Raw genomic sequence first — 144,179 nt, 5'->3', positions numbered from 1 at the left:
AAACTTTTTATGCGTTTTGGCCGTTCGTTTACACGACAACGACGCTTTGGTTGCCTGAAAACGGGTTTCGAAGTGCAAGTTTTTGAAAACGGTCTCCATGTAAACAGCAAAAACGCATGCACATGCGTATTACATGTTCAGTCTATAGTGTTTCATCGCCATCTACTGGCCTGGCAGCAGAATACAGGGGTTTTAGTCGTTTTCGCGGATCCGTGTGAACGGGGATCGTTTTGACAATGGTGTCGTCTGTACGCGGAAAACTCAAAGGAAAAACTTCTCAGTTTTAAGTATGTCGTGTTAAACGCACCCTAAGAAAATATCGCAAAAGTTCTGCGCTAATCTGTAATGGAAACGCGGCTAGTGTCACTGTTTCTGAACTCTGAAGACTGTGTACCTCTGACCACCTCTCCTCCGCCCCCTTGGCTCTGAAGGCATCCCAGAAGCACTTTGGGTTGGTACGCACAATCCAGACAGGCCTGAACCGTCTTCTGCAGAACCAGATTCACCGCCTCGGGCCCGAAGTGATCCGGCAGTCGCTGAACCTGCTTACGGTCCAGATGCGGCCCGCAGTTCCCGTGCTTCTTCACGTACACACACACTGATGGACACGGACGAGACATGCGTGTGTAAACACTACTGTACTGAAACATTCAGATCTACTGCGTTAAAGCTTTATTAACCTCACCATCCACATGGTTGACACCATATGGTTAGTCTGGTTAAAACTAGGGGTGTAACAATATATCGTGTCACAAAATATCGCAATACAAAAATGCATCAATATGTATCGTGGATAGTGAAAATATGTATCGTGGATAGATAAAAATTTCTGATGTGAGAAAAAAAGTATATTTTTTAGAGTTTTAGTGTCAGTCCTACATTAAACTACTAAATATCATGTTGAATTTAATGTATAATAATGCAGTGGGGGAATATTTGTGGGTCCTGATAATGCCAAATATCTTATGCTACCAGAAAAAAGTGGCCTATATTATTTTAAATATATCTAGTCAGTGACAGAGTGCAAGCATATTAGTCTAAAATAATTCTGTATTTTCAGCTTCAGAATCATGAATATTGTTATTCTGGTGTCTCTATTGTCCTGTGCATTGGGTTTACTTATGGTTATATAGTCTGATTACTGTAGTTATATACTCTGATTATTGTCCTTATGAAGTCAGATTATAGTGGTTATATAATCTGATTATTATACTCATATGGTCTGATAATTGTGGTTACAGTCTGATTACTACAGTTACTGAGTCTTCTTATGGTTATATAGTCTGAATACTGAGGTTATCTAGTCTGATCATAGTGGTTATATAGTCTGATTTTACGATCATATGGTCTAATAACTGTGGTTACATTACATACTCTGATTACTGCAGTTACAGTACATAATCTACTTACAATATGGTTATATAATCTGATTATTGTAGTAATTTAGTCTGATCATAGTGGTTATATAGTCGGATAATTATGGTTGTTTGGTCTGATTGTGGTTACAGTCTAAATACTGCAGTTACTGTATATAGTCTACTTATTATGGTTATATAATTTTATTATTATGGTCATATGTTCTGCTCACTGTAGTTTTGTAGTCTGATTACTTTAGTTACATAGTCTATTCAGTATAATCCGATCATCATGGCTATGTAGTATGATTATTGTAGTTATATAGTTGGATTGTTGTGGATATATAAACTAAATATACAGATCAGACGTCAGATGTTCCTCTGTGTGCCAGCATACGGGATATTAGAAGTTGTATTTGATACCAGTAGACACCACAGATGACGGGGATCCCAGAGAAGAGAGTCCATCGCTGGGCATGCGAGTCATGGGAACCCTGGAGTCTGAGCTGGCTGAGATAGACATGGAGCTCTGAAGGAGTCTGGACTTCCTCTGAGAAACAGAAACACACGATAAACTTCAGTATTTCACTGAATGACACGCTCCACAACATAGGGGTGCAATGGATCGCAGGACCAGCTGCCCCACGGTTCGGCACGCATGTGATTCGATAAGAATTTCTTATCGATATGAACTGATAAGAATGTAAAATGTGTAGTTTGTAATGCAATGCAAGTTGATTTGGATAAAAGCGTCTGCCAAATGCATAAATGTAAAATTGATCCGAAACGTGATTTTTGTGATCCGTTGCACCACTACCACGACATTATCTCACGTGAAAGTCCTTTCGTAAATACACACAGAACTCGTTTAATGCTACCTTGCTGCCTGGTTTTGGTCCCCTCTTCTTGTACGGGCGCAGGGGATGCTGGGAGATGGGTGTGGTTTGGGGCGTGGCAGCTCCTGGGTCTTCTGTGTCCTGGGCCGAGGTGGAGGCGGCCAGAGCTTTCAGAAGCGCGATGGTCTCGCTCTTGGGCCGCCGGCCCCTGATGCCCTTCCTCACGGGGAGCTGAGGAAGAGGAGTCGGCAGCCGGTACGGAGACGGCATGGTGCGCCGGGGCGGTTTGGGGTTTGAGGACGAGGAAGGTGTAGGACCCGGTTTTGGAACGGTGACTGCAAAAAATAAAGCACAATTAAAATAATAAGAATAAAAGTGACATTAGACCAAAGTTATTATTAACAAAAACTAGGAATTTCCACAACGAATTTCCATAAAGTTTAAAGTAGATTATTTTATGCACAATTTGTCAGTGCAGCGGCTGATCGGTAGTAAATGCTCCATCTGAACACCAGAGGGCGTCTCACACACACGCGCGCGCACACACACACACACACACACCCCCCCATCTGAACACCAGAGGGCGTCTCTCACACACAAACACACACACACACACACACACACCACATATCCATCTGAACACCAGATAACACACATCGTTCCAGGAAATCCCTATCGCTGTCGCTGAATAAACAGAAGATTGAAACGCTTTGATTAAACATGACTAATAAACACACGACTGCCTTATTCTGTGTAAGAAGCACATCATCTCACAGAAGGATGCTCAACTGTCGTTATGAAGTGAGCTTGGAGTAAAAGCATGTTATTAAATGTTGTCTTGTGTTGGACAAGAGGTTCATAAATGCTTCTCATGTTTGGAAAGATGTTTGATGCGTGTTGCTTTTTCAAATGCACGTTATAAGCGACTAATCTATCAATCTAACAGTCAATTCTATCATATGAAAGTTTAAACACTCAAAATTCATCCTTTGAAAACCATTGTGAAATTGGACATCGAGTTTAAAACCGAACGAAAACAAAACTTTAAAACCTTTTAGCAGGCACAATTTTTGTGGTATCAACTTCAAATTTGGAACTCAACTTAGACATAAGGCTTTGATTTTCTAGCAATTTTAGGGCCAGATTTACTAACATCTTGCGCCAGCGCAAACCCTCTTTTAGCAGGATTTACTAAAGACTCAATGACATTTTTTTTGCGGCTGACTTTATTGCATATGCATTTGTAGGAGTTTCCCTTTCAGATGCAGTATTTACGGGAGGAGAGAATTTAAATGAATCATGCAATGTGATTTACTAAGGAATCTAGTCAATTTACTGGTATTTGCGCCATTATTTACCGACCAAAACCAGCATGTCTTAAAACAGAGGCTAATTTGCGCTGCTCTTGGTAGATTGTGTTGGTCATGCTTTTATGGGATTTGCCCTGTTGGCCCTTCGTAAATCTGACCCATAGAGTCTAAATTATTTAGTAAATTATATATTTTGTATAAAAAAAAAAGTTTTAGTTCAGTAAACTTGATTTGCGGTAAGCTTAAGATCCAAGATGGCGGCGCGAGTACATCGCGAGGCTCGCGGTCTCTCCAGATTCTGTAATTTAGCAGTATTTTTCTTGCTCATTTCGGGTCTGTTCGTCCAGAACAGTTGTGCCTTAACATCGTACACCCAAGGTGAGCTTTTGGATATTGGTTTGCGAATTTCCGACAGTTTTATGGACAACCTTCGACTCCTTCCTGAGATCGCCAGATCACCCGAGGCTATGCACTCTGCCCGGCCGGGCGGAAGTGCTCGCAGGCGCCGGCGAGATCGTAAACAAAGGCGGGGGAAGCGCGGAGGACTAAGAGCTAAGCTAAAGCTAACACCACACCGGCTCTCTTTACCCAGCATTTTCCTTGCCAATGTACGGTCGCTGTTGAACAAAATGGAGGAGATTCGACTCAACATCACATACAGCAAGAGACTTTTGAACTGTAATGTTCTAATTTTCACGGAAACATGGTTAAACAGCGGAATACCGGACAACGCTATTGAGCTAGCGGGACGCCATACATTCCGGGCAGATAGAACATTACATGGCTCCGGTAAGACCAGAGGTGGTGGATTGTGCATTTACATTAACAAAGCTTGGTGCACAAACTCTGCTATTGTTGGGAGACATTGTTCAGCTAACCTTGAGTTTCTCATGGTTAAATGTAGACCGTTTTATCTACCGCGGGAGTTCACTTCCACTATTATAACTGCAGCCTATATTCCCCCGGATGCTGATGCCAAGTTTGCTATGAAAGAACTTCACGCAGCCATCAGTAAACAACAGACCGTTCACCCGGAAGCTGCGTTTATTGTTGCGGGTGATTTTAATCATTCAAACTTAAAGTCAGTGCTACCGAAATTTCACCAGCATGTTTCCTGTCACACCAGAGGAAACAAAACCTTAGACCATGTTTACACAAACATGGCTGAAGCTTACGTCGCGACACCCCTCCCCCACTTGGGACAGTCAGATCACCTTTCTTTGTTCCTCACCCCCAAATATGCACCTCTGATCAATCGCGTGAAGCCATCAGTGAAGACCATCAAGGTGTGGCCTGCGGGGGCAGATTTCTCACTCCAGGAAAGGTTTCTACACACAGACTGGAGTATGTTTGCTTCTCAAGCCACCAGTGGCTCTCACACGGACATTGACTGCTACACCTCCTCTGTACTGGATTACATTAATACCACCATTGACAGTGTTACAACCCAGAAGCAGATCACCACATACCCAAATCAGAAGCCATGGATGAACAGGGAAGTGCGACTCCTATTGAAGACACGCAATACTGCCTTCAGATCAGGAGATGCACAAGCCTATAGCACATCCAGAGCAAATCTGAAAAGGGGCATCAAAGAGGCCAAGCACTGCTACAAGCTTAAGATAGAGGGACACTTTTCCAACGCTGACCCTCGGCGCATGTGGCAGGGCATTCAGGCCATCAGTGACTACAAACCCTCTCACTCCACCCCCGCAGCCACTGATGTCAACTTCCTGAACGAGCTAAATGACTTTTATGCTCGCTTTGAAAGAGACAACAGAGAAACTGCCACCAAGCTCAAATCCTCAGCTGACCACCCACCGATCACACTCTCCTCCACAGATGTCTGCAATGCACTGAGCAGGATCAGCGCGCACAAGGCTGCTGGACCAGACAACATCCCTGGACGCGTACTCAGGGCATGTGCGGAGCAGCTCGCTGGGGTTTTTACAGACATTTTCAACCTGTCTCTTGCCCAAGCAACTGTACCAACATGCTTTAAATGCACTTCCATTGTGCCAGTGCCAAAACACTCCAGCCCGAAGTGCCTTAATGACTACCGCCCTGTAGCACTCACACCCATCGTAATGAAGTGCTTTGAGCGGCTGGTCCTGGCACACCTAAAAGACTCTCTACCATCCACATTGGACTCACACCAGTTTGCCTACCGTAGCAATAGGAGCACAGAGGATGCAGTCTCCATGGCACTGCACTCTGTGCTCACACATCTGGACAATAAGAACACTTATGCACGCATGCTGTTTGTTGACTTCAGCTCAGCATTCAACACTGTCATCCCAACTAAGTTAATAGCCAAACTTGGAGACCTGGGCTTCAACACCTCCATGTGCAACTGGATTTTGGACTTCTTGACCAACAGACCCCAGAATGTTCGATCAGGCTCCAACTGCTCCACATCCATCACACTCAACACTGGTGTACCACAGGGCTGTGTGCTAAGCCCGTTCCTCTACTCCCTCTTCACCTCCGACTGCAAGCCTGTGTACGGATCTAATTCCATCGTCAAGTTTGCGGACGACACTACGGTGATTGGTCTCATCAGCAACAACGATGAGACTGCCTATAGGGAGGAGATCAAGCACCTGGCCACATGGTGCACCGAAAATAACCAGCTCCTCAACACCACCAAAACGAAGGAGCTCATCGTGGACTTCAGGAAAGTGTCAAGAGGCACACACGACACCATCCACATCAATGGAATGGCTGTTGAGCGTGTCTCCAGTTTCAAGTTCCTGGGGACCCACATCTCGGCGGACATGACCTGGACAACCAACACCTCCAGCCTGGTCAAGAAGGCTCACCAGCGCCTCTTCTTCCTGAGGACACTGAGGAAGAATCAGCTTTCCTCCACTATCCTGGTGAACTTCTATCGCTGTGCAATAGAAAGCATCCTGACCAACTGTGCTACAGTGTGGTATGGGAGCTGTTCTGTTGCAGAGCGCAAGGCACTGCAGCGGGTGGTGAAAACCGCCCAGCGCATCACTGGGACTCCACTACCTGCCATCGAGCACATCCAGAGGAAACGCTGTCTGCATCGAGCTCGCAGCATCCTTAAGGACTCCTCTCACCCAGCCCACAGACTGTTTTCTCTCCTGCCTTCCGGCAGGCGTTTCAGGTGCCTCCGGACCAGGACCAGCAGACTAAAGAACAGTTTTTTCCCCAGAGCTGTCTCTTTATTAAACTCTAACCCTCATTGATCCCACTCCCCTTATATACTGATTGACTCTCCTCTCCCTCCTCACACCTGCCTCCATTTTGTTATTTGCAATACTATAATGTTCATTTGCACTGCTGACTGTTATTACAGTAACAACTGTTTACATATGCATCTTGCACTACTACCTTGACTGGAATATGCTCATTTGCACTGCCGACTGTTTATTTACAGTACCGACTGTTATATATACATTGCAATATCGTACCTTAACTGTAATATGCAATTACTTTCCACTGCACTCACTCGGATAGCTTCTGTCCAAACTTTATTTGCACTACTTTAAATCCATTGTTATACTGCTCATTAGCCTAACTTATACATATATCTATTTGTAAAATTCTGTTTATAGTAATATCCATCTGTATATTATGCTCACATTCTGTTTATAGTAACAGCCATCTGTATATATATTCATAGTACATATCTATCTGTAAAATTATGTTTATAGTAACAGCCATCTGTATATTATATTCAGTACATATCTATCTGTAAACATTCTGTTTATAGTTGTACTGTTCTCGCTGAGGTGTAACAACTCCAACTAAACAGTGAGCTAAACTCTCTCTATTCATGAACATGAAGAAATCCAAAATTCCTTGTATGCAGATTTATTTTCTTCACATTGTACTGAATCCATACATATGAGATGAGTGATGAGAAATGAGAGAGTGAAACTAGAAAACAAACAGCAAAATACTGAAATTAGCTAAACCACTTAGCTTTCATGAACATTACTTTTACAGCACAAAATCAAATGCTTAAAAGTTATCTTAGTCAGAACAAAGATTATATACATACAAGCGATGCTTCTGCTGGGGAATCAACGGGCAAGATGAATTTTCTCTGACAAAATGACTGTCTGCATTTTTAACCAGTCTGCCGTTTCTATCGCGTTTCTAATGCGGTTTCCTACTTCCTGTTTTAGCTCAGTTAACAAACGTCAAAATAAGAGTCTGCATGAAACTGAAAGTATACCAAATTAAAAGCATAAAAATTAAACTTAAATGCCTGAAGGGCAGAACACTCCCCGTCTGACCTTAAAGGTCACTATTAACTATCAAATGTCTCCGAATCTTCAGTCTTTGGGCAGAAGAAGAACTACTTCTGACACTGGTCTCAAGAACACCTTCGCAGAACCTTGATCTGATGTCCTGAGCTCCACCTTCCTTACTTTGCTGTCTCTCCCAGGGAAGACAGCTGTGATCCTTGCCATAGGCCATGTGTTACGTGCAGCTTGACTGTCCTTCAGGAGCACAATGTCCCCTTCTTTCAGGTCCTGTTGAGAATCTCTCCATTTCTGGCGGACTTGCAGGGTGGGGAGGAACTCCTGACGCCAGCGACGCCAGAATCTGTCAGCGAGAGCTTGGACTTGTTTCCATTGTCTACTGAAAAGATCCTTTTCTGTGAAGTCTCCGAGCGGTGGGGCAACCCCAACCTTCTGGGTAAGTATCATTGCAGGAGACAATATGAACGGTGACTCTGGGTCAGTGGAGACTGGAACGAGAGGCCTGCCATTGATTATCGCAGTCACTTCCATCATGAGTGTGCACAGGACGTCGTGGGTAAGTTGGATGTTCTCTTGAAGCAGGATTGCATCGAGGATCCGTCTTGATAGGCCTATCATACGTTCCCATGATCCACCCATATGGGACGCATGAGGAGGATTAAACACCCATGAGCACCCTTGTTGACTCAAGAAGTTCTGCACTTTGAAGTCAGGTTGTTGTCGGCTTAATCCCAGTTCTTTTGCAGCTGCCACAAAGTTTGTTCCGCAGTCCGATCTTATCTGCTTTGCAGGTCCCCGTATGGCAAAGAAACGTCTCAATGCATTGATGCAACTGGACGTGTCTAGGGAGTCAATGATCTCGATGTGCACGGCTCGGGAGCTCATACAGCAGAAGAGCATTGCCCACCTTTTACTTTGGGCCTGTCCACCTCGTGTACGCCTGGAGACGATTTGCCATGGTCCAAACACATCCACTCCTACATAAGTGAAGGGTGGACATGTGTGCAAGCGTTCTGGAGGCAAGTCTGCCATAAGTTGTTCCTCTGTTCTTCGGCGTAACTTCCGGCACACTACACATTTGTGCAAGACAGAGGCAATAAGCCGTTTTCCACCTATGATCCAGAAGCCCGCTGCTCTCAGGGCCCCTTCTGTGAAGTGGCGGCCTTGATGCTTTACCTCTTCATGATATTGTCGCACCAACAGCAGAGAAACTTGGCTGGTCTTGGGCAAGATGATGGGGTTTTTTTCTTGAGTGCTCAAGTCAGTGTGTTTTAATCTGCCACCAACACAAATCAGATCACCTTCAAGAACAGGTCTGAGTTTGTGAAGAGAACTGTCCTTGGTTACAGCTTGTCCAAGCTCAAGAACTGCGAGCTCTTTTGCATAAACACCTTCCTGTGCTGCCCTGATGATGATGTGTCTCGCCTGAGACAACTCATCCGGAGTACGTGGGAGGTTGCAGTGATGCCATCCCTTACATTCACTGGACTTGTTGTGACTATAAGCCCTGGCTATGTGGATGAGTAGGGCAATAGCCCTGGTGAGGGAGTGCATACATGAAAACCGCTGAAACCGCGTGGTGGTAAGACCTCGGTTTTGAGTCTGAGTAAGAAAACTACTCACTTCAGGTCGTATTTCCATGTCTGATTCTGGGTTGACAAGTTCAAACATCCAGCTTGTATCTGTGTCAGATGGATTTGGTTTGTATAAAAAGGCTGGTCCAGTGAACCACATAGTCTTTGTCAGTTGGGACGCAGGAACTGACCTGGATGCGTGGTCAGCCGGGTTGTCCTCTGTGTTGACGTAGAACCATTGGTTAGGCCTTGTGGATTGACGAATTCGTCTGACTCGATTGTGAACGTAGACGTAGAAGCGTTTTGTCTGATTGTAAATGTAACCAAGCACAACCTTGCTGTCACAATAGAACTTGATCTCATCAAGCTTCAGGTCCAGTTCATCTTGGATAAGTTCGGCGACTTCCACGGCTAATACTGCGGCACACAATTCCAACCGAGGAATGGTAGGTTCGGACTGTGGTGCCAGCTTAGCCTTCCCTAGAATGAATCCTACTTCGACTTGTCCCTCAGCTTGAATGGTCCTGAGATATGCCACAACTCCAATGGCTTTTGTGGACGCGTCGGAGAACACACATAGCTCTTTGTGTACAGCATTGGAAAGTGACGTTGCTGTGTATGAACGAGGGATATGCAGCTTACTTAAGTCATGGAGTGACTCACGCCATGCTTCCCATTGCTTCAACTTTTGTTCTGGAAGAGGATCATCCCAGTCGCATGTGTTGACACGGAGTTCCCTCAAGAGACTTTTGCCTTCAATAATCACCGGTGCGACCATGCCTAAAGGATCGAAGACACTATTCACCGTTGACAGAACTCCCCTGCGAGTGAAGGGTTTCTTGTGCTCTGAGACTGTGAATGTGAAAGTGTCTGTTGTTGTCTCCCACAGCAGTCCCAAACTGCGTTGCACTGGTGTAACTTCACCACTCAAGTCAAGGTCTTTCAGAACTGCTCTGTCCTCTGGTGCAAAGGCCTGAAGAACAGCTTCACTGTTTGAGGCAAACTTGTGAAGCCTCAAATTCGATTCACTGAGAGAGGTCTGTGTTCTCTGTAGCAGACTGATGGCTTCAGCTTCAGTTGGCACACTGATGAGCCCATCATCTACGTAAAAATGATGTTCAACAAACTGGACCGTGTCTTCTCCGTATTTGTGTGCACCTTCATGGATGGCTCTCCTTAGTCCGTAGATGGCAACGGATGGTGACGGACTGTTGCCGAAAACATGGACCCTCATCCTGTAGTCGATAATGTCCTTAGACATGTCATTGTCTCTGTACCACAAAAACCTTAGGTAGTTCCTGTGGTCTCTGCGGACAAGAAAGCAGTGGAACATCTGCTGTATGTCAGCGATCACTGCTACCTGTTCCTTGCGGAAGCGGATCAGCACCCCAATTAGTGAGTTATTGAGGTCTGGGCCTGACAGAAGAACACCGTTCAGAGATGTGCCGAAGTACTTTGCGCTGGAGTCAAACACCACGCGGATGCTTCCAGGCTTTTGTGGGTGGTAAACTCCGAAAGTAGGCAGGTACCAACACTCTTCATTCTCCTCCAGTGGAGGAGCTACTTCTGCATGTCTGTTGTCAAATATTTTCTTCATGAATTCTAGAAACTGGTCTCTCATCTCAGTTTTTCTCCGCAGCGTTTTCTCCAGGGAGGCAAAGCGAGTGAACACCTGTTCGCGGTTGTTGGACAAGCGTTGACGGGGAACTCTAAAGGGTAGAGGAGCGACCCAGTTGTTTGACGTGTCTCTATACATTTCTTGGTCCATGATTTCCAAAAAGATTGTGTCCTCCATGGACTGGGCGGGTTTGTTGTCGGACTCAGTCTCACTGAAGACATGTAGTCCAAGGGCCTCCAACGATGCCTTGTGTGGTTTGTTCTTCTGCTCCTTGCCATTGGACACATCTTCATTCAGCTTCATGAAGCCTTTACATGGTCTGAGAATAGAGGGTCGGCCATTCTCTAGCACACTTGTCTTCATTGCACTTACAGCTGGTTTGTGTGCATTTCCTAGGCACACGTCTCCTACCAAGACCCATCCCAAATCCAGTCTTTGTGCAAAGGGGGCGTTGTGAGGTCCGCTCACTTGCTGTCGGACTTTATGGACTCTCACAATGTCTCTGCCTAGCAAAAGGAGGATTTCCGCCTTGGGGTCGAGTTCTGGTATGTGTGCTGCTACTCTTCGTAAGTGAGGATGGTGACGGGCTGCATCAGGCGTCGGTATTTCAGAGCGATCAATGAGAATGTCATTACACTCAATTAGCGGTGGTAGCAATAGGCTAGTCTGCCTATCAAGCGATTCGACCTGGAAACCCTCTGCCTTTCTGCCTGACGTCTCAACCAATCCGGCACAGGTCTTCAATGTGTAAGGGAATGGTTGGCCCTTGATGTTGAAAAGCTCGAAGAAATCTGAACGCACCAGTGAACGGTTACTTTGATCATCCAAAATAACGTACATGTTGGTTGCCTTTTCACGTTGACCTTGAGGGTATATTCGTACCAGACAGATCTTCGAGCAGGATCTTGCTGTACGATCTGGACCACATACCTGGGTGCAGTGTGAGGAGATGGCTGTGCTGTCGCTAACATGTTCCTCTTCCTCCCCGCCATTATCTGGTGGGGGTGTAGGCCTTCTGTAGACTTGAGGTGGTGGACCTGGATGCATAGCAGCATGATGTCGTTCACTGTCGCACTCCAGGCACTTTACTGCTGCTTTACAGTCTCTTGCAAGATGACTTGCTGATATGCAGCACTTGAAACAAATTCCATTCTCCTTGAGAATGCGCTTTCTTTCTTCAAGAGTCTTCCCTCTAAATACTCTGCATTTCCTTAGAGAATGTGGTTTGTTGTGAATGGGGCAGTTTTTCTCTGGCCCACCGGGCTTTCTCTCAGGTGAGTTCGCAGGTGGGTCTTTACCTGAAGAGATGTCTGTCTTGTAAACGGACATTTTTCTTCCATGATTATTTGAGACTACCTTGTCTGACTTCAGTCCGTTGTTGCTGGCGTATAGAAGCATGAAACTGGGATCATTCCTCCGGCGTGCTTCGTCGCAGATGAAATCGGCAAAGTAATCAAATGGGGGGAAGTAGCCTTTGTTATCTTCTTTAAATTTTGAGCCAACTGAGAGCCATTTCTCCTGTAGCCCGTGAGGGAGTTTCTCCACGATGGGCCCAATGCCTCTGGCGGTATCCAGGTAGGCCAATCCTGCGAGGTAACCTTCTTCTCTGGCACCCTGTATTTCCATAAGAAGATCGCCTAAGTCTCTCAGCTTCCCATAATCTTTGGTTGATATTCTTGGGAATTCATCCAATCTCTTAAAAAGAGACTTCTCCATTACTTCAGGCGCAGCGTAGCACTCTTGGAGGCGATCCCAGGCCTTTTTAAGTGCTACATCTGGGTTCCCGACATGCACAGAGCGAATCCTTTTGATGTGTTTCACAGACTCTGGTCCGAGCCATTTAATCAGCAAATCTAACATTTCAGTAGAGGTGAGTCCTAAGCCTGTAGTAGCATTGCTAAATGATGACTGCCATGCTAAATAATTTTCAGGTTTATCATCGAATCGGTAGAGACTTGTACTCACTAAATCACGACGAGCCAGGTATCGTGCCAGGTGTTCTGTTTCAGGTATCACGCTTGGGTTGGATGAAGCATACACAGGCATGTATGATGGCGCTGTTGCTTTAAGTGGTGATTTGTGAGGATGATGTGTTGTCTTGGGTTTTGTAGGGTGTCCGTGGTCTTTATCAGGTGTTGTGTGAAGTCCACCGTCTCTAATGGGTGCTGTATGATGTCCATCATATCTTACCAGACCTGCATGACCTCCATTAAGTGGTGTGCTGATGTGGGTTACATCCCTGAATTTAGCATGGTTGCTGAAAAATGGCTTTGTCACCGCTGTGTTATACTCAGATGGTCTGTTATGGGTTTCAACCTCTTCTTGCCCATCCACTAACTGTAAGTTGCGTTCTGCTGGAGGATTCCATGTGACGTAGCTCCCTTCTGACCATGTTGCATCGGGTAATGTTGCATTGGCAGATGGTTGAGTTTGTGGTACGTTGTGTTCAGCTTGTGCTTCAACATATTCATTAGTGCGTGTTACAATTTCATTTTGTAAATTTGCTTGAGAAGATACATTGGTCTTGATTGAACCTTCTAGATCTAGTTCGGCTGCTTCTAATGCCTCAGCTTGGGCAATAGCTGCGGCTGCCTCTCTTTGAAGTTCCAGTGCGCCTAGTTCGGCTTCCAGCTTTGCTTTGCCTAATTGTAGCTCTGCTTCCTTCTCTGCCCTTTGTACCTTCAGCTCTGCTTCTTTCTCAGCAAATGCTGCTCGTGCCTTCGCCGCCTCTGCTTTAGCGCGCGCCCTTACCGCTGCACTCGATGCCGATGAGTGAGAGCTCCTTGATTTTCTTGTGCGCGCAGATGCATTGTCAGTCCTTTCAGATTCCATTTTACTTATCTTGCTTATCTACTTGCTTCTCAAGATGTTGAAAACTCCAGCCGGATTGCGCTTTTTCACTGTACTGTTCTCGCTGAGGTGTAACAACTCCAACTAAACAGTGAGCTAAACTCTCTCTATTCATGAACATGAAGAAATCCAAAATTCCTTGTATGCAGATTTATTTTCTTCACATTGTACTGAATCCATACATATGAGATGAGTGATGAGAAATGAGAGAGTGAAACTAGAAAACAAACAGCAAAATACTGAAATTAGCTAAACCACTTAGCTTTCATGAACATTACTTTTACAGCACAAAATCAAATGCTTAAAAGTTATCTTAGTCAGAACAAAGATTATATACATACAAGCGATGCTTCTGCTGGGGAATCAACGGGCAAGATGAATTTTCTCTGACAAAATGACTGTCTGCATTTTTAACCAGTCTGCCGTTTCTATCGCGTTTCTAATGCGGTTTCCTACTTCCTGTTTTAGCTCAGTTAACAAACGTCAAAATAAGAGTCTGCATGAAACTGAAAGTATACCAAATTAAAAGCATAAAAATTAAACTTAAATGCCTGAAGGGCAGAACAATAGTAATAGCCATCTGTATATTATTATATTCAGTACATATCTAGCTGTAAATTCTGTTCACAGTAATAGTTATCTGTATATTATATTCATAGGACAATCTATCTGTAAATTTTTGTTTATAATAGTATTCAACTCTATATTTATTCAGTACATATCCATGTTCTGCACTTATGAACCACTGTATATCCTGCACTTGCTGCTATTGCACTTCTGGTTAGACCTAAACTGCATTTCGTTGCCTTGTACCTGTACTTGTGTAATGACAATAAAGTTGAATCTAATCTAATCTAATCTAATCTAAATGTCATTAGTTTTTTTACACTTTCAGTTTTAGCCGCATATTTCAGCTCTGACTGTTTCATTAATCTCTCAATGTAATGCAGTTTTACAACGAGGCTGTTATTGGATGTTTTACATTCAAAGTTGATGTTTCATTGTGTATTACTACGAAACAGGGCTGAACTATCCCTTCAAGTACAACCGTTCGTTCAAATAGCACAAAAAACAGGAGCCCTATTTTGTAGCTTATTCATGGAAAGTGTTGTTAACATTCAGAAGTGATGGCCTCACCAAACACACACACTTACATCTGGACACATACAGTCCTTTAACACACATACAGTAAAGCCCTTAAGCATGGCTGTGGATACGAGTGTGTGTTTACCCTAAATATCTCCAGTATAACTAAATTAGAGGGTGTGCGGGAGGAACAAGCCCTTAAAGAGTTCGCCAGAGATCTGACACACTCGTACTGAAGCATATGGCAGCGATCACACCGACGGGCTTGAGTTTCAACATGACACACTGCCCTACAGAACAGCACAGCTAAAACATCCATGGTACAGTGAGAGCCAGAATCCTATAGTTGTAATCGAAATAATTTAACCCCCCATTGCAAATCAGGTTTATTGGTAAAATTGACTGACTTTCAGCTGTTTGCAATGAACAAAATCAAACAAAATTCATTGAAATAGCTCAACACAAATGTTTCAAGTGGTTTCCCCAAATTCAAATGAAAATGCAACTTTTAATGTCTTTTGGAGTCTCAAAATTATTCAACCCCTTCATGGCAAGCATCTTTAGTACTTATTAGAACAACCTTTTGCTGTTCAGACCTGCTGCAAACGAGATGTTTAACCAGACAGCAGCTTCTGGCAGCGTTTCTGAGGAATCTGAGCCGGTTCCTCATGAGCAATGGCCTCCAGGTCAGTGATATTCCAGGGTTTGCGCCTTCTTCAAATCCCACCAGAGATTTTCTATGGGGTTCAAGTCAGGTGACGGTGATGCCACTGTAGAATCTTCCAGGACTTCTTCTGCAACCAAGCCTTGGTGGAAACTGAGGTATGCTTGGGATCATTGTCCTGTTGGAAGGTCCAAGCTTCAGCTTCCTCACTGACGGCATGACGTTTTCTCCTAGGATCTCCTGATACTTCAATGAATCCATCTTGTCTTCCACACACTCCAGGCTTCCAGAGCCAGAGGATGTAAATCAGCCGCAGAGCATCATCAAGCCCTACCATGCTGAGCTGTAGACAGAGTCTTTACAGCATATGCTTCATTCTTCTTCCTCCAGACATACCGCGTATCCACAGGGCCAAAAAGTTCCAGTTTTGTTTCATCACTCCACAAAACTTCATGATTTTGAGCACTTTTTTTGTGCTTTTGGGCCAGTAGCGGTGTACGTCTTGAAGTTCTGGTATGCATTTAGTACGTGCCTTACTGTTCAAGCTGAAAACTCAGTGCCTGTGGCCACCCAGTCTTGCTGCAGGTCTTTTGCAGTCATTCAAGGGTTTTTCTGATCCTGCCTTCTCAGAAATCTGATTGCAGCCGTTGATAGCTTCCTTTATTCTGCCCCGTCCAGGTAGTGTAACCACTGTTCCTTTAACACTGAACTTGCTAACTATGCTTCCAACTGTGTCTCTAGGAACATTTAGTGCCATCACAATCTTTTTGAATCCTGTTCCTTGCTTGTGAAGGGCGATGAAATCTTCTCTTAACTTTTTGAACCATTCTTTTGACGTCCCCATATTTCTAACATGCAGTCAAACTCAACAAACCTAGTCGGTTCAGATATTTCATGTGTTCTAGCTCAAGCACACCTGGTGCAACTAATGAAGCCCTTGATTAGTGAGACGACACCTGTTTTGCAGATTTGTGCTGTTGTGAGGGATTCTATTCAGGGGGGTGAATCATTTTGAGACTGCAGAAGTCATTAAAAGTTGCATTTTCAGTTGAATTTGGGGAAACCACTTGAAACTCTTGTTGTGTTGAGCTATTTCTATGACTTTTGTTTGATTTGTTCATTGCAAACAGGTGAAAGTCAGTCAATTTTGCCAATAAAGCTGATTTGCAATGGGAGTTGAATAATTTTGATTGTAACTGTAATGCCTGGTTCAGATTACACGATTTTAGACCAATTTTGGCACGATCCGTTTGACGTAGGGTGTCGTGGGGATTCGTAAACGACAACGGGCGTCTGGACGCAAGATTCGATCGCTTCATCTCCTATAGTGTGTCATAGTGGCCGACAACCGGCGTCACGTGTGCGACGCTTCACGACATTGATAAAAAGACTAGTATGTTTACTTTCTTTTTTCAGTCCTCCACGACGAGTTTCGTCAAGAGTGAGTGAGTGAGTGTGTGCGTGTGCGTGAGTGAGTGCGAGTGTGTGTGTGCACGAGTGAGTGAGTGAGTGAGCGAGAGAGAGTGAGTGTGTGTGTGAGCGAAAGTGAGTGAGTGAGTGCGTTTTTGAGTGAGAGTGAGTGTGTGTGTGCGTGAGTGAGTGAGTGAGAGTGAGTGAGTGTATGTTTGTGTGAGTGAGTGAGTGAGCAAGAGTGAGTGAGTGAGCGCGTTTGTGTGTGTGTGAGTGAGTGAATGTGTGCGAGTAAGACGGCACGTGATGACTGGTCGGAAAGCAACGTGTAGTCTGACATTTGTCCACGACACGAAAAGATTTTAGGAGTCAAAATCGCGCAATCTGAACCGCGCATAAGTGTGTTGGTCTGTGTGATGTTGCCGTAACGGCAGTTCTTTGGTCTTTTCTGTAAACACTCTTACCACTTTCCTCTCCGCCTGTCCTGTTTCTCTGCTAATTTTCCATCTTTTCTCAGTGTGTTTCTAAGTGTGTGATTTGTTTATTTTCACAGAAACTCTCAAATCCCCCCTGACCCGCACAGATCGCTCGCTAATTATCTCATTTACACATAATTACTTGGATGGGCTACAACGAAAATAAACAGAGCAGGTCATTCCACATTATCCAGATCCAAAACAAATCATTTAAACAAATGTCTGTAATTCACATCACAACATGCAGCGCAGAATTATAAACACTGCAACAGGAGATCCGGCAGAGTTTTGTATAATTTGGGAAAATTTTCTGCAAAGCACAAACTCAGAATTAATTCCAGCTGCGGCCGAACGAACATTAACGGAAACACGTATATCATCATCTATAACTCATACCGACTCCATTCAAAACACGAGATCTGGCTTAAATCCCGGCTAATTCATGACTTCAGTATGGGGTTTTATTTTGCAAAACATTATAAAACATCCTGGATTTTGTTTGGTCGAATCAGGCACTTCATACAGTTTCCTAAAGACTGTCATTACTTTTGCGATCCATTCTCGTGAGTATGAGAAGGTTAAAAACAAAATGTTAAACTTCAGTAGCAAAAGTGACGTTACAGTAGTTGGCAAGTTCAAATCATGTACTGTATATATACAATACATACTAGATTTCCAGTATGAATTATGAACCTCAAGTCTAAGCCAAATGCAGTCAAGTCTCGCTGGGAAAGCCTCCAGAGCTTCACTGAATAAAGCAACCACAATTATCATAATTAATCCCTCCTAGTTAGTCCTAATTAAATCATTAGAATTCAGTGTGAGATTGTGTACAGTGAAGGCGGGGAAACTGTGTGGGTCGCCATGACAACGAGAATGATTGACAGTTAGGCTGACCAATGCTGTTATTGTTAACTAAATACGTATATTAAAAATGGTTCTCGTTAGCTGAAATAAAGCTCTTATTAGGCCATTAGGCTCTTTGTCTAAGCTAAATGATTCTTCTTTGTTTGTTTTTTTATTTATTATTAAATTGAATTTAATGAAATCATATTTTTGTTTCAATCCCAAATGCCAGAGGAGGTTTGAGTTTAGGACAGATGGGAATGGTTATTAGAGTAGAACTGAATTATGATGTTTTACAGGCTGAATTTGCAGAAAGACACTTTAAAATATAACCAGACATGAGAGGAATTCACAGAAAAAAAGTCATACAGCTGTGATCCGGATTGAAAGAAGAGTGCTCTGAGGTCAGAAGATCTTCAACTGTTACACAGCAGCGGTCATGTGATCTCATGAGGAGTTTGAGAGCGCTGTTGCGCCCCCTGGTGTTCACACACACCGTTTACAGGTCATCATGAGATTTTTTTTGCCTTTATTTTATGGGACAGTGTTCCTGAACTCCTGAACGCCTCCATTGTAGTCTCGAGTTTCTTCCGGGAACGAACACGTCACAATAGTCCTCATTTAAATAATACATACGCAGAATAAAGGGGGTCGCACACCGGACGAGAAGCGCAGCGTCGGGTCTAGCACAACTCGCGGACGCGCACTTTCTCAGTTTATGGCCAGCAATATTGTTATGTTTAAGACATTATGAAATTAAGATAATGTCTATACTACGTTATGATTGTACTGTACAGTTAAATACAATCATGGCTGAGTCTGCAGTCTGAACACTTTACCTCAGAGCGTCTGTTAATTGAGAATCTCTCTTGAAAATCCAATCATTTTCATCCATGCAGCTGATTTCTGTAAATTAATGTAAAACTAAATGTATCTTGCAGCACAGAGTTAAGAATAAAAGTCAGATATACAGAATATGAATATGTTCATAAACATGAATATAGCACATAATGACGATTTGAGACAAATATAAGGTAAATTTGCGCTTCTCGCCCGGTGTGCGACCTCTTTAAAGGGGCGGGGCCTGGTTGAGTTATGGTAAGGGGCGGGACATTTCCCAAACACACTCGAAGCGCTCGACCAATCACAACACACTGCTCCAGCCGACCAATCAGAGCACAGTGTGCTTTTCAGGAGGAGGGGCTTCATAGAGACAGGAAGTAAACAGAGCGTTACTGACAGACTGGGAAGAGAGGAGCCGCAACAATGGAGAATATGAGGAGAATAATCAACATTCAAGCAGGAAAACCTGTTCTAGTGGAGCCTGAACACAACATCAAGACTTTGAGAAAGGACGTAATAGTTTTTCAACTAATATTTATATTTTACCCCATTTCAGTTATTATTTCAATTACCAATAGTTTTTTATTTAGTTTTGGTTAACAACAACACTGATAGCAAATTGCTAGATAAAAAGTCAGAATTGTGAGATAAAAAGTCAGAATTGTGAGATAAAAAGCCTTTTTACCTTTTTTATTTTTTATTCTGTGGCGGAAACAAGCTTCCATACATAACATATTTTTACCGTTCACAAAGTAAATTGAATGTAGTACCTGTGTAGACAGTGTGCGATTTCAGACACACACTTGATGCAAGTAGCACACGACATGACAAAACTAGACAGCTCTAATCATCACTGTTGTCAACACTGCACACCATCAGCTCGTCATCAGCATGCCATGTGTTTTTACCTAGGATGTAGAGTTCATTTTTTATATTTAACCTCTAAACTTCAGCATTTGCCGAACTGTGACTTTATATAACGCTATTCTGACTTTATAACTCACAATTGTGAGAAAAAAAGTAGCAATTACCTTTTTTATTTTTTTATTCTGTGGCAGAAACAAGCTTCCAAACATATGAACATACTTTTTTACCGGTCACGAAGCAAATTCAAATTCAACAAGAATTACTTTCAGACTTTGTTTGGACTATAATACTTTTGTGCGATGTGTTTTTACATAGGTTGTAGAGTTCATTTTTTATATTTAACCTCTAAACTTCAGCATTTGCCGAATTGTGACTTTATATCACTCAATTCTGATTTTATAACACACAATTGCGAGAAAAAAAGGCAGAATTGTGAGATAAAAAGTAATAACTTATTTTTCAAAATTCTGTGGTAGAGACAGACTTTTTTTGGACTATAGGCCTAATACTTTTGTGCGATGCGTTTCATCGACACCATCATCCGTGTGAATTGTGACTTTATATCACGCTATTCTGACTTTATATCACGCTATTCTGACTTTATATATCACAACTCTGACTTTATATCACGCTATTCTGACTTTATATCAGGCAATTCAGACTTTATATCACAATTGTGACTTTATATCACGCTATTCTGACTTTATATCACGCTATTCTGACTTTATAACTCGCAATTCTGACTTTATATCACGCTATTCTGACTTTATATATCACAACTCTGACTTTATATCACGCTATTCTGACTTTATAACTCGCAATTCAGACTTTATAACACAATTGTGACTTTATATCACGCTATTCTGACTTTATATCACGCTATTCTGACTTTATATATCACAACTCTGACTTTATATCACGCTATTCTGACTTTATAACTCGCAATTCTGACTTTATAACACAATTGTGACTTTATATCACGCTATTCTGACTTTATATCACGCTATTCTGACTTTATATATCACAACTCTGACTTTATATCACGCTATTCTGACTTTATATCAGGCAATTCAGACTTTATAACACAATTGTGACTTTATATCACGCTATTCTGACTTTATATCACAATTGTGACTTTATATCACGCTATTCTGACTTTATATCTCGCAATTCTGACTTTATAACACAATTGTGACTTTATATCACGCTATTCTGACTTTATATCACGCTATTCTGACTTTATAACTCGCAATTCTGACTTTATATCACGCTATTCTGACTTTATATATCACAACTCTGACTTTATATCACGCTATTCTGACTTTATAACTCGCAATTCTGACTTTATATCTCGCAATTGGGAGAAAAAAAGTCCGAATTGTGAGATAAAAAGTCGCAATAACTTATTTTTTTTGATTCTGTGGCAGAGACAGGCTTTGTTTGGACTATAGGCCGAATACTTTTGTGCGGTGTGTTTTTACCTAGCTTGTAGATTTCACATTTGATACTGAACCTCTAAACGAGTCATTAGTCTGATGAAGGAGGTCATCATCGGTCACTCACTGCTGTTGCCGGGCGGCTGTAGCCCGTGTTTAGTGGCGGAGCACCAGCCCACGGGGAAGATGTCCCTGGAGTCGTATCGGCACCAGTAATCGAACGCCCCCCTCCAGCCGTCGAACATCACGAAGATCTCCTCGCCCTTCACCTCGCCGATGGTGGCGGGACAGATCAGGTACGGGTTCTTCTTGTCCACCGCCTCCAGTTTCATCCCGGGCTTGAAGCCGTTCTGGGGCGGCCGCAGGGGCTCCTGATGGAATTACAGAAGACCAGTGTCATCAAAACCTTTTAATGTGATTGCATGATGTAACACCATCATCCGTGTGGATGAGGTTCGCCACCTTTTTGAACGCTGTGGCAGGGGCCATTTCGGCTCCATTGAGGGTCCTCAGGAGAAACATGGGCCATGATGAGGCGTTCATCCTGAAGCCTGAGGAAATCAGAGAGAGAGACGGAATTATTATCCACAATTAATCACATTAAAATAACACCTGAAACTAAAAATATTAAAAAACCTGGTAACACTTTATTTTACAGTGTCCTTGTTACATGTACTTACCGTAGTAATAACAGTAAATTATGCATAATTACATGCAATTACATAATTAGCTGCGAATGTGCGAAGGCAAAATTTCTAATTTGTGGTTAAAGTTGAAGTAATAAAATTAAATATATATTTTTTTAAATAGAATATTAAAAAAAACGTTTTATTAGAGTTAGCTGTGAAGGCACAACTTCTCATTTTCATTTAAAATTAAAGTTGTAGCTTTTGAGCAATCTAAAACACACGGAGGAAGGGTTGCAGTGTGAGAACAACAACAGTTGTGTTTTTTATTACACGTATATGCATGTCAAATATGCATGCGTGATGTGTGAATCATGTCAGTAGATCAGTGATGTGTGAGCTTGTATCTTCAGTTCACAGTTATTAAATTACTACAACAAAATACTAAAAAACATTCAAATAAATTGAAATAAAGTAAGCGTTAACAGAAATAAAATCGAATAATAAAAAAGGCATTTTTTTCTCATTTTCGCTTAAAGTTAAAGTAATAAAATTACAAAAAAAATTAATAAAAAGTTATAAAATCTACATAGACATAATTAAACAAAAGTACAAAATTTTTAACTCAAATGTAAAATATAATACAAACTAGTTTAAAATATTAATAAATGCTAAGTTAGTATAGTAGTGATACTCAAATGACACTGGAGAGTTATTAAGCTTCGGTAATGACATGAGACAGACTGTCCCTCCAAAAATAGCCTTATGGAAATGACACATAGTCAAATCAGCAGTTATATTTGCCCTCTTGTTGGTCTCATATTAAATATTAACTCTACTGTGAGCCGCCGTGGAAGGGAAGTGACATCATCCGTACCCAGTGGCGGTTGCAGCATGTCTCCGTTCTTCTCGCAGGTTCCGATTGGCTGGATGTCGGCGGAGTCGACCAATCGCCAGAAGTCGTTGGTGTTGTCGCTGCCGTCCAGACGTAGGCGGAGCCTCACGCCCATCAGGCCCATCACCGTGGCGATGCAGGTGGAGGTGGAGTTACGAGGGTCCCGGGCCTCCAGCTTCATCCCCGCCTTGAAGTCGTTTGAGGGAGGAAACTGAGACTGAGGACACAAACTCAACGTTAACATCCGAAAGAGGGGGTTGGATTTTAATTAACCTGACATTTAGCGCATTTTTGAAACAGCCTTTACACAAAACATTTACAAATTCTATAAAATAGGTTTGCATATGTGTTTTTTAGTTGAGCATCATGTTGGAAACATCTAAAAAACTGTGTCTGGATAATCAACAAACTCAACATTAACATCCAAAGAGAATTAACCCTGTAAAGCCTGACATTTATGAAGAAATTTACTGAAAAAATCTGATTTTTGAAACCGCCTTTATACAAAATATTAAAAAATTCGGCCCCACTTTATATTAAGTGGCTTTAAGTTCTAAGTACTTAGATTGAAATTTATAATTTGATACAGTGGACTTATTGTGTACATACAAGTTTTTTACATTATATATTATATTGATCATTCATCATATCATAATATTTTGAAAGTACCTGCATGTAATTACAGCTGTAAATTAATTTATGTAATTACATTTGTAATTACACTGTTGCACTGTTTAGTTGAGCATCATGTTGGAAACATAAAAAACAGTGTCTGGATAATAAACAGTCAACATTAACATCCAAAGAGAATTAACCCTGTAAAGCCTGACATATATGAAGTAATAGACAGAAAAATCTAATTTTTGAAACAGTTTTTTGAGCCTTTACACAATCTCTTTTTTGATTCTATAAAAAGGTTTGCATATGTTTTTAGTTGAGCATCATGCTGGAAACATCAGGCTTTTATGGCTCATTTAGTATGATATAATTAGAATATGAAGGAAACATCTGCTTAGTTTTATTCAGACGCCCCAAAATGAGCAAAAATATGCAATTTGCTGCAGATGATGATATTAATATGGACATGAAATGATGAAATTCTAATGCTTGTAATGTAAATCAATGAGATCTTTATAACAGTATAACAGACTACTGACATAAAATGCATATAAATATCAATATCTACCAATAATTTCTTATTAAGACATTTAAATGCTTAGTTTTATGATCAAAGCTCTGTAGTTTTAAAACATATAATGTAATGCAGTGCAATGATGATGGAGAGATGAACTAATAAACCTTCCTTAAAAGCCTTATGATCATATATTTTATGTATTTCATGATTTTTCTAAAAAACAATGTATGAATAATCAAGTAAACCGAAGTTGCTTCAGTCCAGTAAAAGTGCATCTTGAAATATTACTAACAATATAAAGGCTATTCTTACAATTACTTTATAAAAATCAATAGATTTCGCAGCATAAACACACGAGCTGAAGGTGGACGTTTGTACAATTATACTAAAAGGCTTTTACTTGCTAAAAAAAAGTCTAAACTATCAATCAGACGACAGAAGGACTGGAGGAGATAGAGATGCACGATATATATCGGCCAGCATATGGTCATTTTAAAGGTCCCGTTGTATGCCCCTTTTCACAAGATGTAAAATAAGTCTCTGATGTCCCCAGAGTGTGTATGTGAAGTTTGAGCTCAAAATACCCAACAGATCATTTTTTACAGCATGTTTAAATTGACATTTTTTGGGGCTCAGAAAAACGAGCTGTTTCAGTGTGTGCCCTTTAAATGCAAATGAGCTGCTGCTGGACGACCCAGGGGGCGGAGCTTCATGATCTCGCGCTCAGTCTGTCAGGACAAATTCATCTCATGGAATGATGATAATATCAGAAACTCTCAGTAACGGCGTTCATTTCGAGTCGGACAATAATGCCTAGAGAGTCAGAGTGCTGTATAGAGATGAAACAGGTATGGTTTAGTAGTTTAATTACGGTTATTATAACGTATTGTCATCTGCTTGTATGTATCCATTATTTATTAACAGCCTACAAGTCTGCTGTTTCGGACCAGGTCCGAATGATGATCAAACATGTACTGATGAGTTTAATGAAGTTTATTGTACATCACACAAAAGATGAAGCGTCAGTTTTACTTCAGAAAATCACGGTAAGAGCTGAGTAAACACAGTAGCCTAAGTTGTAAGAAGTGCGCAAGTAGCCAGTAGAGTTGAGGGAGCATTCCTGTGGGCGGAGGTTAGTCTAAACACGGTTCTGGTGATGTCACTAATGAAGGAAGTAGAGGGATGTAGTCCAATCGAGCCGTTTTATGTAGTCAACTTCTGTTAAATAAAATATCTCGCTTGGCATTGAACTTTGAGCTTTATAATTTTACAGATATTATTTATACTCTAACAACAACATTACACACTAACTAAAGTTTGAAACATGGGATCACGTAGAACGGGACCTTTAATGTTATTGTTATCGGCCCAATAAGAAAATGAGGCCGATATATTTTAAAGCCGATAAATAATGCATTATTTCCTTCAGCTGAGACACTTTAGATGAGCACTGTTCACCATGATGGGGTTAAATTGCTTGAAATATGATTGAAATCACTTCAGAAAGGAAAATACAGTAAAGTGCAACATGTCTGTTATATCGGCTTCATAAAATTATAACGAGAACATAATTGCGTGTTTGGGACGTGGATTTTAATGGTGAGACTTTTGTTTTTGTAATCAGGCTCTCAAAAATTATATAAAATATGGATTTAGATTTATCGGCCGATATATCGGTTATCGGCTTTCAAATATAAAAGAATTATCGGTTATCGGTATCGGCCAAAATGTTCATGTATTTGAATGCATCACTAATTAGGAGATCATGTGCAATTCAATGACGTTTATCAGTCCTATGTGTGTCCTAAAATAGGCTTTATAGGGTTAATGTGATTTCTATGTACAAGACGTGTCTTTAAAAGGGCCAGTGATGTCACTCTGACCTGTCTGAAGCAGCTGGGGGGGGCGGGGACTGATGAGGTCTCCTTTAAATACTCCTCCCACGAGAAGGACTCGGTCACTGCAGCAGAGAAACACAAACATCATCATCATCATCATCATCATCATCATCATCACAGAACGTCTCCGTTGACTTCGTATTGCGAGAAGCTTCCTGTCATTTCTTTACGCAATACGAAGTCAATGGAGACGGTTGGATTGTTTTCAGATTGTCGCTCTGTCTCTATGCTGATCTCAGGTCAGACTCAGAGAGTGTGTGTGTGTGTGTGTGTCGTTACCTTTGACTGGTCCAGGACCTGTGAGAGACATGCTCCTGCCCGCTTTATCCTTCTTACTGTCTTTGTGATCTGCAGAGGAACGACACCAATCTCATGTAGAACACTTCTGATTGCAACAGCAGAAGGACCAAAACCCACAACGACACTGACCAAGCAAATAAATGTGTGTGTGTGTGTGTGTTTTACCTTTCAGTAGCGTTCGGCCCATGCTGACCATTAACTCTGGCGAGATTCCTGAAGAGATCCGAGCGTTCGACCTGAGAGAGACACACACAAACACATGCAGATTTGTCAAATGGACGTCTTTGTGCTGCTTGTGCCGTGTTTTTAAAATGCTAAGTGAAGTTAAAAGTAGTTAAAAATCAAGTGAGATGCATTTCAAACAGTAGTTCACAAACAATGCGCAGAGTTTAAAGCTTGAATTTCTCCGATATTAGGAGTATTTTTTATTATATTGCAATTTATAAATGGGTCATGAAGCACGAATAGTACTTTGCATTTTTTTTAAACATTAATACTACTAAATTACCACACATTTGATAAATATATGCTCACCAAGGCTGCATTTATTCAATCAAAAATACAGTAAATACAGTATAATTGTGAAATATTATTCTAATGTAAAACAACTGTTTTCTATGTGATTATATAGTAAAGTGTAATTTATTCATGTGATCAAAGCTGTATTTTCAGCATCATTACTCCAGTCTTCAGTGTCACATGATCCTTCACAAATCACTCTAATATGATGATTTGATGCTCAAGAAACATTTATGATTATTATCAATGTTGAAATATGCTGTTTCATATTTAGGTAGACACCATTATAAACGACCATTCAAACATTTGGGGTAAGATTAAAAAAATATATTTAAAAAAATCAATACTTTTATTGAGCAAGGTCTCATTAAAACTGATCAAAAGTGACAATAAAGATATTTATAACATTACAAACGATTCTATTTCAAATAAATGCTGTTCTGTTTACATATTAGACTGATTTCTGAAGTATCATGTGACACTTTGATCACAGGAAATGATAAAAAAAAAAAAATTCATACATAAGAAATTATGACTGCATTTAAAATCAAGAGAGAACCAACCAAATTTTAATAACTGATTATGCCGTCAAATGCTTTTTCCTATTGTTTTTGTATTAGTAAAATAACCTGTAGCAGTAATTTTGTTGCAAATAATTTTGTCAGATAAATATTCCTCATATATTCCAATATATAACCTCATATTTTGATGGTTTAATCAAACTTTTAGGTTAATTAAAACAAAAATCCACTTCGGATGTCACTTTTGGCCACAACTTAATCTTCAGTAGCTTTAGTAAAAATGCATAATTAACCAAACGCCATTTTTATGTTCCTCTTTTTATCAGGTAAAAGATTAAGATCTTGCAGATTCTCAGTTTCATGTGTGTGAGCGTCAAGCTTCCCTCGAATGAGACATGAAACACACGAAACACACACACACACACACACACACACACACACACACACACACTCTCTGCTGAATGCCGTCTTGTTCAAGAGCGAAACTTCCCACAGCACACAAACACACTCTTCCTGTCTAAAGCAAAGAAATGAATCTCCCGAACTGAGCGAAGACCAGCGGATCGTTCCTGACATGAATATGACGATAATCAAGTGTCTTATTAGATTAGAAATTGAATCCACATGCCGGCAGACAATTATAGACAGAACAAATGAGTTCCTTATTTATGTCAAGCAATTAAAAGTTCATTCCGCTTTGGTCTCATGTGAGCTTCTCGTTCTGTCGTTCATTTGCTCTTTCTGCCAGCATAATCGCTCTCTTTCACTCCGACTCTTCACTGATGTAGTGAGAGGTTTCACTCCTGAGTCTCAGGCCACAGAAGAACCACTGTTTCTGTTCAGCAGCAGCCGCCGTCTCTCTAAACTAAAACTTAAACCATTAAACACTCAAATCTTCAAACTAAATAAACACTAACTGAAATTAAATAAAATATTTATTTAAAAAAAAACTTAAACTTATTTTATTACAGCTAGCTGGCCAAGGCAACATTTCTAATTTTAGTTGAAGTACTAAAATAAAATAAAATAAAAACTGACTACAAATTTGACTATAAATTTAACTTAAATTCACATGAAAACTACATATAAAAATAAAATTACAAATATTAATAAAAAAATTTTATAATAGTATGATATTAAAATAACCTTTTCATTACTTCAAATAAATAACATTTATAAAAAGTAACATAACTAAAACTAAATAAACTACAATTAAAACTAAATAAACTACAACTTAAACTAAATAAAAAAACTAGAGAGATAAACTAATAAAAGGTGACAAAAACACAAGAACAAAATTCACATAAAAACAGTACATATGAAAATAACATTTAAAACATTAATACAAATATAATAACACTATAAATTACATTTTCATTACTTCAAATAAAACAAACATTACCTGAAATAAAATAGAAAAACTTAAACTTATTTTATTTCAGGCCACATTTCTCATTTTCATTTAGTTTAACTTGAAGGACTAAAATAAGTAAAACTCAAATAAACTTAAACTTAAATAAAAACTATAGACATAAAAAAGACTAATAATGACAAAAACAACAAAATTACTAAAACTTAAAAAAAATAAAATAAATAAATAAATAAATATTAACAAAAACTATAATAATAGTTTTATCAATGATCCTAAAGAAACACTGTCTCAGACAGACTAAAGGAAAAAGTTTGCAGTGTTTTGTTTGAGTCCCTCAGTCAGGGTTAATAAAACCAGATGAAGTTTAAACGCTTTCTCAAAATCACAAGCTCCAATGTTGTTTTCATCAGGGAAAAAGTCATTTTACAAGCTACTTTAAAGACTCCTGGAGAAGAACTAAGTCACTGGACTTGACAAAGTTTGTGAGATTCATGAGTTTTGTTTGAGACACTGAAGATGACGCTCTCAGGATAGTATTTGATTTAGGATTTACCCTCAAACGAAAACAACACTGAGAAAAAAAACAAGTAAAATTGACTTAATTAAGTTTAAGTTTTTGTACTCGTATTTTAAGTAACAATTTACATCTACTGAACTAAGTCATGTAAAAAATTTACAAAGAGAAGAAGTACATTGAGAGTTTGTTGAGTAATTTCTACTTATTCATTTGAAGTTTTTTACTTTGAAATATTCTTGTTTCAAGTACGTTTTCCTCAAACAATGTTAGAACTGAATTAAGCCGTGCTTTTAAAGTGCACGGGTTACTTAGACAAATGTCTTGTTACGCTTTGTAAGACAACAATCATAGTTTTTGAGTATGACTGTGTCATTTTGAGTGGAAAATGAACTCCAGATGTCACAAAACCACAAAACAGTGTAAATATAACTATAAAATAGTGAAAATGCAACCTTATTAATTAGTCATGCCCCAGTGCATGATAGGAAAACCAGTGTCAGAAAGTTGAGTAGGTTTTACTTCATTTTATAACTTACTCAACATAAACAATTCCAAGTTAAATATACATATAAGTTAAAGCTTTAATTTCTAGAGTACTAATATAGAATTTTCTTTTTTTATTATTCTTGCCTGAATTCTTGTTTTTAATGTAGAATTTTTTTTTACATTTGTTACATTTTTATTAGTGTACATAAAAAACAAACTACTTTATCCTTCATCCGAACACAAACTGTGAATGGATTTATTGGAACGATTTACAAAAAAAAAAAAATTTGCAAATATTAAATTCACTGCACAAATGTGTGTAAAATGGCAATGTCCAAAAGTTAGGAAAAATTTAATTCAATGTCACATTTACAATAAAAAAATAATTTTACACACAAATTACAAAGAACCTCGTTCTGCTTTTATTAAATGTAAATAGTAATTTAACTATAATAAAGAATAAACTATTTGTTGATAAACAAATCAATATGCAAAATGACTAACATATTAGTCTGACACGGACTTATTTCAGCTATTTTGAATCAGGATGAGGAACTTACTGTCAAATTATAGTTTGTGGAAAAGCAAAAATATAGAACTGCAAAACGTTTGTTGATTTATCTTGATTAACTGGACGAAAATCTGATAAAAAGCTCCTAAACCTAACATAAGGAGTCATTATATTCCTGCAACGTTTTTAATAATCAATTATTCTGTTGATCATTTGTTGAAATATTTTGATTTAAAAAAAAAAAAAATTAAACTAACAAAAATCATCTGTAAATCATTCAAACAAAAACTGCATGTAACAATTTACATTAAAAAATTGTTTAGTTTGAATGTCATCTGAAAATTCAATTCACCACATCAGTTTGAGTAAAACTGTCCAATATTTAGAATTGAATTCGATGTAAAATTACAGTAAAAATAGTTTTATGAACAAATTACAAAGACACTTGAGAGATCCACTGTGTGCAAAATCTTAAAATATGTTTATTACTTATTAATCTTAGCACATTTTTTATTTGATTTGACATCACATTTTTTTCATCAATTGATAAATTTTTTGGTTGTTGCAATTTTATAAATAATTTATTAAATATTGAACATAAAGCAAATAACATACACATTATTATACTGAATTACATTAAATATAAAGTAATTAACATTAAAATGACTATTAACATAATAACTAAAAGCACAAGTTACAGAGATGAACAAACCTCTCTCCGACTCGCCTACAAAGAGTGTTTATCATAACATATCCCAGCATTCCCTAAGGCATCCCATTCCTGAAACATTTCACCCATAATCATAACATTCCAGCAGCCAGATCTGCCCTCTTATTCACCCGACAGCATCCAGAAATTATTCAAAAACAAAAGCTTTGTTTAATCATTTCATTTTAGAGAACTGCTTTACTAAAATGGTTTGTTCCAATCACCCGCGGCTAAAAAGTGACAGACAGGTGGGCGGGGCTTATTGGCTGATAAAGTGTGGTGGGCGGGAATTTTTGGCGGATGCAGGTGTCATATGTGCAGTGGGCGGGGCTTATTGGCTGATGCAGGTGTCATTGGGTGTGGTGGGCGGGGCTTATTGGCTGATGCAGGTGTCATTGGGTGTGGTGGGCGGGGCTTATTGGCTGATGCAGGTGTCAGTGGGTGTGGTGGGCGGGGCTTATCTGACTTTCTCTAGCTTTTCATCATTCACAAAAACAAACACGCTCTCAGCACTCCTTTTTTTTGTTTCCATGTTTGATTTCAAGCAGTTTGCATCATACAGCACGTGTTCCTGCCTCAGTGAGAAACAATACCTCTCTCTCTCTCTCTCTCTCTCTCTCTCTCTCTCTCTCTGTTCTCCATCAGAAGCGCTCTCCATCTTTGAACATGAGACCAAATGAGTATTATATTCAACACAAACAACCTCCACCTGAACAGAATATTAATTACAGCTCTAACACACAGACAAAATACTAAAGAGAAATTTACATCACAAACACACATCTGCACAAGCCCATTATCTCACACAGATAACATGAACATTTTACAGCGATGTTACTAAATGAAATGTTGAATCTACGAACCAATGTTTAATCTTTTAACCACTAAAAACTCACAGCTACTAGTTATTTTTACTATTTTTCTAACTTTGCATTTGCCGTCACTGTCACGGCAGTTCACAACAAACTTGTGAAAGTTTCTTACACTGTTTGAAGGAAATCCAATGTTCATTTATTATTAATTTATATGTTTTTTTCACAATAAATGATGAATGATTATGAAAACTGTGATCTCTTATGGTTTATTTTTGACACAAAAACATAATTACGCAACATTTTGAAAAACAAAAACACTAATAATACAGAATAACTTTAACAAGGATTAATATTATAATTTGTAAACATATTTCAATATTATTATATGCAATATATATATATATATATAAGCAATAACATTAAATTTGTTTTAATTACAAATAAATAAATAAATAAATAAAAGTATAACATAACATTTTATTATTGCATATAGTGCTATACTAAATATATTTTATTATTGTATATAGTAATTAGTAACAAATAATAAAAAATATCAGCCGATATATGTTTATTTTTAATGTTATCGTTATCGACCCGATTAGAAAATTAGGCCGATATGTTGAAGCAGATAAATAACTGAATATTTTCTTCAGATGAGACACTTCGGATTAATATTATCGGCCAATATACCGATTATCGGTTTTAAAAGATAAAGAATTATCGGTTATCGATATCAGCCAAATTTTTCCATTTCAGAGCGTCCCTATGTGTAGTAATAAATTAGTAACAAATACACTCATTGTCAAATACTCTTTCAAGTATTGAAATAATGTTTCACATAAAAATGTATCATAACAGATAGGCTACCAGTTATTAGTATCAGAACCACATAAATTAAAAACAATGAACAGAATTCATGTAAAAAAGTGTTTTAACCTTACTGAGCCAGTACCATGATACTAAAATAATCAGATTTATAACCTGGTATTGAATGATTATTTATTTTTCAAGGCATTTATATGGTACTTCAAGATAATTCAAAGAATACCAGAGTAAAAACATGGTAAATTCTGTCGTTCTTTTCAGCGCATCATGTTAGCGTAAACTTTGTAAATGTTATCTGTTGTGTGAACTGTGAAAAATATATCCATTACTGATACGAAAATAGGATAAATAATGCATCTGAGATTTTAAGATCGCTATCTGATAGTGTTTACATACGCCTGAGATTGACATCTGAAATAAAGGAAACGTCATCAGCGATGACGACACACCACTGATCATACACATCATCAACATCATAATGATCAAAAGCAACGAAACACAAAACAAACACACGTTATTTTATCAGTCTCGCTCGGATCCACAAATACTTCTGATATAACAACATGAATAATCGCCACTGGCACAGAAAGAGTTGAACATCAGGCAAAACAAACGCCTAAATCATCACATACAGACTTTAAAAAGGCCCTTATTTGTAATCTGACATAACGATCAAGCGCATAACGTATGCAAGAAAATAAAATAAGTGTAGAAATGTCGACCAACCTTCGCAAATTTGTCGAAATGTAGTCAGAATTCAGCACTTTTCACAGCTCTCTGTCGCCATGTTTGGGGTCAGAACTGCGCATGCGCAGAAGCAGACCAGCGTTGCGCGCTCGCTTTCTCATACGCACACGTTTATTCTACTGGACATTGTGAAAGCCTTTCATTGAGTGTTTACTATTAATCTAATATTTAGCCAATCATTACAGTTTGCCTATAAATAATAACATGATCCTTACAGGTCCCATTCTGACGCGTTTAGACTATTTAATCAGTTAATGAAGATTGAGTAGTACTAAAATAGGCTATAATAACACTGAAATTGTGTGTGTGTGTGTGTGTGTGTGTGTGTGTGTGTGTGTGTGTGTGTGTGTGTGTGTGTGTGTGTGTGTGTGCGCGCGTGTGTGTGTGTGTGTGTGTGTGTGTGTGTGTGTGTGTGTGTGTGACTTTTGTCTGTCTAAGATTTCACATAGCCTAATTTTGTGTGTTTTTTTGTCAACTATTTTATTACAAGTTGATTTATAAGTTGTTGTATTGTATTGTTCTGTTTTTTCTTTTGTATTGTCGATTGTGGTTTATCAGATGTAGTTGTGGTGTGTATCTCTTTGACATTAGAAGATATAAGGTAAACTAGGACTTGTTGGACACTTGATGTACAGTGTGTGGATTTAGAAACAACTAATCGTTGACTTTAAGTCAGTTGGGTTGTGAAGGTCAAGATGCTCATTTAATGAGCTTTTCAAAAGAACATAATTATCTGCATTACAATATTGGGTTACTCCCTAAAAAAGTACTTTTTTATTACTTTTCTTGGCTGGGCTTGCTTGTTGTGTTTTAATAACACCCTTTCTCACCAAAACTGAAATGAATAAGCCTCATGCTGAAAAACATATAAATTCATGTCTGTACAGTTTAGGGTGCAGTTAAAAAAAAGCTGTTCTGCCTTTCTGGGTTGAAGAAGAATAAGATGCAGGAGAAGAAAGATCATAACATTCAATAACATTTTTTAAAAATGAAACTCAAAAGTGGTTTATCTAAAATCATTTTTGCTTATTTTGATTATCAAAGGTCAGCAGCAAAGACTTACTAAAGTGAGATTAAATACATAAAGTATGTAGCTATAATTTAACATTTAATTATTGCAGATTTGGTAATATTCTGGTATTGCATTTCACTGTTTTTATTAATTTTGTGTAACACTGAATCTGTTTTGTGTGTGTGTAAGTGAGATGAGTAAATGCCTACTTACTTTTATTCTAAAACTATTCAATAACGATCATGTTTGCACAGCGAACTGTGAACTCTTGATTTCTCTCAACATGAGGAGGAGAGCTGTCAGTCAATACATGGACAAACAAAGTTGCATTACTTATTTGAAAAAGTAACTCGGATATTTTGTTGTAAATTTAAAAGTAATGGTTTAACTTGAAAAAGTAATCTGATTATGTAACTCAAGTTACTTGTAATGCATATAACACTGTCTACCCACAATTCAGCTTGATTGTGACGACAAAGCTATGTTATATTAAAGTCGCCCTGTGGTGAAAATCAAGTTTTTAATGTTGTTTATGTGTCTATGTGGTGTTTTTAATACGCTTTAAGACAAACCATGTGTAAATTCATAAGTCGACACCATTGCTGAACATGCTTTGAAATCGCTGGTGTTTCTGACATCACAAACTACCTTGTAACCAATCAGATCATCGTGTGATCGTCAACCAGTGGATCTCTGAGCTGAGTGAGTGAGTGGAGGCGGGGCTCATTTGCATATTCATAGAACCACATAAATGAGGCAAGAGTTACATTCAAGATATTTTAAAGCATGAAGAATATTTTTCACAGGAAAAAACATTTAAATATGTAATTTTGGTGATCAAAGATGAGTTTTAAGGGATTAAATGATTGAGTGGGACTTTAATTACATTGAGATTTAATCGCATAATATTTGTAGCTATATGTTCACAGTCAACAACAGCTCAAATACCTATATGATTTTACATATTTTCTCCAACAACTTATATGCATATAGAATGGTGCATAAAACAAATCGTAAGTAAACATAAGAAAGAAAGAAATGCTTTCAAAGCTAGCATGCTATTACTAGTCTCTCTGAAATTACCTACCCTACCTTTAAGGCTGCTCAAAATTCAGTGTAAAGACGTAAATGCCACACTTTTGACCCACTTCAGGCCGTAGTATCAAAGCACACAGCCGTAAGTGCTGTGTAAATGCATTCATGCATGTAACAGCCTGTGTAAAAACACCTAAATGCCACTTCAGAAGTGCTTCTGTTCCACTAAAGCTCATCCAGGCTAATCCATTCTGAACGTTTCCAGTCTTTTATTTTATTTATTTTGTCTTCCAAAACCAGATGCTGAGACAGACTGGATTTAAAATAGCATCATAGTCAAAGGCCAGAAATGAAAGTAGATTAAAACTCTTAAAATCTAACATTTACTAAAAATAGTTATTATAGACTATTTTAATTCCAGTATCAGTCTCGGTGTACACATCTGTGAATGACTTATTATTATTATTATTTTTATTATTATGTTTTTATTATTTTATTTTATCAATCTTTCCTTCATTCATCGTCTGTCATCTTTGAAAATAATCGCTGTCCTTCATATATCCACTAGGTGGTGTGAGTGATTTGATCTGAAGCGCAAATTATACACGAACAGGTGAAATTTATGGCAATCCATAACCAATTTAAACCAGTGCTTTCATGCATTTTTAAAAATGTATGTAATATATGAATTGAACACTAATGATAATAATACTAGGCCTTCATGTTTTTTGAGCATCAAATCATCATATTAGAGTGATTTCTGAAAGATCATGTGACTCTGAAGACTGGAGTAATGATGCTGAAATGATCACAGGAATAAATTACACTTTACTATATATTCACATGGAAAACGGTTATTTTAAATTGTAATCATATTTCACAATATTACTGTTTTTGACAAACAGGTTTATATATATATAGGATCCTACTGTATATACATATATATTAATTTACAAATCGAAATTCACTGAAAGTGAAAACCCCTAAATAAAACCTGTAAATAAATATTATTATATTATATTATTTTACATTATATTGCATTATATTATATTACATTACATTACATTACATTACTATATTATAATATTATATAATATTATATAATATTATATTATATTATATTATATTATATTATATTATATTATATTATATTATATTATATTATATTACAGTGGTTCTGATTCCACTGTTTGCCACGCCCACACCGAGCTACTGGTCTCCTGATTGGTGAATATCCCACGAAGGGGCGTGTCTGTGACCAGCGTCAGTCATCGGAATCGTCTCCACTGACGCCAGTCTGAAACTGTTGCTGTTGTCGCGGGTGGGTTGATGAGGTTCACATACATCAGTGCGTTTGAGGATGTGAGTGTTTTATACCGCGTCCTGGTCTCCGGAACGCGTAAGTAAACACGACTCGTTTTTCTGATTCCCTTCGATTTATTATTATTATTTGAGTGGTATCATATGCGTGGTTTGACTGCAGCACTTTGGCATGCTGTTTTACTGCGGCTCTGACAGTGTTGTGGTGTTCTGTGTCATAATTACAGTCTGTCAGGGCTGATGTGGGTGAAGTGCGTGGTTCAGATCCGTGTTTCTATGTGCGCGTGACTCCCACGCAACGCGAACCCGCTCAATGCGACGCAGAGACACAGAAACACACGCAAACCGCGAGATGCGTGACTGAGTCTGGCAGTGCATACATGACCGGTGCATTAGTCATATATGAACATATGAGCACATCAACACATAGGTACTGTCATATTTACACTCTTAAATCACTGTTGTACTGCTGTTGCATGCCATTTTACTTCAAAACAGGGTGCTTTTTTCAATTACTGGTACTTAAATACTCCTAAAACACTCTCTCACAAGTGAAGTGAATTTGGTTACTACAGTACACTCTTAAAAATAATATTGGCATCTATGAACATGAACAATCTTTAAAGGGATAGTTCACCCAAAATGCTTAAATGTGAATAACAGCCTAAATTAAATCTCATTTTACTGCAAAACAGGGTGTTTTTCTCAATTACTGGTACTTAAATACTCAAACACTCTCACAAGTGAAGTGAATTTGGTTACAGTACACTCTTAAAAATAGTATTGGCATCTATGGATCCATGAACAATCTTTAAAGGGATAGTTCACCTGAAAATGCTTAAATGTGAATAAAAGCCTAAATTAAATCTGTTCATCATATAAAGCGATTGAGTTTCTTCAGAAAATTGAGTAACCGTTCAATTCATGCATGTTAGTTTTACGATCTCTTTATGAACTTTTTTGAAGCATTAAAGTGGTAGTTGTGTAGCTGTCAATGGAGGGACAGAGAGTCGTATGGGTTTGGAACAACATGAGGGCGAGTAAATAATGACAGATCTTTCTTTCTTTTTTTCATTTAAAGAATCACAAAAGGTTCTTTATATTGGAAAATGGTGCTTTTAACATATCCTTCACACAAGAACTTCTTTAAAGAATTGTTCACTAAAAGGTTCTTTGATGAACCAAAAAAAAAGGTTCTTCTCTCACATTACTGCAAAAAAGTATTACATTTTTTTTTTAAGAGTGTAATGATGTCCATCAGTGAACATACATGTATAATTTTCATTTAAAATATTTTTTACTCAGACATTTTCACCAAATCATGTATTGTGCTACTGTTTAGTAACATATATTTTGATGGAAATTACATTTTAAACACTTTTTGCATTAGAAAACCCTGTCTTGGTGAGACTATTTCCATAGATAGTATTTTATGTATCCTAAATGCACATAATTAAATACTAAATAATTAATAATTAAATTAAATTTTCACATTTTTTGCATAATTTGACATTTTGAGGAAATTCAAGATCTTGGATGAGGGTAAAACAATAAAAATCTCCAGATAAGAGGCATTTGATGGTTAGAAGTTTACAAGACAGTTTCAATGTGAACTTTATATCACAAAAATAAAAAAAGCTATCCACTGGGACATAAAGGTGACCTATGTTTAAAAAAAAAACACTTTTTAATATCTATAACTCAAATCTGACATAGTCACACATTTGTCTGCTACTAATTACAGTTGTGTTGTAATCTACTCTATAATGGTGTAAATGAATGGGTTGCTGTGCCAATTAGTGCAATGACATCTCTAGTATTTTACAGTAAAGTTTGACGCTTGCAACGACAAGGTCTTGGGTTCGATTCCCAGGTATTTGCATGAACCTGACAAAATGTTTACCATGAATGCAATGAAAGTTTTACCACATCTAGACGGTTTCTTCAGTGATTTAATAAATGTAGCTCGTCTGTAACCGGTGTTATGATGAGTTAATGTCTGATGAAGATCTTGAGAAGCTTTGGCCTTCATCATCACGAGTGTTCAGTTTTTGAGGTCACGCTGACCTTGTTTACATGGAAAAGGACAGAAATCATTGTTTCTCTTCAGCTCTTAGCTCTGTTACAGGCAAAAACTGCATTTAATTGCTAATTTGCGTTAAGTTAAAGGTGACGTGTCTTTTTATTGCTGTGTTGAAATACTTTTTTGTATCCAAGCTCAATATATAAACCGTTCGTAAGTTGATTCCACTGAAAGTGCTTTCAGATCTACGACCAACCCGAAACTACAGTTATTGACTCGACCAATGGCATGAGTTTGGGGGCGGGACTATCCGTTTGGCTGACCAATGGCAGATGAGGGGAGTGTCCAGGAAACCTGTTTGAAACGGTCATCGTTTTTAAAGCTTTAAAATGCAACGTTTAGCCAGTAAAATAAACCGTTCTCACACATAAAAACACGCTTTAACACGATGCATGCAGTCTATGTTTCTGTTCTGATTTCAGAAGGTCGTCACTATATTCAGTTCAGAAGGTGTTTATAGTATCAGTCTCTTTCTCTCTGTCTCTTTTCCCCTCGTCCTCCTTACATGTTCTCATTTTGTGCGTCTGGGGACTGAACCCAGAAACACGGTGAGTTTGTACGGCGGATCAGGAGTGTCGTCCAGGTGGATCGGCTTTAAACCCAGCTGAGAAGAGTCTTTGTTTGACTCTAGAAGCAGGAACAGGCTGAACGGCCAAATCTCCCTGTTTTTCTTTAATCTGTATTGCCAGATATTTGGAGCATTTATTTATCTATGAATTGATATATGTAATATTTTGGGCAAATTCTATTTATTTATTCATGTATTTATTGGTATTGGCAGATATTTGTAAATCCAGCTAAATTTATTTAATTTTTTAATCTGTAAAAAAATAATTAATTAATCTGTATTGCCAGATATTTCTAGCATTTATTTATTTATTTATGAATTTGTATTGGCAGATATGAAATATTTCGGGCAAAATGTATTTTTTCTATTCTTTAACAGTATTGGGAGGTATATCGATCCTCTTCCCCAAATCTGCGGCGGATTCACGGCCTGATGTGTTTGTGCTGTAAGAGCCGGTCTGCTATTTCTGACGTTTAAAGGCTGACGGCTGTATTTTTAGCTCTTTTCAGAGAGGCTTGATTGAATTAGTCCGAGTCCAGAGCTCATATGCAGTGAAAAACAGGCTGCTTTGGCATTTTTATTTGTTCATCTGTGTGTGCGCATGAGGAAGTGACAGCATGACCTCCGTTGAGCTCTGAGCTGTGCCATCCACTCTCTCAGAAAGACTCATTAAGGCCAAAACACATTTCTTAATGTAACTTAAACTTATTTTAACTGTAAATACATTTTTAGTCCTTGAGAACTTTTTGAATAAACCATTTTAAATGCAAAATGCTTTTTTAATCCAATTGATCAACTAATCCATTGTATGTTTTAGCCCCTCCCCTCTTTTCTTGATCACCTGACTTCATTCTTTAAAGGGATATTTCACCGCTGGAAAGATGAAAGTGTATTTTAATGGGGTCATTTATGTAGTAGAAATGTGAAATTATTTTAGAAGTTGGTGCCTTCTAGACCGAGAAAAGCCAGAAAATGTATTTTTGGCTCGTGGATGAAAGACTACAACTCCCAGAATGCACTTGCTTCGCTGCCCTACGAGGCCACTCCCAAGCCACGCCTACCGGTTACAGAGGGCAGTGTCGGGAGAAATGATACAGCTAGGCTACTAGTCGACTGGAAACTGAAAAGACGGCGTTTTATCGTGAGATCCCCCTATGGGCGGGTTGAACACATGCGGGACGAGCTCCTCCTACTGGCTGGAGTCTCTCGCCCCTGGACAAAAAAGCCTCAGATGACGCAAAAATCGTCATTTTGCATCATCTGAGTTTTTTTCCCAGACACACTATACAGAAATCTCTCGTCTAAGGGGGACATGAGGGATGGAAGCACAGTCACTCGAAAATACTACCGGGTTTCCACTGATACAAAGCTTAATGCTAATCGGTGAAGGATGCCTTTAACGCCCAGTTTTCCATTGTTAAAAAATCAGTCTGAATAACGTACTTTTTCTGATTAATTAACAGGTTTCACAATTTAAATGGGTTTTGTAAATAGTCGGATTGATTTTTGAATCTCGTTAAAAAAATCTTTATTCAAGTAATTTTGTTAAATGTTACATTTTTTCATATGCCAAATTCCCTGATCATGTTTATATATTCAATCTTTGATCACATTCTGAATTAGAAAATCATTATAATGCAGTTCATTATTGGTCGCTTGACAGACGCAAAATGTTTTTGAATGATCAGGTATAAACAATATATATCGGTTACTGGGTGATATATGTGATTTATTTCTTCAATTATTCATTTATTTGTTTGTGTATTTATTGTTATTGGCAGATATTTGTTATTTCCAGTTACATTTATTTAAGTTTTTATTTAATCGGTATTGCCAGATATTTATTCATTTATTGGTAGATATTTCAAGCATTTATTTATTTATTTATTTATGAATTAGTATTGGCTGATATGTAATATTTTGGGCAATATGTATGTATGTATGTATGTATGTATGTATGTATTTATGTATTTATGTATTCATTCATTCATTCATTCATTCTTTAACCATATTGGGAGATATTTGATTTTAGTCACATTCCACAATTAAAAATCATTATAATGAAGCTGAATGTAAATTATGAGAAATAAAAACGAGTATTTCACCTCAAAAGAGCATTGAGCTTCTTATAGTCTTTAGTTCATTTGTCACTTGACTGAAGCAAAACGAACGAATCGTTCATAAACGACCAATCACTAATGCGAGCTTCATCTCATGTTGAGGTGTGTGTGTGTGTGTGATGTTGTTGGTGTGTTTGTTTTCCTGATCCGTGTTCTCAGTGTAATCGCACTGATGTGACATGTCTGTCTCCCCCCCTGAGTCCCAGACCTCACGTTCATCACTGATTTGTTGGCGTTTTGGTCTAAAGTGATGATATGCACAACTCTGTGCCAGCGGAAACACACGCTCACACACAGACGAAACATAAAGACGTCCATCTGTTTGTGTGTAGTGCACGTACTGAGACCCAGAAAGACCAAATGGAGACTTTAATTTTACATGAGATGCTCCAGAAAAATCACATTCAGTCTTGAGTCGAATGTTTTCCAGTTATTAATGAAAGACCTTTTTTTTTTGGCACCAAATAGAATTGCAAAAATAATGATTGTGTTCAAACAGGTTATCAGAAGGGTTTTTAGTCTCCAGTCCTTAATGATCTATATTAAAACATTGATATAGGAGAATTTGTCTCCTGATGTTTAAACACGCCAGCAATCTCACATTAGTTTAGGTCTTATGGTTTTTGGCCGCCATATCTCAGCAGCATCAGAAAAGCATAGAGAGATCTGTTCATGTTTGCAGTTCCCTTTGGTGCTGTTCTCCACTAATACAGCATCTAGTCAACAAATTAATTGCTGTATAATGATATGAAAACACATACGGTAGTGTACTGTATAACATACTGTGTGTTTTAAATCCGCATCTGAAGTGCAACGCAGCCTCACGTGTCAAAACAAACTCCACGAGGCGTCAGTGATGGTTTTATTTGGCCTCTAGAGGGCGCTCTCATACTGTATAATGATATAAAAACATGTACGGTAATGTACTGTATGACATACCGTCTGTTTTAAATCTGCATCTGAAGTGCAGCACAGCCTCGTGTGTCAAAACAAACTCCACGAGGCGTCAATTATGGTTTTATTTGGCCTCTAGATGGCGCTCTCGTACTGTATAATGATATGAAAACACGTACGGTAATGTACTGTATAACATACCGTCTGTTTTAAATCCGTATCTGAAGTGCAATCCAGCCTCACGTGTCAAAACAAACTCCACAAGGCGTCAGTGATGGTTTTATTTGGCCTCTAGAGGGCGCTCTTGTACTGTATAATGAAATGAAAACACGTACGGTAATGTACTGTATAACATACCGTCTGTTTTAAATCCGTATCTGAAGTGCAATCCAGCCTCACGTGTCAAAACAAACTCCACAAGGCGTCAGTGATGGTTTTATTTGGCCTCTAGAGGGCGCTCTCGTACTGTATAATGATATGAAAACAGGTACGATAATGTACTGTATAACACACCGTCTGTTTTAAATATGTATCTGAAGTGCAGCACAGCCTCGTGTGTCAAAACAAACTCCACGAGGAGTCAGTGATTGTTTTATTTGGCCTCTAGAGGACGCTCTTGTACTGTATAATGATATGAAAACATGTACGGTAATAGGGCTGGGACGGTTACCGCATTACCGCAATACCGCGGTCACGTGATGCCTACCGCGGGTCTGAGCTCGTCACCATCATCACCGCAAAAAAAAAATAAATACAAAAAAATAAACACTGGCCTTCACATGTGTTCACGTTGTGTCTAATGACATGGATTCATTGATTCTAATGACATGGATTGTGTCTAATAACATTGTGTCTTACATGGATTCAAGGTTTTCTAAACAAAACTTATCATCAAAAGATGGAACAAATCCGACCTTTCGCAAGTTCGCAAGTTGTTTCATGACACATAATAACATTCCATTCGTAGGCTATTGACTATAACCCCTTATTTACACTCTGTGGCGTGTTACGGCTGCGACGCGGCTACCGGAGCTGATCGCGCCCACTCTAGTCAATGCTTGTGTTTACAACAGCCACGATGCGGCGCGTTTCAGAAGCGTCTCTCAGCGCCGCTTCGATAAAGATAGGCGCCTAGTCTATTTTCGACGGACGCCGCGTCCAAGCCGCACCGTAAATAAATAAAAAAAGTAAAAGCAGGACCTCAGCTTTTAATTGCACGTGCTTATTTAACAGAATTCTCTCACGTGAAGACCGCACTTGTCCACCCTCGCGGAGTCGCGGCAAGTGCACACTCACAGCACCAGAGAGTAATCTTGACGGCACTAGAAAATGGATAAGTAGGCTACATAATCAAATTCACAAATATTACACCATTTAAACATTATTAAAAATACATAGGCTACTGAGTTACTAAAACAATATTTGTCAAAGAATACACTTGTATGTTCACAGTTTGAACGTTCTTGTTTCCATTTGTTTAATTTCAAGATCTGAGGTGAATTATCCATTGTTGCTTTTACAGCTACAAAGCTGGAGCACTAAACAATATTCAAAGTCACATTGCATGCTTTTAACATTAAATAAAGCACATAAACACTACCTGAGATTATCATTTACACACTTTGTTTGTTGTTCCAGCCGCAACGTCGCAGAAAAAAAAAAACTGTGGGAGGGTGGGAAGGGGGGTTGAGGTTTAAAGCGGTTTACCGCAATACCGCGGGAATTTCTTGCTTTTCAACCGCGGTAAGAAAAAATCCATACCGTCCCAGCCCTATACGGTAATGTACTGTACAACATACCTTCTGTTTTAAATTCGCATCTGAAGTGCAGCGCAGCCTCGCGTGTCAAAACAAACTCCACGAGGTGTCAGTGATGGTTTTATTTGGCCTCTAGAGGGCGCTCTCGTACTGTATAATGATATGAAAACACGTACGGTAATGTACTGTACAACATACCTTCTGTTTTAAATCCGTATCTGAAGTGCAATCCAGCCTCACGTGTCAAAACAAACTCCACAAGGCGTCAGTGATGGTTTTATTTGGCCTCTAGAGGGCGCTCTCGTACTGTATAATGATATGAAAACACGTACGGTAATGTACTGTATAGCACACCATCTGTTTTAAATATGTATCTGAAGTGCAGCACAGCATCGTGTGTCAAAACAAACTCCACGAGGAGTCAGTGATGGTTTTATTTGGCCTCTAGAGGGCGCTCTCATACTGTATAATGATATGAAAACACGTACGGTAATTTACTGTATAACATACCGTCTGTTTTAAATCCGCATCTGAAGTGCAGCGCAGCCTCCCGTGTCAAAACAAACTCCACGAGGCGTCAGTGATGGTTTTATTTGGCCTCTAGAGGGCGCTCTCGTGCTGTATAATAATATGAAAACACGTACGGTAATGTACTGTATAACATACCGTCTGTTTTAAATATGTATCTGAAGTGCAGCGCAGCCTCCCGTGTCAAAACAAACTCCACGAGGCGTCAGTGATGGTTTTATTTGGCCTCTAGAGGGCGCTCTCGTGCTGTATAATAATATGAAAACACGTATGGTAATGTACTGTATAACATACCGTCTGTTTTAAATATGTATCTGAAGTGCAGCGCAGCCTCCCGTGTCAAAACAAACTCCACGAGGCGTCAGTGATGGTTTTATTTGGCCTCTAGAGGGCGCTCTCGTACTGTATAATGATATGAAAACACGTACGGTAAAGTACTGTATAACATACCGTCTGTTTTAAATATGTATCTGAAGTGCAGCGCAGCCTCACGTGTCAAAACAAACTCCACGAGGCGTCATTGATGGTTTTATTTGGCCTCTAGAGGGCGCTCTCATACTGTATAATGATATAAAAACACGTACGGTAATGTACTGTATAACACACCATCTGTTTTAAATATGTATCTGAAGTGCAGCACAGCCTCGTGTGTCAAAACAAACTCCACGAGGAGTCAGTGATGGTTTTATTTGGCCTCTAGAGGGCGCTCTCGTACTGTATAATGATATAAAAACACGTACGGTAATGTACTGTATAACACACCATCTGTTTTAAATATGTATCTGAAGTGCAGCACAGCCTCGTGTGTCAAAACAAACTCCACGAGGAGTCAGTGATGGTTTTATTTGGCCTCTAGAGGGCGCTCTCATACTGTATAATGATATAAAAACACGTACGGTAATGTACTGTATAACACACCATCTGTTTTAAATATGTATCTGAAGTGCAGCACAGCCTCGTGTGTCAAAACAAACTCCACGAGGAGTCAGTGATGGTTTTATTTGGCCTCTAGAGGGCGCTCTCATACTGTATAATGATATAAAAACACGTACGGTAATGTACTGTATAACACACCATCTGTTTTAAATATGTATCTGAAGTGCAGCACAGCCTCGTGTGTCAAAACAAACTCCACGAGGAGTCAGTGATGGTTTTATTTGGCCTCTAGAGGGCGCTCTCGTACTGTATAATGATATGAAAACACGTACGGTAATGTACTGTATAACATACCGTCTGTTTTAAATCCGCATCTGAAGTGCAGCCCAGCCTCACGTGTCAAAACAAACTCCACTCTGCATATCGGTTATTGGGCAAATATTAAATGCTAATAATCTGTATCGGTTATAAAAAAAAAAAAAGGCAATATTTTACATTAATGATATTTCAGATATTTTTTATTTCTTTGTTTTACAATCTCTATTGGAATATACTTGATATTTATCAGGCGATATGGACTCTCTCTATAGAGAACACTAGCATGCTGTCTAGTTGAACTTCTTAAATGATGTCCCTGTAATCGCAGGTGTTTTTGATTCTCAGTGTGTTCTGGACACGTCGAGTCTCGTTCTCCTTCAGTTCAGCGTGTCGTTCTTTAATGGCTCTGAATATGCTTCTGCCATGCACTATTTATAGCCGCATCCTAATTATCTGTGACCCACACGCGCACAAATACTTAACTCTGCCGCCACACATGAAACAGAACAAACCGCCTCTGAGGAAACATTTGCTCCTTTTCGAGATGAAATAAGATTGTGCTGATGTTGGTTTAGGATTCGTTGTTTTGTTTTGCAGAGCATTTGGTGAAACTGGTAAACAATCACATAGCAACCACCTAGCAACCACATAGCGATGCATCTTTGAAACCATTTGGTCAGGTTTGAGTTGGACAGCAGATGCTGGTTTACTGATCCCAGTAAAGATGTTTGCTAAGAGTCTGCATTGTTGAACCGATTATCTATCTATCTATCTATCTATCTATCTATCTATCTATGCAGATATTTTATGTATTTATTTAATCGGTATTGTCAGATATTTGATATTTCCGGCTTTATTTATTTGTTTATTTGTTTGTTTGTTTGTTTGCTTGTTTTTTTTTATTTTATTTATGTAATTATCGGTATTGTCTGATATTTGATATTTCCGGCAATATTTATTTATTTAATTACTTATGTAATTATCATATTGACAGATATTTGATATTTCCGGCTTTATTTATATATTTGTTTATTTGTTTGTTTGTTTGCTTGTTTTTAATTTTTTTAATTTATGTAATTATCATATTGACAGATATTTGATATTTCCGGACATATTTATTTGTTTGTTTGATAATTTGTTTATTTATTTACTTATGTAATTATCGGCATGTACAGATATTTTGATATTTTTCTGGTAATATATTGTATATTTATTTAATTGGTATTGTCAGAAATTTTATATTTCTGGCAATATTTAGGCTTATTTATTTGTTTGTTTGCTTATTTGTTTACTTGTGTAATTATTGGTATTGACAGATATTTGATGTTTCCTGTAATATTTATTTATTTGTTTGTTTGATTGTTTATTTATTTGTTTATTTATCTAATTATCGGTATTGACAGATTTTATATTTCTGGTAATTGCTTTATTTGTTTATTTATTTGTTTACTTATAAAATATCTGTCAGTACCGATAATTATATATTTCTAGCAATATTTTTATACATTTATGTAATTGGTATTGTCAGATATTTCCAAAATGTTTATTTATTTATCTATTTACTTATGTAATTATCGGTAGTGACAGATATTTTATATTTCTAGCAATATTTTATACATTTATGTAATTGGTATTGTCAAATATTTAATATTTATGGAATTCTTTTCTTTCTTTTTTTTGCTTATTTGTTTATTTATTTATTTATTTACTTATGCAATTATCAGTATTGACAGATATTTAATATTTTTGGCAATATTTCATTTATTTATTTGATTTGTATCGTTAGATATTTCAAAAAATATTTATTTAATTAATTATTAGGTAATTATTAACTAATAGGTGTCAGAAATGTGATATTTTGTGCAATATTTATTAATTAATTTAAATTGTATTGGCAGCTATGTGAGATAGACCCTAGATGATCTCCGTGGGGTTTGAACATCTGTCTTGTGTGTTTCCTCAGGTGTGTGTGCTGACAGACATCATCATGCTCAGAGTCTCTCGGTGATCCGGTCCATCCCATGATTCCACAGCAGGCCGCCCCATGCCAGCCCGTAACCACGGCGACCGCGCGGGCCGTTTGAGTGGATGAGGAGCCGGCCTCCAGTGATGTGATGCACAGGTTTGAGGTTCTTGGGATTGTGGGGGAAGGTCAGTACCGTCAGTACCGTCACACCAGCTGAAAGACAAGCTCAAACAATGCGTTTTCAACTCTATTCTCTAAATCTGAGTGTTGCTGAATGAAAGCGATCACAGTCTGAAGAGCCTGATGGGGGTCGTGTTTTCACTCAGACAAAACTGTGCAATTATTGTCTTTTTTATTTTGGCAAAATAATATCCTGGCATGAAAGAAAACTCAAAACTGCACAGTGGTGTCTGTCTGCACTAGGAAAATGTTGGAAAATAGAACATTTGTATATAAAGCAGAATTTACTGTACATATACACACAGATTTGTATACAAATTTTCTATTTTGTATAAAATAAAATGCTTATTAAATGCATTAAGGGGTCATACCATCTTTTATATATATATATACACACACCAAAAAGATGGTATGACCCCTTTATAATGCATTTAATAAGCATTTTGTTTTGTTTTGCTCATATATACTACCGTACTGTATTTTACTGTGAGGAGGCTGAGACTTCTATCAAAAACATTTTAAAAATCTTAGCGACACCAAACGACAGTGATGTAAATTATATTTGGTCAAAGTCTTTATATTTATCTTGAATGTTTAATTTTTAAAGCTCTCGTCATGAGTTATGAATGTGTTGGAGCGCTAGTCTCCGGCGGCTCTGTGTTGTAGGGGTGTGTGTGTGTTGAGGTGTGTGTGAAGTCCACTCTCTCTCTCTACATCTTGAATGAGGGTGTGTAAAAGTCTCGGGGGATCAGGTTATTTTTACTCCTTCATTTCTCACACTCTCTGATGCCCCACTAACACGTGTGTGTGTGTGAGGGAGTGTGAGGGTGTGTGAGTGTGTGGGTGTGTGAGTGCGTGGGTGTGTGAGTGAGTGCATGTTATTGTGTGAGTGAGTGTCAGTGGGTGTGTGTGTTTGTATGTGTGTGTGTGTGCGCGTGTGTGAGTGCGTGTGGGGGTGTGTGTGTGAGTGAGTGTGTGCGTGAGTGTGTGAGTGAGTGAGTGAGTGTGTGCGTGAGTGTGTGTGTGTGTGTGTGTGTGCGTGTGTGTGAGTGAGTGAGTGTGTGGGTGTGTGTGTTTGTGTGTGAGTTTGTTTGAGTGTATGTGAATGTGTGCGTGAGTGAGTGTGTTATTGTGTGAGTGGGTGTGTGTGTTTGTATGTGATTGTGTGTGAGTGAGTGAGAGTGAGTAAGTAAGTGTGTGAGTGTGTGTGTGTGAGTGAGTGTGTGAGTGTGTGTGTGAGTCTGTGTGTACGTGTGTAAGTGAATGTGAGTGTGTGTTATTGTGTGAGTGAGTGTGTGTGTGTGTGTGTGTGTGTGTGAGTGAGTGTGTGGGTGTGTGTGTTTGTATGTGAGTGTATGTGAGTGTGTGTGTGAGTGCGTGTGTGTGTGCGTGTGTGTGTGTGAGTCTGTGTGTGAGTGAATGTGAGTGTGTGTTATTGTGTGTGTGTGTGTGTGTGTGTGTGTGTGTGTGTGTGAGTGAATGTGTGTTATTGTGTGTGTGAGTGAGTGTGTGTGAGTGTGTGTGTGTGTGAGTGTGTGTGTGTGAGTGTGTGTGTGAGTGTTTGAGTGTGTGTGCGTAAGTGATAGTGTGTGTGTGTGTGTGTGTATGTGAGTTTGTGTGCGTGAGTGAGTATGTGTTATTGTGTGAGTGGGTGTGTGTGTTTGTATGTGATTGTGTGTGTGAGTGAGTGAGTGAGTGAGTGAGTGAGTAAGTGTGTGTGTGTGCGTGCGTGCGTGAGTGTGTGTGCGTGCGTGCTTTTGTGTGTGTGTCTGTGTGTGCGCGTGAGTGCGTGCGTGAGTGTGTGTGCGTGTGTGAGTCTGTGTGTGCGTGTGTGAGTCTGTGTGCGTGCGCGTGTGTGAGTGTGTGTGAGTGTGTGTGTGTGTGTGCTTGTGTGAGTGCGAGTGTGTGTGTGAGTGCGTGTGCGTGCGCATGCGCGTGCGCGAGCGTGTGCGTGTGCGTGTGCGTGTGTGTGTGTGTGCTTGTGTGAGTGCGTGTGCATGCGCGAGCGTGTGCGTGTGTGTGTGTGTGTGTGTGCGTGTGTGTGTGTGTGTGTGTGTGTGTGTGTGTGTGTGTGCGTGTGTGTGTGTCCTGCTGTGTGTTCAGCTGTCAGTAGATCAGTGTCTTCTCTCTCTCTGTTGGCCGTCAGTCGTGTGTAATCTCCTCTCATCTGTTCTCTTCTTCAGATTCACTCGTTCTCATCCTGTCGTCTGTGTTTATCCTCTCCATGATCAATGCTAATTGAAAGCCAGTTGATTAGAGTGTGTAATATATCTCTGCCTCCAGGTGATCTACAAATGATTGTGTTTACGAGATGCGCACGTGAATGGAAACGTCGTCAGAGGGAAACTTTGGCTTTTCAATGTGGAAGTTAATTGGTTTAGATTATATTCAGCCCCTCGTGGAACTGGAACGCCTGTCACTCAAACGTTTCTACACTTCTGCCACTCACTGTATTTAGTTTTTTAAAGAGATAGCTCACCTAAAAATGACCATTCTGTCATTATTTATTGTAATAAATAAATATGTCATTATCCCATTTACACCCTCGTGTCAGTCCAAACTCTGCTATTTTAGTATGATTGATATACCATCGGTTTTGATAATATTTTGAATTAGATTTAATTTTTATATTTTCTGATTTAATTTTAATTTTGGCTAGAGGTCAAGTAAGTATTTTTTAAATATGTCTATCATCTAAATAGTTTGTTTTAATTTTTTTTAGGTTTAGTTTATTTAGTTTTAATTATTTTAGTACTGCAACTTAAACTGAATAAAAAATAGAAATTTTTAAGTTTTATTTTATTTTATTTTATTTTGTTTTATTTGAGTTAGTTTATTTTATTTAAATTAAAATGTTTTTATATTTTTTATTTTAGTCAACTATAATAACCCTAGTTCCAAATCACAATTTTATTTATTCTGTGCAGTTTTATTTAAAATAGTTTTATTTTAGTACTATTTATATACTATTATAGTCTTTATTGATATTTAAATTGGCTTTTATTGTTAATATTTTCAGTTTACCTTTTAATTTAAGTTTACTTTTGTAATTTTTATTAGTTTTTATTTTTATTTTTTTATTTTTGTTCAGTTTTAGCTTTATTTCAGTTAAACTTATTCCAGTTAATTGCCAAGGCAACATTTCTAATTTTAGTTTAATCCAAGTTTTTCATATAATATTTATATTTTGCTTTAATTCAGTTAAAACATATTTTAACACTGCTTCGATATTTTGAACGCCAGAGTTATGGACAAAATAAAAACTGATACGTTGTTCTTCGTGTGTGATCTGTGTCTCGGTTGAATGTGCTTCAGCAACTAAACAACAGTGTAGTAATTCCAGCTCTGTTAAACACATGTGACCATATTTAAATCCATTTCTGTACATTTTTCTCTTATTTAATGTTTTTAACCACACATTTTGTGTGCTGTTGATGAACGGCTCTCCTCATTTAAGTTTAAGAGGCCAAACTTCCCATAATGCTGTGTGGCAGCACGATAATGATAATTAGTTGAACTCATTATGTGCGACTGCTCTTCATTGTGTTGTGTTACTTAGGACTAAAAAAGCTTCCTCTTTAGTCAAACGGAGTCCTTATTAGATGTTCTCCTTATTCAGGAAAAATGGAGATGAAATGCTGAAACTGTTGCGCCTGTAAAAGCGGGTCACAGTTCCACTTTTATGGCCTCGTTTTCTTGTTGTGTGTCTATTCCAGCTCTGGAAAAAGCAGGTTAAGCTAGATCTGTCTTGAAGATGAGCTGGTTTCACTTGATCATCGAGATTCACTGCCTTGCAGAAACCGCTCATTCCTCCTCAGCTGATTGGCTGAGGAGAGTGTGTCTCTCCTCAGCTGATTGGCTGAGGCTGAGGAGTGGGCGGGGCTTGGCAATGATGCGTAGTTTACCAGCATCACGTCTTTATTGCACATTGAGTTGAGGAGTTGCTGCCGATTATTTCACCGCAAGACATTCACAGCACTGGTGTGTGTGTGTGTGTGTGTGTGTGTGTGTGTGTGTGTGTGTGTGTGTGGGTGTGGTGTGGGGTGGTGGTGGGGGGGACGTGAACGTGATTTATGAGTCATTTCAAATCACTTTAAAAACATACTAAACATTAAAAATGCAGAACGTTTTCTGTGATGGGTAAGTTTAGGGGTCGGGTTAGTGTGTGTGTATGTGTATGTGTGTGTGTGTGATGGGTAGGTTTAGGTGTCAGGTTAGTGTGTGTGTGTGTGTGTGTGTGATGGGCAGGTTTAGGGGTCGGGTTAGTGTGTGTGTGTGTGTGTGTGATGGGCAGGTTTAGGGGTTGGGTTAGTGTGTGTGTGTGTGTGTGTGTGTGATAGGCAGGTTTAGGGGTTGGGTTAGAGTGTGTGTGTGTGTGTGTGTGTGTGTGTGTGTGTGTGATGGGCAGTTTTAGGGGTTGGGTTAGTGTGTGTGTGTGTGTGTGTGTGTGAGTGATGGGCAGGTTTAGGGGTTGGGTTAGTGTGTGTGTGTGTGTGTGTGTGTGTGAGTGAAGGGCAGGTTTAGGGGTCGGGTTAGTGTGTGTGTGTGTGTGTGTGTGTGATGGGCAGGTTTAGGGGTTGGGTTAGTGTGTGTGTGTGTGTGAGAGTGATGGGTAGGTTTAGGGTTCAGGTTAGTGTGTGTGTGTGTTCTTCTGGTCCATCTTCCTCCCGCATCAGCGCTGCACTGATGTCATGGCAGTGTGAAGTGGAGGATAAATAACGAGACTCAGAGAAACAAACTCACGCTGACGAACACGAGACCGGAGGAACGCTCTGTCGCTCTCACAGAAGACGCTGTATTTCCACTGAAACTCCTTCTCAGAAGAAATAACTGACTTCCAGTAATGATGATTTGATGAGAAATTTTTGAGTTCATATTGAAGACTTTTGATTGCAGACATTGATATCCTGAGCAGATCTGGAGACACCAGTGTTGTTATGGTTAACTAAAACTATTACAAATATTTTTTGTTAATTGAAATAGGCCTAAACTTTAACACTTAAAACTTAAACTTAAACTAAAGTTAAACACACCACTAAACACTTTAAAAAAACGTCCCTGAAACGCCTCCATCGTAGTCTTGAGTTTCTTCCGGGAACGAACACGTCACAATATTCCTCATTATAATAATTCATGCGCAGAATAAAGGGGCGGGGCCTGGTTGAGTTAGTTAGTAGTGTGTTAAACTGGTGGTTATGGAAAGGGGCGGGACATTTCCCAAACACACTCGAAGCGCTCGACCAATCACAACACACTGCTCCAGCCGACCAATCAGAGCACAGTGTGGTTTTCAGAAGGAGGGGCTTCATAGAGACAGGAAGTGAACAGAGCGTTACTGACAGACTGGGAAGAGAGGAGCCGCAACAATGGAGAATATGAGGAGAATAATCAACATTCAAGCAGGAAAACCTGTTCTAGTGGAGCCTGAACACAACATCAAGACATAATAGGTCGTCTTTAATATATAAACTGAAAATCTAAAAATAAAAGCTAATTTAAAATATTAATAAATACTATACTGTAAAAAAGATTTTTTGAAGTTGTAAATAAAACATAGTTTATTGTAGTACATTTTACAAGAAAATAGTATTTAAGAATTTCTACTTCAAAATTTCATGTTTAATTCAGTGTGTTTTCTTTTCTTTTATTATTTGTGAAATTTGCAAGCAATTTCTGAGTAAAAATGGTTTCTAGTGTATGTAGGTTTATAAATATCACTGAGAGACGTGTGAGATTGAGTCTTTTTCTCAAGAGAAAAGCAGGATTCTTCATCAGAAATCTCCATTTGCTCTCCATTTAATCTCATTTCTGTCTAATTGAGATATTAAAGCTATTTAATGTCTGATTTTTCTTCAATGCTGAAGTAAAAATCATCCTGATCTATAATAAATGTCTTTTCCTTTTCATTATTCATGACAGTGAAGTTATCAAATCTTAACATCTTATTATGTCAGAATATGAAATGGTGGCTCCATCATCGTTAATCATATGAATCATCTTTTTTTGGGAGCAAAAAAAAAACACTATGCTTTTGAGTTCTTCTTTACGGTTAGGGTTATTTATATATATATATATATATATATATATATATATATATATATATATATATATATATATGCATAGAAAAACAAAAAGCTCACAGAAAACAGCATACATAATCAGTTATTAATATTTTGTTGGTTCTATCTTGTTTTTGCATGTGATCGTCAGCGAGTGGATCTCTGAGCTGAGTGAGTGAGTGAGTGGAGGCGGGGCTCATTTGCATATTCATAGAACCTCGTTTACTAAATGAGGCAAGGGTGTCGAGTTACATTCAAGCTATTTAAAGGCATGAAGATTTTTTTTTTCCAGGGAAGAAACACTTAAATATGTCATTTTGGTGATCAAAGATGAGTTTTAAGGGATAAAATTATTGACTGCAGGGAGACACTTATGACACACAAGTGTGTGTATTTGATTGTTCAAGCCCAATAAGGTGGCAGAAATAACTCATTTCAGGACTCACACACTCTTCATGCGTCTCTCGATCAGAAACCATCTCACACCGCGCACATATAGCACAATGAGTCTTTCGCTGCTTACTGCACTTCAACGGTTAAAAATTTGGGATGCATGATATATCAACTACTATATCGGTATCGGCCGATATATGTTCATTTTTAATGTTATCGTTATCGGCCTGATAAGAAAATCTGTCCGATATATTAAAGCCGATAAATAATGTATTATTTCCTTCATCTGAGACACTTCAGATGCGCGCTGTTCAACATGATGGGTTTAAACAGCTTGAAATATGATTGGAGAAAAAAGTGCAACATGTACAGCGCAAATCTGTCATATCGGCTACATAAAATTAAAACGAGAACATCATAATTGTGTGTTTGGGCCATGGATTTTAATAGTGAGACTTTTGTTTTTGTAATCAGGTTAAAATTAAAAAATAAATTGGATTTCGATTTATCTGGCAATATATCGGGTATCGGCTTTCAAATATAAAGAATTATCGGTTATCGGTATTGGCCAAAAATATGGGTGCATCCCTATTAAAAATCACATGTTTTTATACAGCAATGCTTAAAAACGCTCACAAAACGATAAGCTTTCGTGACCGAGGAGCACAGCACTAACCCTAACCCTAACCCATCCATTATACTGTTACACGTGCCTTTTCTTTCTCAACTCTTTACATTCACTTAAAACATATCTGACTGTACTTGCATGAATACTCACCAAGACTGGCATTTTAACATTATTTTGTGTGTATTTAAATGCAATAAGCAGCAAAAAATAACTCAATTTAGTACTGAGGGGAGGCTTTATGTGCCGCACTTTGGGTGTTTGAGCACAAATTTATACTCAATACGCGCAATCTATTCACGCCCTGTAACTGCAAAAATATTAATCCGGAACAAATGAATGGAGTGAGTGAGGAGAGGCGGGTTTGGGTGTCACTCTCTGTCTGAGAGAGAGAGAGAGAGAAAGCACTGGTATCATGTTTATTCTGCGGAAAATGAGTATCGCACGCATTTCAGATATTTTAGTATCGATATGCATCAAAAAAGTCTATATTTTTGACCACACTACACTCACGTGATGTTGCTGTGCTCCTCGGTCACGAAAGCTTATCGTTTTGTAAGCGTTTTTAAGCATTGCTGTATAAAAACATGTGATTTTTAATAGGGATGCACCGATATGAACATTTTGGCCGATACCGATAACCGATAATTCTTTATATTTGAAAGCCGATAACCGATATATTGGCCGATAAATCTAAATCCAAATTTTATATAATTTTAACCTGATTACAAAAAACAAAGTCTCACTATTAAAATCCATGTCCCAAACACACAAATATGATGTTCTCATTATAATTTTATAAAGCCGATATGACAGATTTGCGCTGCTTTAAAGTGAAATTATGAGTTATTATTAACAATATCTATATTTTCCCCATGGTTTCAACGTCAAAATTGTGGCCTGTGAAAATGCTGAGTGGCTCGTAACTTTGGAAAACCACAAGCCACAGTGTTTGCTGTGTCTACCAGTGTATCGCCCACCCCATCATGACCTCAATATTGACCTTAATAACCGAGTCGCCCTAATATACTCTATAAGAGCTGTGTAGCTCTGGACATCGAGCAGGCTGTGGTAAACGTGATTCTGAGCTTGTTCTCGGATCTGTTGTTCGGATGAGCTCAGATCCTGCGGGACTGTAGATTTGTGCCAGAGATAGAGCCAGAACCCATAAACACCTGCGTGCCAATTGTCGGATTGTTTGGGCTAAACGCGCTCATATGAGATTTATAATGAATTGGCCCGATTAAACGAATGTGTGTTGGCAGCGATTTGTTCCTCGGTTGCGTCCCGTCCCGAAGGTCTTAAGAGAAAACAAGATGTTCTTGCGGTTCTCTTAACGTCTCTCTCTCTCTCTGTCAGGTGTGTAAATCAATGCCTCGTCTTTCTCCGTCCTCCTCCCTTCAGTCCCTTCAGTCGCTTCATTCATCAGACACAAAACGCTCAGGGTTTTGTTGGACGGAGGTTTTGGCTCGGCTGATGAACCTGCTGAGAATCGTGTGTACAAAGACAGGTAGAACTGGGTGAAAGTTTGAGTAAAACCTGTTTGTTTCTCTCTCTTTCTCTGGCAGGAGCTTACGGTGTCGTCCTGAAGTGCAGACACAAGGTACGAGCTCACTGTTGTTCTCTGGAGAGACTTCAGATCACGCTTTTATGCACACATCAAGTCATTTCATGTATTTCAGCTCATTTGCAGCCTTAAATGATTTTTTTTTAAAGAAATTAAAGGATTAGTTCACTTCAGAATTAATATTTCCCGATAATTTACTCTCCCCCACGTCATCCAAGATGTTCATGTCTTTCTTTCTTCAGAAATGAAGGTTTTTGAGGAAAACATTGCAGGATGTTTCTCCATATAGTGACTTCAATGGGGTCCAACGGGTTGAAGGTCCAAATCTCAGTTTCAGTGCAGCTTCAAAGTCTCTACAGGATCCCAGTCGAGGAATAAGAGTCTTATCTAGACAAACCAGCGGCCATTTTATACAAACAAATAAACATTTATATACTTTTTAACCACTAATGCATCGTCTTGCACGTAATTACGTTCAAAGGTCACGCGTGTTCCGGTTCAGAAATGTAGGATAGGGTGAAAAACTTGTTGTTTTACCTTTTATTTATTTATTTATTTGTCTATTTGTAAATGGCGTTAGACTTAGTCTTTGAATGTTCGCTTTGTAAACACTAGGTCGGTACTTACGCCTATGTCACGCTTGACCTTTCAACGTGATTACGTAATGTGTGGCGCATCACAGCTAGCGCAAGGCGAGCATTAGTGGTTAAAAAGTATATAAATGTTTATTTATTGTATAAAATGGCTGATGGTTTGTCTAGATAAGACTATTATTCCTCGATCCTGTCGAGACTTTGAAGCTGCACTGAAACTGAGATTTGGACCCCATTGAAGTCACTATATGGAGAAACATCCTGCAATGTTTTCCTCAAAAAAACTTAATTTCTCTTCGACTGAAGAAAGAAAGTCATTAACAGTAAAATAAATAGTAAATTATTAGGAAATTTGAATTCTTAAGATCAAATCCTTTAAAAAGTGTAATAATGGAATAAAGAGTTTTAAATGTTTTTGTTTAAAGTCTCTTCTGCTCATCAAGGGTGGATTTATTTGATCAAAAATACAGTAAAAAAAAGTGAAATAATATTTCTATTTGAAACGGCTGTTTTCTATGTGAATATATAGTATTTAAGTATAGTATATAAGTGTAATTTATTCCTGTGATCAAAGCATCATTACTCCAGTCTTCAGTGTCACATGATCCTTCAGAAATCATTCTAATATGATGACTTGATGCTCAAGAAACATTTATTATTTCTGAATCTGATTTCAGAGGAGATTTATATTTACTGATAACATAAACTGATTTTTTGCTGTAGTTTCCATGTGTTGAAATGGTCCCGATAGTAACAGGTTTCTGTTGAGTGTCCGTGATGTGACATATGTGCGTTTATCTATTAATATCTCCTCCGGTTATATGAGCAGAGCTGGTCCGTATCCCCGCGGCCGTGAGACAGATGGTCCTCAGCCTCGATCTGTTAACACACACACACACACACACACACACACACACACACACACACACACACACACTCTCTGACCCGAACACACTCGGTTCACTCCATCTGCTGCTCTCACCTGCAGTCTTTTCCTGTTGGACGATGCGATTCTCTCTGCAGTTCATGCTTTACAATCACACTTCAGCTTTACTGTTGCAGAGAAATGTGTGTTGATTTCTGATGTGTGATGTTTGACTGTACATTTGTTTACATTAATGGAAATTGTTTGTTTATACGAACCCTAAATGTTGCAATCCGATTCAGATATTCCTATATTACACCATTTCCAAACAATTCTTCAGTGCATGAGCAGTTCCCAGTTGCCACATTCAGATCAAATTTGATTTATTTATTTATTTATTACATTTGACTTATTTTAATTTCTTATAAAAAATGTAAATTAAATAAAATATTTAAAAAAATCTTTATTTTAATCATATTTATAATTTATTGATATATGTATTTCAATCAAATTTGACTTATTTAATCATTTTTATTTTAACCAATGTATTTTTTTTAATCAAATTGGATTTTTTAATCATTTTTTTTTAATTCAAATGAATTTTAATCATTTTCTTTTTTGAATCAAATTTATTATGTTTATTTATTTATTTCAGTCAAATTTGACTTATTTAATATTTTGATAAAATTATTTATTAATTTTTCTGTCAAATTTGACTTAATCAATATTTTTATTTTAATCAAATTTATTTATTTATTTATTAAAATCAAATTTGACTTATTTAATCCGTTTTTTTTTTAATTGAGTTATTCTAATCTTTTTGATTTTAAACAAATGTATTAATACAAGTATGTGATTTATTAGATTTTTTAATAATGCATTAATATAGTTTAGCCTAATCTCATTTTTATTGCTTATTTGTTTATTTTGCATATTTTTCCATTTTTTTCCCAGCTTTTCCCCTGACCCCAGTTGGAAAACCCTGTTCACTGAGAATGCACTTACTTTCCATTAAGTTTTGCATTATATTACGTTATTTAGTATATTATTATTGATTATTATTATTATTATTGTAGCTCAATTTTTTGAGTCGATCAGATTATTTCTGATCACCCTTTCAACCTGATTGACTGAAGTGTTTACATGAAAGCTTTTCCCTCAATCCCATTATAAAGGGATTATTTAAGTGCATGTAAGCGTATAGTGGTCTGTGATGCTCTTGATTTTCTGTTCTCATGAGCACTCGCCGTAAAGCAAAACTCCTTCTGTAATATAATGAATATGTGCAGTTTGTATATTGCTTGCGTGACATTAAACCAGATCTGCAAATGGCCCTTCTAAGCCCAAAATGTGCACAAGTGTATGAACACAAGCTGTTCTCGCTGTGCGTGATCGCACTGAAATGTATCAGCTCAAGCATATAGCGGTTAACAGTGTAAACGATCTTCTTCTACAGTCCAGATCAATATGTGTGTGTGTGTGTGTGTGTGCGCACTGCTGCACCTGGCCATTGACATGAAAGAGACCCAGCCAGAATAAAGGGAATTATCCGCTGTATAATTCACACTGACTGTGATCTACTGCCAACACACACACACACACACACACACACACACACACACACACACACACACACACACACACACACACACACACAGTTAATATAGCCTCAAACGCTGGGCCAGTGCATTGCAAGCATGCACTCTTTTAAAACGCACTTCACATGTGATTGTGCATCACCGTAAATGTCACGCTCATGTCCGCTAGATCAGGAGTTTCCAGTCCTTTACTTTTAATCATCTCGCTGACACTTTATAAATATGTGAAAAAATGATATGCGTTACATCATTACTCACTGTAGTACTGTACGGTTAGATGTATGGTTTATTTTCATAATTTTGTTCATTTGAATCATATTTGTTATTTTTCAATATTTTATTTATTATATAATTTTGTTAATTTACTATGCAAATTTTTTTTTTTTTACATTTATTAGATATGATAATTTTTTTTTTTTTTTTTTTTAACAAATGTATTATTTTTGTTTTAAATAAATATATTAGTAATTTTTATATAAATGTGTAATTAATTAGTAATCAATTATAATGTATTTATTTATTACATTTGTCAATTAATTATTAATGAATGAATTAATTAATTATTTAAATCAGTGTTATTTATTTATTTTTTATTATTTATTTAAGATTTATTTATTAGTGCTGCCAAATCGATTAATCGCGATTAATCACATCTAACAAAAGTTTGCATACATATACATATATATATATATATATATATATATATATATATATATACACATATATATATATATATATATAGGTCTTCTTTATTGTCCCTAGAGTTAAGAGAGAAATTGGGAAATATGCTTTCTGTGTTAGAGCCCCTCGTGACTGGAACAGCCTTCCTGCATACATTCGCTCGCTTACGTCTTTTCCTCTGTTCCGAACTGCTTTGTTGACATATCTTCAGAATACTTGTCTGTGTTTCTAGCATCTCGGATTTGGCATCGATATGTGTCATGTATGTTTTTATACAGTATATATATGAAAGTCAATCTGTGATGGGTGGGGTTAGTGAGAGCTTGTGTGTGTGTGCGTGTGTGTGTGGATGTGTGTGAGTGCGTGCGCTAAGGTTTTTTTTTTTTTTTTTTTTTTATTGTATTATTATTTTATTATTATTATGATTTGATTGTATCTACTCTGTTGTTCTGCTGTTTTATGTTGTTTGGATATGATCCTGAGGACCCCCATGAAAACGAGATGTTTCATCTCATGGGGTTTATCCTCTAATAAATGTTCATAAATAAATAAATATACACAAAGTTTTCCATTAGATGCGATTAATCGCTTTGACAGCACTATTATTAAATTAAATGTATACGAGTTTCTATCAAACTTTTCCCCCTTTTTGCGTTTTTCAAACAGTAATAAGTTCTATTGTCGTCACATGACATCATCATATTGCATGTTTAATTCTGTCCAGTGAGAATCTAAATCAAGTCTATCTTCTGCCCTTTTAAAACACTTACATTTATTCATTTAGCAGACGCTTTTATCCAAAGAGACTTACAAATGAGAACAATATAACTAACATGGACAACAATGTGCAAGTGCTGTGACCCTTTCACTTTAGTCTAACGTTTGTTTTAGTTTTTTTTTTATAAAGATAATATAGAATTAGAGGATAAAGTGTTAATGGATCAAGTGTTGTGAAAAAGATGCGTGTTCAGCTGTTTCTTGAAAATTAATAATTTTGTATCAAAACATCTCAGCTTTTGACAGTCCAATCAAGACATTTGTCTAAAAAAAGAAAAGAAAATTCAATCTTCTGGTTCATTCATCACACTGGAAATGGAAGATGAAGTGAAGCGCAGTGCATTGTGGGTGTTTTCTGTTGTAAATGCAGTAGATGTGCATGCTTTGATCTGATGATAACGCATCTGAAGGTTTGATTGACAGGTGTGTGTGATCGTGTCTCTGTTCACGCCTCATGTTAACATGTCGATCAGAAGCACTTTTCGTCTCGCTGGCTTCTGTAATTCCAGGTTGCGAGCTTTCTGAATCATTAGAGATGTGTGTGAAGTTCAGCGTTAGATGCCTGACTAATGTTGACGTGTTAAACTGAGTTTGTGGAGTCGTCAGGCTCCTCATCAGGTTCCTCTGGTTATGAGACTGGAGTTTCAGCAACTGACACTGATTTGCTAATTTGTAGTTTTATTTAATGTTATTTATTTTAATCTTAATATGTATTTGTTTTTATTTTGTTTATTTACGGTTTATTTATTTATTTATGTTTTGCACTATTATTCTCTAAACTTTGCAGCAGATCCCTTAAGTATCTTTTAATTTAATTATTTTAATTTATACTTATTTATTTACATTTTACATCATTTTTCTCTTAACTTTTCAGCAGATCCCCTAGTACATTTTTTTTTATATATATATATATATATTTTTTTTATATATATATTTAAATTATTTTATTTTGTATTTATTTAACTTTTGAGCAGATCCATTTGTACATTTACATTTTTTATTTATTTTTGTTTATTTATTTATATTTAATAAAAAATTATTTTACTTTTTTTTTTTTTTTTTTACTTTTCAGCAGACCCCTCCACGTCCTCTCACTCTCCCATGTTCCTCAAAACATGTATTTTACACAATAAAAAAAACAGTATTTTACACAATATTCACTTCAAAACTGTCTCTAAAAATATCTGAGTGCTGGTCGACTGCGGGTGTTTCTGATGATCTGCCAGGTTTGGCTCAGTTAACGGTCCACTGGTGTTGATATATTGGTCTATCACTGATCAGAGGTGATCAAGTTCAGCCTTTGCTTCCTTTAAGCGGTTTCTCATCTCCCACAATGCACCTGTGCTCTCCTCTCCGAGTGAGGAGGTGGTCAGCATGTATTCTTAGTTCCAGAGACGGTTCTGCTTGTGTTTCTCTGAAGGCTGTGGCTGGTGACTAACATCAGCTTATGATCAGCAGATATATCGTGCTTTGGCCTGTTTCTCTCCGATCGAGTCTTGACATGCGTCTGAGAGGATTTAACCAACATGAACATCTCGTTTGTGTGTGTTTCATTTCCCTCACCCGATGCGTGTCAGATTTAAGCGGCTCCAGACAAACCGCAGCCCTGAACACACACACACACACACACACACACACACACACACAAATTAATTGTCCATTCTTAACCTGCCATGTTGACAACCACACTTTTAAAGACGGCCCATTACGCCCTTTCTCAAAGTCTTGATGTTGTGTTCAGGCTCCACTAGAACAGGTTTTCCTGCTTGAATGTTGATTATTCTCCTCATATTCTCCATTGTTTAATCTCCTCTCTTCCCAGTCTGTCAGTAACGCTCTGGTTTCCCGAAAGCATCGTTAGCCAACTATGGTCGCAAGTTCTGTCGTTTTCAGCAGTTCAACGAGTCTGTGTTTCCCCGAAACCATCGTTCCAACGAACATTCGCAAACAGCATCGCAGAGTTGTGTGTGTGTGGAGCGACAGATCTCGACCTGTGGTTAGAAGCAGTTTCTAGTTTGTGGACTCAATAAATCCTGATCTTCAGCCAAATAAGCAAGCTGACATTCAGTACAATATCTATTTTTTATTTAGAATACATACAAATGTCATTTACGTCCTTTAGTTTGTCAAGAGACTTAAAGTGTCGTTTTTGAAGAGTGCGCATGTGCGAACGAGCTCTAGTGCGTGAGAACGAGTCTTTGATTGAATCTGGAAATAAAGGAAAACAACTGAGAAAAATTAGAAATAGTCCTCAGATGACATGTCAGTAATTTATAGCAAAACATCTAGCGTTAATTAGCCTGGCAAGCCAGACCTACATCAAGATGTTCTGGCAACACACCATTGGCACGGCTCAGTCTGAGGGGCGGATAAACGGTTGTCTCTCAGAATCCCAACTTTTGCCGTATCCAGTCGGCAAAACTCCGAACACATCTTCCTTAAGTGCCGTTCTTTGCTCTTTTCTCAAATAAAAACTTAACTCCAAGTCCTCCAGAGTCGCGGCCAAAGCCGATTCGAAAGACTGTTCGCCAGCAGCCGCCATTCTTTGTTTTCAAGTAGCAGGAAACCGTCGCAACTCTGTCGTCATTATGTTAAGCCCGCCCCGCCTACTCTATACACGACGTGATTGGCCTGACCTGAGTTTGGTTTTTGCAGCTCGAAAGTCAACGGAGAGTTGCTAGACCACACTGGCTGCAAAATACATTTCGCTGCCGCTATGGTGCGTCTAGATTTCTAGGCTAAGCGTTAATTCGATCTCAAACGGATTCATTAAAACTAGTTATTACTCCATCACCTGCATGACATCATTAACCAATGTGGTTGAACGACCAATTTGCGACGATACGGTTTCGAGAAACAGTCGTGGCGAGCTAGCTGATTTCTTCAATGATGAATCGTACGATAGTAGTTAAACAGCGAGTTATGGCGGTGTTCGGGAAACACACACGTTTAGTTCCTGTCTATATGAAGCTCAAAATTTTTTATTTTTATATTAGCTTTTATTTTTATATTTTCAGTTTATATATTAAAGACGACCTATTATGTCTTGATGTTGTGTTCAGGCTCTACTAGAGCAGGTTTTCCTGCTTGAATGTTGATTATTCTCCTCATATTCTCCATTGTTGCGGCTCCTCTCTTCCCAGTCTGTCAGTAACGCTCTGTTCACTTCCTGTCTCTATGAAGCCCCTCCTTCTGAAAAGCACACTGTGCTCTGATTGGTCGGCTGGAGCAGTGTGTTGTGATTGGTCGAGCGCTTCGAGTGTGTTTGGGAAATGTCCCGCCCCTTTCCATAACCGCCAGTTTAACACACTACTAACTAACTCAACCAGGCCCCGCCCCTTTATTCTGCGCATGAATTATTATAATGAGGAATATTGTGACGTGTTCGTTCCCGGAAGAAACTCAAGACTACAATGGAGGCGTTTCAGGAGTTCAGAAACACTGACTCTGATATATTTTCATGCTCAAACAGCAACATTACACACTAAAGAGAGATGAACGCTCCCACGAGTCTGAGCGAACGATATCTGGTTAGAAATGTTTGTTTAGGCTGTTGTTCAGTTGTGGATCTTACCCGAGGCTTTTGGACCCCATCCAGCTTTAGCCACATCACACAAGCATGTGTTTGTGGAGGATTAATGTTTAACGCTTCTATACCGAGACACCGGGAGAAACACAAAATCACAAGATCAGTTTCCCATGAGCCTCTCTGCTGAACGTCTGAGGTGTCTGTCGTGTCGCGGTGTTGCTGATCTCAGATCTGTCATGTTGTGGTTTGATAATGTCTCTCAGAGACTCAATAAAATGTGAATCTACACCATGAAATATGACACCATTATTATCAGAGACGATCTTCAGACCTGTAACGTAAAAAGTGATCAGTTGACTTAACTTAAGGTATTAAGTAAATAAACGTAATGCTTAATCAAAAAAATTAAGTAATGTGGAATTGTCAAGTTCACATAACTTAATTTTTTCAATTAAGCATTACGTTTATTTACTTAATCATTTTAAGGCAACGGGTTTACTGAAACATTTTAAGTAAGTGAACTGAACACTTTTTACTGATGACGCATGTTCAAATCTCTGTACTTTATTAACTTTTACGTTTAGTGTGTTTTAAAGCTGTTTAAACACTCATCTGATTCAGTGTTTGCACTGCAGAGGAATCCTCTCACTGACTGACCTGTGTGACCTCTGACCTCTGACCCCCACGGCTGCTTTCACTGGTCAGATTCAGGGACGGACTGTTGATCGTGTCCTCCATAGATCCGGATGTTTCCGTGTTTCAAACCATGTCTGTGTTTGTGGGCTGATGTTGAACATCTGGACTGATGTTCCTCTAATGTCTGTGTTTGTGGGCTGATGTTGAACATCTGGACTGATGTTCCTCTAATGTCTGTGTTTGTTCTGATCCTCTCACTCGAGAACGATTCAACTTCAGACGGTAATTCACATCAAACCACTAATATTAAATCAATACTATTATTTTTAAATTAAATATTCAATTACAATATTACATCAGTAACATTTCTTATTTTGTTTAATATTTCTATTTAGTAATAATAATAATAATTATTATTATTTTATAGTAATAATCACCAAATATTTTGCCAAATCACGCAGCTCTACAAGCACAGTAAACCTGCAAAAGCTTTTTTGTTATATTAAACTGCCATTATTAATATTTATTTTATTAATAAATACTTTTTCTTTTTTTTTTACAGTGAAGTATTATAAATAAATTTAGTAATATTTCTTATTTTGTTTATATTTTTTATTATTATGTTTATTATTATTATTATTATTATTAATTTAAATTAATTGATATTGATGTATAATCACCAAATATTTTGCCAAATTGTGCAGCCTTTTAAACAAGCACAGCAAACCTGCAAAGGCTTTTTTTGTAGTAGTAGTAGTGGTAGTAGTAAATACTCATTTTTGTATTTTACAGTGAATATTACAATAGTAATATTTCTTGTTTTGTTTAATATTTTTATTATTATTATTATTATTATTATTATTTTAAAATCTTATTATTATTATTATTATTATTATAATTTTACAATCATATTAATCTACAATCCCTACAGCCACAACAAACCTGGAGCTTTTTAAAACAATCTCATTTTAAATTGCAGTCGTGAGCCATATGAAATATGTAATTGAATATGCACTGTTCAGAATGTTCAGCATTCAAATGTCTGACTAACGTTGACATCATCATGTTTGCAAATTGTGATTGGCCTTCTTCCATGCATATATTTGCATAATGAAACAGTGTTTGGTTTTGTGTTCCTTTGCATCAATTTAACGATCTGTAGCTGTCATTTTCATGTGATGAGAAATAAAAACAGAAAACTTTATACATGAATCTTTTAATAATGCAAAATTGCAAATATATTTAAATCAGAAGTGTGTAATAATATGTGACCCCGGACCACAAAACAGTCATAAGGGTCAAATTTTTTTGGTAGGAAATTTACTAAATATCTTCATGGAACATGATCTTTACTTAATATCCTAATGATTTTTGGCATAAAAGAAAAATGGATAATTTTGACCCATACAATGTATTGTTGGCTATTGCCACAGATATACCCGTGCGACTCGACTCGAGGTTTTGTGATGCAGGATCACATATGTCCAAGAAATGCTATCAGGCTCAGTGTGACACAGATTTCTCCTCAGTAAGTGTTTGTGGAGAGAACATAAAGTGGGTCAGAACTCTGAGACGAAAGAAAGAAAGACAGAAAGAGCTCTTTCCAAGCGTCACCTGTTGTAATACACACACTCACACAGTGTGTCCGTGTCTCAGCTAAAGCGAGCGGGTCACGCTGTCAGAGAGATTAAAATAGCGCGGGCGTCTCGCTGATGTCTCACCACCTTCTCCTATTGTTCGGCTTGTTTTCATTTCATCTGAGCGAGGATCCGTTGGGCTCAGCCAATCAGGAGACGGTGTGTGTGAGAGGGATATGAATATGCATGAAATGCTAATTCCTGTTATATTTAAATGTGCTGGATGGCCTGTAGCATTGGCTCATGTTTCAGAGCTGTGTGTTTTAACAGGGACACTGAGCTGTGGTGTGTATGAAGCGCGAGAGCCTTCAGGGTGAGCAGAAACACTTCTGCACTCCCAGATAAACCAGTTCAGCTCTCACGCCCCAGTCCATGCTCTTATCATCAGCAAACACATGCGTCGGGAACTGCAGGACTCATTTATCTTTTAGTTTAATTATTATGCATTGATTTATTTATGCATTTATTGGTTTACGCATTTATTTAGTATTTTGTAGTGCCTCAGTTAACTATCTGAACTATTGCATCCTTTTCTGGATTCTCTGCATCATAGAAAGATTTACATATTTAATGATAGTTTTATGTGTTTTAGAAACAACTGAATCGATGATTTAAGATGATCTATGATCTATGTTTGTTCATTTTTTTCATTCATTCATTGTTGTTCTGAATATTTTCTAAATATTTCCAATCAGAGCAGAGTAGACCAATCACAACAGACTGGGTCATCTGACCAATCAGAGCAGAGTAGACCAATCAGAACAGACTGGGTCATCTGACCAGTCAGAGCAGAGTAGACCAATCACAACAGACTGGACCATCTGACCAATCAGAGCAGAGTAGACCAATCACAACAGACTGAGTCATCTGACCAATCAGAGCAGAGTAGACCAATCACAACAGACTGAGCCATCTGACCAGTCAGAGCAGAGTAGACCAATCAGAACAGACTGAGTCATCTGACCAATCAGAGCAGAGTAGACCAATCACAACAGACTGGACCATCTGACCAATCAGAGCAGAGTAGACCAATCACAACAGACTGAGTCATCTGACCAATCAGAGCAGAGTAGACCAATCACAACAGACTGGACCATCTGACCAATCAGAGCAGAGTAGACCAATCACAACAGACTGAGTCATCTGACTAATCAGAGCAGAGTAGACCAATCACAACAGACTGAGTCATCTGACCAATCAGAGCAGAGTAGACCAATCACAACAGACTGGACCATCTGACCAATCAGAGCAGAGTAGACCAATCACAACAGACTGGGCCATCTGACCAATCAGAGCAGAGTAGACCAATCACAACAGACCGGGCCATCTGACCAGTCAGAGCAGAGTAGACCAATCACAACAGACTGAGTCATCTGACCAATCAGAGCAGAGTAGACCAATCACAACAGACTGGACCATCTGACCAATCAGAGCAGAGTAGACCAATCACAACAGACCGGGCCATCTGACCAGTCAGAGCAGAGTAGACCAATCACAACAGACTGAGTCATCTGACCAATCAGAGCAGAGGAAGCTCTCAGAAAGGCGGGGTTTAGAAAGACTGAATCTTCAAGCTGTTTTTAAACTCCAGTAAAGAGCTGATGCTGCAGGGTAAATTATGAGAAAATGAAAGTGTTTTTTGACCTTGTGTGCATGTAAACCAATTATAGGAGACTCGGAACAAAATTAGGAACCTTTTAAATCTCTCGCTCTCCATTTCTCTCAAACAGCGTCGTTTATGTAAATGTATGTAAATCTAATATCTGTGTACATGTGCAGCAGATCCACAAATAGCTTTCAATACAGAATATATAACCGTCCTCTTCTCACGTCCCGTGTCCTGATGACTGTTGTGTGTTTGCATGTTTTTGCATGTGTTCCCTGTGTTTCGTCTGTCCTCGTTTCAACTTCCTGTTGTGTGTCGGTCTCTAACAGACTCCCGCTGGGCTGAGTTAGTCATTAATCAATGAAATCCTCATCTATTGTGTTATGAAGAAGTTTTCTGATGCTTTCTCGGTTGTTTTTGAAGCTTGACAGCCCAAGTGCTTATTTACTTTCATTACACAGAAACAAGCAGCAAGGACACCAGCGTTAGACCTTCATACATTCACCTGAAAACTTGTGCTTTTCCCGTAACAAAATGAACGTACGCTGTCACGACCACAGACAGAGAGGGAGAAGCAGGGGTCAGAGGTCACTGCCACTCACTCTCAGAATGAAGAGCAAAAAAAATCAAGACATCTGGAGTTGATTTTAATCAAAATGGTTGAAGGCTGATAAATACAATCAGTTTTAATTTGACATATTTGCTTATTACTTTTGACCAATAGGTGGCGCTGACACCAAATTGATCTGGTGTGTTCAGTGTTGGCTGACAATTATACACATAAAGTTTGGTGTCAGTGTGTCAAATCTTTCCTGAGATACAGCTTCAGATGCAGTTTGGCATTATGCCATCAAATTTGTTGATGCGGTAAATGAAAACGGTTTCGACTATCGCCACGAAAAAGTAGATTTTCAAAATGGCGGTTAGTATGGCAAAATAGGTATCTATTTTCTCGGCATGAGCCAAGGAATCTATTAAGACCAGTTTCATTACAACAGGCTAATTTAATCAAAAGTTATTGGCATTTTTAAAATCTCATTATACCTGTTGACCGCATGGTGGCGCTGTCTTGAAACTTTTTTGAGTAAATTCAACACGAGATGCATTTTCTTCACACACAATATGAGTTGCAATCTGACATGTTTTTCCACACCTTTTGATTGACAGGAGACAATATAGAATGAAAAAAAATAGCTTATTGCCTGATAAATCAGTGCATAAGAAATGTTTCTTCAGCATCAAATCATCATATGATAATGATTTCTGAAGGATCATGTGACACTGAAGACTGGAGTAATGATGCTGAAAATTCAGCTTTGATCACAGGAATAAATTACATTTTCACATAGAAAACAGTTATTTTAAATTGTAATAATAATATTTTACAATATTACTGTTTGTTTTGTATTTTTAATCAAAGAAATGGTGAGCAGAAGAGACTTCTTTTAAAAACATTTTATTTTTTTAAACGTACCGATCCCAAACTGTGTATATGTATTAAAAGATGTAGCAGTGTGTGATTTATTAATCAGGAATGTGCCGTCATCATCGTTTGCAGCTGTGATCAGTGTTTGTTTAACATACTGTATGCAAACACACATTTCTGAACACCTAACTGTGCTTTTGCTTGTTCTTCAGTGTTAGTGTCTGTAAGAGTTGTGTGAATCTAGAGCACTGAAGGATGCTGGGAGGATATAGAGACACTGAGAGTGTAAAATAGGCCAGAGAGAGAGTGTGTGTGTGTGTGTGTGTGTGTGTGTGTGTGTGTGTGTGTGTGTGTGTGTGTGTGTGTGTGTGTGTGTGTGTGTGTGTGTGTCGAGTCCTTTAGTTCTCCTCAACACACATTCACAGGGTCCAGAATGCCCGCCAACTGTATTGTGAGTGTAAATGTGCTCTGCTGAGTGTGTAACTGCGACACAGTTCCTCTCCATATGTTGGTAACCATATGCTAATCATTTATTAGAAATATGGCTTTAATTGAACTGTAAGAACAACAATGACGTGAGCAATGACGTCATCCATCAGCAGAAGTTTATCTAGATGAAGTCAACTAGCATTCAAAAATACAGTAAAAAATGTGAAATATTATTCCAATGTTAAACATCTGTTTTCTATGTGAATATACAGTAAAGTGTAGTTTATTCCTGTGATCATTTCAGCATCATTACTCCAGTCTTCAGAGTCACATGATCCTTCAGAAATCACTCTAATATGATGATTTGATGCTCAAGAAACATTTATGATTATTATCAATGTTGGAAACAGTTTCATATTGTTGTGGAAAGCGTCATGCATTTTATTTTCAGGATTCTTTGATGAATAGAGTTCAAAATAATCTTTGAAGCATCACAATAATAAAAAAAAAAAATTAACCCCAAACTTTTGAACTGTAGTGTATTATGTGAAATATTTCTCACAATAAGCAACAAAAAATGAAAATGAGTCTGACGCTTGCAGTTTGAGTGTCACTGACTTGCGGTTTGTTACACATATGTGGTGAAAAAAGCGCTAAATAATCCAAAAATGTGCTTTTTTAACTTTTTAATAATGCATAATCCAGTATTTCTGGCTGGGAGATGCTCTGGTTCAGCGTCTGATGTTGTGTTTTATTCTTCCTCTGTTGCAGGAGACGAATGAAATCGTGGCCATTAAGAAGTTCAAGGACAGTGAAGGTGAGTCTCCTGGGTCTGAAACGGCTCGTGTGATTCAGAACATCATTGATCTTCAGCTGAACTCGTTCACTCATCATCACATGAAAGACCACCAAACCATCCTGATGCAGCTCCTCATGAATATTAATGAGACGCGCTTATATTCAAATAATAATCTCAACATGTATTGATCTGAAGAACAAATGTATAGAATAGCATGTGTTCTATAAGCATTCTAATATATCAAAATAATAAACAGGTTTAACTTAAAGTTATGATTAGAAATGAATATGCATGTTTAAAAAAAAAGAAAAAAAAAAGTTGTGCATTAAAGTTACATAAACGCACATCTTTATCTTTGTGTTCGGTTCCAGTGTCACTTTCAGGATTATTATCGTTAGCTAATATCGAAACTAATTTAAAACATTTTTGTTAACTGAAATAAAGCTGTAATAAAATAAAATATTAATATTAGATGTGAGACTCGAACTAAGTGAACATTAGAAATGTTGCCTAACTTAAACTATTTTTTATATATATATACTATTAAATAGTAATATTAAAGAGGCAAAAAGGCACATAACATTTCTAAATATTAAACTACAATGAATTTGAAACTGAAAATATATTACTAACTGTAAATATCCATCCGTCCTTCCTTCTTTCTTTCCTTCCTTTCTTTCTTTCTTTCTTTCCTTTCTTTCTTTCTTTCTTTCTTTCTTTCTTTCTTTCTTTCTTTCTTTCTTTCTTTCTTTCTTTCTTTCTTTCCTTCCTTCCTTCCTTCCTTCCTTCCTTCCTTCTTCTTCTTTCTTTCTTTCTTTCTTTTTTCTTTCTTTCTTTCTTTCTTTCTTTCTTTCTTTCTTTCTTTCTTTCTTTCTTTCTTTCTTTCTTTCTTTCTTTCTTTCTTTTCTTTCTTTCTTTCTTTCTTTCTTTCTTTCTTTCTTTCTTTCTTTCTTTCTTTCTTTCTTTCTTTCCTTCCTTCTTTCCTTTCTTTCTTTCTTTCCTTCCTTCCTTCCTTCTTTCCTTTCTTTCTTTCTTCCTTTCCTTCCTTCCTTCCTTCCTTCCTTCCTTCCTTCCTTCCTTCCTTCCTTCCTTCCTTCCTTCCTTCCTTCCTTTCTTTCTTTCTTTCTTTCTTTCTTTCTTTCTTTCTTTCTTTCTTTCTTTCCTTCCTTCCTTCCTTCTTTCCTTTCTTTCTTTCTTCCTTCCTTCCTTCCTTCCTTCCTTCCTTCCTTCCTTCCTTCCTTCCTTCCTTTCTTTCTTTCTTTCTTTCTTTCTTCTTCTTTCTTTCTTTCTTTCTTTCTTTCTTTCTTTCTTCCTTCCTTCCTTCCTTCCTTCCTTCCTTCCTTCCTTTCTTTCTTTCTTTCTTTCTTTCTTTCTTTCTTTCTTTCTTTCTTTCTTTCTTTCTTTCTTTCTTTCTTTCTTTCTTTCTTTCTTTCTTTCTTTCTCCTAAAAGTTCAAATTCAAAATATTACTACAAAACTTGAATAGTATATAAATAATACTAAAACAACACTGTTACCTGTAAGAGTAATGTTACTTTGCTTTACAACTGATAACAAGTAACAAATACATTTATTTCCTTCTTTTTTTTTTTTTTTAAGTAACAAATGACTTTCTAGGTTGTGTTACTTGTTCTGGCTCTACTTCAGTTTGAATGAACAGAAACTAATGCATGAAAATCAATCCCAGGAGGCACTTGAGTAATTAGTTTTTAGAAAAATATAACAAGCTTTTATTCTTTCATGGCTTAGATTTTAAAACATGTGACAAGCAACGACACACCGACGCGCCGCGGCCACTGAGCCGTCATCAGGGTGTGTTACTGTGACTCACAAGTCTGATACTGGTTTGCTACTCCGCTAGGTTGCTCTTAGCTTTGCTGCTTTTGTGTTTTATGTGTTGTTATGCAGGAATTATTTTCTTATGATTTATCTGGTTGTTCTGTAAAGCACTTTGGTCAGCCTAGTGGCTGTTGTAAATGTGCTGTATAAATGAAGTGAAGTTGACCTTGGCTGTGTGTTCAGAGAATGAGGAGGTGAAGGAGACCACCATGCGTGAGCTGAAGATGCTCCGCACGCTGAAGCAGGAGAACATCGTGGAGCTGAAGGAGGCGTTTCGGCGGCGGGGGAAACTCTACCTGGTGTTCGAGTACGTGGAGAAGGTGAGACGAGACTCTGGAGACCTTCAGCCGTGCTCTTCTGATGGGGCTGGATAAATGGAGAGTTCACTTTAAAATGAAAATTAGCCCATGATTTACTCACCCTCAAGTCATCCTAGGTGTATATGACATTCTTCTTTCAGACGAATACTATCTGAGTTATATTAAAAAATGTCCTGGCTCTTCCAAGCTTTTCTTTTGCTGTACGCATCGATTTACACATGACGTAATGATGAACGCAGAAGCGCAGAGGAAAGAGCGAAACAAAACACCAGTCACGAATTAGAAGTCTAAAACGAGAATTTTTAAAGAGAAATGTCGTCGGAGCTTGAGTTTGTTGCCCAGCTAGTCATTTAGTCAATAAAGTTTTAAATATGGATATTTTTCTTACACGAACGCATCACTTCACTTCAGAAGGCCTTTATTAACCCCCCAGAGCAGTGTGGAGCACTTTAATGATGGACAGATGCACTTTTATGATGGACAGATGCACTTTATGATGGATAGATGCACTTTTATGATGGATAGATGCACTTTTATGATGGATAGATGCACTTTTATCATGGATAGATGCACTTTTAAGATGGATAGATGCACTTTTATCATGGATAGATGCACTTTTATGATGGACAGATGCACTTTTATCATGGATGGATGCACTTTTATCATGGATGGATGCACTTTTATGATGGATAGATGCACTTTTATGATGGATAGATGCACTTTTATCATGGATAGATGCACTTTTATGATGGATAGATGCACTTTTATGATGGATAGATGCACTTTTATCATGGATAGATGCACTTTTATGATAGATAGATGCACTTTTACTTTTACTTTTTTTTATTTTAATTTTTGGGTGGACTATACCTTTAAGATGTGTGTGTGTGTGTGTGTGTGTGTGTGTGTGTGTGTGTGTGTGTGTGTTGCAGAACATGCTGGAGCTGCTGGAGGACATGCCGAACGGAGCTGCGCCTGACAAGGTCCGGACGTACATCTACCAGCTGATCAAAGCCATTCACTGGTGCCATAAGAACGACATCGTTCACAGAGGTGCGACACCCCTGGAATAAAGTCAATTATGTTTAAAAAAAAGAATTTTATAATATCATTTCATTTTATTCTTCACCCACAGAGGTTTGAGACCACCTGTAATAAAAATGTTTTTTTATAAATGTTTTTTGTCTGTCTCTCTTTCTAGATATCAAGCCGGAGAATCTCCTCATCAGCTCTGATGACGTGCTCAAGCTGTGCGACTTCGGTGAGTTTCTGCGGTCATGTGATCGTGAAGCACCAATCATTGTCTGATGCGCATCACAGGACTGTGTGCATTGGCCACACCCACACTCTATGCAAATCAATATGGGTGGGGTGAATCCTGATTAGCATTCTGTCCCGTATCAGACTTATGTATGGTGTGTGTGTGTGTGTGTGTGTGTTTGACTCAGTGAGACAACAGCAGATCGTCTGTCTCTCACTCCAGACTCGCTGAGAGACGCTCAGGCTGTTCTCCATTCTGGACATGCTCTCATTGTTTTATTGGGAAAAGTAGCCGAACACACACCCACACACACACACATGTTCTGTGCTGCTATAAATCATCACGTATGACAGAAAGATCACCAATAACATCTCTTTCATGTCTCTCCTGTGCTCAGATTTGCTCCAAAGTCTGCAAAAGTCAGGGATCTTAAAGGATTAGTTCACTTTCAAAAAGTTTTTGCTGATAATTTACTCACCCCGATGTCATCCGAGATATCCATGTCTTTCTTTCTTCAGTCCAAAAGAACATTCCAGGTTTTTTCTACACAGAATGGACTTCAATGGCACCCAACTATCCCAATGTTCAAAGAAGGTTCAAATGTCCGTCTCAATGCAGCTTCAAAGTCTCGACACGATCCCAGTCGAGAAATAAGAGTCTTATCTGGCGAAACGATCGGCCATTTTCTATAAAAGAAAAATATATATATACTTTTTAACCACAAATGCCCGTCTTGTACCATTTCTGAGGTGCGCCACGTATTACGTCATCACGTTGGAAAGGTCACGATAAAAATTAATAATAATAATAAATTAAAACAAAGATGTCGGACGATTTTGAAGTTGAAGGAGAAAATGAGATGACATTTTTCGCCCTATCTTTCTGAACCGGAGAACACAGACAAATAACTTAGATAGATGACGTGACGCGTGACCTTTCCAACGTGATGACGCAATGTGTGGCACACGAGCATTTGTGGTGAAAAAGTATATATATTTAAATCGTCCGACATCTTTGTTTTAATATTAATTAATTAATATTAATAATTAATATTGCCATTGAAGTCCATTCTGTGTAGAAAAATCCTGGAATGTTTTCCTCAAAAACCTTAATTTCTTTTCAACTGAAGAAGGAAAGACATGGATATCTTGGATGACATCAGGGATGAGTAAATTATCAGCACATTTTTTTTGAAAGTGAACTAATCCTTTAATATGAACTCAAATATTTCTCATTAAATGATCTGAGCTGCGAAGCATGTTAGATGGAAAAAATGAAGGGAAACATTAGAAATGTTGAAGCACTAAAGTAGTTAACTGTAAAAAAAAAAAAGTCAGGCGAGTCACCTGAGAAGCTGTAACTGTGATGCGGATATGCTAATCAGGGTTTCCTCCAATCAGACGCTCTCTGAGATCTTGTGGTTCCTCTGGCAGGTTTTGCGCGGGATCTTTCTGAAGGAACCGATGCGAACTACACTGAGTATGTGGCGACCCGATGGTACCGCTCACCAGAACTGCTGCTGGGGTGAGTGTGTGTCCAACCACACACACGCACACACACACACACACACACTGCCACAGGGGAACTGAGTGTGTCGTGACGTGTCCTTCTTCAGGTTAAGTGATATTCATGAAATAAAAAATCAGTTTGCCATCAGTTATCAGAAGATGAAAGCGATGTCTTTGTCGTAGGATCCGTTCAACATTTAAGGGAATTTCCCATGACTGGCGTCTATGAATCAGAAAGAGCTTTACTGCCATCTGTGTTTACACACACGAGGAATTGGTCTTTGTCTGTGAAGTGAAACATCCTCTTCAGCTTCAGCCGAATGTCTCGCTGAGTGTCGATTGATCTTTGTGAAGTCCCGCTCAAACTTCAACATCAATTTCATTTCCATGAATGAATCAGCATTTTTCGTCCAGTCAGATTTGAGAATCGAAACTATTATACAAATAATTATAGTCCAGCGTGTTTATTTGTATAGCATTATAATAATAAACGGGGCTTTCGCACCGCAGGAACTAGGAACCAGTTTAGCTCTAGGAACTCCTTTTGGAGGAACTGATTTACTCGTACTTCAGAGTCGGTCTAAACCAGCGCTATAGGAGCTATCAGTGACGTTAGTGTTCGCTGATTGGCTGAACGCACGCGAAACACCAGCACCCGCCATTTAAAAAAAAGCTGTCTACACACACAGATTATAGCCTATATATTTACTCCAGACACTAACTCTACGAACATGGAAAACAGGGATAGATGAGCCTCTCAACCTTTACTCTGAGGAGAAACTCCAACGTGACTTTGAGGAGACCAAGAGAAACATGATTATGTATTTCAGCTCAGCAACACTGGACATCAAACACACGGCATACGCTAATAACTCTTCATATAAAGTCTTTCTATGTGTAACAGTTCTATCTAATCACGTATCAGACAGGACTGTTTGACAGATCGTAAACTAATGAACATGGAGAATGCGAGCACTGTGTGTTCAGGCTCTGGTTCTCAGCGCCGTCAAAATAAAAGTCAACAACAAGCGCGGCTTACGTCACGGAGTGAATGCAACCAGGAAAACGTTCCTAGAGGAACCACTAGATCCTAAAACTACCCGGTGCGAAAGCCTCTAATTAAATGGCGATAATATCACACATCGTATCACAGGGGAAACTCTAATTCTGACTCTCTCTGTGCATGTGTGTGTGTGTGCGTGTCAGGGCGCCGTACGGGAAGGCGGTGGACATGTGGTCAGTGGGGTGTATTCTGGGCGAGCTGAGCGACGGTCAGCCCTTGTTTCCGGGTGAGAGTGAGATTGACCAGCTCTTCACCATCCAGAAGGTCCTGGGACCCCTGCCGCCCGAACAGATGAAGCTCTTCTACAGCAACCCACGGTTCCACGGGCTACGGGTCAGTCTGTCTCACACACACACACACACACACACACACACACACACACACACACACACACACACACACACACACACACACACACACACACACACACACACACACACACACACGACTCTCTTAAAGGAGTAGTTCACTTTGAAATGAAAATTAGCCCATGATTTACTCTCCCTCAAGTCATCCTAGTTGTATATGACATTCTTCTTTCAGACGAATACAATCTGAGTTATATTATAAGTCCACTTAAGTCTAAAGCGCAACTTATGACGCCAGAAGTAGCGTAGTGTGTCATGGCGTAGCGTAAATATCAGCAGGATGTTGCATTACTCACATAAGTTGCACTTCACTTCAGAAGGCCTTTATTAACCCCCCAGAGCAGTGTGGAGCACTTTCATGATGGATAGATGCACTTTTATGATGGGTAGATGCACTTTTATGATGGATAGATGCACTTTAATGATGCATAGATAGATGCACTTTTATGATGGATAGATGCACTTTTATGATGGATAGATGCACTTTTATGATGAATAGATGCACTTTTATGATGAATAGATGCACTTTTATCATGGATAGATGCACTTTTATCATGGATAGATGCACTTTTATGATGGATAGATGCACTTTTATGATGGATAGATGCACTTTTATGATGGATAGATGCACTTTTATGATGGATAGATGCACTTTTATGATGAATAGATGCACTTTTATCATGGATAGATGCACTTTTATGATGGATAGATGCACTTTTATCATGGATAGATGTACTTTTATCATGGATAGATGCACTTTTATGATGGATAGATGCACTTTTATGATGGATAGATGCACTTTTATGATGGACAGATGCACTTTTATGATGGATAGATGCACTTTTATGATGAATAGATGCACTTTTATCATGGATAGATGCACTTTTATGATGGATAGATGCACTTTTATCATGGATAGATGCACTTTTATGATGGATAGATGCACTTTTATGATGGACAGATGCACTTTTATGATGGATAGATGCACTTTAATGATGGATAGATGCACTTTTATCATGGATAGATGCACTTTTATGATGGATAGATGCACTTTTATGATGGATAGATGCACTTTTATGATGGATAGATGCACTTTTATGATGGATAGATGCACTTTTATGATGGATAGATGCACTTTTATCATGGATAGATGCACTTTTATGATGGATAGATGCACTTTTATAATGGATAGATACAGTTTTATCATGGATAGATGTACTTTTATCATGGATAGATGCACTTTTATCATGGATAGATGCACTTTTATGATGGATAGATACACTTTTATGATGGATAGATGCACTTTTATGAGGGATAGATGCACTTTTATGATGGATAGATACACTTTTATCATGGATAGATGCACTTTTATGATGGATAGATGCACTTTTATGATGGATAGATGCACTTTTATGAGGGATAGATGCACTTTTATGATGGATAGATGCACTTTTATGATGGATAGATACACTTTTATCATGGATAGATGCACTTTTATGATGGATAGATGCACTTTTATCATGGATAGATGCACTTTTATGATGGATAGATGCACTTTTATGATGGATAGATGCACTTTTATGATGCATGGATAGATGCACTTTTATGATGGATAGATGCACTTTTATCATGGATAGATGCACTTTTATCATGGATAGATGCACTTTTATGATGGATGGATGCACTTTAATGATGGATGGCTGCACTTTTATGGACTTCAAAACAGAAACAGCCATTCACTGCCATTATAAAGCTTGGAAGAACCAGGAAATTTTTTAATATAACTCTGATTGTATTCGTCTGAAAGAAGAATGTCATATACACCTAGGATGACTTGAGGGAGAGTAAATCATGGGCTAATTTCCATTTTAAAATGAACTACTCCTTTAACATGCATTCCTGCTCTCTCTGTGAGTGATTCAGCAGTGCATGTTATTTTATAAGATATTGATACTCTTCTGTGTGTAGTTTCCCTCAGTGAGCCATCCACAGACGCTGGAGAGACGATACCTCGGGATCATCAGTCCAGTGATGCTCGACCTCATGAAGGTAAGAGAGGAGTGTGTTCAGTGAGACACACACACACACACACACACACACACACACACACACACACACACACACACACACACACACACACACACACACATTCATACACACTCTCTGTCTCTCACACACACACACACACACACACACACACACAGACAATAATAAAGACAATATTTAAGATATTGTTTGATAAGTGAGATCTCTGATTGCAGTCCTTGAAAACCAAAAAAGTAGTGCTTGTTTGTTTGTTTGTGTGTGTGTGTGTGTGTGTGTGTGTGTGTGTGTGTGTGTGTGTGTGTGTGTGTGTGTGTGTGTGTGTGTGTGTGTGTGTGTGTGTCTATATGCTTGTGTGTGTGTGTGTGTGTGTGTGTGTGTGTGTGTGTGTTCATCACATGTGATGGTAATATGTAATATGAATAAACAGAGAGAGATTAGTCACAGTTTTTCTGCCTCTAACCTTCACGTTCCAACCCTGTGTGAAATATGAAATAATCTAAATAACTAATGACTGTTTTTGTGTTTGTCATCCGTCCCCCTCACACAAATCTTGTGTCTTCTGTTCACCTGTGATGCAGGTTTGTCATTATCGTGTGTGTGTGACTAATGGCGGTTCATTCACCTCACACACTCGTTTACTGGGGTTTCCGTTCGCTCGCACTTCATTTGTGTTAAGCTGACGATTGAATCCGCTGATAAAGCTTACAAACCACACTTCACTGGTGTTTTCAGTTCCTGTTAGGGCATCAAGAGACACACAGATACTCAACATGGTGCGTGTGTGTTAGCGAATGAGTGTGACTCACGTAGCTCCGTCGCTTCATTAGGTGAAAATGACATTTCATCACTGCGAAAATTGTGCGCTAATTATATTTTCATCACAGTGATTTCCTTGTTTCTGCAGATGAATCCTGCAGATAATAATCCTGATTTTGTTGTCATTAAACTCTCCTCTTGAAAACTTCAACACGGAGGCTTGTTCTGTCATGTCATTTTATTAAAGGATGAGTCATGCGTAAAACAAATATCTTCAACAAATGAGGTTTAGGACATTGTGGTAATAATGCTAGCGGTGTTCTTGTGTGATGGGCTTGTTGAAGCTTGTTTCCTCTGGAGGATATTAATAGATGTTTGTTGGGTGATATATATATATATATATATATATATATATATATACATACACATCTTTTAGCGTGTTTTTAGAACCATGTTTTTTTGCATCATGACATGGAATAGAAACAAATGTTTTTCTCATTACTATAATGTGATACATTTAATTTGTATGTTGATTTAATCAAAATGATTATTTTGCAATATTTTTATCCATAATACAAATATATATATATTTGAAGAGTTCAGATGCAAAAGCCTCTAAGTGCCATCTGAAATTTTCTTCTAGAATGATCATTTTTATCAAGCTCGTATATTTCAGTTCAATAATTTCACTTAAATGGCAATGCAGATTACCTATTAATTGTCATTTAAGTGAAATTACTTAAGTTAAATATACAAGCTTTATAAAAATGATCATTCTAGAAGAAAATTTCAGATGGCACTTAGAGGCTTTTGCATCTGAACTCTTCAAATATATATATATATATATATTTACTGTATTAGAATAATGAGAAAAACACTTGAGAATAATGACCTCAAAGAAAACAACTCAGAAGAAAATTTACTAAGAAAAATATCCAAATGCATAAAATATGCTATTTTTTAAATATTTGTTTTTAATCTTTGTGACCTTGTTTTCATGTTTATTTATTTATATACAAAATATATATTTTATGTATCTATATATGTATATATAATAAAACCCTACATTTTATTACCGAAAGGCAAACAAATCTTTCTCATTAATAATGTAACAATATATATATTTATGTAATTATTTGTATTTTGAGTATTTTTATCTCATGTAGCAGTGGTCGTTGTGCCTTTAGTTAAATTTGTTAATTTCAATTCTATTCACATTTATTTGTGTAGCGCTTTTCACATCGTTTCAAAGCAGCTTTAAGTAAATGCATGAGTCCACATTGCAATTTTATTTAATTTCTATTACAATTTAAGTGTATTTATATTACATTTTGATAATAATTGATAATAATTGTAATATATAAATGTTTGTTTACATTCTACAATATAATACAAAAAAGTATAGTAAAATATTGCAAGTAAAAATGTTCCAATGCATTTTTTATGCACATTCAATGCTCAACTATAATGTGCTTAGTTTTCATGAAAATAATGTAAAAGAAAGAAAAGCCTGGACTTCCTCTTGTTAAATTTAGATTATCCCTGTGAGAGATCTACCATTGTGGCTTTCTACTTCCAGAACCTGTTGTTGTTGTACCCGAACGAGCGCTATCTGACAGAACAGAGTCTGAACCATCACGCCTTCCAGACTCAGCGCCTGACGGAGCGTCCCGGCCCGCTCACACCCACACCCATCCGCTCCTCCAAGAGGAAACCCCTTCTGGACAACAGCGCCCCCAGCAGGTCAGGAGGACTCAATCAATCATACTGGGAAGAGTGGAACTCTAACATACTTACTGACTGTGTACACAAGCTAATTATGTGGTTAAGCATGCAATATTTTGAAAGAGTAGTATGCTATCCTATTTCCTATCCTGCTTCAATTTTCATCTTGAAAATAGTTATTTTGCATTTTTAAACCATTTTTGTGAAGCTTTTGGCAGCAAGATCAAATAACAAGTCTTATTTCATTTAGATTCGTCATACTGCAAATCAAGGTCACATCAAATTAAATGGAAAGTCAATTTGAATGCAGTGCATTATGGAATACAGAACATTACACAGTGTGCTCTGGTCGTAATCTGCACATTTTTGCTACGTTTAGTAGGTCATCCGGTATTCCACGCATGGAAATACTGTGGGCCAAATGTTCAATATTGGGAGGAGAGCTTGACATTAACACAGTTATGTTCAGTTAATTGAATGTAAAGAAAGAAAAGAAAACGTATGTGTAACAGTAAATTAGTTCTGTGCATTTAGTCTTAAAGTGACAGCAGCCTAATATTCCTGCTGCCAAATTCTGAGATAATATTAAATATATCTATATGGCAGTTTTCCCCATGGTATCAATGTCATAATTGTGGCCAGTGAAAATGAAAACTTTGGAAAACCACTAGCCACAGTGGCTGCTGAGCAAAAAAGTTAATGTCAAGCCCTGATTGGGAGTAAATAAAACTAGGGGAAAAAATGGATTTGGGATTCTTTTTTAATAGGCTAAGCAGCAAAAAAGCACTTTTCCTCAAACATTAGGTGTTCAGTCCACTTGAGCCATCAATCTGATTATAAACTGAATATCTGTGTGCATGTAAGCTTAGCTAGTGTTGCTTACAGTCACTCAAGTTTGCATGCTTTAATTTTTTTTATGGGTTTTTAGGGGTCACGTTGTCAAGAGTTCAAGTCACCATCGCTCAAACAGTCGTGACTGCTCCAGTCTGCCCCGTCATGGGCACGAAGACCTCCACCCTCCCAGCTCCGAGACGTTCCTGAACGGGTCGGTCCAGTCTGCCAACAGCCTGAGCCCAGTCATGCACCCTAAATCCTTCCAGCCGCTCAACCGCTCGGCGTCGTGCGGGAAAGACCTCCAGCATGCTAAAGAGGCCAAATCAAAATCGGGCGATTTTGACTTCGGCAAACCAGCAGACGGTCCCGGCGCCAAATACCTGAAATCGAACACGCCCCGTTCCCAGAACCGTCATTCCTTTGTGGAGGGCAAGACCGGCACGCTCACGGGCGACCGGGAGAAACAGAGCCGCCACGGATATGGCGAATCGAACGCGTCGTCATCCTCTGCCGGAAAGGGATCATCCTCATACCTGAGTTTGTCTAAGAGTCACGGAGTGCTTAGTGACGCCAAATCCGTGAATAACCTCAGCGATATGCGACTACACCCGGACGACCCATCCGGATCGCCCCGCTACTTCCCCAGCAGCTGCTTGGATCTTAACATGAACCTGAACTTGGCGGCTCCGGGAAGCCCGTCAATGCAACACGGGGGACACAGTCCCGCTGTGGGACGTCGAAGCAAACTGGAACGGGATGGAAGCACGGTTGAGCCGTCCAGCCGGCGCTCCTCGTCACGGCAAAAGAGCGACGGGAACCCTGTGGATCCGCTCGACCCCGGAGCGGGACTGTCTCTTTCGGCTCCGCAGGAGTTCCCCTATGGCGTGGGCTACACCAGCCCGTTCTCCTCGCAGCAGCGCCCGCACAGGCACTCGATGTACGTGAGGAGGGAACGTGGGCGTCCCCATGGGGGCGAGGCGGGCGGATTGGTGGTGGGACAGGGGATGCCCAACAGGGCCAGTAGTTTACAGCTACTGACCCCTCAGCTACAGCACCGGACCCTGCCGAGACACATGGGCAGCGCCGTGTCACGGGACGCAGGATTAGACGACATTAGGGTCAGTCCATACCTCTTTTATTCAAAGGGATAGTTCAACCAAAAATGGAAATTAGCCCATGATTTACTCTCCCTCAAGTCATCCTAGGTGTATATGACATTCTTCTTTCAGACGAATACAATTGGACTTCTATTAAAAAATGTCCTGGCTCTTCCAAGCTTTATAATGGCAGTGAATGGCTGTTTCTGTTTTGGTGTCCATAAAAGTACATCTGTCCATCATAAAAGTGCATCCATCATGATAAAAGTACATCTATCGATCATAAAAGTGAATCTATCCATCATAAAAGCGCATCCATCATGATAAAAGTGCATCTATCCATCATAAAAGCGCATCCATCCATGATAAAAGTGCATCTATCCATCATAAAAGTGCATCTATCATGATAAAAGTGAATCTATCCATCATAAAAGTGCATCTATCCATCATAAAAGCGCATCCATCATGATAAAAGTGTCTATCCATCATAAAAGTGCATCTATCCATCAGAAAAGTGCATCTATTCATCATAAAAGTGCATCTATCCATCATAAAAGTGCATCTGTCCATCATAAAAGTGCATCCATCCATGATAAAAGTGAATCTATCCATCATAAAAGTGCATCTATCCATCATAAAAGTGCATCTGGCCATCATAAAAGTGCATCTATCCATCATAAAAGTGCATCCATCCATGATAAAAGTGCATCTGTTCATCATAAAAGTGCATCCATCCATGATAAAAGTGAATCTATCCATCATAAAAGTGCATCTGTCCATCATAAAAGTGCATCCATCCATGATAAAAGTGCATCTATCTATCATAAAAGTGCATCCATCCATGATAAAAGTGAATCTATCCATCATAAAAGTGCATCTGGCCATCATAAAAGTGCATCTGTCCATCATAAAAGTGCATCCATCCATGATAAAAGTGCATCTATCCATCATAAAAGTGCATCCATCCATGATAAAAGTTAATCTATCCATCATAAAAGTGCATCTATTCATCATAAAAGTGCATCTATCCATCATAAAAGTGCTCCACACTGCTCTGGGGGGTTAATAAAGGCCTTCTGAAGCGAAGCGATGAGTTTGTGTGAGAAAAATGTCCATATTTAACACGTTACAAAGTAAAATTCTAGCTTTTATGATGGATAGATGGACTTCAAAACAGAAACAGCCATTCACTGCCATTATAAAGCTTGGAAGAGTCAGGACATTTTTTTAATATAACCCTGATTGTATTCGTCTGAAAGAAGAAATTCATATACACCTAGGATGACTTGAGAGTGAGTAATTTTCATTTTTGTGTGAACTATCCCTTTAAGTGTTTTGCCTGCTTTCTGAGGCCTGTCAACATTTGTGAGATGTGTAGAGTGGGTTCAGTGCTGGGTCTGGATCAGGTTGATGCCCATTCCTGGTCTTAAGGGGGTCTCACACCGGACGCGCACTTTCTCAGTTTATGGCCAGCAATATTATGTTTAAGGACATTATGAAATTAAGATGTTATTGTTATGTTATGACTGTCCTGTACAATTAAATCCAATCATGGCTGAGTCTGCAGTCTGAACACGTTACCTCAGAGCGTCCGTTAACTGAATGAATAGAGAATCTCTCCTGAAAATCCGACAACATCAGCAGTTTTCATCCACGCAGATGATTTCTGTAAAGGAATGTAGAACTAAATGCATCTTGCAGCACAGGGTGAAGTCAGTATATACATTAACGACGATATGAGACAAATATAATGTAAATTTTATATAAAACTATGTAAATGGTGCTTGAATGGTGCTGTCGGTGTGTGTATACTCACTCACAGAAAACAAGGTGTTAGAACTGTAAGACGTGGCGCTGCGCTCTCGCCTGGTGTGCGACACCCTTCAGACGCGTGACCTGTAAATATTACACATCTGTTCCAAAGCTTCTAGAGCTTCCCCAGTGTTTACTGTACAGCTTCTAGAGCAACATCCTAACCGAGGCGGAGCAAAATTCAGAATTAAAGAATCTTCATCCTTTCAGTTCATCAGTGCTTCAGTTGACCATCTATCTATCTATCTATCTATCTATCTATCTATCTATCTATCTATCTATCTATCTATCTATCTATCTATCTATCTATCTATCTATCTATCTATCTATCTATCTATCTATCTATCTGTTGTCTATCTATCTATCTATCTGTTGTCTATCTATCTATCTATCTATCCATCCATCCATCTGTCTATCTGTTGTCTATCTATCTATCTATCTATCTATCTATCTATCTATCTATCTATCTATCTATCTATCTATCTATCTATCTATCTATCTATCTATCTATCTGTTGTCTATCTATCTATCTATCTGTTGTCTATCTATCTATCTATCTATCTATCTATCTATCTATCTGTTGTCTATCTATCTATCTATCTGTTGTCTATCTATATCAATCTATCTATCCATCTATCTGTCTATCTGTTGTCTATCTATCTATCTATCTGTTGTCTATCTATCTATCTATCTATCTATCTGTTGTCTATCTATCTATCTCTATCTATCTATCTATCTATCTATCTATCCATCTATCTGTCTATCTGTTGTCTATCTATCTATCTATCTATCTATCTGTTGTCTATCTATCTATCCATCTATCTGTCTATCTGTTGTCTATCTATCCATCTATCTGTCTATCTGTTGTCTATCTATCTATCTATCTGTTGTCTATCTATCTATCTATCTATCTATCTATCTATCTATCTATCTATCTATCCATCTATCTGTCTATCTGTTGTCTATCTATCTATCCATCTATCTGTCTATCTATCTATCTATCTATCTATCTATCTATCTATCTATCTATCTGTTGTCTGTCTATCTATCTATCCATCTATCTGTCTATCTGTTGTCTATCTATCTATCCGTCTATCTATCTATCTATCTATCTATCTATCTATCTATCTATCTATCTATCTATCTATCTATCTATCTATCTATCTGTCTATCTGTCTATCTATCTATCTATCCATCTATCTGTCTATCTGTTGTCTATCTATCTATCTATCTATCTATCTATCTATCTATCTATCTATCTATCTGTTGTCTATCTATCTATCTATCTGTTGTCTATCTATCTATCTATCTGTCTATCCATTTATCTGTCTATCTATCTATCTATCCATCTATCTGTCTATCTGTTGTCTATCTATATATCTATCTATCTATCTGTTGTCTATCTATATATCTATCTGTTGTCTATCTATCTATCTATCTGTTGTCTATCTATCTATCCATCTATCTGTCTATCTGTTGTCTATCTATCTATCTGTTGTCTATCTATCTATCCATCTATCTGTCTATCTGTCTGTCTATCTGTCTATCTGTCTGTCTATCTATCTATCTATCTATCTATCTATCTGTCTATCTGTTGTCTATCTATCTATCCATCTATCTGTCTATCTGTCTATCTATCTATCTATCTATCCATCTATCTGTCTATCTGTTGTCTATCTATATATCTATCTGTTGTCTATCTATCTATCTGTTGTCTATCTATCTATCCATCTATCTGTCTATCTGTCTGTCTATCTATCTATCTATCTATCTGTCTATCTGTTGTCTATCCATCTATCTGTCTATCTATCTATCTATCTATCTATCTATCTATCCATCTATCTGTCTATCTGTTGTCTATCTATCTATCTATCTGTTGTCTATCTATCTGTCTGTCTATCTATCTATCTATCTATCTATCTATCTATCTATCTATCTATCTATCTATCTATCTATCTATCTATCTATCTATCTATCTATCTATCTATCTATCTATCTATCTATCTGTCTGTCTGTCTGTCTGTCTATCCAGCTATCTAGTGTGTGTACAGTATGAGGTCTAAGAATGTGGTCTAGGTAGGCAGCTCACTAGTGTTTGGAACAGATCGTGTGTGTGTGTGTAGGAGTCAGTGATCATATGAGTGTGTGCTGAGCGCTTTATGCTTCTCCTGCTCTCATCTCTCCATAAACAGAGTGACCCGGCGGCCGCAGAGGTCAGTCACACGCGACCTTTAATCCGGGAGTCCACACGGGACAACACCACCAGCTTTCACACACCACGGCAAAAAAGCGAGGTCCGCACCATCCTGCTTCCTATCTCTTTCTCCTTCCCTCTCTCTCTCCATACTCCTCCTTCTGCTGCCCATCCTCCTGTTTGCTTTGCTCTCTCATTCTTGAAGGTGGCATTTCGGTTGTGTTTCCTTTTGTTTGGAGTTTATGCAGAGGGGAACCGTCAGTGTTCATGCCACATAATGTCCTTAGTGTTGCACTGAGCACTTGTTCTGCTTGAAACACGTGTGTGACGAATGTTGATGCTGCAGGGAGGAGTGTATCACGAGCAGCTCACGGATGACAGCGGATCCGCCAAAGAGAACCGCATGATGTACGGCGAATCTGTGCCGAGACGGGTCGGGAGCTTCTACAGGGGTCAGTCAAATCCTCGTTTCATTTTAATTAGAGCTGGCCGACGATTCATCGCATGCGAAATAAAGCTTTGTGTTTACATAATGTTTGTGTGTCGGCCTTTCGATGTTGGCCGTGGATTCAGGGAACAATGATTAGCTATTTTGCACTCACTCCAAACGCAGTCTTCATTTCTAAAGCTTTATTTTCCTAACATTTCTCAATTAAGTTCATAATTTCAACAAACGCAAAATCATTCAAAACATTTGTTCTTTCATGTCCTTCCTCTTCATACGCGGTGACATATACATTCCTAACCCGACAGGTGTGTGATGATTAACTAAATAAGTACAGAAATACAAATACGCACATACTAAATAATAATAATAAACAAATACATAACTTATAATAAATAAACTCCAATACAACACTTATTATAGACAAACGGCTACAACAATTATATGTAATATACAATATTGTAACAATATTGTAATATATGTGTGTGTTCTGTGTATAGTTATTTTGTATATATAAATACACACATATGCATTTAAAGGAGAAGTTCACTTTTAAAAAAACTTTTGCTGATAATTTACTCACCCCCATGTCATCCAAGATGTCCATGTCTTTCTTTCTTCAGTCGAAAAGAAATTAAGGTTTTTGATGAAAACATTCCAGGATTTTTCCCCATATTATGGATTCTAATGGGACCCAAACGGTTCAAGGACCAAATGACAGTTTCAGTGCAGCTGCAAAGGGCTTTAAACGATACCAGACGATGAATAAGGGTCTTATCTAGCGAAACGATCGGTCATTTCAAAAATAAATAAAAAAGTTTAAGTTTTATAAGCACAAATGCTCGCCTTGCTCTGTTCTGTGATGCGCGTTCGTGACGTCACGTAATACGCAATTATGTTGAAAAGGTCACGCTTGAAAAATGTTCTTTTGGGCTTTTTAATATTAAAGCACCTAGGGATACGCACACGAATGGGCATTTTAAACGTTAAACTGACACAAATACATTTTAAAATGTGTATATGGTCCTCCTCCCGCACATTTTTAAACACATCAAACTTGACCTTTTCAACGTAATTGCGTATTACGTGACGTCACGAACGCGCATCACAGAACAGAGCAAGGCGAGCATTTGTGCTTATAAAACTTAAACTTTTTTATTTATTTCTTAAATGACCGATCGTATCGCTAGATAAGACCCTTATTCATCGTCTGGTATCGTTTAAAGGGTTAGTTCACCCAAAAATTAAAATTCTGTCAGTAATTACTCACCCTCATGTTGTTCCAACCGCGTAAGACCTTCGTTCATCTTCGGAACACAAATTAAGATATTTTTGATGAAATCTGAGCCATGTTTCACTCCTCCATAGGCTTCCAGTGTGACCGAAACTCACCGGCCCAGAATAGTTATTAAAGAGATCGTTAATATAGTCCAAGTGACTCCAGTGGCTCAATCTTAAGTATATCAAGCGACGAGAATACTTTTTGTGCGCAAAAACAAACAAAAATAACGACTTTATTCCACTATTCATTTCCTTCTCTCTCGACCTCTAGTTGGTTCGCGTAGTGTTTTTGCGCAGCGCGTCTGTGTTACACGTCACCACGTAGGCTCACTATTGGCCGACGCCGGTCATGTGTGTGTTGCGTGATGACGTGCAACACAGACGCGCAGCGCAAAAACACTACGAGGCCCAGAGAGAAGGAAATGAAAAGTGGAATAAAGTCATTATTTTTGTTTGTTTTTGTGCACAAAAAGTATTCTCGTCGCATGATAAACTTAATGTAGTGCCACTGTAGTTACTTGGACTATTTTAACGATGTTTTAATAACTATTCTGGGCCAGTGAGTTTCGGTCACACTGGAAGCCTATGGAGGAGTCAAAATTCTGTCAGATTTCATCAAAAATATCTTAATTTGTGTTCCGAAGATGAACGAAAGACTTACATGGTTGGAACAACATGAGGGTGAGTAATTACTGACAGAATTTTCATTTTTGGGTGAACTAACCCTTTAAAGCCCTTTGCAGCTGCACTGAAACTGTCATTTGGTCCTTGAACCGTTTGGGTCCCATTAGAATCCATAATATGGGGAAAAATCCTGGAATGTTTTCATCAAAAACCTTAATTTCTTTTCGACTGAAGAAAGAAAGACATGGACATCTTGGATGACATGGGGGTGAGTAAATTATCAGCAAAAGTTTTTTTAAAAGTGAACTTCTCCTTTAAGAAATATTTGCATGTATATATATATATATATATATATATATATATATATATATATATATATAAAACACATTTTTCTTAAATATAAATGTGTGTATATTTATATATACAAAATAGTTATACACAGTACACACACATATATTATGTAAACACAAACCTTTATTTTGTATGTGATTAATTGTTGCCCAGCTCTTTTAACATTTAACGTTTATGGTGACGCGCTGCAAGTCACATGTTTTACTTTTATTGTGTTTTCTAATTGATCTATTAACAAATGCAATTGAAAACCTCTCTGTTCCCCGTACTGAAGTCTCACAGCGCTCGACAGTGTCTAAGGATCGCTCCATTATAATCAAGAAAACGGCAGTATTTACTGCATTATAGTCGTTAACTATGTTGGGAGGACAATCAAAAACAACAGCAAAAGAAATAGCACTTTGAATAAAAAGAAACAAAACTGTTGTTGTTGGAAGAGAGAGCAAGTGAGAAGTAATGCAAGAGTTGCTTCATGCGTTTTAACAGAGCGATATCGCTTTTTGTAACACTTTATTTTTAAAGGTCACTGGTTGCAGGTCTCTCTGTTTCTCCACACTCAGTATGTTCATGATTTTGTGTTTTCACCAGTGCCGTCACCCAGACCCGATAACTCGTTCCACGAGAGTTCAGGGGTCACGATAGACAACAGCCACAACATACACCAACCGACCTATGACCCCTGGTGAGGATGAAGCACTCACACTCTCTGGTTTTCATCTTCTGTAAATGTGTTGCATTTAAAAAATACATGTACTATTATTAATTGGCTCCACCAAAATTCTATTTAAATCAAAACTTTTTCTGTGATAACAATATATAATAAGTTTCCAGTGCTTGGAATTATCAAATCAAGGAATAAATGCATTTTGGGGGATGTTTTATTGAAATTATGCAATAAAGGTATTTTTCTGACTCTTGAGTATCTTAGACAGTCAAACAGGAAGTGAGTCAGAATATATATAAAAAAACTGATTGTTTCTATTAAGTTCAAATCTGTAGTTTGAGCAGTTTGCAGGGTTATTATCAACTAAAAACATTTTAAAACATTTTTGTTACTTGAAATAAAACGTTAACTGAAAAAAATAATAATATTTAAAACGTAAAATTTTCTTAATATTGCCAAAGCAACATTTCTAATTTTCTTTTAGTTTAAAGTGGCTATATGTAGAATTCAGAAACTCTTGTTATTAGCAACACCGGTGGCCATTAAATGAACTGCAGCCACAACTTACTTAAAGGGATACTCCGCTTTTTTGGGAAATAGGCTCATTTTACAACTCCCCCAGAGTTAAAGAGTTGAGTTTTACCGTTTTCGAATCCATTCAGCCGAACTCCGGGTCTGGCGGTACCACTTTTAGCATAGCTTAGCATAGATCATTGAATCGGACAAGACCATTAGCATCTCTCAAAAAAAATTTATATGTAATGATATGACGCAGCGCCTGAAAATAGGTCTAATAGGTTAGACAAACTAAGTCCCGGTCACGTTGGAAGAAGTTACCGAGCTGGGGACTATTTTCAGGCGCTGCATCATATCATTACGCCTGCTGGACTCATGGTACGGCAGCAAAGTTTCTTGATTATTACGCAGGAATGAGAGTATAGTTCCTAGCCATATCAGCCTAGAAAATCGCAACTTTACATTTTCCGTCGGTCTTAGTACACGGTTTAACTACAGAAGAGTCAAGTTTTAAATAGGAAAAATATCGAAACTCTTTGGTCATTTTTTTGAGAGAGATGCTAATGGTAGGGATGTCCCGATCAGGTTTTTTTGCCCTCGAGTCCGAGTCCGAGTCATTTGATTTTGAGTATCTGCCGATACCGAGTCCCGATCCGATACTTAATACATAAAAAAAAAGAATAAAGAAGAGCGAAAAAACAGATCCAGGATGTTCCTTATTTTTTATTTAATTCACCTTATTTTAACATTCAACAACTCTGTTAACAAACAGAGCACTTCTGTGAGGTAGCTTGAACAATCAAGTAATAAATAAATTCTTCACTTTTGGACTTAAGTGCAACAGCAAATATAAAAAAAGTCTAATATATAAACAAATAGCACCTCAACTTAAAATACCCGGTAGGCATGTAAACAAATAAAAAATAAAAGTGCCACAGTGTTTGCAAAGCCAGTAATGTGCTTTTAGGAACTGCACTCCTAACTCTTACGCCGGTTTCACACTGCACTGTTAGCAGAGCGTGCAGTGCGTATTTTTTTCGCCGCCCATGTTAACAGATTAAACTAGTCTTTACAGCATATTCACACCGCGCGCAGAGGCGGCGCGGCAGTGAGTAGCAGAGCAGGAGTGCCACGATCGTTTCGGCGCCGAGTCTATTTTTGCTGCGCCGCTTTTGCTGAATTAAAGTGACAATACATTGATCATGGCCAAAATACACCGCAGTTTGATCCAAAAAGTGCATTGATGATATCTATTGTGTTTTAAACAGTCAATCAAATGACCAACAGCAATTTAAAAAGAAAACAAATGTCCAAAAACAAACTTGTTGACATAACAATAAAAACAAAGATGAACCAAAAGTTATATAAATGAAATTATTAATAAAATAAGCTTCTTGACAAGTCTTTTCTCTTAAATGTATTTGAAAACGAAATAAAGCAATGCCAACGTATCCATTATAGAGTAGCCTACTCTGTCTGTAGCCTACACAACCCGCGGTTCAGCCGCGCGTGACAAACACTGCCAGTGTGAAAGCAAAACGCGCGTGTCCTGCTCCTGCTCACCATACACACTGCTCCTGCGCTGCTTATGCTCTGCTAACGCGTGCAGTGTGAAAACGGCGTAACTCTGTGCCACCGCATAACTATATATGTGTTAAAAAATAATGAGAATATATATACATATATATCCGAGTCCTGATCGGGAGGTAACATCCGATTCCGATCGAGTCTGAAAACACGTGATCGGGCCCGATTTCCGATCACGAGATCGGATCGGGACATCCCTAGCTAATGGTCCTGTCCGATTCAATGATCTATGCTAAGCTATGCTAAAAGTGGTACCGCCAGACCCGGAGATCGGCTGAATGGATTCGAAAACGGTAAAACTCAACTGTTTAACTCTGGGGGAGTTGTAAAATGAGCCTATTTCCAAAAAAAGTGGAGTATCCCTTTAAGATAATAACTAAATATATAATAAATATAACTTAATAAAATAACTAAAACTAACACTGAAAAATCATTTCAAACGATATATATATATAACAAGTAAAAAAACTAATTAAAATGACAGATACACAAAAAAATTACAAACACTTTAACTGAAATTCAAACAAAGACTGAAAATATAAAACAGAAGCTAATTCAAAATATTAATAGAAATAATCGTATAATATAATGTCAGATTGTGAGCATCAGTTTTATTGACATTGTGAGTGTGTTGTTTGATGAGGACGGGGTCTGAGACGCTGGACGTGAGCCCTCCTGAACCCACCAAAGAGAAAGAGAAACAAGGCTTCTTCAGATCCATGAAGAAGAAGAAGAAGAAGCCACAAACCGTGAGTGTGTGTGTGTGTGTGTTTAATGTATCACAGGTGATTGTGTGTGAGTGAATAGTAGAGTCTAAACCCAGTCCGTAAACGAGAGTCTGTCACCCGACTCAACCGCTACTCTGACATTTTAAACCGACAGCTCATCAATTCTGTTTTTATTTATTCCCCTTATTTCATTACAAACACACACGCTGTTATTGCTCTCTGTAGAAACAGCAGAAATGTAGAGTATTCACGCTGCGCTTTTCTATGACAAGATCTGTAAATCTCCAAAAAAGCAGCATAGAACCACCATAAAAGTCCTATTCTATTCTATTCTATTCTATTCTATTCTATTCTATTCTATTCTATTCTATTCTATTCCAAATCTTTTGAAGTCATATGATAGCTTTGTGTGAGGAATGGTCAAAAAGGGATTTGTCATTATATGAAACTTTTTAACAACATTTTTAGAATAATTTTTATGATTAATTATAAACTCTAATCAATATTAAATTGTTTCTAGAAAGTTAAAATCTCACTTTTTTGTGGGTTATTATTGTTAACAAAAAAACATAAAAAAAACATTGTCTTTACTTTCAATAAAATAAACATTAACTGAAATAAAATGAAACATAATATATATACTTATTTTATTTCAGGTAACATTTCTATTTTTAACTTGAATTACTAAAATAACTAAAACTAAAACGGAAATAAAATAAATAAAAAACATGTAGAAATACTTCAAAAAATAAATAAATAATTCACTAACATGTAAATGGAAAATATAACTAACTCACACTATTTAATTGGATTCATCATGATAAAAATTTATTATGAATATGATTCATATTTTAAAATGTACACCCTTTTAAAATTAAAACAATTGATTTATTTTATTTGTAATAATTAACTGTAAACCATAATCAGATACAAAGACATCATGAGAAGTGGAGTCGGGTGGCAGATCTCCAGTATTGAGTCTCAGTGTGAGTTTTGTGTCTCTTGTATTGCAGACAGACACTGAAGAGCAAGTTCCAGTAATGAGAAAAGCCCTCTTTCCTCTTTTTCACTCTCAGAGGAGCTTCACGAGGAGCTCCTCTGAGAGAGTGCGTCCCCTAGTGGCCACACCCATGGTATACACCAGTCTCCATACATACGCCTCTAACACGCCGCCAACTAAACCGCTAATCTCGCTGCATGAATTAACAACACTAATCGGTTGTGTTGAAGTGGGCTGGGTATTTGTCTCCTCATTGGTTGTCAGATCTGTATTGTCATCAGTCATCTGAGACTGACTCCACAAATGATGGACGCATGACTTCATATTTGCATTCTGTGATTTGCATGTGAAAGAATTTTCCATTTGATTGAGCAAATCCACAGAAGCAGACTGAAGTAAATCCATGAGGGTGAAACTGATGAAATCATGTTCCCCCAAAATCAAAAGAAAACAAAGAAATTAATAATTTTTTTGACATCATTTATGATATTTAAAAACATTTTCTCCCCAATTTCTCATTTCTGAAATAAAAAAAAAACACTATTGTAAAGTGTGAGTGATATGCAAGTGGTATTTAGGGCTTTTCACACTTGTAATGTAGAAGCAGGGTTAGCACCGCTTTAACCCCGGGTAAAGGATCGTTTCACACTTGTAATTCAGAAGCAGGGTTAGCACCGCTTTAACCCCGGGTAAAGGACCGTTTCACACTTGTAATGTAGAAGCAGGGTTAGCACCGCTTTTAACCCCGGGTAAAGGATCGTTTCACACTTGTAATGTAGAAGCAGGGTTAGCACCGCTTTAACCCCGGGTAAAGGATCGTTTCACACTTGTAATTCAGAAGCAGGGTTAGCACCGCTTTTAACCCCGGGTAAAGGACCGTTTCACACTTGTAATGTAGAAGCAGGGTTAGCACCGCTTTTAACCCCGGGTAAAGAACCGTTTCACAGTTGTAATTCAGAAGCAGGGTTAGCACCGCTTTAACCCCGGGTAAAGGACCGTTTCACACTTGTAATTCAGAAGCAAGTTTAGCACCGCTTTTAACCCTGGGTAAAGGACCGTTTCACACTTGTAATGTAGAAGCAGGGTTAGCACTGCTTTTAACCCCGGGTAAAGAACCGTTTCACACTTGTAATTCAGAAGCAGGGTTAGCACCGCTTTAACCCCGGGTAAAGGACCGTTTCACACTTGTAATTCAGAAGCAAGTTTAGCACCGTTTTTAACCCTGGGTAAAGGACCGTTTCACACTTGTAATGTAGAAGCAGGGTTAGCACTGCTTTTAACCCTGGGTAAAGGACCATTTCACACTTGTAATTCAGAAGCACTTTAGCACCACTTTTAACCCTGGGTAAAGAACCGTTTCACACTTGTAATGTAGAAGCAGGGTTAGCACCGCTTTTAACCCCGGGTAAAGGACCATTTCACACTTGTAATTCAGAAGCAGGGTTAGCACCGCTTTTAACCCCGGGTAAAGGACCGTTTCACACTTGTAATTCAGAAGCAGGGTTGTCACCACTTTTAACCCTGGGTAAAGGACCGTTTCACACTTGTTATGTAGAAGCAGGGTTAGCACTGCTTTTAACCCTGGGTAAAGGACCATTTCACACTTGTAATTCAGAAGCACTTTAGCACCACTTTTAACCCTGGGTAAAGAACCGTTTCACACTTGTAATGTAGAAGCAGGGTTAGCACCGCTTTTAACCCCGGGTAAAGGACCATTTCACACTTGTAATTCAGAAGCAGGGTTAGCACCGCTTTTAACCCCGGGTAAAGGACCGTTTCACACTTGTAATTCAGAAGCAGGGTTATCACCACTTTTAACCCCGGGTAAAGGACCGTTTCACACTTGTAATGTAGAAGCAGGGTTAGCACCGCTTTTAACCCCAGATAAAGGACCGTTTCACACTTGTAATTCAGAAGCAGGGTTATCACCACTTTTAACCCCGGGTAAAGGACCGTTTCACACTTGTAATGTAGAAGCAAGTTTAGCACCGCTTTTAACCCCGGGTAAAGGACCGTTTCACACTTGTAATGCAGAAGCAGGGTTAGCACCGCTTTTAACCCCGGGTAAAGGACCGTTTCACACTTGTAATGCAGAAGCAGGGTTAGCACCGCTTTTAACCCCGGGTAAAGGACCGTTTCACACTTGTAATGCAGAAGCAGGGTTAGCACCGCTTTTAACCCCAGGTAAAGGACTGTTTCACACTTGTAATTCAGAAGCAGGGTTAGCATGACCTAAACCTAGGGTAAACTAGTTCAAGTGTGAAAAGCCCTCTTGTGTACTGATTTTAGCTTATGCTGCTTTTAATTTAAAAAAATCATGTTAAATCTGTATTATAGAAATAAGACTTTTTGGTGAGATATTAAGAATACAATATAAAAAACGTAAAGCTGTAAATTTCTGCAAAGCTGCTTTGAAAAGTATTGTGAAAAGCGCTGCATAAATAACCTTGAATTTAATTGAAAACATTTTGAATAAAGTGGTGGAATGATTTTATCCGGAGTCATCTGGAATCAGGAATCAGATTTCTTGGATCTGGTGATGGTGAATATGATGATGTTGTGTGAAACGCCATCAGTATTTTACTGTGTCTAATCTGGTTCATAATAATAATAATCATCATCATCATCATAATAAAAAGTTATATAAAAGGTGCATTGTGTAATATTTAGGAGGATCTGTTGACAGGAATGCAATATCATATACATAAGTATGTTTTCAGTGGTGTGTAAAGACCCTACATAATGAACCGTTATGTTTTTATTAGCTTAGAATGAGTCATTTCTATTTACACACACCACAGGTCTCCTGTTTCTACAGTGGCCCTGAATGGACAAACGCGTTTTGTCACCATGTTGTTCTTCGTGCAAAGAAGCGAGCTAAAGTCAGCGAATAAAACACTGACACAATGATGAACAAGTTACAATAATATTCACTATAACATATCGTTTTACTGAATAATTAAGTAAACCTAGTTTCTTTACCTTTGTAAAGAAACCTCATTGCTTAACTGTCTACTCTCTGCTGTCTGAGACGACGACATCACTTCCTGTCGGCCACCGTAACTTCTGTTTGGGTGCACTTCGCAACCTCACCACTAGATGCCGCTAAAAACCACACACTGCACCTTTAAGAAGAAGAATCGGGATATTTGTAAAATCAACCCATGTTAGAAAAAATGATTATGCTTCTCTCCTGGGCTGTCGCTCTCTGTTATTTTGGCTGTTAGTTGTAATATTTAAATGTGTGGATGATTGACAGCTCTGTAACGCGTGTGATTGGTCAGGTGCCGAGCGAGGGCCCGGATCCGGTGCTGATAAAGTCGTCGTCGCGCTCGTACGGACACCAGGGCAGCAGACATCGCACTCGCAGCCGGGACCGGGAGCGCAGCCGGGAGAGAGAGAGAGAGCAGGATCAGGAGCGAGAGCGGGACGCTGACTGGCCTATAGAGAGAACACCTGACACACACTCTCAGGTACAGATGACCTCGCACCCTTACATTCAATTCACGTTTGTTTGTATAGCGCTTTTCTCAATACACATCGTTTCAAAGCAGCTTTACAGAAAATGCATTACAAGTCCACGTTACAATTTAGAGAGATCTGTTATCAGAGGAAAGTTATGTACATATACAAAAATCACAGTTAGCCAAACATTTATTAATTTAAACAATGTAGTAATTTTATGCAGAAACAATGAGCTCTTTACATTCATGGATATCAATAGTGAGTGACTAAGCCCTATCCGGACGGGACTTGTGTAACATAGAGAGGAGGGGTAAAGTCATTATCACCAGAGCTTCTCTGTGACTTTAGTCCCGTCTGAATGTGCATCTCAGTGATCATGACGGACAATGTCAGTAAAGATTACAGCGACTTTTACCTTCAGTAAAACGGTCTGGAAAAATTACCTCAGGCGATAACTCATTAAATAATGCGATATTCGATATGTGATGTGATGATGCTTAAAGGGATACTCCACTTTTTTTAGAAATAGGCTAATTTTACAGCTCCCCCAGAGTTAAACAGTTGAGTTTTACCGTTTTCGAATCCATTCAGCCGATCTCCGGGTCTGGCGGTACCACTTTTAGCATAGCTTAGCATAGATCATTGAATCGGACATGACCATTAGCATCTGTCTCAAAAAAATGACCAAAGAGTTTCGATATTTTTCCTATTTAAAACTTGACTCTTCTGTAGTTACATCGTGTACTAAGACCGACGGAAAATGAAAAGTTGCGATTTTCTAGGCTGATATGGCTAGGAACTATACTCTCATTCCTGCGTAATAATCAAGAAACTTTGCTGCCGTACCATGAGTGCAGCAGGCGTAATGATATGACGCAGCGTTTTGCGTCTCATTTTTTTGAGAGAGATGCTAATGGTCATGTCCGATTCAATGATCTATGCTAAGCTATGCTAAAAGTGGTACCGCCAGATAGGCTTGGGCGGTATTCGAATTTTGAAACCGTCAAACCGCCTCCCTATTTTACCGGGGTATACGGTATTACCGTGACTAATTAAAAATTATGACATAATGGGCTCAGACGGCGTCACCAAACTGTTGGCTTGTGCCTACACCATTCAGAAACTGAATGCCAGATCGGACAAAAAAACAACAACAAAAAAATCAAGCCCAACCCCTGCACGTTGTGTCTGAGTCAGGCCGACGGCATTAACTGTTATTATGAGCGGAGCCCACCATTATTCAACATAATATCTGTGTGCGTGCAACAAGCAAGAAGTGCCTTTGTAATCCGGTGACGCGTGTCCATTGATTTTTATTAATAAAACTTTTCTGCAAAGATGGAAGTTGACGATCGCATCTCTGTAGTGAACGCGCCTATAGAGAGAAATGCACATCATTACACAATCAGAGAGTGGCCTTTTTCTTTTCGTTTTGAATTGTTTCGTTTAAAGAAATTGACGATCGGCATCTGAACGCTATAGAGAGACATGCACATCATGGATTACAGAGAGTAGGCTAGTCTATTTATTTTCGTTTTGAATGGTTTCGTTTACTGAAATTGACGATCGCATCTCCGTATAACGCGCGCCTAGAGAGAAATGCACATCGTGGATTACTTAGCCTAATCAGTGAGTAGTAGCCTATTTCTTTCGTTTTGAATTGTTTCGTTTAAAGAAACTGACGATCGCCATCTCTGTATGAACGCGCCTAGAGAGAAATGCACACCATTGATTAATCAGACTATATTTCTTTTCGTTTTGAATGGTTTCGTTTACTGAAATTGACGATCGCATCTCCGTATGAACGAGAGAAATGCACATCATGGATTACTTAGCCTAATCAGTGAGTTGCCTATTTCTTTCGTTTTTAATTGTTTCGTTTAAAGAAATTTCAAGCTTTATTTATTTGTCATGTCTGTGAGGCATAGCCTTTTTTATGAGATTTCAATGCAAGTGACAGCGGCATGCCCATCATGTCATGATTATATTAAATCCAGGCAATTTTGGTTGATGAAAACTTTATAAAAATTTAGATACAATTTATACAAAACGAAATTCGTTTTAAAGAGGCCTTTTACAAAACTAAATTTATTGAAGTGGTCAAATCGTCTGACTCCCGATGCATCCCATCTTATTTGTGCTGTTCACTTTTCATAATCAACAAAGATGGAAAAAATAACATTATAATATTTTAACAAATACGAAACTTAATGCGCTTATGTATCCTGGCAGCAGTGAGTGGGCGGTTGTTTCGGAGATGCGACATTAGGTTAGAGGTGTTTACATCTCTCGCGGTCACCTTTTTATTGCACAATTTACAAATTGCCTCGTCAGTATTTACCGCCTCTCCCTTCTCATTCGGTTGGAACCAGAAATATTGCCAAACTGCAACCACACATAAGCATTTTTTAGGCAATAAATAAATTATATTTTATAGGCTATATAAGTGCCGGTAATGACGGTATTGAAACTGATACCGGTGCTATTTTAAGATCCCGCGGTATCCGATATTACCGTAATACCGCCCAACCCTACCGCCAGACCCGGAGATCGGCTGAATGGATTCGAAAACGGTAAAACTCAACTGTTTAACTCTGGGGGAGGTGTAAAATGAGCCTATTTCCAAAAAAAGTGGAGTATCCCTTTAAAGTGTGTGAAATAAACTTAATTATCTTTAAAATATATTTAAAATGATATAACCTACATACGTGTTTCACATTCTTTTTGTGACAAGAAAACATCCCTACAGCTTCTGAAAGTGAACATCAGTGTTTTACTGTAGCGTAAGAAGTGTTATAGTAACATCAGTGTAAACCACAGGGTTCAGGTTATCCTACATTAGGGTTATTAAAAAACAGAAACTGAATAATCAAATGTAAAAATGAAACACTGCTTAGTTTTCACCTTATAAATTAATTATAAACTGATTCTTATTAAAGCTACAAAAGTGATTCAGCCGAGAGAGTGAGTGATTTTCTCTTTGTCTTTTCTTCATGACCCGTTATTGCAAGCCGTTGCGATATGCATATTAAGATTTATACATTTGCGATATTTAATCATTTAGATATATTGTTCAGCCCTATTCTCAGGTAATGCTAATCCCGTGCGAATAGACCCGCTGTAAATATGTACGTAAATATTCCATCATTTCCAGTTTAAAAGTAGTTTTCCGCGGTTTTTCAAGTATGGAGACGCTTGATAAAGCATCAGTTGTGTTCTAGACGCTGGAACGAGTCTGTGGCAAAACTCAAGTGTTTCACACACACCATCAGATCAGAGAGAAGATCGACAGCACTCGTTAGAGGCACGAAACATCTTTTAGCGTTAGATAAGAGCCTATTACCAACACAATCCAATAAAAGTTCATTAATACATCGCTCGACCGGACACTGTTTTATATATATAAATATAGGTTATATGTGTTTGCGCACGTGATATCAGGAAGCAGCGTAACACACACACACATGACGACAGGAGTGACGGCGGTGTGTAACTCGAGTTACTCTCCCACTTCTGCTGGTTTACTGAGATCTCTTATCCCGTGCGAATTAGCCATTAATATTACAGACGTCCTGTGGTAAAACTACACTCCATCTACCCTGGTAAAGCTAATCCCGTCCCAATAGGGCTTAAGAGTCATATTAGTGAGATTCTCCTGTATTTGATCATAATTTGATTGAATTACTGCAGCCATGATCAATCAAAAATATGAACAAACTTCTATTAAATGAAATTGTGTTTGTGGGTGAACAGTACAATGTGAAACGCAGTTTATTTAAATTTAAATAATTTATTAAATTTATATAATTTATTATTTTTTACAGAATTTTTTTTAAATTATTAAATTAATAATTTAATTTATTACAGAAATTAAACAAGGAAGAAAAGTTATTTGATCAAATAAATACAGTGAAAACAGTAATATTGTGAAAAAAGCCAGTCTTCAGTGTCACATGATCCTTCAGACATCACTCTAATATGATGATTTCATACTCAAGAATCATTTATGATTATTATTAATGTTGAAAATATTTTTGTCGAAACATTTGTTTTCATGATTCTTTGATGAATAAAAAAGTTCAACAGCATTTATTTGAAATTGAATCTTTTGTAACATTATAAATGTCTTTACTGTCACTTTTGATCAGTTAAAATGCATCTTTGCTGAATAAATGTATTAATTTCTTTAAATAAAAATAATATCTTACTGACACCAAACTTTTGATGGCATATACTGTATATAGAAAGTACATATTATTACAGAATATATATAATTATACATAATTTTAATTAATGTTTTTCTGAGAATATTACCCATAAACGTCATTATAAACAACGCATGGGCTATTTCAATAAAAAAATATAATAATTTACAGTTACATCACATAATGATGCAATTTAAAACTAAATTATTAATTATATACGTTTATTATAGTAGGCTTACATTTTTATCAATATTAAATTACATTTAATGTTTGAAACAACACCTGGAATTGTTAAATGACTCTCACCAGCTCGTTCTGGAAAACCTACACAGTATTAATGTTTATTAATAGTACACTTGTGTGGTTACAGCTCAGTGTGTTATATAATCAAAAGATTCAGTTTGTGACTTTATAAATTATGCATTAAATTACATATAAATTATTAAGTTATATATGAATTATATACATGTTTAAATAAACTGTATATAAACAATGCATTAAATTATAAATATAAATATATAAATATAAATAAATTATATAGGCTATAAATTAATATATAAAATTGTATGTAAATTATATAAATATAGGAATAATTATAAAGTATATAACAAGATTCAGTTTTTGATTTTGATTATGCATTAAATGAAATCTAGACAAATTATATATCAATTATAAAAAGACATTCAAAAGACATAAAAAGACAAGGTGTATATAACGATTCTGTCTTTCATTTGAATAAATAATGCATTAAATTACATAGAATTTATATATATAGCCAAATATAAGAGCAACTTTGCAGAATCAGATAATGTGTCATATTATGTGTAATTAATAAAAATAATTGTGCAATAAATTAAATTTAAACAAATTATATATAAATTATATTAAAACAAAGTTTTTGATTTTTATAAATTGTGCATTAAATTGCATTTTTTTAAATATAAATTAGGTCAATTAAATTACATTTAAATAAATGTAATTAAATTCAGTTTTTGATTTTCTTTTTTGCATTAAATTACATACAAATAGGTTATATATAAATTATATAAAAACATTCAGTTTTTAATTTTTTAGAAATTTAAAATTAAATCTAAAAACATTCAGTTTTTGATTTTTATAGATTTTGCAGTAAATTACATATAAATAAATTATGTAAATTATATAAATATGGGAATAATTGTAAATTATTTATAAATATATCAATTATTAAATTAATTACACAAATTAAATTACAAATTAAATGAAATAAAAAGTGCATATATATATATATATATATATATATATATATATATGTGTGTGTGTGTGTGTGTGTGTGTGTGTGTGTGTGTGTGTATATATATATATATATATATAAATATAAAGATTTATGTTAATAAATTACATATTATATATAAAGCCAAATATAAGAGCAACTATGTAGAATCAGATATGTATCATATTATGTGTACTTAATAAATATATGTATCAGATTAAATGTATAAATTACATATAAATGACATAAAATCTAATATCTATCTAATAAATGCATATAATCAATAATAAGTGTGTTTTGTCTCAGCCTCTGAGGTCGTTGAGGAAGCTTCTTCATCTCACCACCTCCTCCTCCTCCTCCTCCAACCAGACCTCAGCAGATCTCCACTACCCTCCTCCTCCTCAGTCCTCCTCTAAACCCGGGAGCTTCATGCAGGCCAAGAGTCGGCAGGCCTCGTACGCGTCGGCCCCGGGGCCCCTGGAGTCCGGCTGGCACTCCAGCGCTCTGGGCCGTCCCGAGGGAAACCCGTATCCCGAGCAGCTCACCTCCAAACCGGGCTTCGCTCGACACTTTCGCTCGCGTTTGCCAAACCTGAATGACCTTAAAGAGACTGCGCTGTGAACAGCGCCCCCTAATGGGCCTTTCCTTCTAATGAATTAAAGGGATAGTTCACCCAAAAATTAAAATTAGCCCATGATTTACTCTCCCTCAAGTCATCCTAGGTGTATATGACTTTCTTCTTTCAGACGAATACAATCAGAGTTAGATTAAACAATGTCCTGACTCTTCCAAGCTTTAGAATGGGAGTGAATGGCTGTTTCTGTTTTGAAGTCCATAAAAGTGCATCTATCATCATAAAAGTGCATCTATCCTATCCATCATAAAAGTGCATCTATCCATCATTAAAGTGCATCTATCCATCATAAAAGTGCATCTATCCATCATAAAAGTGCATCTATCCATCATAAAAGTGCATCTATCCATCATAAAAGTGCATCTATCCATCATAAAAGTGCATCTATCCATCATAAAAGTGCATCTATCCATCATTAAAGTGCATCTATCCATCATAAAAGTGCATCTATCCATCATAAGTGCATCTATCCATCATAAAGTGCTCCACACTGCTCTGGGGGGTTAATAAAGGCCTTCTGAAGCGATGTGTTCGCGTAACAAAAATATCCATATTTTCATAACCAATATAACTCTGATTATATTCGTCTGAAAGAAGAATGTCATATACACCTAGGATGACTTGAGAGTGAGTAAATCATGGGCTAATCTTTATTTTTGGCTGAACTATCCCTTTAAGGGTAGGCCTATATGTCCCCATCTTTATTTATTTTTTGGCTTTTTTTAGTTTTTAATATTTGATAGCACTTCTTGTATGATTTATGTAATTACGGTACTTTTTGTTATTGGATTACTACAGTAAAGAAGATTATATAGCTCTATGTAAATGGGAATATATATATATATATATATATATATGAATATATATATAAATGTATAGCACTGTACGTGCAGGCTTTAGTTTCTACTCTGGTTGTAGTATATATATATTATCTGATTCTGCATAACAGCTCTTATATTTAGCTAAAAAGTAGAGATGACAGTATTGACATTCATTTTATAGTTCTAGAATAAGACTACAGTAGATATTATGACTTTGTCTTTGAGTATTTTCTGTTTACAATTCAGTGAATATCAGTAGATATTAAGAATAACAGTAATTAATGGTAAGAATGCGTACGTTTGCGTGATTCTGTGTACGTTTGCCTCCCAGATGGCGCACGTATGTTGCTTTAAACGTCACATTTGTGTATTAATTCATCGTGAACGTCATTGTCCGGATGAAAGCGTACGTGCGCTGTCTGGGTTTGGTGTGGGTCTTTTGTTAGTCTGTACAAATCATATACAAAGCCTTTTAAATGAGAATTGAAGCAAAAACATCGACCAAATCTGACCAAATCATAGGAGATGGTGTGGCGCCTCCTGCTGGCCATCGAGATCCACTGCAAAAAAACACAAATCCAAGCATATGATGCCTTTTCATTTTTAAAGCAAGTTTACTTTTTACTAAATCTACCAGTCTTTGATTCCCTCAGGTATAGAGTTCTCTGAACACTGCAAATACACTTTTACATGCAATATCTGGATATCAGATGTCGAAGCTCTTCAGATCGTTTAATGTTTCTGTTTAGGGAAATAGAGCCAGTGTGTGTTCACGAGGAGGAGATATAATAATAATAATAATAATAATTCATTAATTTTATGCAATATGTAATTTCACATTCGCCAGATAATCCTTCTAAATAAAGATCAAGGTACCTGGAGGCGTATTGTGCCCTCTCAGCGTGTTTTTGCGTGTATGTGCTTTTATGATTCATATGTCAGTCGAGTACATGAGATGTCAAACGCCAGGATCTCCTGGAAAACATGATTACGCATCAGCCATATGCATCTCATCTGGTTTTCAGATATAGCCCAGCTAACAGGGAATGTTCTCAGAGAGTTATTATCTAATGTTCTGGAGAGTTATGAACAAAACCTTCTTAACAGAACATTATCTGCTGTTTAATAATCTTCTCAAAACATTATTTATTCAGCATTCATGGAATGTTTTTTTTTAAATGTTACATTTGAATGTTCTCTGAACATTCTAAAATGTTTCCATAATGTTTGTAGAATTATCGAACGGAACGTTCCCTGAACATTCACAGTTAAACGTTCAGAGAACATTCTAAAATTATGTTTTTTTTTTAAAGATTAATGGATATGTTAGCAAAACATTCTTAGAGAATATATTTGTTAGCTGGGATGTAGAGCTGCACGATTCTGGAGAAACTGAGAATCACCATTTATGTTGTTTCAAATCGAGATTCTGAAAAACTAAACAAAATAACGTCGTTTACTAGAGGTTCTGATTAAATGTTAATTGCTGCAGTCTCTTTAAAAATGTTTAATTGATTTGAATGAATTGATTTTAAATGATTCAATGACTTTCATTACTGGATGAATCAGCGTTTTTGAACGAACACTGAAACGCTTAAAGGGTTTTAACAGTCACTTGTCGCCACCTACTGGTGTAACGCTGTAATTGAGACAATCTTTATTGATTTCCTCTATATTGATACTGTTGACATCAGTGTTCATATCTGAACTATAAACTGTTATCCCAGTATTTCTGTGATGATTTGATTTATTGTAAACATCGATGCTGTATGCTTGAAAAGACTGTGTGTGAAGCTGTTTATATCTATAGGCTACTATACATGACACCGGTTCTCTCTGGATCAGAACACAGATCTGAATGTTCCTCGGACTCACCAAGAGGTTTAATAGACGGAGGAATAAGATCCGTGGGTGTTTGAATCGAGATCGCGATCTTTTATCTATTAATCGTGCAGCTCTACTGGGATGTAGTAGGGAATTAGATTATGGAGAATATTGATCATAAATCTGACTAATATCAGTCAGTGTCCGCTGGTCCATCACTGTTGATTCATCCGTCTCTTCTACTGTCACTCGCTTCATGATGGAAGGTGTTTTACTCTATAATCATGTGTTTCTTCGACTACAGACGAGTTCAGATGATGATGATCTCATTTAAATAAATCCATGAATGAATAAAAGAAAAAAGTAAATCAAACATGAACTGTCCTTTAGCACTTCTTGGTCTTTGGAAAAACACGTTTGATTGGAGATACAGGAGTGGAGAACAATGTACACCACACTCGCACTCGCGCGCACACACACACACACACACACACACTATTTTTTATAAAAATATCGTACATTTTCCGAGAGTAGGAAAAAAGTTTGTTACACAGCGATGTCCGTTTACCGCGAATGAACGATTTACAGAAAATGCCATTAGATTAAAGTTAAACCATAAAATCTCAGAGTGTTTCTGTGTTACAGTGAATCACTGCTGGAATAATGAGAGTCACAGCAATTCAATTCAATTCACATTTATTTCTGTCGCGCTACACATCGTTCACAGCAGCTTCACAGAAAATACAGGAGTGTCTGTTATCAGACTGTGTTCAAGCACACACAGATCTCACAGTTAGAGAACATCATATGTTCATCTTAGGCGGAAACAATGAGTTCATTGAAGTAATTACCGTTACGGTTATTGCAGGGTGGAGTTCAGTGCACGGACTGTTTGATCTTATTTCAAAGCATATTCCTTCTTGAAATGGTGAATAAGCGTGTGTTTATCATGCTACTGCTGCGTCTGGACTTGGTCTGATCTCTTTGGTCTCCTCCTCAATCTGAAGCCTGATCGCTTGTATTTCTCGAAGCTTCTCGAAAGGGTCTGTGTCAAAAACCTGAGCGCAAAATCTTTTGACCACTTCAAAATACTCTATCATGAACTCTTTCTGCCGCTTGCTCCTCTCGGACTGAGGTGCTTCTCCTTCTTCTGCTTCTCCTCTTCTTTCTTCTGCTTCTCCTTCTTCCGCTTTTCCTTTTCCTTCTGCTTTTCCTTCTTCTGCTTTTCCTTCTTCTGCTTCTCCTCTTCTTTCTTCTGCTTTTCCTTTTCCTTCTGCTTCTCCTTCTTCCGCTTTTCCTTTTCCTTCTGCTTTTCCTTCTTCTGCTTCTCCTCTTCTTTCTTCTGCTTTTCCTTTTCCTTTTCCTTCTTCTGCTTCTCCTCTTCTTTCTTCTGCTTTTCCTTCTTCTGCTTTTCCTTTTCCTTCTTCTGCTTCTCCTCTTCTTTCTTCTGCTTTTCCTTCTTCTGCTTTTCCTTTTCCTTCTTCTGCTTCTCCTCTTCTTTCTTCTGCTTTTCTTTCTTTTGCTTTTTCTTTTCCTTCTCCTTCTGCTTTTCCTTCTGCTTTTCCTTTTCCTTCTTCTGCTTTTCCTCCTTCTGCTTTTCCTTCTCCTCCTTCTGCTGGCTGCAAATCTAGAAAAAGATGTCAATAGTTAGATTTAGGATAATAACGAGTAGACTAATTTCATTATGAGTAGCAATATGAGTGTCTATAGCAGAAGATCATATTTACCATCGGCGATGTCTGCATTAATCAAGGGCGAATTCACTACAAATAAAACATGACATATTCAGTTAATAATTAAAAATATAAGCATAGAAATGGCAGAAAATGTGCAGACACGGTCTTACATAATTGAAAGACTCTGTTTAAGGCGTTCTGGTCCATCCATGCACCGTTTCTTGAGGCTGTTAAAAAATTAAAACATTTAGTAAACGCTTTATATTCAGTGTTGTGTAGGTTTCTACAAAACATAATGAATTACTATAGCTACTGTAGCTATAAATCTCATGAAATTCAACAATACAAGGACGGCATTACAATTTTTAATTTTATTAAATAAACAAAATACAGTTGCATGAATTATTCTTGACCAATAGGATGGTCACATTAAAACATATAATTTAGCATTAGACGTTAAATCCTCTAGTTTTGCATAAATTGGTCTGTAGTCTAGAACACAATTATCAGGAGTAACTGTAATTAAATGAAGAAAACTGAACATATTCCTGCTTAAAATGAAGAATAAAAAGCTTCCTCATCATCATCATCATCACACCGGTGCATCTGAATACCTTTTAATTTCTTGATCTCCATCAAACGCTGATGCCAGATTATCCGTGATTCCTCAAGCATCGACACAATGAGACGCGAGCGTATTCTGTCCGCGTCCACTCTTCTCGTGAGTTCGCGGAGCCGTTCCCAGTCCTCCTTCATGTGAACCCCAGACGGAGATTCTTCTGGTGTCGTTCTGTCTCTCACGGACTCCTCGACTCGATCGCTGATCCCAGATGAAGACGACGCTTCACACACACTCTCAGCACACCGGTCTGTGAAGAAGAAGAGTTAGCAGAACTCAAGGTCAAAGGTAACCGGTAACAAGCAGCTTTTAATGTTGTTTATGTGTCTATGTGGTGTTCCTAATATGCTTTAAGACAAACCATGTGTAAATTCAAAAGTCAACATCATTGCTTGCTTTTCTGTAGGCTAATATAGTATTATTAATAAGGTGTGTACAGAATCTGATCATTTAATATGACTAGCCTACATTAAGCCGATAAGCGTTTTTCACATTAAAGGGATAGTTCACCCAAAAATGAAAATTAGCCCATGATTTACTCTCCCTCAAGTCATCCTATATGACATTCTTCTTTCAGACGAATACAAACTGAGTTATATTAAAAAATGTCCTGGCTCTTCCAAGCTTTATAATGGGATAATGGGAGTTAATGGCTGTTTCTGTTTTGAAGTCCATAAAAGTGCATCTATCATCATAAAAGTGCATCTATCATCATAAAAGTGCATCTATCATCATAAAAGTGCATCTATCATCATAAAAGTGCATCTATCCATGATAAAAGTGCATCTATCCATCATAAAAGTGCATCTATCATCATAAAAGTGCATCTATTCACAATAAAAGTGTGTGTGTGTCTGCCAGATGGCCATCCGCATCGATTTACGCCATAAGAGAAACACTTGAACTTAACGCACAACGTAATGACGGCAATTGATGCCTCTCGCAGTTCAAACACACGGGACTGAGCAACTGCGTCCAACATTATTACACAAATGTATCGCTTCAGACGGCCTTTATTAACCCCCCAGAGCAGTGTGGAGCACTTTTATGATGGATAGATGCACTTTTATGATGATAGATGCACTTTTATGATGATAGATGCACTTTTATGATGATAGATGCACTTTTATGATGGATAGATGCACTTTTATGATGGATAGATGCACCTTTATGATGGATAGATGCACTTTAATGATGATAGATGCACTTTTATGATGATAGATGCACTTTATGATGATAGATGCACTTTTATGATGATAGATGCACTTTTATGATGGATAGATGCACTTTAATGATGGATAGATGCACTTTTATGATGGATAGATGCACCTTTATGATGGATAGATGCACTTTTATGATGGATAGATGCACCTTTATGATGGATAGATGAACTTTAATGATGATAGATGCACTTTTATGATGATAGATGCACTTTTATGATGGATAGATGCACTTTTATCATGGATAGATGCACTTTTATGATGGACAGATGCACTTTTATGATGGATAGATGCGCTTTTATGATGGATAGATGCGCTTTGATGGACTTTCCATTCACTCCCATTCTAAAGCTTGGAAGAGTCAGGACATTTTTTAATATAACTCTGATTGTATTCGTCTGAAAGAAGAATGTCATATACACCTAGGATGACTTGAGGGAGAGTAAATCATGGGCTAATTTTCATGTTTGGGTGAACTATCCCTTTAAGTGTTTCAGGATGCCCCCAGAAATCGGGACAAAAGGCTTGGCAAGGAATGTAATAATCTTACCGTCGGTTGTGTCTTTCTCTGGAGCCTTCACAGGTGAAGCATCGGTGTGACTCCCGCTTCTCCTCTTCCTCATCGGTTCATCAGTGTGACTCCCGCTTCTCCTCTTCCTCATCGGTTCATCAGTGTGACTGTCGCTTGTCCTCGCAGTCTTCCAGTCTTCCGGGTCTTCTTGAGTCGGATTCATAAAGCCAGGCTGCAAATCTAGAAAAACATGGCAACAGTTAGATTTAGCATAATCAATATGAGTGGCTTATTACAGAAGATATTCCTATTTACTGCTATCATCTCTTCACTACAAATACAAATATGACTAATTCAGTTGTAAATAAATGCCAGAAAATGTACAGATTGACACTGTCAAAGGCGTTTAGGCCTGTTAAAGATTAAAACATTTGGTAACCGCTTCATATTCAGTGTTGGGTAAGTTACACAAAAAGTCATTAATTACTAGCTGTAACATCTTGATACACTTGTAACTCTTGAAATGTGTAAATACTCTCTCTAAAAAGTAACGTGTTACTAATTACTTTCTAAATCGCAAGCAATCAAACAATACAAGGACGGCTGCAAATATTAATTCTATCAAATAAACAATATACAGTTACATGAATTATTTTTGAACTGAACAAAAGGAAGAGGGTCACATCAAAACAAATCCACTAGTTTTACATAGAATTGTTCTGTAGTCTAGAAAACTAAACTTCTTTTCCAAGGGAAAAAGAAAATAAACTACTACTGTAATTAAATTAGTTAAGTAGCCTAATTACACCAAACACTGTTTATATTTTTCAGGGTTTCTTAAGAAAGTCTTAAAAAGTCTTAATTCACCCTTCCACAAAAGAAGGCCTAAAAAAGGCCTTTAAATTCATAAAGTCATGGCATTAAATGTTGTATGCATTGCAAAAAACCTCTGAAGCCAGTTATTCAGTCAATCCATTATAGTGGAAATAATAGAGAGAGACATTGTTTTATTGTACCTGTTTGCAATCTGATCATTTAAAGACACTAAACTCTGAACGTTTTTAGTCCAAGGATCCAGTAAGTGAAAGCGTTAATGCATCGAGTCCGAAACAGAGAAACATCAGAGATGGCGGAGAGAAGAGAGACTCGCGTCCAGTTTTCAGACATTATTCCGTTATTAATCCATAATCCATTATTATCAGTGTATTTAGCTTTAAAAAACAAACACCTCTCTCATATTCACAGACTGTTTCTGAGGTTTCACAGCTGAAACACAGACTGAGGAGACAGAACTCACATCAGACTGACCGGCAGATCAAATCATCGTCTGATGTCTGAGCTTTATGATGGTGAACTACGACTCTCGGCTCAGGGACAATCAATCATGTAGAAGATTCTTTACTGTTGATTCTCAGAGGAGCTTCACAATGGACCTTCAGTTGAAACACCTTGAGGGAACATCTATAGTTTTATTCTCACCAGAACATCAATAACACCATAGGAGCATCAGACTGGCTTTGGTGAGAACACAACTTTAGATGTTTCCTCGAGGTGTGAAACGGCCCATTGTGAAGCTCCTCTGAGAATCAACAAAGAATCTTTTACACTTCATATTCATGTCATTTTGTATGTCCAGTAAATGCATCTTGATTTAAAGGGATAGTTCATCCAAAAATGACAATTCTGTCATCATTTACTCACCCTCAAGTTGTTCCAAACCTGTATGAGTTTCTTTGTTCTGCTGAACACAAAGGAAGATATTTGGAAGAATGTTTGTAACCAAACAGATCTCGGTCCCCATTGACTTCCATAGTAGGAAAAAAATATACTATGGAAGTCAATGGGGACCGAGATCTGTTTGGTTACAAACATTCTTCCAAATATCTTCCTTTGTGTTCAGCAGAACAAAGAAACTCATACAGGTTTGGAACAACTTGAGGGTGAGTAAACAATGATAGAATTTTCATTTTTGGGTGAACTATCCCTTTAAGAATCTTTAGACATTTTTATTTTTGCAGTGTTTGCAAGTTTTTTTGTTTTCCAAAAATGAATTAAAAAGTTATGGAAGCTTGTTTTCGCCACAGAATAAAAATAAAATCTGACTAATTTCCTTAATCTCACAATTCTTACCTTTTTTCTGAATTGCGTGATATAAACACAATCCTGAGAAAAAAATGAGTCCCCCTTAGAATTGGACTAAATAACTCACACGGAGAGAGAAAAAAGCTCACAATCGCGAGTTATAAAGTCATATTTGCCAGTTATAGAGTCAGAATTGCGTGATATAAACTCAAACCTGCGAGAAAACAGTTTATATCACGCATTTCTGCTCAAACTTGCTATTCTTACACTATAACTTGCAATTCCGACTTTAAAACTCAGATATGTGAGATAAAAATTCGCAATATATATTTTTAATTATTCCGTGGCAGAGCTTCCACAAAAAGTAGGCGAATGTAAAAATAGTTGTTTCAACCCATGTTGGGTCAAATATGGACAAACCCAACCGTTGGTTTAAAAATGTTTTATTAAATTTTAAACCCAGCGGTTGGGTTTGTCCATATTTGACCCAAACATGGGTTGAAACAACCCAGCATTTTTTTAGAGTGTTGTAAGTCGTGTAGGCTATATGTTGCTAGTGTTTCTCATTGTGTTTCTCCATAGACATGTACATTAGAGAACCTGATGTATTGAGTTCCCTTTAATTTATTCCGTAGGTTTCCTTTACTTGGTCTTAAAAAGGTCTTAAATGCACTTTCATGAAACCTGCATAAGCCCTGTTATCTAAAGAGATAGTACTTTTAAATCGTACTTACCATTAACATTGCCTTCCATCTTGAGCGTTGAGGATAATCGCTGAGAAACTGATGAGAGTTCAGAGGTCCCGTGTTGAGTGTGTTCCGGCTTTCTGCCCAGAAGCTTTTAAAGAGACTGTGAGACCCGTGTGTGTGTGTGTGTGTGTGAGAGAGAGATGGGAGGTGCTGCTGGAGTTCGCACATTAATGACTCAGCGGAACCGTTTACGACTTCAGAAGAGAGGGCAAATGGCTCATCCATGTCAAATTCTCACTATTAACTAGTTGCTTATTAGCATGAGAATTGGCCACAAAGAATGACCTAATAAACACGTTAAACTCCTGCACTCAATGCTGGGTTGTTTCAAGCCATGCTGGGTCAAATATGGCCAAACCCAACCGCTGGGTTACAACCGCATTACAAAACAAATGAAACGAACTGTTGGGTTTGTCCAAACTTGGGTTGAAACAAAACATTTTCCATTACTTTTTATGGAAGCTTGTTTCTGCCACGGAATAAAATAATTTTATAAGAGAAAATTTGCTTTTTATCTCACATTTCTGATTTTTTTCTCCTCATAATTGCGAGTTATAGAGTCAGAATTGCGTGATGACTTTTTTTCCTCACAGGTGTGAGTTTATATCACGCAATTCTGACTCTATAACTCGCAATTCTGACCTTTTTTTTTTTTTCTGCAAATGCCAGTTATTAAGTCCAATTCTGAGGGAAAAACGACAGATTTTTTTTCTCTCTCAGGATTGTGAGTTTATGTCACGCAATTAAGAAAAAAGTTCGCGGAAATTTTTTATTATTATTTTATTAATATTTTTTATTATTATTTTGTGGCGAAAACAAGCTTCGATAACTTTTTAATTTATAAAAAAATAGGCATAACTTGAATGCTCCCAACCACTAGAATATGGAAATAACCTTTACTGTACCTTCTTTATACACAGCAAAAACAAAAAAAAGCTCTTAAAATGTCTAAAGATTCTTAAATCAAGATGCATTTACTGGAGATACAAAATGACATGAATATGAAGTGTAACAGATTCTTTGTTGATTCTCAGAGGAGCTTCACAATGGGCCGTTTCACACCTCGAGGAAACATCTAAAGTTGTGTTCTCACCAAAGCCAGTCTGATGCTCCTATATGGAGTTATTGATGTTCTGGTGAGAATAAAACTTTAGATGTTCCCTCAAGGTGTTTCAACTGAAGGTCCATTGTGAAGCTCCTCTGAGAATCAACAGTAAAGAATCTTCTACATGATTGATTGTCCCTGAGCCGAGAGTCGTAGTTCACCATCATAAAGCTCAGACATCAGACGATGATTTGATCTGCCGGTCAGTCTGATGTGAGTTCTGTCTCCTCAGTCTGTGTTTCGGCTGTGAAACCTCAGAAACAGTCTGTGTATATGACGCCATCTCTGATGTTTCTCTGTTTCGGACTCGATGCATGAACGCTTTCACTTACTGGATCCTTGGACTAAAAACTTTCAGAGTTTAGTGTCTTTTAATGATCAGATTGCAAACGGATACAATAAAACAATGTCTCTCTATTATTTCCACTTTAATGGATTGAATAACCGACTTCAGAGGTTGAATATCAAGTTTTTGCAATGCATACATTTAATGCCATGACTTTATGAATTTAAGACTTTCTGCTCTGATTCAAGAGCCTCATTTGTGGAAGGGCGAATTAAGACTTTTTAAGACTTTCTTAAGAAACCCTGGATAATAAAAACAGTGTTGATGTAATTACATACTAACTAATTTAATTACAGTGGTAATTTATTTTGTTTATCCGTTGAAAAAGAAAAGGGATTATGGTTAGTTTTCTTACTTAAAGTACAGTTCATCCTGATGTAATTGCATTATAGACTAGAGACAGAAACGTTTTTTTTTCATGTCATTACATATAGAGCATAAGAAATTATAAAGTAAAAAGATATTTTACTCATATGTTATGCTATGTGCTCTGTAGTTGACACCAGGACTCAGCTGTTTGAAAAAATAAAAAGACATGTATCTCCATAAATATGAATCTCAACTAAAGATTTAACAGAATTAATTGATATACCGTTTTACTTTATGCATCATGTGGGGATAAAATAGCCATTAATGGGTTTGCATTTTAATGTGTTCTTGGGGCAACATGTAATGAAAAAAGAAGTGTAATAATGGGAGTAATAATTGGCGACATTTTTATAATATCTAATTTTTCATAGGAATATTGATCTATAATTTATTTTCCTATTCACTTGTTGTCTCCCGAAATTCCTGAAAATCCCATAACATTTTCCTGAGATGTTAATTTATGACAAACCATTTGAAAATGTGTCAGATTTAAATGATAATTTCAAAATATGATCATATTTCCATAAGAATGCTAAATTTGATGATTCAGTCAAGCTCACATCAGAATCGTTTACATATTCTGCTGTAAAGACAAGACAAAGCTCAGAGAGAGAGAGAGAGAGAGAGAGACAGAGAGAGAGAGAGAGAGAGAGATGCAACAATGAAGACCTTTACACAAACACTGATGCCTCAGGCTGTCCCCATTGATGGGGTTCTTATAATGTCTTTCTGATCACCATCATATCTTCACAGAAAGAAGTTCCTTGACAGTCATTAATGTTTCAGGATATAGGGTGACAGACAAGATTTGCCTTTATGCATTATGTCCTAAAATGATTGTGTCTTCCCTGAATTTGCCTTTGTTTAGCATCTGCACTGCCTACGGGTGCAAAGGGATCAGTCGTCATGCGTAGATGAACATACTGATGCGCTAATGAAATTACTCCTGAGACATTTCAGCGGTTTCAAAATACACAATAGGTCTCTGTGCATAAATAAATAAATAAAAATAAACAAATCATGTAATATAATTTCTAAGCTGTTTTGAACACACACACACACACACACACACACACACACACAGTTGGCTCCATAAAATTAACTAATCTCTAATTAGCTCAAAACTGTGCTTAGTCGTAGCCTACTAGATTTATACAAAAGATGAAATCAGCACTTTTGTCCATCCACATGAAACATGTCGACAAAGTTTGTCACAATGTTGTTTAAAGAAATCTGTGTGTGTTTTAAAAAAAATCAACAGGAAATATTTCATTTATCTGATAAAGATCTATTGCACGTATAAGATGAATATCATTTTTACTTTTCTTGCATCTCCCGAACTATCCTTAATCAGAGCGGAAACACACAGGGTGAAACCCTTTAATGAGGATGTACTATCGGTTATCTACTCAAAATATATGTCGAATTTTAAAACGTGAGCATTGTGTGTGTGTGTGTGTGTGTGTGTGTGACTGTGTTTGTGTGTGTGTGTGTGTGTGTGACTGTGTTTGTGTTTGTGTGTGTGTGTGTGTACGTGTGCAAATTTTTGTGTGTGTGTTTGAGTGTGTGTGTTCTGCCTATGAGTGTGATTGTCTGTGTCTGAGTGTGTGTATTGTGTGTGTGAGATTGTGTGCAAGGTTCCAACACCTTGGTTAACTTCAAATTCAAGGACTTTCCAGGTCCAGTACCCTCAAATTCAAGGACTTACAACAAACGTTGAGGTATCGTAGTTTCATGCGCGTGAACGTCATGGCAACGTATAAAATACCTCAACGCGGGAACTCATAAATGCGCGTAACTAAATCAAGCAAGCTAGTATGCATAGGCCATGAAGTGTTGGTGAAATAACACATTAGGGGACCGGAGTGAATATGGATTTTCCTCCAGAAAACTTCTTGCACAAAATAAATGTAAGCACTTTCAAGGACCTGCATCTATGAATGTTTATTTTCAAAAACTTTCCAGGGCCTTGAAAACATTTTTTCAGATTCACAAACTTTCAAGGATTTCAAGGACCCGTGGGAACCCTGTGTGTGTGTGTGTGTGTGTGTGTGTGTGTGTGTGACCAGGAACTGAGGGTGAAACAGGAATCACTATCAGCCGATGGTTCCTTAAAAAAGATAAAAATCTAAATGTGAATGATGTGATTGGATGTGATTGGCTGTTCACCAATCACCCATAACAATAACAGGGCATAGCTAAAACAACAGCCTGCAGAGTGGCGAAATGGTGATTAATGGCTCTATTCAGATGCACTAAGGCACACTGTGGAAGATAATGTGTGAAACCAGGTTAATGTCTTGTGTTAACTTGTTATTTTAACTGTTCATAAATCACCCATAACAATAACACAGCATTGGTAAAACAATACCATGAAAATTAGTGAAATGTCTCTATTCAGATGCACTTTATGGCACACTGTGGAAGATAATGAATTTAACGGCTTGTGTTAATATGTTGAGTTACTTGTAAATAGACCCATCTGAACTATCTAGTGGCCACTTCAAAAAAGGCAAAGTGTTTCTTTTAATTCTGAAATTTAAAAAAACATATACATTTGTTCATTTACCCTGATAGATTTGAAGTGCTCTCCTTCCTTTTCAAGCAAAGTAATTTTTTGTAAGCATTATGCCAGGCCTATAGTTATTGTCAATTTCATGACTATTTGTAATGCCAACTATGCTACTTTTTTGCTCTACTGTTAACAGGACATATATACTAGATGCTAGCACATCATATTAATTACTGCCAAATTATTTTGGTACACACACACACAACACAAAACCCTAACACATGTCGTTTTTGTTTTACTATGGACTATTGAAAAATAACAAACAAGTTTTCTAAAGACCTCGATTGCCAAAAAGGAAATCTTACCTGATATGAGTTTATTTTCGATCTCACGCCACAGTTCAGCTCGCCACCATACTGTCTATGCTCGCCACACGGTTGTCAAGTTTCGGTTGACAATACATTTTTCTGTAATGTCACACAAAGCCGGCATTTCCTGGATCATGCTGATCAATTCGTCTTCACTTGCCTCGTTCCAGGCGGCCATATGGGTCCCGCTTTATATTAAGTAGCCTAAATACTACGTGCCTCAAAAAATAAGTACAATGTACTTATTGTGTTGATGTTGTATTGTAAAACACTTTTGCTGCTGTTGAGGCGTGATACGGGACAGGCTCGGGACTGGTGAGGTTTAAGGGTGGGTTAAGGTGTAAGGGAAGGTCAACAGTAATTACAAATGTCATTACATAAATTAAAGGCATATTATATATGCAATATTTTTTTTTATTATATATGCAATATTCTATATAATTGTATATAGACAATATTAGTACAATGTAAAAAACATGTAGGCCTACACAATAAGTCCACTGTATCAAATTATTATTTTCAATGTAAGTACATAGTAGGCTATCGCCACTTCATATAAAGTGGGACCGCCACTTCTATTTAAAATAATCACGTATCGGAATGAGAAATGCAAATGAGAAGAGCGTTCTGTGTGTTCTTCGTCTTCACTTGCTACTGAACTACTTTCAGCTTTTTTATGACACTTTTTTTATTTACTTTAAACTTTAAACTACTTTACTTTAAAGTTCTTCAAACATTCTGGTCTGGCTTTCTCAAGCCAACTTAAAGTTTGTCTGGACTAACTATTTTTTGTTTTTAGCCCGGTGTGGTGAAGTGATGAGTCCCAGCTTGCTCACTGTGATTTTGCAAGCAAGCAAGACATGTTCCTGGATCAACATTTCAGTATAAAATGTAATCCTAACCCTTTCCTTACCCCTAAACCTAACATAACTCATAACTTATTCCTTAAATCAGAGGGAAATAAAGAGTGAATAACGCTGATGTTGAAGCACCTAACCCTGGTTGTAAGTCTGAACTTGACATAAACTGTAAACTTGTCTCTCAAATCTGCTAAAGATTATGTATTCCCTTGCAAGGAAAGGTCAGCGATCAGTCATATAGAGTGCCTGAGAGTGTGACATCCTTCCGTCTTCATTATTCCTCCCGCAAGGTTGTTTCTCGAGGCTAAATGAAGATAACTAACACATTGTTTAGATCTGTCTATCATATCATACCTTTGACTGGAGACCCTCGGTCTCGGTCATACACTTAGTCACAGATTAACTTTTGTCAAGTCAAGTATAGCCTACAAGGTCATACACATACATACATGGGTATGTATCAACACATACATACATACATTCATAAGGGTTAATAACAGTTCTTTGTTATATCTATGTGGCGGAGAGTCATGGGACATCCACATGCAATCCTCGTGTCATTTTACTACCTTAATCTAATTATTAAGTTTCTATGAATATAAGAAAATGCAAATATATAGACCACATTAAATTTCTTCCACAAAGCTCCCTATTAGTCAGATTGGTGGACCATATTTACTGTTAGCAAAACATTCTTAGAGCATTTGTTAGCTGGGATGTAGAGCTGCAAAATTCTGGAGAAAATGAGAATTACCATTTTATGTTTCAAATCGAGATTCTGAACAGAATAACTAAACAAAATAACATCATTTACTAGAGGTTCTGATTAAATGTTAATTGCTGCAGTCTATTTAAAAATGTTTAATTGGATTGAATGAATCAATGACTCACTCATAAAGACTTCACTTGTTTCATTACTGGATGAATCAGCGTTTTTGAACGAATCTCTTGAATTAATGATTCAATGACACATACATTTTTAACAGTCACTTGTCGCCACCTACTGGTGTAATGCTGTAATTGATACAATCTATTATCCACTAAAATCCGTTAGTGTTTGAATTGAAATCACGATCTTTTATCGATTAATCGTGCAGCTCTACTGGGATGTAGGGAATTAGATTATGGAGAATATTGATAATAAATCTGACTAATATCAGTCAGTGTCCGCTGGTCCATCACTGTTGATTCATCCGTCTCTTCTACTGTCACACGCTTCATGATGGAAGGTGTTTTACTCTATAATCATGTGGTTCTTCGACTACAGACGAGTTCAGATGATGATGATCTCATTTAAAGGGGTGGTATAATGCGAATTTTCACAATAAGTCTCTGATGTCCCCAGAGTGTGTATGTGAAGTTTTAGCTCAAAAAACCCCACAGATATTTTTATATCGCATGATAAAATTGTCACTTTTTGAGGGTGAGCAAAAATGCACCGTTTTTGTGTGTGTCCCTTTAAATGCAAATGAGCTGCTGCTCCCGGCACAGGGGGCGGAGTTTCAAGAGCTTGTGTCCTTTTACGTCACACAGACTGCAGTGAATATTTAAAAAACTTTTAGCCTTTTATGTTCAAACCAGAGTCAGACAATGATGGAGAGACTCAAGAAGAAGTGACAACATGTAGAAGCAACAGAACATTTCTGAATGGTTAGTTGATGAATTTATGTTGCTGATGTGGAGTTACCTTCTAGTCATTGATTAGCATATTCTGTCTTGATCTATAAATCGTGTTCAGGGGGTAAATTATGTAAATTTAGAGTTGGTGATGTCACTAACCCGGGAGGAATGTGGTGTAGTCTCTACCAGCCGTTTGTTGCAGTCCTTAAAAAGCGATTTCTTTAAAAGCAAACATCTCCCTTTGCTTTGAACTTTGAGCGTCGTAACTTTGCAGATGTTGTTTATGCTCAAACAGCAACATTACACACTAACTAAAGTTAGAAAAGTCAAATCATGTTCAACCACCCCTTTAAATAACCAGAAATGAATTTATTTATTCCATGAATAAATAAAAGTCAAACTAAATCAAACATGAACTGTTCTTTAGCGCTTCTTGGTCTTTGGAAAAACACGTTTGATTGGGGATACAGGAGTGGAGAACAATGTACACCAGGAGAGTAAATGCTAATTTTAGCATTGCAATATTGTTTTAATGCATCATCTCCTACATGATAAATATCTTATTTATTGAAATGACTTACTTCAGTAACAATAGCAGGTACTAGATCCAGCAAACACAGAACCTTCCCGTATGGTTCCTGATTGTTTTTATGTTTTTTGGGGGGGAACCAAGTAAGAACATTCTTGTAACCAAAAATGAATCTTTCCAGATTGTTGCAGTTTTTTTTGCAATAACCTAAAGGAAATCTGGAAAGATTGTTCTTTAATTGTTCTTTTTAGATGTATCTTTATAACCTTTTATAACTTTCCCAGAATGTTGCACTGAATGTTTTTGTGAAAACCTAAAGAGAACCAATATAGAACATTATAGCAACGTGTTTCAGATTTGAGATTTGAGACATCATTTTAAGACTGGATTTAGTCTTCAGTTTTGTGTTATACCTGCTAAACTCAACACTGTGAATGGGTTGACGTCTCTAACCTGGACTGAACGCTTTTCAAAAAGACATGAATTCAGTGTGTGAGTTATCTGGTTATCTTCAGAGCTATTTGTTGTTGTGTTGAGTGAGAAACAGCTGGTTACAGGCTTCGTCTGGTTGTTCGGTCACAGTTTTGAAGAAGCCCAGTAGTTGTGCAAAGGTTTAATGTTCACGTCTGTGATAAACAGTGACTCAATTAAGGAATTCATTTGAAATTTATTCAGTTGTCAAGACAAATAAAAAGACTATTCGTTTCAGATCAGTAAGTCGTTGATAAGAATATCCCAGTCTCGCTCGTTTTAAGTCAAAAGTGGTTATTTGTTTAATTTTTTACGGTTATAAGGTACGGTTATAAGGTAATATTTACCTACTGATCTGAGACCAGTTTCCAGTGTGTTTGACTTTAGTACTGTGGTACATAAAGCTGTTGGACTCAGTGGCGGCTCGTCAGGGGAGGCACGGCCTACTCAAAATTATATGTCTCAGAATGTGTATTTCTTGTTTGTAATTTCACCTCTGTAAGTGTAACCAGAATGTGCCGAATCTGCGAAACGCGAGTCTGAAGGAATAGAGAAAGGGAAGGGGAAACGAATCCATAGCCGGTGACTTGTCCCTCCGTTGGTAAAATAATTTTTTTTAGCCAATCACCAGCGAGTATTTCACTCTCAGTGATTAGGAGTGTTGAGAAAAGTAACATGGCAGACGAGGCTATCTCCCTTGGTATCTCAACCAATCATCGACGAGACGTAAATTACGTGATATTAGCTTGAACCGCTACCGCTGATGTGACTAGCCAGCAAACCCCAGTAAGCAATTTTGTGTTTAAAAGACGTCTAATAGCCGTCCAAACACAGCCCAGACGTCTAAAACAAGGCAAACCACTTGTCTATTCTTGGGCTATGGTTTAGACGTCTATTACATTTTCACTGACAGCCCAATTTTTGCCTTGTTTTAGACGTCTGGGCTGTGTTTGGATGCCTATTAGACGTCTTTTAAACGCAAAATTGCTTACTGGGTATGGAGAGTAGAGATGCTGAATATTTGATCGCAAATAAATTTACTAAACTACCATTCAAACAAAAGCTACAAATCCAAAATCAAGTAAGACCCCATCCCTAAGTTGGATATAGGCTACAGCAATCAGCTGCACTAAACGACTGAACGTGCTCTTTTCACTCGGACATTTAAAAGGACAAGTGACAGGCTAGGACCTGGTGAGTGAACTTTATATTGTCTTCACTGCAAAAAATGCTTTTCTTACTTAAAATTAAGTGAGTTGATGCATAAAAAAAAAGCACAATTATTACTTTTTTTTTAAGCATCAACTCACTTAATTTTGATTAATTTCCCCAGAAAACAAGACTTAATATCTAATGTAATTTAGTACTTTAGTAAATGCACGTGCTCTTTTAACACGTGCATTCATATATTCAGCATCTCTATACTCTCCATACCCAGTAAGCAATTTTGCGTTTAAAAGACGTCTAATAGCCGTCCAAACACAGCCCAGACGTCTAAAACAAGGAAAACCACTTGTCTATTCTTGGGCTATGGTTTAGACGTCTATTACATTTTCACTGACAGCCCAATTTTTGCCTTGTTTTAGACGTCTGGGCTGTGTTTGGACGGCTATTAGACGTCTTTTAAACGCAAAATTGCTTACTGGGTATGGAGAGTAGAGATGCTGAATATTTGATCGCAAATAAATGTACTAAACTACCATCCAAACAAAAGCTACAAATCCAAAATAAAGTAAGACCCCATGTCTAAGTTGGATATAGGCTACAGCAATCAGCTGCACTAAACGACTGAACGTGCTCTTTTAACACGGACATTTAAAAGGACAAGTGACAGGCTAGGACCTGGTGAGTGAACTTTATATTGTCTTCACTGCAAAAAATGCTTTTCTTACTTAAAATTAAGTGAGTTGATGCATAAAAAAAAGCAAAATTATTACTTTTAATTTTGATTAATTTCCCCAGAAAACAAGACTTAATATCTAATGTAATTTAGTACTTTAGTAAATGCACGTGCTCTTTTAACACGTGCATTCATATATTCAGCATCTCTACTCTCCATACCCAGTAAGCAATTTTGCATTTAAAAGACGTCTAATAGTCATCCAAACACAGCCCAGACGTCTAAAACAAGGCAAAATCTAATTTACATTTTATTAGACGTGCGGTATGTAAAGCATCAACTCACTTAATTTTGATTAATATCTTATGTCATTTCACTCATCTAGTAAATGCATCTTGATTTAAGAATTTTTAGATATTGCATTTACTAAAGTACTAAATTACATTAGATATTAAGTCTTGTTTTCCGGGGGAATTAATCAAAATGAAGTGAGTTGATGCTTAAAAAAAAGCAAAATTATCTGCCAACGGGGTGAGAAAAATAATGTTGTAACCTTCTAAACCCATTGGCAGATAATTTTGCTTTTTTTTAAGCATCCACTCACTTAATTTTGATTAATTCCCCCAGAAAACAGGACATAATATCTTATGTCATTTTCCTCATAGTGAATGCATCTTGATTTAAGAATTTTTGATATTTGGACTGAAACAAGACAAACATACAAAGTAAGAAGATCATTTTTTGCAGTGTTGATGTCTGTGTCGTTTTCTATAAATATTCCGGTATATAAGTGATCAAAAAAGCCATTTTAAGGTGCTTAAAAACTCCGAGTGCTAAAATGTAGTGTGCCTCCTCTGTTGTGCAAGCCAGCGGCCGCCACTGGAGTGCCTCCTGAATCACACACACTTGCTCATGCACATGAGCAGCTCCAGGCGGATGGCGATGCGTGTGTGCCATCCCAGAGGAAGGATCCGCAGGAACCGGGTCACGATGGGCGGGCGCAGCAGGTTCTGGACCGTGGAGGACCGGTCCGTGTTCCCGTAGAACACCTGACGGAGGAACAAGATTATCAAACCGTGTGGGGGTTCAAACCGGGCGCATACTGAACAACACAACCTGGCAGATGTTTGTCATACAAAGCATTGTCAGATGGATTGAGAGAAAGATAGATAGATGATAGAAAGATAGATGGATGGATAGATGGATGATAGAAAGATGGATAGATGGATAGATAGATAGAAGGATAGATGGATGATAGATAGATAGATAGATAGATAGATAGATAGATAGAAGGATAGATGGATGATAGATAGATAGATAGATAGATAGATAGATAGATAGATAGATAGATAGATAGATAGATAGATAGATAGATAGATAGATAGATAGATAGATAGATAGATAGATAGATAGATAGATAGATAGATAGATGGATGGATGGATGGATGGATGGATGGATGGATGGATAGATAGATAGACAGATAGATAGATAAATAGATAGACAGACAGACAGATAGATAGATGGACAGATAGATAGATAGATACATGGATGGATGGAGGGAGAGATAGATAGATAGATAGATAGATAGACAGACAGACAGACAGACAGACAGACAGACGGATGGATGGATGGATGGATGGATGGATGGATGGATGGACAGACAGACAGACAGACAGACAGACAGACGGATAGATAGATAGATAGATAGACAGACAGATAGATAGATAGATAGATATTAAAACTGAACAGTAACAGAGGAGAGTCTGTGAGTTTGTCTGTGAGTTTTCAGAAGAATCTCTATGGTTGTACTGGTGTATTCAGGCTTTACCCTGTTGTTCCCGGTCTGGTCTTTGTAGTAGACCCAGTTGAGGTGCTGGTGGGTCCGGTACTGCAGGCTGTATTTGGTGGTCCACTCGTCCGCATCACAGCGACCCTGAGTCATGATCCCGGAGACCACCTTAGTGTCCTGCAGGTCGATCTGGAGCCACTGACTCGCGTCCTGGGCTTTAGACAGCCAGGCACAGCTGAGACCGAGAGGACACACACTTTACATGCTATAGTCGAGTCTCCTTCATTTATACAGCGCTTTTAACAATACAGATTGTTTCAAAGCAGCTTTACAGTGATAACAGGAAATTACAGTAACCAAAGATTGTTGTGGCTTTACAGCAGCTCTAGAATAAAGTTATTGTCCAGCTAAAGTTAGTTTTGATCGAAAATTTGTATTTAGATTTATAAGCCAATATATCGGTTATCGGCTTTCAAATATAAAGAATTATCGGTTATCGGTATCGGCCAACATTTTGGCCAACAATACATTCACAATGTATTGGCCAACTATTGGCCAGATATTATTTTCGCTATCGACCGATTGTTTAAAAACAGCCGATAATCAGTGCCGATTATATCCTGTCAATCAAAAGGGTAAAAACTGAGTTGTATACAAACATTTCAGCTTTTATTTGAGTGTAAATATTATATAGCAGTTGAATATAATAGCTCTGTTGTTCATTTTAACCTCTTTTATTATAGTGTACCAAATGAGAAGGTTCCCTATATAGTGTGCAGCATTACTGTATTCGGGAGAGATTGTTTTCCTCAAGAAAAACGAACTAACTATCGGTATCGGTATCGGCATCGGCCAATATCATTCTGAATAATCGGTTATTGGTATCGGTGGAGAAATTTAGTATCGGTGCATCTCTAATCAAGTACTTTACAAGTGCTTTAGTCAACACGTCAAAATAAGTGTACTTCTTCAAAGCACGACAAATAATTATTAAAAAACAATGATTTAAAATGTACTTTAGAGCAAAACTTTTCATTTGACATTACTTTTCAAAAAGTGTACTTACAGTAAGCTTTCTTAACTCTCTATAAATGCACTTACTGTAATTTACATTTTATTTCCTTATTATATTATCTGCAAGTAGAGTTTTTAAAAATCTATACTTTTAAAGGGGATATATCATGAAAATCTTACTTTTTCCACGTTTAAGCGCTATAAAACGTGAGAAGTGAATCCCAGTAACTTTGTTTGGGTGAGCCTTTCTCTGCAAGCATGTCAAAAAATAAACCGATCAGATTTCGCTCCCCTTCTGATGTAGGAAGAGGATCTTATTATAATATTACCGGCCCTTAATCTGCATGTTTACACCCACCACCCGACATTTGGTTTTCACAAGCGACACCAGTGTAACCAGTTCTGACGCAATGGCAAAAGTTCGAGTAAAGCATGTAAACTGTCCTGTCGTTGAGCACAGACGAGCAAAACATGTCACAGCTGTCTTATAAAGACCTCAGGGAACTGTGTCAACTTGTGTAAAAGTTATGACGGTTCATGCAAGTCGATGAGATAAATCAATGTAACTCCACAATAACTACATAAATGTATCCACTAACCATTCAGAAACGTCCATGTGCGTCTAACAGTTAAACTCTTCCTGAGTCTCTCCGTAAGGTTAGCTCTCACTCGCTACTGGTTATTTCTGAGATTTTGGATGAGTGAGATTCGCCTGTTTTGTTATTGCCGGAGTATCCTAACCTTAACCCATGTAGTTACCTTACATTAACAGTGCTTTCTTAGGTACTGTAAGTGCACGTACTGTAAAATAAAGTGCAAGCGAATTAAGCGCACTTCTTTTTCACACGGGCAGGTTTTTCTGAGACACTTACCCAAACCCCTGGCTGTTGAGTCTGGCTTTATTTGGGGTCCAGGAGGAGAACCAGCCGATGTACTGGTCCTGGTTTGAGCAGGTGAGCTGATCCGCCCTCACCGATCCGGCCTCGAATCCCAGCGGTTTGTGGTAGGGACACTCTGAGGAAAAGAGGAGCGGAAACGTCAGATCATCCTCAAAGTGTGCCAGAAATCTCGAGAACATCATGCTGAATGTGATTTATATGATACAAGCAACACATCCACCTGTTCCTGGAAGTCAGACTGAGGTTTGGGTTTCGGTCCCTCGACAAAAACCTGATAGGATTTTTCAATAGTTTTTGGATTAATGCAGAAACCAACATAAGTTTAGAAATACTTGCACGTTTTGTTCATCATGATAATCTTCTCAACAACTTTTTAAAGTCTAAATACAATCGGCAGAAGTAAAAGGCTAATCGTTGGCTATAAACAAACTACACTAAAGTCGCTCGACTTGGGCCAAAATTGAAACAGTATCTCCTCCTAGAGTTTTCAAGCTACAACCACCAAACTCGGCTCAGACCTTCAGACTGCTCTGACTCTGTGCGCTATATTTTTTCGAACTGATCCGACTTACGATTTTTGTTAAACGGACAATCAAAACAATGAAAAGTCATGCAAGCAAAATGCTAATTCATGCTAGCAAAGTGCTAAATCATGCTAGCAATGTATTAAATCAGGCTAGCAAAATGCTAATTCATGCTAACAATGTGTTAATAATGCTAGTAACATGCTATGAAAGTGTTAAGTCATGTTAACATGTTAAAACATGCTAATAATGTGGTAAATAATGTTAACAAGATGTTAAATCATGCTAGCAACATGCTAACAATGTGTTAAATCATGCTAGCAACATGCTACTTATGTTAAACACATGCTAAAACATGTTAGCGACATGCTAAAACATGTTAGCGACATGTTCAATTATGCTAACAACATGCCAAAACATGTTAGCGATGTGTTAAATCATGCTAACAAATTTGCTAAAACATGCTAGTAAATTTTTTTTTGTTGCTTTCTCTGAGTAAAACCTTCAAACTTCATGCTTTTCAAAGTTATTTTAAATTTTATAGACCTGGCTTTGTCAATCCAACCTCAAAGTTTGTCATAAAACTTCACTCATCTAGTTGTAATTGTATGAGTCTTCTCCAGCCTGAATGAACATCAGGAGTCCCGTTGGTTGGCACGAGTGGACCTCCAGCAGTTTGTGAGGGTGCAGGACTATTTCAGGCCCGGTAATCTGGGCATCACATTCATTAGTCATGAGATTATCCGCTGGCACTCTCTACTCTCTCTCAAAGTCACTGCTTTCTCGTTCTGATGGTGTCTCTGATGGCCAGCTCGTCTCTCATCGTCTCCTGCAGACCGTCCTTCTAGTTCTCTTGTTCCTTGTCTTTTAATATTTTGATTGTAATGTTCGCTACTCTGTCAAACTGAGGTCAGAGGGCGGTTCATGTGTCATCAGTTTTAGCTGATGCATCATGGATGATCGTTACTCATGTAATCGCTCTAAACTAAAGCCTCTTGGCTTCGTGCCCTGCATCAGTTAGTGTGCACTTCTGAAGGGAACAAGTTGGACCAAGTTAGTCCCTTGGTTTGTCCGGTTATGGCGTCCCATCGTAAGTCACATGATTTTTTAGATGCCCATCGATGAATTTATTGGGAAAATGTGTTTCTGTCGTAGGTCTTGCGCGTTTTCTTATCGGATAAAAATGTATCCGACTTAATCGAGCTCAGACGTTTTTATTTTATTTTATTTTATGAACTAGAACTAGTGATAGTCTGCAATTATTTTACGGACTGGCCTAAAGTCACATAAAACTGAGGTTATATTATTATTATTATTATTAGTGGTGCTTACCAAAGGCAAGTCATCACTAGTGTTCTCTTGCATACTTATTATAATTAAGTTGGCTTGAGAGATTCAACTTACTAAAATCCTATTTAAACTTATTATTAGTGGTATGGTGAAAAATCCCATAGAATTAACATTGAGACGAACTTTGACAACTTTGAGGATTTCGCAGAAACGTGTAATTTACCACATTGGCTGGCAGGCTCTGTAAGAACATACCTCACAATGGGGTAAAAGTTGTACTCCTGGGGGGCAAGAGGCGCCCAAAGTTTCCTATTGACTTACTATGGCGAAGGTTGGCCCATGAAACGCATGTGTTTTTCTACTATGGTAAATTGCAGGGATTTTGAATTGAACAAATACAAACTTGCGTACAAGTCCCTCAGTCGTCCTTTTTGTGAAAAGATGGATCTCAAAATCATAGTCACTGCTGGAAAGGGTTCAAATATGCAAAAGTTGCTGGAAAACCAAAGAATTTTTGGGACCTGGAGGATTTTTCTGAAGTTTAACTGTTCAAGAACAACCATCACAAAACACAAAAACAGCCGTGGATCATCCAGTATCACAGTATTGAGAATCAAGGGTATGTAAACTTTTGAACGGGGTAATTTTTTATAAATTCATCTATTTTTTTGTCTTTGACTAAAGGTAAACACCTTTTATGTAAAATATCTTATTCAGAACATTGAACATGAACATTATGAACATTTAGAAGATTCTGACAGGGGTGTGTAACTTTTGACCAGGACTGAGAGATGTGCGGCGACTGACCCGGCATGCAGTCCTGGTACGGGCTGGTCTGTGTGGCCGGAGTGGTGCTGATGGAGGTCCAGGTGGCAGGAGTCCCGGTGGGTCGAACCCGATCCTGACAGTCACAGCTGCAGCCCACCGGCGTCTGGTTCTCCGTCACTTCCTTCACACTCTCCTCCTCCTCTTCCTCATCAGGCCATGGCAACTCCAACTCCTGACACACACATGCACATGCAGGAATCACACACACTATCACATGCACATGCACACACACACACACACACACACACACACACACACACACACACACACACACACACACACACACACACACACACACACACACACACACACTTATACTCACCCCTTGTGTGTTAATGCCAATGAAAGCTGTGAGAGATCAGAGATACAGGTCATTATTGAAGAAATATCTATCTATCTATCTATCTATCTATCTATCTATCTATCTATCTATCTATCTGTCTGTCTGTCTATCATCTATCTATCTATCTATCTATCTATCTATCTATCTATCTATCTATCTATCTATCTATCTATATATCCATCCATCCATCCATCCATCTATCTGTCTGTCTGTCTATCATCTATCTATCTATCCATCCATCCATCCATCTATCTATCTGTCTGTCTGTCTGTATATCATCTATCTATCTATCTATCTATCTATCTATCTATCTATCTATCTATCTATCTATCTATCTATCTATCTGTCTGTCTGTCTGTCTATCATTTATCTATCTATCTATCTGTCTGTCTATCTATCTATTCTAGATCCTTATCTATCTAAGGATCAAAGTCAGTAAGGTAAAGTGCTCAAATTTCATTCCCCATAAATGAATCATTCTGCACACTTTTATTTCATTCATTCAGACTTGTTTCTCATATCTTCATCCACAGGTAAAACCCTTGGTCATTGTGTCCTAATGGTCCAAATGTCCAAAAACGGCTATAGTCCAAATACATATCAGTAAAGTTCCAGGAAACAGAGACTTAGTGGGACAGGAACACGCAGACTGTGAAGCTGACAGGGAATTATCTCAGAACTTCAGATGACGTTCTGTCAAGGTTCTCTGAATGTTATTAACAAACGTTCTTCCAGTAACATTAATACAACGTTGGTTCAAAGTTATCTGGCCTTTAATAATGTTCTCAAAAAACCTGCAACAAACATAATTTTTTTTCATTATTTAACATTATTTATCATCCATGGAATGTTTTTTTTTTTTAAATAAAATAATAATTGGTAGTTGTAACATTTTTTAAATGTCACTTCTTGTTTTAGAATGTTCTTTCAAAAGTAACATTCCATAATGTTTGAAGAATGTTAAAATAGAACGTTCCCTTATCGTTCACACAACCAAGAAAACACATTTAAAAAACTGGACATTCAGGAACATTCAGAAATAATCTTTCATAACTTAATGGGAACATTAGCTCAATGTTCTTAGAACACATTTTTGTTGAGTCTGTTATTAACACACACACACACACACACACACACACACACACTCACGGTCACACAAACACTTCGTACCTTGAGTGACCAGCAGCAGAAACACAGTGAGGATCCTCGTGTCCATCTTGATGATCTGTGTAGTGAGCACTACATGAGCAGCAGTGTTTAGTGTGCTCTGGATTACTGTAATCCACACATCCAATAATAGTCCTGATCTGTCTGTGCGTGACGGATTCTCTCTCTCCATCCCGGAGGAAGATTCAGTGCTCACACTTTATTGAGTTCTCAGTGGTTTCACTGAAGTATATCCACTGTGTCTCGTGTTTCTCTTGAAATCAAAGCGGTTTCACAGACAAGGCTTAAACTATTCCCGGAGTAAAATACATGTGTTTGAGCTGTTTTATCTTAAAATATGTTAGTGCAATTTTTTTTCTAAGGCTCATTTATAAAAGCTACTTAAATGTCCTAATTGAACTAAGGCTTAATCCTGTCTTAATCTAAACCTTGTCTGTGAAACCAGGCCTAAGTCTCTTAAACTGTGTGTTTGTCTTCACACGATTAGAACAATGAAACAGTGAGTCCAAATAGAAACATCACAAGTTTATTTATCAAATGCACATCCAATTGCACAACTAATGAATCTAACATGACTCTAGGGGAAAAAGAGCAATTATGAATAATAATTAAGCCTTTTATAGTTGTATATCAAATTAATTCCCAAACCTTGCACACTCTAAATAAATTGTTCATTTAAAATCTAAATTAACTGGTTTTATTTGAGTCAAAAGTATTATTTAATGTAGGCTATTAATGACCGAATCAACCTTAATATAGGTATTCATTTACTAACAAAATTATGATTTACTATCGCAATGGCATTTGATTGAATGTCTGAATTAGGTTAAGAAGATTTAATTAAAACTGAAATCTTTCACCTGTGCTGAGACGAGCAGAGACGCAATAAATTGTTCCGGCGATCAACAGCGTCACTTCCGGTTCTGTGAATGCGGCTTGAACAGCATCAATCATGAAAACATCATCTGACAAGAGTTTGAAATCCTTGAAGAAGTCCATTAAAACAGGCAGGACACGCAAACAGAGCATCGGGAAATATTCGGCCTACATCTACAAGATTGAGAAGGTGTGTTAAAGCAACAACAACAAAAAAAAGAAAAAAAAAAAGAAAAAAACACACTTTACAATAGGTTCATTAATATATTTACTAACACGAACTAACAATGAGCAATATTTGTTACAGTATTTATTCGTTGTTAATGTTAGTTAATAAAAAATACAACTTTATTATTTGTTTGTTAGTTCACAGTGCATTAACTAATGTTAACAAAAGGTAACAACCGTAACGTAGCCTACGGTATTAGTAGGCCTAAATGTTGAAATTAATAAGTAAGATTAATAAATGCTGAAGTAGCTTATTGTTCATTCTTAATTCATGCTTACTAAGGTGGACTAGTTTAGTAATGAACCTTATTGTAAAGTGTTACCAAATTAACATTTATCTTTTGATGTTGCGTTTTCATTATTATTTCAGTAATTCACACAACAGAGCCTTAAAGTTGTATTTTATTTTTTTTTGGACAATTTTAAAGTTACAGTTTTTATTTTTAGGAGCTGTCCGGTGGCGTGAGTGACGCCATCTCTCTGATGGGACGCCGGGCAGATGTGCACGCGCAGGTGTGCACCGAGGCCGCGCGCCTCTCCAAGTTCAACCGGAGGCGCGTGATCACGCAGCGAGAGATCCACACCGCCGTGCACGCGCACCGGGGCAAACCGTCCAAGTGACCGCTGGAGATCAATTATACACTTTTAGACTTCTAAATTAATAAAAAGGCTTTTTCTTTTTTAAATTGTCTTTACACTGTGACATTTTGTGTTGCACTACACTTTCACTGTTCCTTAATGCGGGGCCTCATATTACAGCGATAATGACTCCTTGGTGGGAATAAAGAACTGTTTTATTGGTGCAAGCGGTCCCTGTTGAATGGCCAATCAATTTTTTTATTTATATTTCAGCACAATTTTTCTATTTACGTTATTTACGGAGAGTTGCACGAGGTCAAACTTGCTTTGAGAGAGGAAAAACTTCCGTTGTATTACATTCAGCAGTAATGTAAAATAGTTGAAGCCTAAATGAGAACGTTAACAAACACTATAAACATGTAGGCCTATTTTACTTCCCCTCACTCCAAATACTCATGGTATTCAGAACAAATTGAAATGTAGCCTATAGGCATGTACAGAATAAAAATAAGTTGGTGCCATTCATTACTATTTTATAATTCCAAGCAACAGGTAGCGTAGTAAAATTTGATGTAGGCTACACAATGCTTCCAACCTTTTCTTATAAAGCCAGTTTTAGCGTTTATTTAGAATGAAGGATATGAATTTTCACATGCATTTGAGCCCTTATTTCTGCTTTCCCATTTTCTCTAATGGCAAAAGAAAGAAAAATCTGTAAAAATGTTCCATGGCGACAATCGTCACTTGGTGGCGCTGTAACATCAGTGATGACGTCATATATTGGTGATTTAAATTATTAATTAACTGGTACTATAGCCTAAAGGGAAAGCGTCCTGTTCATGTCCAAATCGCTACGGGCAACAGCCAATTTATAAATAAATAATAATAATTTGCATACTTTAATAACACATGTGACTTGCCCCACCCTGACATCAGAAAGAGCTTTATTGCCAAGTGTGCTTTTATTTCATATATATATATATATATTTATGGAAAAATAGGCTACTCTTGCCCTGACAACATAGTTTCAGATAAAATAACAGTAAAAAGAAGAGGTGTTTGTATCCGCAAATGAACCCGTTTGTGTAATTGGCCTTTTGACTCTAATCAGATCAAATTAAAATCAGATCAAATCAGTCAAATTGAAGTCTTGGTTACATGTTTCACAGCAATACAATGACAAGATTATTATAGTCTACCTATATATACGTGTATATAAAGACACGATATTTACAGTAGGCCTATAGAAGAATGCACAAAAGTATACAGTAATAAAGTAACCTACATTTTGTGTTTAAGTGCATTATCAGCCTCAACTGAGAGCCTATAATGTGTCATCTAGCCTAAGTGCCTAAAAGACATGTGAATGACAAAAAGCAATTAGGCTTTAATAGACTGAATATTTTTACCAGGTACAGGCTGAACAAACGCTTTTAAATCTGACACTAAATGTGATCCTCTGTTCATTCCCTTTTAAAAACCTGACCACCTTTTAAACCGTTTGACAATCACCCTTCCAACAACACTGAGTGGCGGTGTGGCTCAAGCGTTGACTGACGCACGTATCAACCAATCAAATGTCTGCGTTCCTTACTGGGCGGGAATAACGGTCTTTTTCTCACCAATGAAAACGCCCCGAGCGAAGCCTCCGTCCAATGGGAAGCTAGCAGTCAGCTGACGCCGTCTCGCATCTATTGTACACAAGCCTCGAGCTGAGACAGACGCGAATCACTGTGAATCCAGAACTCATGTGAATTCATCCCTCATTTACTAACGGACCTCTTCACAAAGGTATGTCGTGTGCTATTTCATCATTTCCTTTCTGCAATAGGTTGTAAACGCCTCGCGTGACTCAAAAGTGTAAATACCAGCTGCGCATTGGAGATCACATGCTTATTAGTTAAAGCATATGCGTTAATTAGCTTTGCAATCAAATCTCTAGAACGCATAAGTTATGTGCATTTGGTCTGCATGCTTTGACAATGCATGACATGCATTCTTTACAATATTATAATAATAATAACAACAATAGTAATGTATGCTATTATAAAAATAGTAAAATGTGAAAAATATATGTATATCTTTATATATGTTCCTTTTTTACACGTTTTTTGAATGCAGAATAGATGCACTGAGGTTATTGTTGTAATTGATTTAATGTTATATTAAAAGGATAGTTCATTTAAAAAATGAAATGTTGTAATTAATTTATCACCCTCATGACATTTCGAACCCGTAAGACATTTGTTCATCTTTGCCAGCTAGCAACTACCACTTGTGCTCATGTGAATGCGTGTTGTATACATTTAGTAAATAAAGTGGTAAAGGATGTGTTTTTTGTGCAAACAAAGCATTCACGTCACTTCATAAAATTGAGGTTAAACCACTGGAGTCACATGAGCCCCATTCACACAGCGCTTTGAACCCGGCAAATTGCCGGAACGCCTTCTGTGTGAACGCAAACACGACCCGGGTTTAATGCCGGGATCGATGCCGGGTTGGGGACCTAGTAACATTGCCGTGTTCAGTCCCGGAACGCGCGCTGTGTGAACAAAAGCCGTAATAATGCCGTGTCGTAGTGATGACGCTGAAGCCGGGATCGTTCGCCAGCTGTGAAACGGTACGAAATGCGCAATTTTATGATCGAATCAGAGAAATAAATGCACAAGCGTGGTTTCTCGAGAGAGAAATCGCAGCTCATAAGCAAACTGAAGACGCTGCTGAGACATTACAAGTCACATCGATGTCACGTGTCTTTCCGGGACATACACGGGTTGTGTGTGAACGCCCTCTCTGATTCCGGAAAATCACTGGCAGTGTGAATGAACCAAAATCAAATGAACCCGGGTCAAATCCCGGGTCACTTTATCCGTGTATTTTCCGGAATCTCTGTGTGAAAGGGGCTATGGATTACTTTGATGATGTCTTTACTTGCTTTCTGTAAAGACTTGGCAGAAAATCGGATGTGTAACAGTACATTAGATCTGTGCATTTCTTCTTAAAGGGACAGCAGCCTAATAAACTGTTGCCAACCGTTTCATTAGTTAATTAAAAAAAAATCACACTTCTTTTGACTGAATCACTTTTTTGTATCTTTATTATGAATCAATTGATATTTAATTCATACAGTGAAGACTATATAGTGTTTTATTATTCAGTTTCTGTAGTTTTTCTTAAGACATGTTAAATAAAACTAGGCTACTGTACCTGAGAAACTTAGTAGTTTGATTATTTTCATTTTATTTACCAGTTTATATATTATATTTGCAAAAGTGTTATTTTTTTGTATCAAGGAATTTTATTTATGAACTTAGTAGTTTTTCCTCTTAGTCTCAGGCTTACTTAAAGGACATTTGTTTTATAATATTGGGTTGAATTTTGGGAAGAAAAACTAAATAAAATTCAAGGGTTACAATTAACTCTTTTAAATTATTTGTATTTTTTTTATTTCCTTGCCTACACCTATTAAACTATATACCGCAGTCAAATATGAAAAGTAGCACAAAACCGTAAACCACAATCAAATCTATGCAACGAATCGAAATTTGATTCAAAATCGAGAATTGATGTTTAATCGAATCCTGACCTCAAGAATCTGCTTGAATCGAATCATGAGATGCCAAAAGATTCCCATCCCTAGTAATTAATGGGTGAACTGTCCCTTTAATTTGCATGATTCTGTGCCGATCCTGAGTGGCTTATTATTTAAATGAGTTATTATGCTCTTGTTTACGATGGGACTGAATACGATCGGTCTCCTGTTCTCCTGATCTCACCTCACTCATCTCTCTTCCCCACAGATGCAGTTCATGCTGTTGTTCAGCAGACAGGGGAAGCTCCGTCTGCAGAAATGGTACGTTCCTCTGTCGGATAAGGAGAAGAAGAAGATCACTCGAGAGCTGGTGCAGACGGTTCTGGCCCGCAAGCCCAAGATGTGCAGCTTCCTGGAGTGGAGAGACCTGAAGATCGTGTATAAGAGGTCAGTGGAGCTCATCGCTTGCTGTGGTGGAGCTGTGCAGTGTTTTATTAAACAACCTGTTAAATCAGTCAACTGTAAGTAATCACTGTAATCTTTCTCACAACATTCTATCCCATGATTCACTGCACTCGAATTCACCTTCCATTACCGTCGTGACAAATAAAGTAGTTTCAAAGACATTGCATAATAATCATCAGCTAGACACCAGTCGCTGAATCAATCGTGCAGCGTAATAAACAGGTCATGTGACTATTCGGCATATTACTGTTTGAAACATTTATTTGAGAAATGTTTCAAACAGTAATATGATGTTTTTTTCTATACCTATTATGATTTTTTTATTTATTAATATTTTGATTGTTTTAAATGTTATTTTTAGTGAAAGTTTTACTAATTTTGTATTTTTGTAATTTGTAATAGTTTTTGTTAAATAGGTCTAGAGTTTGTATTATTTTTAATATTTTATATTTGTAGTTTTATTTTTATTTTAGTGCTGTCAAATCGATTAATCGTGAAGTTTAAATATGTATGTATGGGTGTGTGTGTGTGTGTGTGTGTGTGTGTGTGTGTGTATATATTAGGGCTGTGAAAAGATTAATCGCGATTAATCGCATCCAAAATAAAAGTTTGTGTTTACATAATATATGTGTGTGTACTGTGTATAATTATTTTGTATATATAAATACACACACATGCATGTATTTATTTAATAAATATTTGCATGTATATACTGTATATATTTATATATAATTTATATTACATATAAATATAAATGTTTTATATATAAATAACACTTTTTTTTTAATATATACATGCAAGGGTGTGTATTTATATATACAAAATAATTATACACAGTACACACACATATATTATGTAAACACAAACTTTTATTTTGGATGCGATTAATCGCGATTAATCTTTTCACAGCCCTAATATATATATATATATATATATATATATATATATATATATATATATATATATATATATATATATATATATATATATATATATATATATATATATATATATATATATATTATTGTGTGTCTGTGTGTGTATATACTATACAAACAGATATACATTTACAAACGTTTATATTACATGCGATTAATCAATGTGACAGCACTATTTTATTCATTTTAGTACTTCAACTTAAACTAAATGAAAATGAGATGTTACTAGATGTTACTAAAATACGTTTACTTTTGTGTATTTTATTTGATTTCAGTTAACGTTTACAGTAACGCTATAATAAGTCATTAGTTAAGATAAGTAACAATGAAAAAAACTTCTAAAGCGTTGGTTAATCTTAATTATTGTTAAATTTAACATTTACAAATACATTATTAAAATCTGTTGATATTATTAATGGCCCTGAGCTGACATGACCTCACAATGTTGTATTTTTATTAAATAATAATGTTAACAAAGATGAATAACACAAGTATTGCTCATTGTTAGTTAATTTTAGTTAATGCATTAATGTTAACTAGTGGGACCTTGTTGTAAAGTCTTACCATGTTTATTTTGTTTCAAGTAACAAAGTTATTATTTTTTAATGATTTTAGTGTCAGTTTTAGTTAAAGACGATCACCCTGGCTAGTGAAGGACAAGCGTTAGTGCATATCGAGAGAGTTTGAGATTAAAAGTCTTCATCTGTTTTATCAGTGTGTTTTCTGGGTTTGGAATGATGCATAGTGTGTGTGTGTGTGTGTGTGTGTGTGTGTGTGTAACTACTTTGAAATAAGTTAATGAAAAAACTTCTTGGCTACTAATTGAACCATTCTGTGGGAAAAACTCCTTCCTGAATGTCTTTAAATATTAGCTCAGGTTTTGCTTCAGTTCAAGTCGAGCTTCTTGTCACGTGATTGGTGGGATTTGCTCATGATGACATTAGAGTGTTTTCAGTATGAAAGTTGCATTTGCAGCCCATTATTTTTTTTTTATGTTCAGAGTAAAATTTTATATGCAATGAGAAAAACATGGATTTGATTTATTTATTTATTTTATTTATTTGGAAGTACATGCACAGATGAAATGTTCACAGAAAGGGAAGGAACACATTTTAAGAAAGTAAGTAAAGAGAATTTTGATGACAAGATATTAAAATATGCACACACAGAGAGCTTGTTTATAGGCACACAATAACGATGGTAATTAGTTTATGGATCTGATATTTCCCATCTCTGGAACGGTGTTCTTCGTGTAGTTTGAGTTACTGTGTCCCGCACACTAACACATGTTCCCCTCAGGATGAAAGCCGTCTTCCTTGAGATGAGGGTGTTTCCATGGCAGCGGGAATGGGGGGGTACATAGACATTGACCTGAGAACTCACACACACTGACACACACACACACACTCAGGGAAATGGACCCCCAAACATCCCACCTGTACCGGCACTGCAGTGTTTGATATTGATATAATATTTAATTTCATCGTAATCACCAGAATAACAGTGATATTGCTAGATTTGTGTAGACTGGGTAAACCCCGACGCCCTGCAGCTCAGGCTGGAAACCTGTACGTTCCTCTATCCTGCTTCTGTTACAAATCTGCGGGGACCAATCACAGACCGGCTTATCCACCTGGCACGCTATTGGCGGGTTTAATCCAATCCAATTCCTTTTAACCTCTCAACGATGCTCAATGGCTTCTTTAGTTTAGCAAACAAATCGCTCGAGTGGCTGTAAGTACCACAGACTTTCATGGGTTTTTTTTTTGCACAACCTGCAAAAATCACTGGATGCCATTGCTTCTGCAAACCGCTGATCAATGCTGCAAACCAACACGTTTGATGACACGTTTCCTGCCTGGAGCTTTCGCTGCAAAGTACGTCACCCGGATCATTGGTCTGATTGGTTGAAGGACTATCCAGTTGTGTACAGAGTCATTTGAACTCTGCCCGTTGATCACGCAATCTTAAAAGACTGAGCTTGGTCTGGTAGCCTATAGAAAATGTGAATGTTTTCCCATGTAAAACTTCCCACTACATGCCGTAGGCGTAGGCCCCGATCACGCCGAGCGCGTTTTTCAGGTTCGAACACACGAGGCGCACAGCCCTGCCTTTCTTGGCTCCGATCACTTTTTTTTATGTTGCTTGGCAACCACCGTAACGGCTGTCCTGTCAGTCAAGTAAACGTCATATTAGCCTTTTATTAACTTTATTTACTTTGTTAACATTGTGGCAGTTACGGTTCGTGAAGTCGTTAAAGGGATGGTTCCTCTGTAGACCATGACCTCGAGCCAAACACCCAGAAAAGCACGTAAAAGTCCTGGCAGATGCATAAGGATGTAGTGTAACGACGAATCATGGTGTTGACAACTTAGTGTTAACTAATAATCATTGCAAACTGGTACTACCAACAAAATATGAGTGCATTCCTGGAAGTGGGCGTCGTTACACTACATCCTTGTGCATCGCTTTCTTTCAGGACTTTTACGTGCTTTTCCCAACTCACAGAAGTGACGTCGACGTCCGGGTTAGCGATAGCATTAGCTGTCAGGCAAGTGTTATTTAAATAAACTCCTGATGTACTTACACACTTTCCAATGCCTCGTTTTATGAGTACAGAAACTTTTTGTACTACTGTAGAAGTTTGGTGCCATTCTGGGCATTATTAGTGGGGTAATTTACGAGATACAACCTTGGATCCATTAGCGCCTGCACTAAACCATCCGGCTGATATCTCTAAATAAGCTCTAACTTTAATAATGTTCGACCGAGGGGAAAAAGGCTTCTAGGGGGTGTTTGGCTCGAGGTCAGGGTGCAAAGGACTTTATTCCGAACCATCCCTATAAGCTCCTGGTAACCCGCGAGAGCACCACAAGTTTATCCTCCATCTTTGCAGTATGTCGACGTTCAAAGCAACTGTAGCTTTCGTCACTACAGCGGAAGGCCCGCCTCTCCATTCATTCGATCGGACAGTGGGAAAAAAACGGGATGACGTTGGATGCTTTTTCCGCGAATTTTAGATAATAGGTCAAACTTGGGCCCTATCTTGCACCCAGCGCAATTGACTTTGTACACGACGCATGTATCATTCCTATTTTGCACCCGACGCACAGCGGTCTTTTCCCTCCACAGATGCACGTCGGTAAATTAGGGAATGAACTTGCGCTCCCGGGGGCGGTTCAGCGAAAAGAGGAGGCGTGTTCCGGCGCAAACGTTCCCTGGTGCTATTTTGCAGTTTCAGAAAACAATTCCGCCACTGACCAGGAACATTGCGCATGTTATTCATATGCTATTTTAAGGGCGCATGATTGGCCATAATCAATGTAGCGTGTGCACAACGCACATACACTTTGCTTATCTCATCTACACACAGACGCAGCAGTTATCATTTTTTGCAAACCATACATAATTACAAGGAAAAATATTATCACACGAGGGAAATCATTGTTGTGTCCATGAAGATGTGAAAAAATAGGCATAAATCTAGCTTACACATTTACCCAAATTATTATACGCCTGTTTAACCGAAGCTAATTTGTGTGTGTTTCTCCATCCCCAATGTCACTTCTCTGTGTTTTACGGCCCTGATGAGAACGTCGGTCTCCTCGGCTGTGAACCGCTCCTGGCAAATCCGCCGTTATAATAGCAAACCGCCATGGAACAAGCACGCCTGCTCTTAAAGGGAATGTGAGATGTCGCTCTGATTGGTTTATTTCACGTTACGCCCAAACCACACCTATGAGTAATGAAGCTACTTCAGATCAACCCCTTTTAGATTTGCGTCGGTGCAAGAGTCATTTATCCCGCCGGTATAATAGCAACAGCGCCCGAGATCCGCCCACAAAGTTACTTGGGTTTCGCGCTTGATACTTGCGTTTCAGATCGTTAAAATAGGGCCCTTGGTGTTTCATCACATTATTCTGTGTGTGTTTGCACTGGATTGTGTGTGTTTGAGTGTTTCAGCTTCCGAAAACGAGGAATACAAATATAAACTTTGGCAAAATTGATTTATCGGCGTGTGATGTTGATGTTGTGTTTTATGGTGTATCTGCAACGAGTGTCCGTGTGTCATTTGTATTCAGTAGCATGAGTGAATTTAAAATATGCGGCCACACGTTTGGTGTATCCCTCGCTGTGTCTTTGTTTCAGTGTCCTGATTTCTTCTGTTCACAATCACACATGATCCACAGGAGGACATACACCGTAGTCTTTCTTTGTGTTATTGTTCCATAAATCTAATTCTAATGAATACAGATCAACACAAACCCAAAGGCTGTTTCCTTAAAGAAAGCGCTTTGCATTGTTCGAGGGAATGATTTTTACATTGAAGGTCGTTCCTGTATATACAGATAAACACACATGGGTCAGAACGATTAACAAATGCTGAATCATTCCATTAAAAAGAGCGACTGAGCACTTTTATTTAATATTTTGCTAGCGATGGAAAGGTCATGGGTTCAGTTCCCAGACGTAAACCTTGAATACAGTTTAAGTTGCTTTAGATGAAAACATCTGCAAAATGCATACATTACTTTTTTTTTTTGATGTAGAATAGAATAGAAGAATAGAATAGAATGAGGCATTTATATAGCGCTTTCATATGTACTACTGTACACCCAAAGCACTTTACAATCATATCAGGGAATCTCTCCTCAACCACCACCAGATGTAAAGTCTTATTTTTTTGTTAATACTTCACTCGATTTGCATATATTTGTATTGTATTTGAATGCATTCACTCCATTTGCATATTTGTTATTTTATTACTTGTTCTCTCCATTAGCATTTTCTCTGCATTCACTACTTTTTCATTTTTATTTATTTATTACTTTTTCATTCTATTTGCATATAATTTTTTCGTAACTTGCTCTTTTCCATTGGCATATTTTATTACTTAAGCATTACATTTGCATATTTTATGATTTTATTACTTAAGCGTACAATTTGCATATTGTACTACTTTAGCAAATAATTTGCATATTTTGTTATTTTATTACTACGTAAGCAGCATATTTGCATTTTTTTTCTTATTCTAATTACTGCATTTGCATATTTCTATACAAGTGAATTTCTTTGCTTCTCATTTGCACCTTTGTTATTTTATTATTTTCACTAATTTTGTCTATTTAATTTTATTTTATTCACTCATTTGTATTTTTTTTATTTTATTGTTTAATTAAAATGTAAAAGTTGTTTTTATTACTTGTTCACCTGATTTGCATGTTTTTATTGTATTTTATGTGATTTACATTCACTACTTTTGCTTTTTTTTATTATATTACTTGTTCATTCTATGTGCTTATTATTATTATTATTTGGTTTTATTTTTTATATATTTATTCTCACCATTTGTTTTATTTAATTATTAATGATCTTTATGTATTGTATATTACCCATTATTTTGCCGGTGTTTGCAGCAGCTGAACACAGTTGTGCTGTCGG

General features: G+C 37.6%; 6 protein-coding genes across 14 annotated transcripts in view; 3 read left to right on the top strand and 3 right to left on the bottom strand.

The window, feature by feature from the left end:
- Positions 1 to 33,422, bottom strand: part of LOC311302612 (polycomb protein SCMH1) — a 48,213-nt gene extending 14,791 nt beyond the window's left edge. Inside the window, exons 1-10 of one of the 2 annotated variants that reach the window (XM_084428598.1) lie at positions 33,271 to 33,422; positions 26,435 to 26,505; positions 26,249 to 26,317; positions 25,955 to 26,031; positions 22,919 to 23,153; positions 21,878 to 21,966; positions 21,543 to 21,786; positions 2,234 to 2,526; positions 1,779 to 1,905; positions 395 to 598 (exon numbers count right to left, since the gene is read on the bottom strand). In XM_084428598.1, coding sequence (XP_084284724.1) covers positions 395 to 598; positions 1,779 to 1,905; positions 2,234 to 2,526; positions 21,543 to 21,786; positions 21,878 to 21,966; positions 22,919 to 23,153; positions 25,955 to 26,031; positions 26,249 to 26,317; positions 26,435 to 26,465 — 1,369 coding nt within the window. In that variant the 5' untranslated portion in view covers positions 26,466 to 26,505; positions 33,271 to 33,422. The remainder of the gene's footprint in view (positions 1 to 394; positions 599 to 1,778; positions 1,906 to 2,233; positions 2,527 to 21,542; positions 21,787 to 21,877; positions 21,967 to 22,918; positions 23,154 to 25,954; positions 26,032 to 26,248; positions 26,318 to 26,434; positions 26,506 to 33,270) is intronic. The other variant, XM_084428597.1, reaches the window with a different exon arrangement.
- A 3,182-nt stretch (positions 33,423 to 36,604) lies between these two features.
- On the top strand, positions 36,605 to 107,745 carry LOC311302608 (cyclin-dependent kinase-like 5). Of its 3 annotated transcripts, XM_084428587.1 has the most exons (19): positions 36,633 to 36,737; positions 47,766 to 47,953; positions 56,594 to 56,628; positions 71,141 to 71,186; positions 73,190 to 73,326; positions 74,259 to 74,379; positions 74,528 to 74,587; positions 76,021 to 76,111; positions 77,302 to 77,491; positions 79,495 to 79,575; positions 81,908 to 82,071; positions 82,982 to 84,005; positions 87,989 to 88,090; positions 88,337 to 88,442; positions 91,280 to 91,373; positions 94,102 to 94,207; positions 95,200 to 95,319; positions 98,471 to 98,659; positions 104,415 to 107,745. In XM_084428587.1, exons 2-19 carry the CDS (start codon positions 47,917 to 47,919, stop codon positions 104,727 to 104,729), a joined length of 3,018 nt encoding a protein of 1,005 aa, XP_084284713.1. In that variant the 5' UTR covers positions 36,633 to 36,737; positions 47,766 to 47,916; the 3' UTR covers positions 104,730 to 107,745. The 3 variants fall into 3 exon arrangements, with proteins under 3 accessions (XP_084284714.1, XP_084284713.1, XP_084284715.1); XM_084428588.1 differs by lacking the exon at positions 87,989 to 88,090 and having other exon boundaries at positions 36,605 to 36,737; XM_084428589.1 differs by lacking the exon at positions 95,200 to 95,319.
- A 459-nt stretch (positions 107,746 to 108,204) lies between these two features.
- On the bottom strand, positions 108,205 to 114,320 carry LOC311302629 (uncharacterized protein). The gene is made up of 6 exons (XM_084428627.1): positions 114,230 to 114,320; positions 111,453 to 111,653; positions 109,678 to 109,932; positions 109,234 to 109,290; positions 109,115 to 109,150; positions 108,205 to 109,014 (listed from the first exon to the last, which is right to left on the bottom strand). Exons 1-6 carry the CDS (start codon positions 114,246 to 114,248, stop codon positions 108,335 to 108,337), a joined length of 1,248 nt encoding a protein of 415 aa, XP_084284753.1. The 5' UTR covers positions 114,249 to 114,320; the 3' UTR covers positions 108,205 to 108,334.
- A 7,456-nt stretch (positions 114,321 to 121,776) lies between these two features.
- On the bottom strand, positions 121,777 to 132,225 carry rs1b (retinoschisin 1b). 4 transcript variants are annotated; one of them, XR_014629627.1, is made up of 7 exons: positions 132,123 to 132,215; positions 130,932 to 130,957; positions 130,589 to 130,781; positions 127,941 to 128,082; positions 126,094 to 126,289; positions 124,588 to 125,313; positions 121,777 to 123,368 (listed from the first exon to the last, which is right to left on the bottom strand). XR_014629627.1 is itself a non-coding variant. In XM_084428638.1 (6 exons), exons 1-6 carry the CDS (start codon positions 132,166 to 132,168, stop codon positions 125,161 to 125,163), a joined length of 756 nt encoding a protein of 251 aa, XP_084284764.1. In that variant the 5' UTR covers positions 132,169 to 132,195; the 3' UTR covers positions 124,099 to 125,160. The 4 variants fall into 4 exon arrangements, 1 of the variants encoding a protein (XP_084284764.1); XR_014629625.1 differs by having other exon boundaries at positions 121,783 to 123,267; positions 124,544 to 125,313; positions 132,123 to 132,225; XR_014629626.1 differs by having other exon boundaries at positions 121,783 to 123,363; positions 124,584 to 125,313; positions 132,123 to 132,223.
- An 812-nt stretch (positions 132,226 to 133,037) lies between these two features.
- Positions 133,038 to 133,909, top strand: LOC311302651 (histone H2B-like). The gene is made up of 2 exons (XM_084428659.1): positions 133,038 to 133,185; positions 133,671 to 133,909. The coding sequence occupies exons 1-2, from the start codon at positions 133,072 to 133,074 to the stop codon at positions 133,842 to 133,844; spliced, it is 288 nt and encodes a 95-aa protein (XP_084284785.1). The 5' UTR covers positions 133,038 to 133,071; the 3' UTR covers positions 133,845 to 133,909.
- A 1,561-nt stretch (positions 133,910 to 135,470) lies between these two features.
- The window catches only part of LOC311302643 (AP-1 complex subunit sigma-2), a 45,884-nt gene continuing 37,175 nt past the window's right edge, over positions 135,471 to 144,179 (top strand). For all 3 annotated transcript variants that reach the window (XM_084428647.1, XM_084428648.1, XM_084428649.1), the window contains exons 1-2: positions 135,471 to 135,593; positions 137,603 to 137,781. In XM_084428647.1, coding sequence (XP_084284773.1) covers positions 137,603 to 137,781 — 179 coding nt within the window. In that variant the 5' untranslated portion in view covers positions 135,471 to 135,593. The remainder of the gene's footprint in view (positions 135,594 to 137,602; positions 137,782 to 144,179) is intronic.

The sequence above is a fragment of the Rutilus rutilus genome (genome assembly GCF_951802725.1).
Source record: "Rutilus rutilus genome assembly, chromosome: 13".
Lineage (NCBI taxonomy): Eukaryota > Metazoa > Chordata > Actinopteri > Cypriniformes > Leuciscidae > Rutilus > Rutilus rutilus.
This window is presented reverse-complemented; position numbering and strand designations above follow the sequence as displayed.

What these genes read in the sequence shown, in the direction of transcription:
- LOC311302608 (XM_084428587.1), top strand. Translation starts at nt 47,917, where the DNA reads ATGCACAGGTTTGAGGTTCTTGGGATTGTGGGGGAAG. An exon ending in TGTTCGAGTACGTGGAGAAG is followed by an intron (nt 73,327 to 74,258) that starts GTGAGACGAGAC and finishes TGTGTGTTGCAG; the next exon opens with AACATGCTGGAGCTGCTGGA. An exon ending in GAACGACATCGTTCACAGAG is followed by an intron (nt 74,380 to 74,527) that starts GTGCGACACCCC and finishes CTCTCTTTCTAG; the next exon opens with ATATCAAGCCGGAGAATCTC.
- LOC311302629 (XM_084428627.1), bottom strand. An exon ending in AGAGAAAGACACAACCGACG is followed by an intron (nt 109,933 to 111,452) that starts GTAAGATTATTA and finishes TCTTCTTCACAG; the next exon opens with ACCGGTGTGCTGAGAGTGTG. An exon ending in GGAGATCAAGAAATTAAAAG is followed by an intron (nt 109,291 to 109,677) that starts GTATTCAGATGC and finishes ATTTTTTAACAG; the next exon opens with CCTCAAGAAACGGTGCATGG.
- rs1b (XM_084428638.1), bottom strand. Translation starts at nt 132,168, where the DNA reads ATGGACACGAGGATCCTCACTGTGTTTCTGCTGCTGGTCACTCAAG. An exon ending in TTGGCATTAACACACAAGGG is followed by an intron (nt 130,782 to 130,931) that starts GTGAGTATAAGT and finishes TGTGTGTGTCAG; the next exon opens with GAGTTGGAGTTGCCATGGCC. An exon ending in CTCAACAGCCAGGGGTTTGG is followed by an intron (nt 126,290 to 127,940) that starts GTAAGTGTCTCA and finishes TCTCGGTCTCAG; the next exon opens with CTGTGCCTGGCTGTCTAAAG.
- LOC311302651 (XM_084428659.1), top strand. Translation starts at nt 133,072, where the DNA reads ATGAAAACATCATCTGACAAGAGTTTGAAATCCTTGAAGAAGTCCATT. An exon ending in ACATCTACAAGATTGAGAAG is followed by an intron (nt 133,186 to 133,670) that starts GTGTGTTAAAGC and finishes TTTTATTTTTAG; the next exon opens with GAGCTGTCCGGTGGCGTGAG.